The following is a 121,896-nucleotide window of genomic DNA, read 5'->3' as shown; positions in this document are numbered from 1 at the left end:
TCCAGAGCCTCTGTGTAGGCAAAACCACAGAGTCACTTCTTTCCTCCACTGGGAGTCCTTCCTTCCTTCCCTGTGGAATTTGCAAGAAGGAACTATGAACAGGTGGCAACATTCCTGCTTGCTCAAGATCACAGACTGCTCCTGCTATATGCAGGCAAAGTTTTCAATTTGCCTAAAAGCCCTGTTTTTGCACATGTTCCTCTGTGGATAAAATGTTTCCAGGCCGACATGGGCCCCAGGTATGCAGCTGTGCTCAACAAACTCTAGAACCAGGCTGATAGCCTGTCAGAGCTCTCAATGCATAGGGGACTCTGCAGAAGAGGCACTTTGGGGTGATGCTTATTAAGAATACTGGTTTCATTTGGGGAGTGCGGGAGACAGAGGATGGATGGGTTTCGCTCTACCAGCTGGGAGAGAGGAAGGACTCCACTTCCTTTTCCTATGGCCACCTGTCCTTCATCCAGTACCATCAGCACAATTCTCAACAAGAGACCCACCTTGTACAGGAGGTCTGAGGTTGCAACAGATGCAATTTGGTACCAAAAGGCAAGCCTGGAAGTTACTAATTGGACCCAGTCTCCCTGCAGAGCCCCCAGTCCCACTCCTCAACCTCAAGTTATTGAGTCCAGCCCAGCAAGAGGTACCCTGGCCTTGTCTCTCCTTGTGCCCATCTGGTTCCTATACACAGCAGGTCCCCGTCGTCTCAGCCATGATCCTAACTGTCCTAGGAAAGGGTGTTAAGGAACTGGTTCTCCCCTGCCAGTGAGTTCAGCATGGAGCTCATGTCCCCCACAGCCATGTTGGCTGGACCGCCGGGCGGGGAGGTGGGGCTGAGGCCCTCCGCGTCGTCTAGGATAGCTGTGAAGTCCAAGTGGGTGTTCTCCAAGTCCAGAGTGTCCAAGCTGTTGGACACCTGCTCTTCTGGCACGTACGAGAAGGAGTCTGATTTGAGGATGTCCAGCCTGGGGGTGAAGGGCCCACCCGGATCCTCTGCCACGCAGCTGGGGGGCTGGCAGTGACGTTGGTGGGCGTTCATCAACTTGTTCCCAGAAGCTTTGCCCAACGGCATGTGTAGCTGGCTGGAGAAACCTCTGGCCTCCTCAGGGCTGCGGAGAGGGGGCAAGCGCATCAGCCGGTGGGGGCCGCCCTCGCCAGGGGTCTCATAAGGGAGGCTGGCTTGGTAGCACAAGCTGCTTGGCCTGCTCAGCGGCTTGGGGCCCCCAGGCGGGTGGGGGACCATCCCTGGGCTGTAAGACTGGCCTCCAGGGCTTGAAAGTGCTTTGCTCTCCATTGCTGGTGGGGGCTTGGCAGGGTAGCTGGGGTACTTGGGGCTGCCGGGGTAAGGCTGGGGCTGCTGGCACTGTCCCCCGCTCTCTATGCCCATCATGGCATCACCGGCTGGCTGCTCCCCCCACATCAGCGCCTGCTGCGACTGCACATAGCTCCGAACCATCATCTCCTTGACCTGCAGCATGGGGGTCTGGGGCCTCCTGCTGGGGGGTTGCCCCATACCAAAGCATGGGGCCTGTTGGCTCTCAGGCTGGTGGTACCCCTCACCCCTGACACAGGCAGGCTGGGCTTGGCTGTACGGCAGCTGCTTCATGCCCTGGCAAGAGGCCAGAGCAGGCACAGCTGCTTGGAACTGCTGCTCAGCCTTGATGTGGGCCTGGCCAAACTGGAAAGTGCCCTGCTGGCCTTCACCCCCGTGACCTTCTACCCCCATGTGCTTGGCATCTGGGACTGCGTACTGGGCAGAGTGGCACTGCCCCATGGCAGAGGAGGCTGCAGGGTTAAGCCCCACACCATCGCCATCCCAGTGCCGCACCGTTGTGTGGAAAGCCAGGCTCATCTGGCATTGGGGCTGGGTATAGTCCAGTTGGTCAAAGCCGCCCTCCAGCTGTTCAGGACACATCTGCAAGTTGCCTATCGCCCTGGGCGCACCTCGATGGGCCACGTTGCTTGGGAGCTCCATGTCCGCAGCCTGGCATGGGTAGCTCTGCTCCTGGTAACCCAGGTAAGGCTCCATCTCCAGCAGTTCCTGCTCTCCAGCTGGGCCGGTGCTCTCCATGGTAGCGTTCTCCAAGAAGACGTTCTCACTGATGCTTGGCGGTCGTGGCGAGAAGAGGTGGCGCTGCAGGTTGGCATCCGAGCCCCCAATCGCCTGCCCGCTGGCTCTGCCCATGCCTCCTGGGCTCATGTTGCTGAGGCTTTTGAACCTGTGCACTCGGGGGGGCGGGTTGGCCTCACCCACCGTCTGGGAGGGGTCGCTGGCTCGCCGAGCACCGTGGCCAAGTGCCAGGTGGGGGTGGAGGATGCCAGAGCTGCACCTGTGGTATTCGTTGGCACTGTGTCGATGCATGAAAGGAGGCAGGGCAGAGCCCGAGTAATCTGCCATCAGGCTGGGCTGAGCAGCCCTCTCCATACTGGGTAGAGGGGTTGGAGGCGGTCCGCCTGTCGCAGCGGCGTACTTGGCTTTGAGGCGGTATTGTTGGGCCGGTGTCAGGTTGCCCAGTCCTGGAAGACCTCCGCAGTGGCTGGCCTCGCTGGAGCGTCTGGAGGTGTCAGGGGAGATGGGGTCATACACGTCAGGTGGGCCCACCCCATTAGGGCCTCCCGCAGCTGGCAGGTAGGGTGACACCATGGAGGAGCGGCGGCTGACGGTGTAGGCCGAGCTGATGGTGCTGGTGGTGCTACCACGGCGCTCACCGGGCATGGATAAGGAAGGCAGGTCTCCCGATGACAGCTCCATGATGCGCCGGTGAGAGACAGCGGAGGGTGGCCCACACAAGCCAGGCATCTCTCTCGTGGAGCCTGCGAAGAAGCAGAACAGTTGACTAAAAGGACAGAGAAAACACATTTCAAAAAGCCAGGCCCAAAGCTAAGCCCATGGTTTGCAGCCGGCTTACTAGGCCCGAGGCAAGGCCTGACAGAATGGCGAAAGGGCTCCTCCTCTGCGAGATCTGGGCACCTGTCAGTCATATTTAGAGCATCGTATGTGATGTCAGCTCCAGGGCAGGTAGAAACATGGCTCAACCAGCTCTGTGACTTAATTGGGACGGGGCAGTGCTAAATGGCTAAAGAAAGAAGAGCGGACCACAAGACCAAGGCCAACAGTATCTGCAAGAGGCTATTTCACTGCAAGAGGTAAAATAGGAGAGCAGCCTCGCCCAGCACTGATGCTGCTCTGCTGGCAGCCATCTTGAAGAGCAACAACTTGTTATTCTCACTGCCTCCTGCCTATGGGAAACCCTCTATGCAGACCCTATTCTATGGGCTTCTGCAGGGGTTTTTCTGATTGGGGTGGGCGGGCAGCAAAGTAAAACATGACAACGAGGGGCAGGAGAGTTTCTGTCCATTTTGACTTCTAGCTCAGGTTCTACAAATGCTAGAAACATACCCTTTGAAAACAATGAAAGCTGGAGATCTAGAGATCAAGGCTCATCCGGATTTGGAGGTGGAGGTTAGTGCCTGCCCCCCTGTGGACACCCCTGTCCTCCTCTTCCCCCCCAAGACCTCCTTCCCCACGCACCTGACCCAGGGATGGACGGCAGCTTGACCCCCTTGCCGGACAGGGGCTTGCGCAGCTGCTTCAGCTTGTCAATGCGCAGGTTCTCCAGCTTGTGCAGTGCCGACAGCCCGGAGTTGCCCATGGGCTCTGACGGTTCCTCCAGCGCCGACAGGTCTTCTAAACTGCCACCCGCATTGGCATTCATCTCCACGCCACTGTCATTGTTGTTTGCGCTGCCCAAGGGAGAGCGCTCGCTGCTGCAGGACGACTGGCCACCGGGGCTAGGCTGCGGTTTCTGGGGTGGGTGGGGGGTGGAGCACAGCCACATCGCAAGGTTACAGCAATCGTCACAACAACTCGGGGGGGGGGGGGGGAGGCGTTCCATGCAGGGTGGGGGGAGAGATCTTGGCTACTTAGAATCATAGAATTGGAAGGGACCCCGAGGGTCATCTAGTCCAACCCCCTGCAGTGCAGGAATCTTTTGCCCAACGTGGGGCTGGAACCCACAATCCTGAGATTAAGAGTCTCATGCTCTACCACTTGAACTCACTGGGACCTGTATAGGAGTGGGGTACTTGCTTGTTTCTTTTATTGCATTTCCATCCCCCCTTTCCTCCCAAAGGAGCCCAGGGTGGCAAACAACCAGTGATTAATCAATAGAAACAATTCTAGTACAGATGCAGACTAGGAAAGATCTCGGCTTAACAGGCTGGTTGGAAGAGGAAGGTCTTCATCAGGCACCAAAGTAGAGATGGCGCCTGCCTCGTATTCAAGGGGAGGGCATCCCATAGGGCAGGTGCCACAACATTAAAGGCCTGATTCCTGTATTGTGCAGAATGGAGCTTCTGATAAAATGGTATCTGCAGGAGGCCCTCACCTGCAGAGTGCAGTGACTATGTATATAAGGGGTGAGATTATCTTTCAAGTATCTTGGACCTTACCTGTGTAGGGCTTTATAACACCAAAAACAGCACCTTAACTACTTCAACTTGCTTCTTAAACTGAATAACATGTGATGGTAAAACAATATTTTTTAAATAAAAAAAAACAGGACTGCCAGCTTTACTCAGTAGATCCATCTACTTAGTTGATTAATCACTGGGGCAAATTCCAGTTGGTGTGGGCAATGGATGAGGGCGGTAGAAAGGAAAACGGAAATAATGCTGAGATGCTCAGGGTGCCAATTTCTGAAGATTTATAGTGCAGCTGTAGAAGATGAAGTGTCTTGATGGACTGCAAGAACAGGAAGCTTCCCGGACTAAACATTTTGGCTGAATCATAAATTCCCACCAAATTCTAATTCCTCTTTGGCTCAGTGTGGTTTAGTTTGGGAAGGTCTGTAGCTCAGCTCCCGGGCACCTGCAAGTAGGTATGGGAGAATCCCCACCTGAAGCCGTGGAGAGGCACTGCCAGTCCAGGTGTGGGCAACACTGGGCCAGGCAGACCAACGGTCTGACTGGGTATGAGGCAGCTTCCTCATCTTTTCTGACTCATCCTTTCTGTGCTTCTTAAGACGTAAGGAGGGAAGTGCCCCCCAGTGCTCCTTGAACTCAATAAATTCTAGTCTCATATCCCAGTGTGGAGGCTGACTCATTAGGGCACCTGGCGGTGGGCACTGCCCCACCAACCTCAGTCTGCCTTCTGGCAACCCCTACCTACCAGAGTTTCTGCTTGTGAACAGTGCAATGGGAGGCACTGGCTGCCACCTTCCCTCTCCTCAGTCTCACAGAACACAGCAGAGAATTGGTGGGCTCTGCCTAGCATTGGCTCTGGCGCCACCTACTGTTGGCCTCCTTGCCTTCTGCCCTAGCAGTCTCAATGACCACCAGCCACCACTGCCCAGTGTCAAGATCCGTCCTCCGTGTGTCCTCTCCAAACAACCATGATAAGCCTTGCACTGGAATTTAGTCTCTCTTCTCCCAACCTGCCTGTGTAGCACAGCTTACCAAGTTAGAGTCAGGCACCATGAGTTTCCCTTCGTCTTTCCTGCCTTCGCTGTCTCGCTCCTGTTTCATATCGCTGTGGAGGACGAGCGTCCGGCTGGTGGAGATGGTGTCTCCGCGGTGCTTCTTGGTGACATGGGCATCTGGTCCGTGCACTGTCTTGACATGCTTGCGCAGAGAACTGGGGTCTGTGTATCGCTTGGTGCAGCCTGGGATCTTACAGACGTAGGGTTTCTGCCAGGACACGAACAGATCATTATCCCTCACTGGAGGTGGTAACTTTAGGCACAGAATGCTTCTCTGACTCATTTTGCCTCATAGTAAGACAAGTGTGCTTCAAACTGGGACCCTCCAGATGTTGGACTGCAACTCCTATGAACCCTCACTATTGCCTATACTGCTTGGGGATAATGGGAGTTGTAGTACAACAGCACCTAGAGACTTGAGGTTCGGAAAAGGCTGAAGCACTGGGTCATACCAATACTGCATGGGGGGGGGGGTTTGCCATCCTTTTGACGTGAGGCTCCATGGTTCACCCTAGGCAGCTAGCCATACCTCATTGGAATGTGTCCGGTTCTGGTGCTTGGCCCGGTCTGAAGCATTGGAGAAGGCCTTATTGCAGCCCTCGTGCTCACAAACGTAGGGCTTCTCACCCGTGTGGGAGCGCAAGTGGGTCTTGAGGTTCTCCAGTCGTGAGTAGGCCTTATTGCAGCCTTCAAACTGTAGGATAGCAAAGCAGTTGGTAGTTGTATGGCAAAATGGGGAACCCCACCCCCACAAAATCACTCTTTCTCTGTGCCAACCCAAGTGTGTAGCTTCCTTTGTGCACACACCACACCCTTCTTCCAATGGGGCAGCCAGCCACACCCATTCACAGCCAGGTATACATGATGGAAGTGGTGGAAGATGGAACCTGGCTCATTGTCACAGGCACTGGGTTCTGCCCAACTTTGGGGGTGCCTGGAGCATGCGTGTGATGTCACGAGCACGACGCACATGTGTGACATAACGTGGCAGGAGGAGTCTGTGAGGCCCACCACAGCCACAGGAAGGCTTGGTAAGGCCTGGTGGGTCCCCTTCGCAGCCGTGGGTAGGCATGGCGAGACCCACCACAGGACGCAGATTATTGAGGGGGCCCAGCTGCCTCCTTGAAAATTTGAGGCACCCCTGCTGAGGGGTAGGGATGTCAGAGAATTCCATCAGAAATCGAAACTAGTGCAATCTGCAAGGTCAGGAATGGAAATCACACAAGCGAATAAAAGCAGTATTCACTATTATAGTTTTTGAGTTCACACAAGTTATGCAAATCAGCAATTTTCCATTTTTTCAGACCCAGAACCCACTTTCAACCCAAACATGCATTAGGGGACTCATTTCACAATCTTTTACAATATATTTGCATGGTGGTAGTGCTCCTGTTGTGATGCACCTTGGATCAGACCACGACTCACTAGTGGGTCCTGACTCCTGACCCACCTGTTGAAGACCAGTGATGTAACTAATTGCATTATTTTCTGCATTGTTTTTGACGTTTCCATTCCACTGAAATGCATTGAAATTAATTAAGTTTGTTCTGGACATAGTAGAGAATGAAACAACACAGATGTTAGCAGAAGCTGAATAGTAGCAATACAAAAACAGTACTCATTGTGAAGAAGACAAGGTGGGAGACAGTCATAGTGCGAACCTCATCAAACTCCGTCTCTCCTCAGATCCTCCACCCAGGACAGAAACCAGCTGCCTCCTTGAGCCCACCCTACTTACTGTGCACTTGTGGGGCTTCTCTCCTGTGTGGCGCCTCATGTGAACAACCAGCATGTACTGAGCTTTGAAGGGTCGTTGTTCCCGAGAGCACTCCCGCCAGTGGCACACAAACTCCTTCTTCTCCCCGTGGATGTGCTCATTGTTGATATGCTGCAATGACAGGGGAGAAATGCAGCAGAGGTAAAAAGTCAGTGGAAGTCAGTGGCAAACACAATTCATCACCAGCATTTATAGTTTAGCTTCTGATCCTGCCTAATCACTGCAAAGCATTACAGAGTGGAAGCAGGCATCGTTCCAGGATGCAGAGCCATAGCTTGGGGGGGGGGTTCTAGCCAGGGTTTCTGACCCAGGTGAAGCTTCCAGAGGGGTGCCATTGAGGCTCCCAGCCTCTCAGTGTGTCTGGGGTTCAGCTGGAGAGAAAGATGAAAAAGTGAAGGGCAACCGTGAGCTCCTCTTTCCCCATGAAGCTGAAGAAGGCTCATTTACAAGTTGACACAGTAAGAAGGAGAGTTGTTATTATATTTATATGTTTGTGCCGAGGAGAGCCCAAGAACATGCCTTCGCCATATAGGCATGCATCCCCCACCCCCAATAAATAAATATTATATGCAAGGGAAAATAGCATTACAATCCAGAACAGTTAATTCAACAGTTGGTCTGTGAGTATTTAGAAAAGGATGCTGTGATTTCTAAGACCCAGCATGGGTTTCTCAAAAATAAGTCATGCCAGACCAATCTGATTTCTTTTTTTGGTGATTGATTTCAGTAAGGCTTTTGACAAAGTCTCCCATGATATTCTCATGAAGAAGCTGGTAAAATGTGGGTTGATCAAGGTAAGTTAGGTGGATTTGTAGCTGGTTGACTGACCAAACCCAAAGAGTACTCATTAATGGTTCCTCATCATCCAGGAAAAAAGTGACAAGTGGGGTGCCGCAGGGTTCTGTCCTGGGCCATGTTGCTGTTCAACGTCAGGGGATGCTCATCAAATCTGCAGATGACACCAAACTGGGAGGGGTAGCTAATGCTGTGTGTGTGTGTCTTAACATGTGTCAACAGTGTGATGCAGTAGCAAAAAAGCTAATGTTAATCTAGGCTGCATCAACAGCCTAAGGTCCAAATAAAGGGAACTAATAGTCCCACTCTATTCTGCCTTGGTCAGACCACACCTGGAATACTGTGTCCAGTTCTGAGCACCACAATTTAAGAAGGAGGTTGACAAGCTGGAGCGTGTGCAGAGGAGGGCAACCAAGATGCTCAAGGGTCTGGAAACCAAGCCTTTTGAGGAATGGTTGAAGGAGCTGGGTATGTTTAGCCTGGAAAGGAAGATACTGAGAAGGTTGTCACATGGAAGATGGAGCAAGCTTCCTTTCTCCTGTTCCGGAGGGCAGGTCTCGAACCAATGATTAAGAGTAAGAGCTGTTCGACCGTGGAATGGTCTGCCTCAGGAGGTTTTCAAGAAGAGGTTGGATGACCATCTGTCATGGATGCTTTAGCTGAGATTTCTGCATTAGATGGGGTTGGACTAGATAATCCTTGGCATCCCTTCCAACAAAAATAAAATTGAGAGTCCAACAAAAATAAAATCGAAAGGAATCTTGTTGAAGCTTACTCAGGAGTAAATGTACATGTCAAAGCTCCTTGAAAGGGTTTGCACAGAACCAAGAAGAGGGGTGGGTGACAACAAGCCTCAAAGAAAAGGACAAAATTTTTTTTGAAAGGAAACCAGAGGGTCTGGGCTGATCTTATGGTCTTGTAATGCAGTCTTGTAATGATCCTGTGACCAAACAAATCCAGTTCAAAACCTGACCTCAGATAGACAATTGCTGCACATGGAAGTTCTACTTTTGACAAACAATTTGCTTTTACAGGAAGGGATGCTCACTTTCCCTTTGGTCATACAGTCATAATACTTCTTAGGATTCCTTTTAATTCAAATAATCTATTGCCTATTTTTATATCCTTTACGAATAAACGTGTTGAGGTGTGTGTGTGTGTGTGTGTGTGTGTGTTTATATGTATGTATGTGCATGTGTGTATGCAAACACACATCCGAGGGTGGGTGGGTGCCAAACTGGGTTTTTGACTCAGGTGACAGAAAGTCTAGTTTCGGCCCTGCCAGGATGTATCTGATGCAGCTAATCAGGGCAGGGGGTTGGACTGCGTAAGTCAGCCCTTCCAGTTCCCACCAAGTTCTAAGATGCCTCCCATCCCGTCCTGTCGCCCCCCCCCCCGCCATCCTGCCCACAGGCCCACATCACTCACATGCACCAGCTGCTCCTGGGTGTCAAATTCCTTGGAACACCCTTCCCAGTGGCAGTTGGTCTCATACACTGCCTCAGCCTCTACTTTCCCATCTTCCTTCTCCAGTTCATCCCGGGGATCAAGCATGCCTAGTAAGGGATCCTGGGATGGAGGTAAGAAATGGAGCATGTTCAGAAAACCTTGGAAACAATTCAGATCAATTACCTAGTCTGCCCCCCCCCACACAATCCAATGAGAGAGGGGCAAAATCTGTCCATGATGCTCCACCCAGTGCACAGGCAAAGCAAGGATTTTTGTTGCGGGGGGAGGAGGGGGAGAGCAGGCCTTTTGTTGGGGGGGGGCTTTTGTGGGGGCAGAATCTCAGCTATGCATTTTTATTGATTTTTTTAATTGGAGGGGCAGCTGCCCATCCCTGCCCCCCCCCGGCTACACCCATGGCCTCATGGACTGATGAAGTCAAGGGTTTTGCTGATGTCTGTGAATCTCTTTTGTGCCTTCTGATGGGTCACATGGCTGAGGCGCCATAAGTTGATGAAAGAGCAGGTGCAGAAGGTCCCAGATTCAGTCTGTATCATCTTTGAGCAACAGGGATGGGAAAGGAAGGACCTCTACCTGAGACCCCGGTGGACTAGAGATGGACCAATGATCTGACTTGTTTAAGGCAACTTTGTATATTTAATTCACAAAAAAATCTTTTCATAGGTTGTAACTGTATCACATGGGTGACTGACGGTGTGAAAACATGATATGGGGTGGTATAGAAGGAGGAGGAGGAGGAGGAAGAGGAAGAGGAGGAGGAGGAGGAAGAGGTATATTTGTATGGGCAGATTTCCACCATAGTGGAGCTTAGAATTTTTTCTTTTTTCTGTGATGCTTTTAAATAAATTACATGTATCTGTACATAACATGTTCTTTCAAAGGTTAAGGGTGGATTCCAACATGCTATTTAAAACAACATAAGACATAATAGGAGAGTTTGGACTTTAATAAGCTGAAATATGAACAAGCCTTTAGGCTGAGTTTGCAACCCCTCTGCCTTCATGGTGGAGAGGCAAGCAAGCCAGGAAGTCTGCTGTTAATTACACTTGCTTGTTTCATCTGAACCGAGAAACTATGGTTAACAGCTTTGGAACAAGTCAGGATATTAAGTCAACTTCAAAATGTAGTTTAATATCCTGGTTCATTCTGAAGCCTGAACACAACATGCAACTATAACTTCCCTGTTTGCTCGCTCACTCACTCACTCACTCACTCACTCACTCACTCACTCACACAAAGGGAAGAGCAAAGGAACTGTGTGTTCAGCCAAAGGGCTTGTTCATACCTTGGCTTATTAAGCCAAGATATGATCATCTCAATGTTGTCAGTAAGTTAAAATACCCTGCCACCAATTCCTCAGTTGCAACCATCAGATATGCCTGCCCAAACCAAAAAGATCTGATGCGTCTCTGGAAACCAGCTTCTGCTAGGGCTCTCTCTGGTGAGCAACTCATGTAATGGCATCTGGTCAAAATGGAGCAGATACAGTATTGGGTTGTACCCAAAGTAGGACTGAGTAACACATTCCAACAGCACAATAATTTCTGCTGCTTGCTCACCAAGATTTCCTCCTCCCCCCCCCTCCATGTCCCCTAAAGGTTGCCCCACACAATCCCACTGCACATGCAGTTTGGCTTGTGGACAGACTGGCAACGAGTGAGAGACAAAGGGGACATGAACCAAGCCTAGAGTGAGGTTGATCTATCCAGCTGTGAGACTGAAATGTTGGGAGGAAAAACAAGCAAAACACCATGGTTTTTATGTGTAACGCTGATGGTGAGAACATCTGCCTCTCTCTCCTCCACGCCCCCACCGCCCCTCCAGCTCCAAATGAGCCACTCCAGTCCTGGACACTTGACTCTGGATTTGGAGAGAGGGCAGGCTTGGTGTCTGTGTGAGCACATTGGTGTGGCCCGATGTTACCTGTGTCCCTGTCGAGGCTGGGCTGGAAATGTCACCCTCCGAGCACTCCTCCATGCACTTGGAGCTCAGGGCATCCAGAGGGCTGCCCAGGCTGGGCTCTGACTTCAGCTGTGGGAAAGAGACGGCGAGAGCTCCAGGTGATGGTGCCCTCTCCCAGTGCAGCCCCAGACCCGAAGGAGGCCCCTTCTCCCTCTGTTAACTCTACGGCCTCCCATCTTGCTTTCCCAAACGAATGCGAGAGATTAATCTAAGAGCCTACCAAGAGTGCTAAGGTACCCCTGGGTTGTTAACATTTATTTCTGAGGGGGTTTTTTGTGGGGGGTGGGGGGGCAGGCTATGGGACTTGGTAAGCAATGGGTACGGCGGTGTCATGTTGGGGGCTTTTGGTATTCACCTGCTTGAGCGTGACACATTGAGAGGGGCAGGCGGGTGAACCTGATACCCACTTACCTGGCAGTGTTTCAGCATCCCACGGGGTGGTGGCATATGGTGCATCATCCCTGGCCGGCCAGGTATGTGTTCATGAGATCCACAGGGAGCCATAGGCGGGTTGTGGCCAAATGACATCCCTTGAGCTTTCTGGTGACCCATGGGGCTCTGGAACCCAAGGGAAGGACTGCCAAGGGTGACAGAAGAAAGCACAAGCTGTTTGCATGCAGAACACCTGCATAATGCACCATTTGCACAATGAGCGTTTGCATAATGGCAGTGCTGTGCATGTGTAACATGATGCAACAGATGTGCATAACGCGTTACTGAGCCCAAATGCAGTTTTTTAAAAAACAAAAAGGGCAAGGAAAGTTTCTAGCCCTTATGCTTGAAAGGGCATGGGCAATGCCCTCCAGCTGTGAAACATGGAGCTGAAGAAACTTCTGATTGGGGGGCACTATTAGTGGAGAATGAGAACTAACATAAGCAGGAAGGTTTTTTTTAATCTCCGGCACAACCGTAGAACTATTTTCATTTTGTTCAGAGTGCATTTGTACATCATCCCCTCACCTGGCTTACCTTAATTTAACAGAACTACCCTCTGACTATCTATAATTGGGCTTTCTTGGGCAGCTAAGGAGTGCGGAATTGAGGAGATGTAGTCAAGTTTGGGTGTGAGGATTCCCCACTCCTTATTGCAGTGCTCCTCACACACAAAAGGTTCTGGCTTTGGAGGCAGACATTGGTGTGCTTCCCCAAAGAGTAAATAATAGAAAGTGGGGGCATATATGCTTCTGCTTCAGAATGGCTAGAGTGGGAAGAAGGGGGAGTGGAAGCTCATTTGTGCCAGTTTGGGGAAAACTGAGAACTTGGGGTGTTGGGAGGTCTGAGTGACAGGCAGGTGCTGGTCAAGCACATTTTTAAAAACATGTTTGACTTTTCAAAGTATGAGGTTTATAATGTGTGTTGCAAAGACATGGTGCGTATTTGCTCAGGAGCCACAACTGGCTGATGTATTTGGGTGTGTATGAGAGTTTCCCATACATTTTGCATACAAGTGAAGAAGGCTCTTTGTCAGAGGTCTAGCACTGAGTTTAAGTTAATAAGAGGAACAGGCTTTTATGGTGCCCAGGACAGTTCCTCAGATTTCCAAATATGTCCCTGGTCCTAAAAAAAAGTTGGGGCTCCGCAATACACACAAACCTGACCTATCCTGGAAGGGAAAACCTACCTGCTGGTGCCAATGGAGAGGTGCCCGTAGGAGCCACCAGCTGAAGCACAGCGGGAGTTTATGTAAGCCACCAAGGAACTGGGAGAGGTGCGGATGACAGTCTGCAGGTCAATGCTGGCATCTGAGAGAGGAGAGATGGACAGCGCTCGCTTCTTGGTCAACTTGGCTGTGCTTCGGGGCGTAGAAAAGCGAGTACCTGGGTGGGAAACAGGAAGAACACAGGGAGCTGCCTTATCCTTCGTCAGACATTGCATCTGGGTCAGTATATTGCCAACACTGGCTGGCAGCTGCTCTCCAAGTTTTCAGACAGGGTTCCCTGCCTCCAAGGCTATCTAGAGTTTGTTTATTTCTTTAAAGCATTGGGGTGCTCTAAATGAATGTTGGCAGGTCACCAAGCTGTTTGTGCATCTTCTCCCCTCCCGAGGGCAAGATGCCAGGGATTGAACCAGCACATTCTCCAATGCATTTCATCATATGAGGTTGCCTGGCCCTCTAAGACAGGGAGGGGGAAACCATGGCCCTCCAGGTGTTGCTGAACTACATCTCCCATCATCCCTGCCCACTGACCATGCTTGCTGGGGTTGGTGGGGGAGGGGGCCATAGAATCATAGAATAGAATCATAGAATCATAGAGTTGGAAGAGACCACAAGGGCCATCGAGTCCAACCCCCTGCCAAGCAGGAAACACCATCAGAGCACTTCTGACATATGGTTGTCAAGCCTCTGCTTAAAGACCTCCAAAGAAGGAGACTCCACCACACTCCTTGGCAGCAAATTCCACTGTCAAACAGCTCTTACTGTCAGAAAGTTCTTCCTAATGTTTAGGTGGAATCTTCTTTCTTGTAGTTGGGATCCATTGCTCTGTGTCCGCTTCTCTGGAGCAGCAGAAAACAACCTTTCTCCCTCCTCTATGTGACATCCTTTTATATATTTGAACATGGCTATCATATCACCCCTTAACCTCCTCTTCTCTAGGCTAAACATGCCCAGCTCCCTTAGCCATTCCGCATAAGGCATCGTTTCCAGGCCTTTGACCATTTTGGTTGCCCTCCTCTGGACACGTTCCAGTTTGTCAGTGTCCTTCTTGAACTGTGGTGCCCAGAACTGGACACAGTAGTCCAGGTGAGGTCTGACCAGAGCAGAATACAGTGGCACTATTACTTCCCTTGATCTAGATGCTATACTCCTATTGATGCAGCCCAGAATTGCATTGGCTTTTTTAGCTGCCGCGTCACACTGTTGGCTCATGTCAACCTGTTGGCCAGGTTGGCTATCCCTGCTCTAAGAGCATCAAAAGACAACTTGATGAAGGGTTCTTCTGTTTCTGTTTCTTGTGCAAGCGCATTACTTCCTGCAAAGAATCCCAGGAACCGTAGCTTATCCTTCACACAGATACAGTTCTCAGCAGCCAAGAATCCTTTGGGGGAAGTCATGTGCTTTAAATGGACAGTGTATTTGCAGCCTTGGAGTGGGAAGGTAAACCAGTTGACACAGCAAGACGGAGGAACAAAAGCAGGAGGCTCTAGTGTCAGTAGTGTGTCCCCACTGGGGGTGTGGGCCCAGGGAGGTGCCCTATATTGTTGACCACTGATGCTGACCTTGTCCAGGACAGCCTCTAGTAATTACAGGCATGTTCCAAAGTGGAGATGTATGTGCTGGGGAAGTTGTCACCACGGCGGGTCCTACAGCAAAAGAGACAAGCCACTTTGAAAACTGCACAAGAGCTTGCCTTTTCAGCAAGAGTAGCAGCTATGGCAAAACTATCAAAGAAAACTCCAGCTGCATGCAAAATTTCGGCCTGTGCTTACTTATCTGTGCTCTCAAGTCTGTAGGCTGCAGTGTGTCCCCTTCTACCTTGCCCCCCACTCATTACTTCTCATGAATTTGCCACCACCTGTCATTGAAACTCACCATCAGTATGAGAAGGATGTTCACCTCCAGGTGACATCCCATAGGTGTGATGATTCCCCATGGAGTTGGCTTGGTGGTAATATGGCAAGTCATTGATTCCTGGAAAAGAACAGAGTGAGCCATTAATAGAAGCAGGGGATGTTTTGGTCCACCCTGGGATTCCTTGGAATGTCATCAGGGGCTCCTCAATGAGGAGACCAGTACTGGCAGACAACTGAATCCTGAACAAGACCCCTGATAATATCCCCTTCCAACATCTACCTCAAGGGGTGTGATGAATGTGTTCTGAGACACAAGGGCATTGTCTCAGGTGCACAGAGAAAAACGAGGACCTGCAGAGCTTGCTGGTCCTCAGCCCAAACTGAATGTGCACATGAATTCCTAGAAAACCCTCTCTACAAATCCTCTGTAGCATTAAAGGGTTCCATGCATTAGCTCCTCAGCAGACATAGCAACATGGAAAAGGTTCCAGGAAGCTGGGTGGGTTGGAAAACCCTCTTGGAAAAGAACAGAAGGAGAGGCAAACAGATGGCTCAGGTGGAGTGTTGAGCAAGAGGACTGTGCTGCTCTTGGCCCATGCTGCCCCTGGCTGTTGCTGTGAGACTGACCTTCCACCATGCTGCTGGGTTGGCCTTGCCCATGGAGGGGGCGAAGGTAGCAGTGTTCCACGTAGTTATTAACTGGTGCGTTCATTGGGTTGAACATGGTTTGTCGGAGGCTGGATGCAGTCAGGGACACATCTGCTTTTTTGGTGGGTTACAGTGGACCAGGAAGTGGCAGTGCTAAGGCATCCAGATCTGCAAGAGACAGAGTGTAGTCATGTGAGAAGACAAGAGAAATCAGCACCCAAAATCCCACAGTCACTGGTGTGGTGGCTCTAGAATTGGTCCTGTCTTGTTGTGCAGTTCAGCCAAGGACCCTAGTTTCCATCACTGACAGAGAGGGGTCACATGTCAGTGGCAGAGCACATACTTGGCATGTAGAAAGTTCTAGGTTGAATTCCTGGCATCTCCAGGCAGGGCTGGAAAATACCTTTCTCTCCCCCCACCCACTTGAAACTCTGAAGAGCCATTATCTGTCACATCTGATCAAATTGAGTGGGACAGACGAAGAGTCTGGTTTGGTGCAAGGCAGCTTACAGGTTTAATGTACACCTTCCATGATTAACTCTAGTAATAGTATTATACGCCCTTAAACAGGCTCCTCCAGACAGCCAATTTATTATTTTGCTTGATTTTGCTTGCACAAAGTTTACATGGGGGTTAGTTTATAGCCAGTCTTTATTGAGTATTTGTTCTGATTTGTTTGCCTGTAGCTTACACAAGAATGAACATTCATCCTGCATTCATCCCAGTTTGCTTTTTTTATACATCTACCATTTGTCATTCATTCAATCAAGCCACACCTTTCAGTGTCGCTTACCCAAACTGCAAAAAGTCTTGTTTCTTTTTAAAAAGTGGATTCATTGCATCAGAGCGACAAAGCACAGTAATCCACTTTACCTGAAAAAAACTAAAATTATCAGTAAGCGCCTGAATCCCTCCTGCAAAATGCTGACAAATCTGGAGAGAGACAGAAGCAGTGACACCCCCCCCCCCCGTTGTCTGATGAAAGGAGGAAAAGAGTTTTCTAGTAAAGCAGAGTTGAGTGAGGGGAGAATCAAAGGCTCATAATTAAATAGATACAAGATTAACTCCTCCCTCTCTGGGGAAATAAATGAAAATGCCTCTTAAGAGCATTTGCTATGATTATTTCCTCTTTTACACCTCATCTTAACTGTGGCAATGTTATCAACACAGGACAATGAGTCCCACTCTCATTTTTAAGGAAAAAAAATTGTTCTTTTGACATACACATAAGCTTGCGTAAATGTTTGTGCACGTTAGATACTCAACCCTTTACTATGATTTCTATTCTTGGGAATCATTTATTGAACTCAGTGGGACCTGTTACAGAGAAAACACGCCTGAGATTGCACTTCCACTGTGTATGGCCATTGAGTTGTCCATAGATACAGAAGGATCCATATCCTATCCCTACTGCCCCTCCAAGCCCACTTTAAATAGGATCCCTATAAAGTCGTACCTTGGTTTTCAAACAGCTTTGTTCTCGAACGTTTTGGCTCCCGAATGCCGCAAATCCGGGAATGACTGTTCTGGTTTGCGAACTATTTTTGGAAGCTGAACAACTGACGGGGCTTCCGTGGTTTCCGATTGACTGCAGGAGCTTCCTGCAGCGAATCAGAAACTGCGCTTTGGTCTCCAAACGTTTTGGAAGTCAAACGGATTCCATTCGATCTCCAAGGTATGACTGTACAAAGGATCCAACTCCAAACCCCAAATATGACTTCAGAGTTGTGGGAAGACAGGATTTGCTACCATTTAAGTCACACACTGGCCCGTAATCATGTATGAGTCACCAAGACCCAATTCCAACCTTTGATCAGGAGCATGATTATAGATCAGAAAGATGGCTACATCAGAAATGCATCTGCTATGGGGGAAAAGCCAAGATTTAAACATAAAATTAAACAGATATAAAAGAAAGAGGAGGCTTTGCTCTGCCAGACTTGCAAATGTATTACGAGGCAGCTTGTTTATGCTAGTTAAAAGATTGGATTGCATTGGACAATGCAGATATCCTAGATTTAGAGGGTCGTGATTTAAAATTTAGCTGGCATGCATGTCTTTGGGAAAGTGAAAATCTGTAAGAGTTGGATGAACCACATTCTTAGGAAGAATCTGTATAGAGTTTGGGAGGAATATAAAAATCTGCTGGAAAGAAAAACACCTTTATGGTTATATCCCATCAAAGCAATTACAATTAAGAGAGTTACTATGGATAGACTTAGAGTGGTACCTTGGGTTACATAAGCTTCAGGTTACATACGCTTCAGGTTACAGACTCCGCTAACCCAGAAATAGTACCTTGGGTTAAGAACTTTGCTTCAGGATGAGAACAGAAATTGTGCTCCGGCGGCATGGCGGCAGCGGGAGGCCCCATTAGTTAAAGTGGTGCTTCAGGTTAAGAACGGACCTCCGGAGCGAATTAAGTACTTAACCCGAGGTACCACTGTACAGGGAACTGCTGGATTTTACGGGGGGCGGGGGCGGGACTCAAACTGAAACCAATGGAAAACCTAAGGAGCCAAGTTACGGATTGGTTGCAATATCACCAGTTACATGATATGTTTAAATTAGATAGGAAGAATGAATTTTTGGACCAAAGATTACAATTTGAAAAAACAAAGATAAACTTTTGTCTAAAATGTATAATCTGTTATTAGAATGGGAAACAAAAGAGGAGCTTGTTAAAGCTTCAATGACACACTGGACAATAAAGCACAAAATAGAGATCTTAACCTCTGGGAGAAACTCTGGAAAAGTGACCTGAAATTTACAGCATGCTGTTCATTGAAAGAGAAGTATTTGAAAATGATTCATAGATGGTACTTAACTCCAAGTAGGTTGGCTAAGATTTATAAGACAGAATCAGATAAGTGTTGGAAGTGTAAAGAAGTGGAGGGAACATTCTTCCACATGTGGTGGACATGTAAAAAGGTAAAAGGGTATTGGGAAATGATGTATAATGAATTGAAAAAAATGTTCAAAATTACTTCTCTCCCCCCCCCCCAAAAAAAACCCCTTAGTCCTTTTTGCTGGGGATAACCCAGACTGAACTTCCCAGGCGCCAGAAAAGGTTATTTATGCATGCAACAACTGTTAGCCCACAAATAGAAAGGGAACGAGGTCCCAACTAAAGAGGATTGGCAACTTACCGTAAGTTGACAAAATATGCACAACTTGCAGATTTAACATATAGAATAGGAGAGCAGGAAGAACATATGTTTAAAGAAGATTGAAAAACATTTATTGAATATATGGAAAATAATGATACAGCTGAAAACACTGGCAGCATTAAGATAAATTCAACAGAGTAAATAATTTTTGATGGATGTAAAAGTGGAAAATTGATTTGAATTGTTATAGTAACATATGCAGGGATTTATGATATGTAAAATGAACCATGGAAAGAAGAAGGGAAGTGACTGGATATTTTAAAGTTTGTAAAATGTTTATTTGAAATTATAAAACAGAAAATTTAATAAAAATTATTATACAGTATATATATAAAAAGAAACACCTCTGCTAAAATTCAAGAGGCTATTTAGGTGGCCCTAGAGTCCTCTAAAGGGACGCAGGTGGCGCTGTGGGTTAAAGCCTCAGCGCCTAGGACTTGCCGATCGAAAGGTCGGCGGTTCGAATCCCTGCGGCGGGGTGCGCTCCCGCTGCTCGGTCCCAGCGCCTGCCAACCTAGCAGTTCGAAAGCACCTCCGGGTGCAAGTAGATAAATAGGGACCGCTTACCAGCGGGAAGGTAAACGGCGTTTCCGTGTGCGGCTCTGGCTCGCCAGAGCAGCGATGTCACGCTGGCCACGTGACCCGGAAGTGTCTCCGGACAGCGCTGGCCCCTGGCCTCTTAAGTGAGATGGGCGCACAACCCCAGAGTCTGTCAAGACTGGCCCGTATGGGCAGGGGTACCTTTACCTTTTACCTTTAGAGTCCTCTAAAATTGTTTTGGATTGATAATGCTGTTTCACCACTATGCTGAAGGGGATGTGAACAGTGGGGTTCTTTTTGCACATGTGGTAGGAATGCAACCCAGTCCAAAGATTTTGGGAAATTGTATTTGAGCAAATATCTGACATTACAGGACAACTCATTCCCCCTAACCCTGCTTTCACCTTTCCATCTATTGCAGATCACCTGGAGATATCAGTCAAACACAAGGAACTTGCTATGCTGTGTGTGTTTCTCTCCCCCATATTTTTGCCACCACCTCTCCATGGAAAGACCACCCACAGCTTTCCATTGGGATGCTATCTCCATTTATTACTTTCACCAAAAGAACATCATTCACTTCCCCTCCACCCACCTACTCAGATTTCCTTACAGCAAAGTTCAATAGGTAAACAGACACAAAACATCAGCCTTAGGTTCTCCTTCTTATTCTGTTGCAGACCAAGTAAGTGCTGTGTGCTTGAATTTTAACTGCATTACTCCAGAGTCCTTTGTGCTTGTGCTGTTGTTTTCTGTTATGTACTAAGCTTGGATCCTAGAACAATAGGCAAGTAGGATCCTAGAATGCAATAACTGATTGGCTTGCAGGAGAAGACCAATCAGGCTCCAGGAGGAAGTTAATCAGCCTATTAGGCTGGCAGGATCATCGAATGCAGCAACTGATTGGCCAGCAGGAAAAGACCAATCAGGCTCCAGGAGGGAAGCCAATCAGACGGGACACATTGTGTAAATAATGTATATAAAAGCCTGAGGTTTGGGGGGCAATTAAATCACTGTTTTACAAGCTGCAATAAAGAGCATGAAATCACTACAGGACTCTGAGTATATTTCATTTTCTCTTTCATTGTATAAACTATAAAATACAATGTTAAAAGAAAATACTTCCAAGTGGTGGCAGATTTAAGATCTCCTTCCAACCTGGGTACAATGAAATACACGGGAAGTATGCAGGGCCATCAGCCCACAGGAAAGTGTGGCACAAGCTCAGGTCTTCCTCACCGCTGCTTGCATTCTGACGGACTCGTGTTTTACACCACAAGGATTGCTGACTTTCTTATCGCTTTAACAGCAGCCCTCTCCAGGCATAGAGAGGGACAGCTTCGCCGACTTTGTGCTTGTGTGTCTTGTTCTGTGCAGGTGGCAACCCTATTCACAGCTGTGTGGATCCACAGGAACTCCCACCCATCTTGAGTGGCAACCAGGTACTGTGGCTGGCACAGTAATGCACCCGTCACTTAAGGTGGCAATGTACCCTAACTTTACAGAGGCACCCTTTGCTTTAAGATGCCCTCTATCTGAAGAGTTGTCTGGTCCAATTTCTGTTCAAAAAGCAAGGACCATAAGGAGAGGCGAGCAGGAGGGGCCTCCACATTGCCAGTCAACATTTAGCAGCACCTGGAAAGCAGCCTGGATGGGCACACAGGTCACTTGGTCTGGTCGAATGTACGGTGCTTCTCTCAGAATTCTTGATACTGGGAATGCGCCTTCACTGCGCACTTTTCAGCATTTCTGTTTAGACAAGTCTGCCCAGGTATTTAGAAAGCTGGTGCATGTATTAATCTGTTTATAGTTTATTGCTGATTTTAAATTTCTCTCAGTGTTTTAAATTATTGCTGTTAAATTCTTTTTTTACTGATAATTGTATTGTTTTGCCTTTTTTGTAAACTGCTTGGAGGGCTTTTTTGCAATCAAGCAGTGTATTAACTTTTATGAAATAAATAAATTATAGAAATTGTTTTAAAACTTGCATCTCTTTATATAAAATAACACATGCAAATATCCTTTCTGGTGATGTATCTCCTTTGTGAGCAATTCACAAGTTGCCACCCAACACTCATGTATGCCTTTGTTTAAAAAGGGGGTCGGCAAACTAAGGCCCGCGGGCTGGATCAGGCCCACCAGGGTTGTAAATCCAGCCCGCGCCCTGCACCATGAAGCCGGAACTCACCGCGAAGCTTAGACTCCTGGCGATGGCGACGGGAGGAAGAGGCTGAGTGGTGGCGGCTCTGCCACTCAATCGCTGTGCCTGGTTTACCTCAGCGGGGTTTGATTGGCAGAGACGTCCCCGCGCCGCGCTGAAGTAAACCAGGTGCGACATCTGATTGGCAGACCCACCGCCGCTCGGCCTCTTCCTCCCGTCGCAAGGAGGCAAGGCAGCTCCCACCGCCGGCTCTGGCTCCACTCGCCTCGCCACCTCTGGAAGTCTGCTTTCCCTTCCCTGCCAGCTTCCACCTGCAGCACCATGAGACCGCCAGTCTCAGCGAGTAGCCGCACCCTGCCCTGCCGCTGGATGCACAGCCACTAAGAGCCCTAAAGACACGCTTACTCACAAGTAAGCCGCAATCATTTCAAGGCTGCTTGCTCAGTGCCTGAAGAACTGCTCAAGCCCACTGAGATGAAATGCGCTACGGAACACGCCCCTGGGAAGGTAAGTGTTATGTACTGAAGTTCTCACCCTGGGCCAGCAGGGGGATACTGTAGATAGTTTTCACTCAGGTCCACGTCAGTTATTTTAGGCGGGAAACTCTGGGTTGTTGTTGCTACAATGTTGACAGCCGGCTGCCTATAAAAGCAGGCCGGCTGAGCTGTTTGCAGTCAGTTCTATTCCAGCTTACAAAATAAAGAGCTGCTTTGGAGAGATCACTGTTTCGTCTGCTATGTCAACCCACAACTTAACAGTAAGCGCAGCAGCTGACCCCCCTTGCCTTTTCTTCCAGCTCCCCACCCTGTGCCCCTTCTCCAGCCTGCCACAGGGGGACAGTGGACCGGCCTGCAGCTAATTTTTTTTGCTAACCTCTGGTTTAGGCAGTGGTGGAGCTTCATGCTCCGGCACCAGGGGGCAGAGAGCAGGCGGGGAGCGCATCCTGGGGGTGTGGCATGCCACCCAGAAGGGAGTGGCGCGCATCCTGGGGGCTGGTCGCCCTGTGCAGATGGGGTGGGGTGGGGGTGGGCAGCCACCATGGAACCCTGCCAGCATCGCGCTGTTGGGGGTGGTGCGCTCCCCCAGCATTCCTCTTCCTCTGCCAGTGGGTTTAGGGGATTGCTTTTGTGGACTGTCATAGAGAATTTTGCATGTTATTAAGCCTCCATCTACACTGTGCCTTTTAAGACATGTCATACCACTTTAACAGTCATGGCTCCCCCTCCAAAATCCTGGGAACTGTAGTTTGTTACAGCTGCTGAGAGTTAACACGAGCTGCAATTCCCAGAGTGGTTTAACAATCAATCCATCTTAACAGGGAATTCTGGAAATTGTAGGCTCTATGAGAGGAAAGGGGTTAACAACTATCTGCTCTTGTAACAAACTACAGTTCCCAGGATACTTTGGAAGAAGACATGACTGTTTAAAGTAGATCATCACTGCTTTAAATGTTTGCAAACCATTTGCTGTTTCTTAACAGCCAACAATATATTCTGGATTCCAGCAGAGGGAGCCAACACCATAGCACTTCAAGGTGAAATATTCATAATGCCAGGTGGTATCTTCATTCCTCGCCCCCCCCCCCCCGCTCTTTGCAAGGCAAAAAGTGACTTGAAGGGCCATCTTGAGTGGAAAAATGGTGTCTCCTCTCTATTGCTGTTCTAAAGATATTGGGAAGTACCCATAGCTCTATTTCCATTTTTTGAAAGCCCAGCAGATCCTATTATAATATGCAGTTTGGCCCCAATAGTCCAAATTGCACTTAATGTTTGAGAGAAAAATATATGACTGTAATTACATTTTTATCCCAAGGATCTCAGGCTAGCATACATGGCTAACCCCTGTCCATTTTATATTCCCTACAACCCTGCGAGGAAAGTTTTTAATTGTAATTGTTATTAATTACCCGCCCTTCACTCTAAGTTCTATTTTAATAACACCCTAAGGTCCTAAAGGGCAGGTTGCAACATTGAAAACTGCTTAAAACAAATTACAATAAGAGAAATAAGGTGAGCACATACATCTGAAGTGTCAAAAGCCAGGGTAGAGGTGCGTCTACAAGCATTCTCCGAAAGCTGTACAATGAAGGTGACTATTGCACCTCTGCAGGGAAGGAGTGAACCGGTAATGCCCTCTTCCAGGGCACTGCCGCCGCCACTCTGAGCTTCTAAGATGGCCTATTTTTATTATTTTATTATTATTTATTGAATATATATACCACCCTACACCCAGAGGTCTCAGGGTGGTTCACAGAAGCTTTAAATGTTCAGTACCTGTTTTACTTACTTTAATGGGGTTCATTGCGAAGTGAGTGTGCGCAGGATAACACAGCCTTAGTGAGAAGTCTCCGCCAGTTTCTTTTACTGCAGATGCCTTCAGATTCCACCTTTTGCTGGCGAGTTCCGCCAGTGGTTTAACCAGGAATCTCTCTCTCACACACACAAAGGGAAATTTCAATGCTATTGCTAACTGCTCTTGCGCAGTTACAACCATTTCTTGGTCCAAATGCTTCCACAAAGGGTCAGCATCCTTTGGCGATACCTGAGGAAGCCATACCCAAGGCACTTCTTGGCCAATTTGGCGTCCTGCTGGCTGGCCTTGTGTCAAACAGATGCTTTCCTTCCAAGGCACACAGCAGCTTGAGAGTGGTCTGAGGATTTACATCAAGATTTTTCATGGGGGGGGGGAGTGAAGCCTTCCTCTTCACATACTGTGGGTGGGGAAGCCTCTGGCCCAGGAGCCTAATGCCTATTTGTTAGGCTCTTGGGATTATCAGAAAGACATACCTAACTGTACAATGTGCCACACTGCTTCCCTAGGTGGACTCTGTCCTTGGACTGTGACAATGTCTCTTGGATGGAGGAAGAAGAGGGGTGTGTATGTGTGTGTAAAAAAGGTAAAGGGACTCCTGACCGTTAGGTCCAGTCATGGCCGACTCTGGGGTTGCGACGCTCATCTCGCTTTACTGGCCAAGGGAGACAGCGTAGTTTCCGGGTCATGTGGCCAGCAGGACTAAGCCGCTTCTGGCGCACGGAAACACCGTTTACCTTCCCGCCGGAGCAGTGCCTATTTATCTACTTGCACTTGGACGTGCTTTCGAACTGCTAGGTTGGCAGGAGCTGGGAGCGAGCAACGGCAGCTCACCCCGTCGCAGGGATTTGAACAGCCGACCTTCTGATCGGCAAGCCCTAGGCTCTGTGGTTTAACCCACAGTGTGTGGAAAAAACCTGTATTTTGTGTGGCTGGAAAGTAGCCTATTTTACAAAGACAAGCACTTTTGCCTCTGGTTCTGTCCACTCTGGCCTCACCTACCACTGGCAGGCAACACCTGCCCCTTGCCTGCCAAAAGATTGCGCATGAGAGAATCAGGCCCTCAGACTGAAGAAGGCCCCCATCCCTCCCACTGCATTCATTTTTATCTATTTATTACATTTATATAGCACCTTTTATCTTCCAAGGATCTCAAGGTGGTGTACATGGTTCCCCTCCTCCCCATTTCATCCTCACAACAACCCTGTGAGGAAGGTGAGGCTAAGAGATGGTGACCGGGCCAAGGTGAGCGTCATGGCTGAGCGGGGATTTGAACCCTCGTCGCCGACCCAGTGAACTTCATGGCTGAGTGGGGATTCAAATCCTGCTTGCCCAGGTCCTAAATCGAACACTCTAACCCATGGGTAGGCAAACTAAGGCCCGGGGGCCAGATCCGGCCCAATCGCCTTCTAAATCCAGCCCACGGACGGTCCAGGAATCAGTGTATTTTTACATAAGTAGAATATATGTATTTATTTTAAATGCATCTCTGTGTTATGTGTGGGGCATTGGAATTCATTCATTTCTCACCCCAAAATCTAGTCTGCCCTCCCCTAAGTCTAGAGTTGACCGGCCCCCTGCTGAAAAAGTTTGCTGACTCCTGCTCTAACCATTATGCCACACTGGTTTTTGGTCCTTTGCAGTCTCATTCCTTATCTGCCTCCCCTGCAGTTGCTGCAGTATTTAATTTTTTAGAAGTAGGCACTTTAATAGCAACCACGCAATTAATGTCACATTTAGTTTGGCCTTAGCTTCTGAAACCTTTGGCAGTTGTACAGGGGTAGGCAGCTCTTCCCTCCGCCCAGACATCAGGTACAATGTTGTGACAATGAGTTGAAACAGAGATCTGCTAGTTGGTTTGGTGGGTGGGAAGGGTTTAGAAGGTCTAACATCCCCTTTCTCAAATGCCTTGCAATCTGTCTAAGCATGCAAAGTCAGCATAATTCAAAATATATTGACTCAAAGTATTGCACCTAGGCAGGATAACTCCTCCAGATGTCACCCCCAAGCTCCAAGGGGAATCTACTACAGTTTGGAAATTCAGTGCATTCCAACAGTCATTCGGAAGACACCAATGCATTCCAATGACTGTTCTGTGTCATTTGTTTAGTACACCTTCCTCCAGGAACAGGTTCCTCTTAAGACAGCTAGTCTCAAACTTATATTTTTCCCAGCCCACTTGAAAAATGCTCAGGTTCTCAGCACACCACTTAATAAGCTGTTTGTTGCTGTTCTAGAGATCAAAGCACATAGATAACTGAAATGAGCCCAGGGGCTGTTCTGAAGGCGCATGAGGTGAAGCTAAACAGGTGAGTGAGTGAGTGACCTCCGAGGAACCACTTTGGGTTCCATGATGGAAGAAACATCACTTGGTTCTATTTCCTCATGTTCTGATGTACAGATATTCACACATAAATGTGAGATGGGGCTAAAAAAACTCCAACCTATGCGTTTCTGGAAATTCATACTGGATAGGAAATTTCTCTCTTTCACATACAGACACGCACATGTTTATGTTTACATGCAAGTGCTCACACCACAAGATGGTTGTGGCTTTTTGGGTGTGGTTAGACACACCCTCACTAAACGCTCCCTGCAAGAAGTGTCACTCTAATCACTGGTTTAGCAACCCCGATGCTTCTTCAGAATTCTGATTTTATAGAATGACATTAACATTATAAATGCCTAGGTGGGGGTGAAGGTGGCAATCCAGAGTTACCACAGTGGCTGGTCCAGGCCAACCTCTCTGCAGTTTAAGGTAGGCCACGTTCTTCTGCTTCAACCGTCAGGGCAAAATGCCTTGAATGCCAGCTGCTTGGAGTCACAAGTGGGGAGAGTTGTGCTGCTGCTTATTAGTTTTGCATAGGCATCAGGATGGCCACTTTGAGTAAGGGGTGTGGAACTGAGTGGGCCATTGGTCAGATCCAGCAGCGCTCTTCTTATTTTCTCATGTCAGCTGAGGAGGCCCTACTTCACATCTGGCAGCCACATCAGCCTCGACAAGAAACAGGGCACTTTTGATTGTCACTCTGGAGTTGGGAGCACTTTGTACCTGGCCCCATCCCTTCTGGAGGCAGGTTTAAACTTTTAACGTCCCTTTGCTACACTACATTTATGTTTGGTGTTGCTGCAGATGCTACTGCCTTTTGTTGTGGTTCAGAATGTTTTGTCTAACCCCATTATGATGCAAACTGCTTACACATCCTTTTTAAAAATATAAACAGGTTCTATGGCCATAGGTTATGGCACACACGCAAAAGAACTAGGATTTCTGCTCCTCCACATCCCCTGTGGAGCAACCCAGTCTTATCGTATATTGACCATGTTCTCTCCAGATCCCTTTCCCCAGTCCTCCCCTCCCCAAATATGGACACAGCTATTTGGCAGATCCATATTATTCCCCTGTAATGTAATACAATTTTAACTCCAAACCAGAGGTGCCCAAAGGCAATGGACTTGGTTCCTGAATGTACCACCCGCTCACTCTCACCACTGGTACAACTCCACTCCTGAAATGTTCAGATTCTAGATATGTATGAACAATACAGTGTGTTATTATATATTCGTAAAGTAATGAGTGGTGTTTAAAAACAAATTGGGCCAATTTGACCAATGAACATGCATGTTTTTGCCACCTATGCTTCTTGGCCAGGCAAAATCCCATTCTGTTCATTTGTACATCTTATGTCTAGCAAATGTGCACACTGATGGGGTTTTGTGCTGTACACTGTTTGGAGTCTCCCTTAACTCACAAGGACTGGGTTGCTCCACAGGGGATGGGAAGGAGGAACAGACATCCTAGTTCTTCTGCATGTGTGCTGTCCATGTGAGTTAAGTTGGGTATTCTTCATGTGGATGCCTTGCATGTTAATTGGTCAGTGTACATAAACATACAGGTGCCTAGCCCTTTACAACAAAGAAATCCTAGGTCCCTGCCCCAAAGGGCTTACAATCTAAAGAAACTTTACAAGTGAGAAGAGGCAGAGGAAGGGGAAGGAAATGGAAGCCTTGTTATAACAAGGCCTGGAAACTATTGTGCCCAAGGTTTCCCAGAAAGACATCTGCACAATTGTGTCTCCATCCTTGAGTAATATGCACATGCACATCCACCACGATCTTTAGCAAATATGCACAACAGCCAGGTTTTTTCTCTCTCTGGGGAGCTCTCACTTGAAGGAGAGAAGTTGAAACACAAACAGTGGCCCTGGTGAGCGAGCTGCTTCAAGGCAGGGATGGATCCTCCCTCTTTTCTAAAAGAGGGAGGAAATATGTAGGTGGTTTTTAATTACACATTTTACTAGTTTAGACAGTTTAATGGTATTTCATGTAAACCACCTCAGAGATCCTCCTGGACCAAGAGGGGGGTAGAAATTACACAATAAATGATACTATACTCGAGTTAAACTATCTTTTTCTCTAAAGAGGTGATAAGAAGGTGAGGCAGGACCAGTGGCGTAGCGTGGGTTGTCAGCACCCGGGGCAAGGCAAGTAATTTGCGCCCCCTAACCCGTGGATTTGCGCCCCCTAACCCTAACCCCCAGATGTTGCGCCTGGTGCGGCCGGCCCCCCTGCACCCCCACGCTACGCCACTGGGCAGGACTATTATGACCAACATCCAGTATCCTGCCCCCCCCCCATCATAGTTCAGTGCTATAAGGGGCCCAATCTGCACTTATGCATATAAAGGAATATCACACCACTTTAAACAGTGACAGCTTCCCCCAAAGAATATTGGGAACTGTAGTTTGCTTAGGGTGCTGAGAGTTGTTATTAAATCCCTATTCCCCTCATGGAGCTACAATTCCTGGAGGAGTTTAATAATCAATTCCTCTTCCCAGGGAACTCTGGGAAATGTAGCTCTGTGAGGGGAATTGGGGTCTCAGCTCTCAGCAGCATTAACTACAGTTCGAAGGATTCTTTGAGGGAGGCCGGATGGGGTCAGAGTTGGGGATTGCTGGCCCTCCAGATGTTAAACTCCCATCACCCCTGACCATTGGCCATGCTGGCTAAAGCTGATGGGAGTTAGAGAAATATGTGGAAGGCCACAGGTTTCACACACCTTGTAAACTCCCTTGTGTACAAGGCTCTTCCTTCTCACACACTTAAGCAACAGTTATGTGCCAACCTGTGCAAATGTACCACTGAAATTACTCCATCCAGGTGCACAAAATAAGTGGGAATACAGCAGTCTGTTGACTCATATAAACATGTCCACATGTGGACACATGACATGCCACAGTGCAGGTACATGGACACAGACTTAAAACACACAACTGGTGAGGTCAGCCATGTATACTTGAAACCTGCCTCACAAGGAAGCACATATTTCACCTCCCTCCAGATCACTGGAGGAATTGGGTTTTTTTTGGGGGGGGGGTCCAATTAATGGAGGGGGATATGTCATGCCTGAGTGCCTTCTGCTCATGGTATTCTAGAAAATCACTGGGTTTATTTTTTTAAAAAAGAAATTAATTTTTCCACAATGAATCATTAGTCACTCCCAGATAGTTACCAGTGTTATAAGAGGCTCTTAAATCGCAATTTCCATAATATCTATAGCTATATTTTTTATTTTAAAAAACCAGTAAAATCCTTGCTACGCTAGGCATTTAATTTCTAAAATGAGAGATGCTGCGTCTCACGCCTGTACAGAAGATGCAAAAATCTCCAACAGTGGCTGAGTGTGGTAGTGTTGCTGTGGTCACACACTTTCTGCACATGCTCAAAGGAACACCTTCTTTTTAAAACAAGACAAGACAACAACATTACCATCTTCTAGGACTGAGTGCCAGCAAACAGGTTTCCGGGTTAAACTTTGGCAAACTCTGCCTCATATAAACCAGATTTTAATAGGAACGGGATGCTAGACTAGCTGGGCCATTGGCCTGATCCAAGATGGCTCTTATTCTGATATGTTCTTAAAGTGCTGGAGCAAGAAAGAGAGAGAGAGAGAGACCTGCTGTGTGGCAATTCCATTAACAGTGTTAAGCTGCAAGTCTCACCATGATCACACTTTTCTCCTAGTGGTGCAGCAGTTAAAACAAAAACAACTGTTTAGGGAAGTTTTTAATGTTTGATGCTGTATTGTTTTTAATATTTGGTTGGAAGCTGCCCAGAGTGGCTGGGGAAACCCAGACAGATGGACGGGGTATAAATAAATAATAATAATAATTATGGTACCTCGGATTAAGAACTTAATTCATTTGGGAGGTCCATTCTTAACCTGAAACTGTTCTTAACCTAAGATTTCTGTTCTCCTCCTGAAGCAAAGTTCTTAACCCAAGGTACTACAGCGGAACCTCTGGTTGCGAACGGGATCCGTTTTGGAGGCCCATTCGCAACATGAAAACCCTGCAACCTGAAGTGTCATATCTGCGCAAGTGCGCAGCGCGATTTGGCGCTTGTGCACATGCACGAAGTGCGATTTAGTGTTTCTGCACATGCGCGAGCGGCGAAACCTGGAAGTAACCCTTTCTGGTACTTCCAGGTTGCCGCGGGACGCAATCTGAAAAAACCTAACATGAAGCAAAACTAGAAAAAAATAACATGAAGCAAACGTAACATGAGGTATGACTGTATTTCTGGGTGAGCGGAGTCTGTAACCTGAAGCATCTGTAACCCGAGGTACCACTGTATTATTAACAGGGTCCAGTATGGTTTCAAGTTGGATGGGAGACAGCATGCTGAGATTCCTGCATTGCAGGCATATGAGCCAACTCCTAGGGGCAAAGGCGGCTTTGGCCCACATCATGGGCATAGCCAAGGGGGGGCAGGGAGGGGCAGCTGCCCCCCCCCAGATCAAGTAAAACAATAGAAATACTCAACTAACTGACCAATCACGTTGGTTTGGCTGCCCCCCCAAAAAAGGCCTGCCTCCTTAACAAAAATCCTGGCTATTACAGGTAGTGAAGCCCCCCCCCCCCCAGTTGATGGGTAAAGGTAAAGGGACCCCTGACCATTAGGTCCAGTCGTGACCTACTCTGGGGTTGCACACTCATCTCGCTTTATTGGCCGAGGGAGCCGGCGTACAGCTTCCGGGTCATGTGGCCAGCATGACTAAGCCGCTTCTGGCGAACCAGAGCAGCGCATGGAAACGCCGTTTACCTTCCCACCGGAGCAGTACCTATTTATCTACTTGCACTTTGACGTGTTTCCGAACTGCTAGGTTGGCAGGAGCTGGGACCCAGCAACGGGAGCTCACCCCCCCCCCCCGTTATGGGGATTTGAACCACCGACCTTCTGATCGGCAAGCCCAAGAGGCTCAGTGGTTTAACCCACAGCTCCACCCATGTCCCCTAGTTGATGGGTATTGCCATTCAAATAGTGTGCATGCACCGTGCCGTGTGATCGATTATGTGGGGTGGGGCTTACCTGGGCCCCCAATATTTTATCCAAGTTGTCACCCCTGATGCGGGGGGTTGGACTAGATGACCCTTGGGGTCCCTTCCACCTCTATGCTTCTTCTGCAGAGAGGAAAGTGGGGCGAGTGAGAGATTTTGAGTGCCAAAAATGGCAGAAAGGGGCCGGACTGACTGAGCGGTGCCTCTTTCTCATCTCCACCTTCAGCTTCCCGGAGGAAGAACCGCGGACTTGCCCGTCGAAGGGCCGCTCTGAACCCAGGAGCTGCGGGCTGCGCTTCGCACTCAGAGAAAGCTCTGCCGGCCTTTGCGCTTCTGCTCCCCGTCCACTGGATCCGCGCTCCGGCCTTCCCCGCCAGCCAGCAGGCCCTTCCCCGCGAGGTGGGTGTTCTCGGCGCATTTGTTATGACTTGGGAGCCGATAATGGCAGATCTTATAGACAGCTCTGCTCCTCCCGCCGCGCGGCGGCTTCGCTGCAGAGAGAGAGGAGGAGAAGCGCGCCCGCCCTCCCGCTCCGCGCCAATTTCCAAAAAGCTCACTCGGCATGTGGGAGGGAGAGGAGGCGGGAAGGGGGACGGGGGTGCCCGGGGAGCGCGGCGAACGCGGATCGTTCCCCCCGCGAGAAGCCGCCGCGCTGGACACCCCGCCAGCCTGTGGCGCAAACGCGCCAGAAGGCGAGAAGAGGTTTTGCAAAAGGCAGGACCACCGCGGAGACGACCTCTACTTCACTCCCAGGTCCCTAGCTGCGGGTCCCTAGCTCCCACCCTCTCTCAAGTGTTATGTGGGTGCAGCCACTGCCGGTGTCGGGCTATTTTGCGCCTGGGGCAAGTACCCCCAGTCCCAACAAAAATGGGACTTCGGTTTTCAAAATAGATGTCTTGTCTTGCAGAAAAAATGAAGAGCGCGAAACTTGGAACTGCTAGATTTGTTTCAATTTGCAAGTTTAAGTAATACTGCAATCTTGGATAATCTTTCTCAAATGCAAGAGAAAACTAATCTGTATACAGTGGTACCACGGGTTAAGAACTTAATTCGTTCTGGAGGTCCGTTCTTAACCTGAAACTGTTCTTATCCTGAGGTACCACTTTAGCTAATGGGGCCTCCTGCTGCCGCCACCATGCAATTTCTGTTCTCATCCAGAGGTAAAGTTCTTAACCCAAGGTACTATTTCTGGGTTAGCGGAGTCTGTAACCTGAAGCATCTGTAACCTGAACCGTCTGTAACCCAAGGTACCATTGTACTGTAAAACTGCCCCTCAAAGGTCAGTACTGCGCCCCTCTGAGATCTGTGCCTTCAGAGGCTGCCTAGTTGGCCTAATGACAGAACTGGCCCTGGACTTATTAGAACTTCAGAACTGTATTTTTTGAACCAGCCCTGGGACATGTACAAAACAGAGTGCCTTTGCCTTTCAACATGTGCAGAGTGGTTTGATGAACCACCAGGCAATCTACGCCACAGCCAGATGACTGGAAAGGTGGAAAGGCTTTCGGGTCAAAAGAAGGCTGGGTATTGGTGACTAAAAATCCTTTTAGTTATACCAAACAACTACACCAAGAAATATCAACCACATGTATAAAGTGCTTTTGAGAGCTCTAAAGTGTTTCACACATATTCCAACAACCCCGTAAGGCAGGTCAGTGTTATCCCCATATTGCAAATGGGAGCCTGACAGACAGCGACTTGCCTTAGGCCACCTGGTGAATTCATGGAGTGGTGAGATTCTAACTAGGAACTTCCTGAACTGGAGCTCAGGTTTATATCCACTCATAGAGTAGACCCCTGAATTAACAGACACAAACAGTCTTTCAATGGGTAGTTTACAGTTTTAGTCCTGCTCAGAGTAGACCCATTTGTGTTAATGGACATGACTAATAAGTTCATTAATTTCAATAGGTTGTATTCAATGAATAGTAGAATAGACATATTGAAATTAATAAGCCTAAATTAGCTATGCTCAGTAACAGCAGTGGACTGACCATGAATGCAACCCAATGGGCCTACTCTGAGTAGAATAAAGGCTGGCTACAAATGTCAGTCTCTTCGCCACTTCACTATAACTTTGAGGAAGGACCATAATGATTGCCCCATCTGCACTTTACATTTAATGCAGTATCATACCACTTTAAACAGTCATGTCTCCCCCACCTCCCCCCAAAAAAGAATCCTGGAATCTGTAGTTCATTGAGGGTGCCAAGAGCTGTTAGGACGTCCTATTCCTGTTGTGTTTTTATACTGTAATCTGCCCTGTGATCCTCAGATGAAGGGCGGTACATAAATTTAATAAAATATTCCTCTCATTGCTACAGTTCCTGGAGTGATTTAAACAGCTGAACCATCCTCCCATGGGACTCTGGACTCTGGAAAGGGGGGGGGGTGTCTCCTGATGACTGTCAGCTGCCTTAACAAACTACATTTCCCAGGAGTCTCTGGGCGAAGCCATGACTATTTAAAGTGGTATGGTACTGCTTTAAATGTATGACACGGATGGGGTCAAGTAGCACAGCAGTTACACTGCATGCAGAAGGTCTCAGATTCAGTGCCTGGCATCTTCAGTTAAAACACAGATCAGACACCAGGTGATGGGAAAGGCCTTTTTCTGCCTGGAGTCCCAGAGAGCCACTGCCAGTCAAAGCAGACAGTCCTGGACTACGTAGATGCAATAATAGTCTGATCACCTGGTTTAAACTAGCTTCCAGTATTCTATTTTAACCACACCAGCTCTACCCACCCAAGGTAAAAGATACACAGCCCAGGATCCCTTGATATGTCACAGAGGGTTGCTGGAGGATGACTCTAGAATTTGTCTCTGCTTTGCAAATCAGAGCTCTAAGCCACAGCTTCTGTAGTCAGACCAATGGGGAAAGCAAAGGAGGATAGTTCATAATATTCTAAAATTTCAAATACATTTTTGGACCACATTCTTGGTGACAAAAAGTATTTAATGCTTGTAGTCGTAGCCTGTTGCATACAACACATAAAAAAGGCAAAATGTCTGCAACACAGAGATAAATGTGAGCAGCTACGCTTCCCAATTCTTAGATTGTGAAAATCCTTAATATTAACTTTTGAAGGCTCCCATTTACATAGCTTGCTCAGATTAATGAATTACTCTTAAAGTCAACTAACATTTTATTCAAAACCCCCTCATGCTAATTTTCTTTGCGTCCAATCGGTGTGTGATTGCCAGGACAGGGGGCGCTTATACACCCTTTGCCAATGTGTGGGGGCTGAGAACAGAACCCAGCGCAAAATGGTCAAATGTAATGCAAAATTTTAAGACATGCACTCTGAGAGTAAATCTGAGAGTAACTATGCCACTATATCAGGGATGGGGAACCTCGAGTCTGGGGGCCAAATGCCAGGACTCTCTAGGCTCTTAGGCCACACCCATTCCCCTGGCCACAACTCTCCCTGGACCTGGACCAGCAGAACTGTCATAATGCCTCTTTCTTGCCAGAACTGAGAGGTGTTCATGTGGGGCAAGTGCAGACACCTCTGACTTGTGAGGTTGCAATATAGCCTACTGTGCAAAGGTAAGAATCACACCTGTTGCTCCACCCACTTTTGGCTCTGGCTTCACCCACCACTTGCATGTGGCCCCGAGAAAGTTGCCCATGGATGAATGTGGTCCTTGGGCTGTAAAAAGTTCCCCAACTCTGGACTATATGATTTATTGACTATTCAGGTCATCAGGCCACAAGGTAGGATAACTATTATGTATTCTCAGAATACAGCCATGGGGGGTTGCAGGAAGGACAGGACAGATAAGGTGGAAGGGCCCGTGCTTAATTTCTAAAAAGACTGTGGCTAGGGCTCATGCCTGCCCTCTAGCCTGAAGAACAAGCCTTGGTCCTAAATTTGGAGTGCGTGACAACTGGCAAAGAAGGGAGGAGTTGGTGTTAAATGGCTGTGGAGAAAAAGAAAGGATTGAGCTATAAAACCAATAAACCCAGCCAAAGATTTCCCCTTGCCTTCTACTCCATGGATAGGCAAACTAAGGCCCAGGGGCCGGATGCGGCTCAATCACCTTCTCAATCCAGCCCGCGGATGGTCCAGGAATCAGCGTGTTTTTACATGAGTAGAATGTGTCCTTTTACCGTATTTTTCGCTCTATAACACGCACCTGACCATAACACGCAAGCAGTTTTTAGAGGAGTAAAACAAGAAAAAAATATTCTAAACGAAACAGTGGATGTATGAGTTTTGTGGTTCATGCTGTGGCCACAGACATGTGATCTGACAGTGAGTTTGGAGTAGCCCAATACAAAAATCCTGAGGATCCATGTGGATCCATGCTTTGTAACCACGTTTTAAGTGGGGAGGGAAGGAAAAGCACTCAAGGGACAAGGAACACGCGTGGGGTGGGTGGAGAAGGATGCTGCTAATAATGAAGAAGAGGGGTATAAGAGGAGAAGGCTCCTCTCCTCTTCCACTTTGCTCCTTTAAAGCAAGCAGGCTCTGCTTTTCTCCCTCCTCCCCGCTCATCCCCGGCTTAGCGAGCTGAAAAACTTTGCTGCTATGTAGCGAGCTGAGTGGGGAGGAGAGGGGGACAGAGAGCCTGCTTGCTTTAAAGGAACCAACCGGACAGGAGCCGCTTACACTCATGTACGTGGCTCCTCTCCTCTCCTGCTTTGCTCCTTTAAAGAAGCAGGCTCTCTGTCCCTCTCTCCTCCCCACTCAGTGGCTCTTCTCCCGCTTTGCTGTTTCAAAGCGAGCCACGGAGGAGAGAAGGAAGGGGAACCATGGATCCTCTGCTCACGACTGCAGCAGATCCCCCCCGCCACCCGTAGGCATTCCCTCCATAACACGCACAGACATTTCCCCTTACTTTCTAGGAGGAAAAAAGTGAGTGTTATGGTGCAAAAAATATGGTATTTAAAATGCATCTCTGGGTTATTTGTGGGGCATAGGAATTCGTTCTCTCCCCCCCCTCCAAAATATAGTCTGGCCCCCCACAAGGTCTGAGGGACAGTGGTCTGAAGTTTGCTGACCCCTGTTCTACTCCATGTCAGACCCTAGCCCTAGAAACCACTCTAACCGCTTAGCTAAGATGGCAAAAGAAGCCCTTGCATTATTTTGAAGATCAATTTGTTATTTAGAGAACGTGGCTAAAAATATGTAAGACACACAGACACCCACCCACCCCACCTGTTGAGATCTGATAAAGAGGTAACAGGGTTTCCCTGCCTCTGGTTCTGATTTCATCCACAGCAAGACTGTATTGTGGATAACCTCTCCACTTCTGGGGCCATCAAAGGCAGACAGGCTGGCTCAAAATAGCCCTAGGCCAAGTGTAGAGCTGAGGCTGAGGTGGGGGAGTGAGAAGGAAGGTGTCGTTTGTAGCCCAACTAACTGCAGGCCTTGATTGTCCTCTCACCCTCACAGGACCATAAATGTCACCGAAGGGCTCTCTCTTGCTCCCTAGATCCAACGCTGACCAGGAACACAATTTTTTCTCTGCCGACTCTTTACACACACACACACCCATCCCTTTTCCTGCCCATCGGGCTGCGAAGGAAGGGACAAAGTGTTTTTGCCAGCGGTCTGAACTGATTGCTTACAGTGGTCTTTCCTTTCATGACTCCATCTCTTTTGACTTCTCTCCTCTCCCCTGCCCCACCTACATGAACTTGTGTTGAGGGCTGTACACAGCTTCTTGGTGCAGGTTGCCCACCCCTGGTTCCACACAATGTGTACATACAATAGAACATAAAACTTCACAAGTCTGACGAAGTGCAGTGTCATCCACAAAGGCATATGGCACAATAAACTTGTTCATCTTTATAACGTATTGCAAGACTCTGTGTTGCTTTGTCAATAAATGTGTGCAAGCTATTCCTTGATCCTGTGCTCTGGGCAGAACATGGAGATGGGGAAGCTGGTCTCAATCAAAGGGCAAGTGAAAACATGGTCTGTGTTCCCAGGGGTCCACCCCAAGATGTCACAGAACGCAGAGGCATGCCTGGGGAGTTTGGTAGTGCATGCAGCACCAAGAGCTAAAATGCTCGTACCACAGTTAACTTCCCAGCAGCAGCAGTTGGAGACTTTTTTCCTACATGGCAACAAGCTCAGGTTCAGGGCTCATCCACACTTCTTGCCCTGCTGCCTTCCCCAGGGAAAGCCACTCTTTAGCTCTTAACTGGAGCAAAGGGTGAGATGGGTTTTCTCCAGATTGACATTTGCTCTGATTTAGAGCTAAAGAGCAGGTTTCCCTGAGAAAGGAGTGGGGCAAGGGAAAAACCGCTCTGACCCATGCCTAGAAAGTGTGGGTCAAGCAAAAGTGTAGACAGGTCCTCAGATGACATACATATCCAAGGCTTTGTAGCTGGGTTTTGTTTTTTTTAAGAACCTTGGTTCTGTATTCAAGGGATGGGCAAAGAGTGGAGATGCTAGCAGTACACCTTGTGAACCTTTGCATGTGCATTATTAAGATGAAACCTGTGGAGGATCCCAAACATTCTTAAATTAATTTGAATGGGTGGCTGCTATGCAGACTGGGTTGCCATTTTAATACAGCGTCATACCAGTGCCAGCCAGGAAGTTGTGAATACCTTACCACTGGTGGCAACTGCCAGAATATAAAGTATGCCATCCTTAGCGCCTTCAACATCAGTAGGGAGACACAGGGTGTCTCCAAGCTGTCAGGTGCTTTGTACCACATGCTGGAACTTTAGGTTTGCACAATTAAAGTGGAGTAAAAAACTTTGTCAGCCTAGCACAACAGGAAAAAAAGAGAATTAAAGTCCCACCCCCACTCCCAGTTTGGAAATTGATGGGAAAATGCATTGAAAAGTGTGGGATGAACAAATGGCTAATAAACACCCCAGAAGCAAACCAGAATGAATGCGAGAGAAACGATCACTTGGCCCTGTATACCTGAAGAAGTGTCTCCACCCCCATCATTCAGCTTGGACCTATTGGTGGTTCCCTTACTGAGAGAAGTGAGGTTACAGGGAACCAGGCAGAGGGCCTTCTCGGTAGCGGTGCCCTCCCTGTGGAATGTCCTCCCAACTATCCAACTTTTAGATGACATCTGAAGGCAGCCCAGTTCAGGGATGTTTTATTGTTTGATGTTGTATTGTGTTTTAATTTGTTGGAAGCCACCCAGAGTGGCTGGCGTAACCCAGTCAGATGGGTAGCATATAAAATAATAATAATAATAATAATAATAATAATAATAATACCGCCCAACAAACAAATCAGAATGGATATCTAGATATCTTCCAACCTCTGCATCCAGAATTGGTTTTAATATCCAAGACTTTACAGATCAGTTTCATGATCTCAGAACTGTGCCATAACTTGGCCAATGTTGAGAATACAATTTTTATTAATGTTGCTGTTCCATCCTCAGGCCAATAGGTTGGTGGAAGGGTTTCGTTGCACCTTGAAACATGCTAAGATAATCTGTGAGCACTGCACCTCGGTGGTGGCCTACTTGTCCAACCATCCCTGGTCCATCAGGGATCCCTGTATGAGGTACTACACAAGGCTTGTTCACATGCCACACTGAACATAGGTACATGTACAAGTGTTTTTCTTCTGAAACAGTGTACACTTGTTGATTTGTACAGCTCAGCGACTGTGCACACTCACTGAATGTCACATGTGTACAAGTGTATAGCTATTTTTTGTAGACAGGTAGGGATGAGCAAACTGCCCCTGTGAGATATTTCATTTGGTGCTAGAAGTTAGGGATAAACTGGTCCAGTTGCCTTTTCTGCTGCTCTTGTTGCTAGCAACCAGAACAGAGCTGAAGTTCTTAATAAACAATAATTTGACATGCGGATGAGGCCCTGTGAGTTCAGTGCTGGGCAGTGAGGTCCTCTTCAAGCAGTTAACAACATTTGATCCCCGGGTGAGAAACAATAACAGAAACATGTCATACCAAGTCAAACCATTGATCCATGTAGCTCAGGATTGTCCACACTGACTGGTAGTGGCTCTCCAGGGTTTCAGACAAGCAATCTTTCCCGGACCTCCCCAGAAACTGGGGATTGAGCCTGGGACTTCTGCATGCAAAGTAGATGCTCCACCACATAGCCACGGCCTGTCTCCTTACAGAAATCACAGCAGACTTTAAGTAACCAGGTGCCTGCCCTGCATTCTGATCCCCTTTCATGGCTGAGGCAGAGTACAGCAGTGCAATGCAGCTGTAGACCCAGGTTCAAACTTCCCACTTCTGCAATTGACTTTACTCGGAGCAGGCAGAAAACTGATGATGATCTCATTTCCTTGAATCCTCGTTTCATAGACTTGCTGGGTGGCCTTGGGCAAGTCATGATGGTTGCCAATTTTTTCCCCTGGCAGGATTCCCAAGCCTTTAGCAGCTGCATGACAACACGAAGTTATGCTTGTTGTACAGCAGCTAAAGGCACAGGAGCTCTACCAGAAAAACAATCATAAGAGGAAAACCCTTGGCAACCCTACATATCACAATTTACCTCATCCTCATCTGCCTACCTGTAAAAGACATGGCCTGGGATAGTGGGATAGCTGTGCTGTGAATATAATGACAGTGATGACCAACATTGCATTTTAAAAGCACATGTAAACATCCCAAGAGGTCCACACCATGTTGGTGTGGCATTATTTATGATCACCACCAATCTACTCCTCCACAGCATTGTCTGGCATGCCCACAGGTCTTGGGAGAGAGGACAGATCTTTTCTTATTTGGGGCACAAAGGTAAGAAACAGTGCGTGCCACCTCTGCAGCTCTGAAGAGATTCCTACTGCTTCTTACTTCCTCAGACTCCAGTGGGATCTTTGGGACAGTGGTTCTCTTGTTCACCAGCAGGCAAGGGGCATTTGGCCCTGTGCAACTGGCAGCTGGATTTGTGGGTGCCTGTCTGTTATTAATTTCTAATGTTCACTCTCCGTCACACCCAAGCTAACAAAAAGATAAAAAGAATGACTGGTGGGATAGCTCAGTCAGTAGAGCAGAGCTTTCCACACTGTGAGTCGCCACACGTCAGTGTATCAGCTGCAGTGTGTAGGCATGTCGTGTGAACGCTTCCTGCGTTCCTCCTGGGGCTGGGAAGGGGTTAGCTTAAGGCTACCAGATTTTTTTCAAAGAATCCAGGGACACTTTTTTTTTAAAAAAAAAGAGAAAAAAAGTTATTTAAAAAAATTATTATTATTTTTTTAAATAACAAGTAATCTCTTCTGTGGTCTCCTCTGTCGCGCAGCCTTCCTCTGTGCCCCAGCCTGCTTTCTTGGAGTGCTAGCCGCTGTGGAGTAGGCTTGGGTCAGGCCTGGGCTCGGCCACATGTCCTTGCCCTCCCGATGCTCTCCTACCTCTCCTCCTCAGCAGAGACAAAGGTGGCAGCGGCGGCACGGCAAGGTCGGGGCTCCCCTCTTTCCTCTTTTTTCTCCTTCCTCTTCCTCTTCCTTCCTTCTTCTCCTCTCCTCCCTCTCCCTGTGTCAGCTCTGGGGTTTTCCTGGCCGCAGAGCGCTGCTGGGCAGTCGGCTGGGTGGCCGGGCACTCTGGCACTTGGCTCGATTTGGGTCGTGGGGGGGGGCGTCCATGGTTCCCCCAGTTGATGCGCCGGGCGTCCCCGGTTCCCCCTTGGCAGTGGCTGTGGCGGCGGCAGTCTCAGCAGCCCAGAGCCAGCCTGGTAGTGCAATTGGCTCTGGCTGGCTTCAAGAGCTGCTCACTGCCATGACGCTTGCCATTTTGCCTCGCCAGAATTCCCCATATGATGTGTCTTGAGCCATTGAGCCATTCACTCAACATTCATTCCCTATTAATAAATCTACAACACTTAAAATATAAATCCGGGGACATTCTGGGGATAGATTTTGTCCAGGGACAGATTTGTAAATTTGGGGACTGTCCCTGGGAAATGGGGACGCCTGGTAACCATAGGTTAGTTTAACCTCTAGTTTACTAGTAAAATGGAATTACTGTGTCACAAAACGACACAGTAAAAATGTGTCACCAAAATGAAAAGTTTGGAAAGCTCTGCGGTAGAGCATGCGATTCTGAACGAACGATCTCAGGGTCTTTAGTTTGAGCCCCACATTGGGCAATGGGGTCCTGCACTGCAGGGAGTTGGGGCTCTTGTAGTTCTTTCCAGCTCTACCAGACCCTCCCAGTGTCCCTATTTTCCAGGGACAGTCCTTGATTTACAGAAGCTGTCCCTGTTTCTGATTTGATCCCCAAATGTCCTGCTTTTTCTAGGTAAAGGTAAAGGGACCCCTGACCATTAGGTCCAGTTGAGGACGACTCTGGGATTGCGGCGCTCATTTCGCTTTACTGGCTGATGGAGCCGGTGTGCAGCTTCTGGGTCATGTGGCCAGCATGGCTAAGCCACTTCTGGCGAACCAGAGCAGCACATGGAAACGCCGTTTACCTTCCCGCCGGAGCGGTACCTATTTATCTAATTGCACTTTGACGTGCTTTTGAACTGCTAGGTTGGCAGGAGCTGGGACCCAGCAACGGGAGCTCCCCCCCCCCCCGTTATGGGGATTTGAACCACCGACCTTCTGATCGGCAAGCCCAAGAGGCTCAGTGGTTTAACTCACAGCTCCACCCATGTCCCCTAGTTGATGGGTATTGCCATTCAAATAGTGTGCATGCACGTGCCGTGTGATCGATTATGTGGCGTGGGGCTTACCTGGGCCCCCAATATTTTATTCAAGTTGTCACCCCTGATGCGGGGGGTTGGACTAGATGAACCACAGAGCCTAGGGATTGCCGATCAGAAGGTTGGCGGTTCGAATCCCTGCGACGGGGTGAGCTCCCGTTGCTCGGTCCCTGCTCCTGCCCACCTAGCAGTTCGAAAGCACGTCAAAGTGCAAGTAGATAAATAGGTACCGCTCCGGCGGGAAGGTGGACGGCGTTTCTGTGCGCTGCTCTGGTTCATCAGAAGCGGCTTAATCATGCTGGCCACATGACCCGGAAGCTGTACGCCGGCTCCCTCGGCCAATAAAGCGAGATGAGCGCCGCAACCCCAGAGTAGGTCACGACTGGACCTAATGGTCAGGGGTCCCTTTACCTTTACCTTTATAATCATTACATTACATTACATTCACATTTCAATTTCCCCCTCCCTTGCTGACTTCCCTCAGCTTCCATTCCTGGTTTATTACATCCCATAGTACATTCTGCTGTTTATAAATACTTCTATATTGTCATACTATTGGGTTTCTTGTTTTTTATGAATATAATTGCAAATGTTTATTTAAATCCTGCCAATGACTCTATATTTTTTGTTGTTTCTGCAAATACGATGTAAAAGGTTCTCATTCTTTTTCCAAGTCACTACAGTGGTACCTCGGGTTACATACGCTTCAGGTTACATACGCTTCAGGTTACAGACTCCACTAACCCAGAAATAGTACCTCGGGTTAAGAACTTTGCTTCAGGATGAGAACAGAAATCGTGCTCCGGCGGCATGGCGGTAGCGGGAGACCCCATTAGCTAAAGCGGTGCTTCAGGTTAGGAACAGTTTCAGGTTAAGTACGGACCTCTGGAACGAATTAAATACTTAACCCGAGGTACCACTGTATTGTCTTTTTCACGCAATTTATCTATTAACTTTGCCAACTCTGCATAGTGTGCATAGTTTTCACACAAACCTTTTCAATACCCAAAGAGGTCAGGGAAGCCCTGCCAGATACCAGGGCAACTTCTACTCTCCTTTGTTTGTTTGTTTGTTTGTTTAAAAAATAAAATTGGACTTCAACCAGACAGCGTTTCAGATTTTACATTGACTTATTCACATTTTACAATAACTTATTGACTGATAATACTGAAAGTTTCCAAGTGGTGTGCTTCATGAATGCCAGAGACTGTCAAAGATGGTGTATGAACAGCATTCTAAAAGCAAAGTGAAGTATTGGGGGGGGGTAGATAGATAGATGATAGATAGGCGGACAGGCTTGGGGAATTGTTTCAAGGGGTTGTTGTTGTGAGGCGGCTGTTGCTGTTATTAATATTAATCTTTATTTTATACTGTTTTATGATTTATGTGGAAATGGTTTGATTTGGTTGCGTACTCTTTGATGCATTTCATTTACTGCTTAGGACTACGGTACTTTTGTTATGTTTGTAGTTATGCATTTATTATTCACATTGTAAGCTGCCTTGAACTATGGAGAGGCAGCATACAAATAAAATTATCTCTGTGTGTGTAAGGTAAAACCCACAGAATCCTGACAGTTCTTCCAAAGGAGAGCTCTCCTCTGCAGAACCGGACAAATGGCCACCTGACTGAGTCTGATTTGAAGCAGGCCCGTCTGCGGCGGAGGAGGCAAATCTGCCGGGGCTCTGGCGGCAATTAGAGCCGTGTTGTGTCAGGGAAGGGGTGGGCGGTGGGGGAACTTGGGGGGAGAGAAAGGTGAGGTGGGGAAATGAGAACAAGCTGACTAAGAAGGATGAAATGGGGGGGGGGTCTGCCTGTGTGTGGCATTTTGGGAGTGTCTCCCTCCCCCCTCCTCCCAGTCCTTCCTTGTAAAGGGAATGAGAGACAGAGAATAAAGCTCTCTCCACCTCCCACCCACCCAACTAAAAAGGGAGAGGAGAATGAGACAGAGCCCCTCACCCCGCTGGGAGAAAAGGGTTTCATTGCTGGTACTGAGGGCAGCGGCCTTCCGCTTGAGTTCCCCCTTTCAGGGCTCATCTCTGCCCATTGTTGGGATGTCACCAAGGAAGAATATGCCGGTGGGGGTTGGAAGGACAAGGGGAGAGGCGAGGTGGAGGGCAAGGCAGGCAACAAGAGGTGGCTTAGGGTGGGTGCTGCAAGGGATGGGGGGGAGGAGGGTGGCTGGGAGCACAGCTGCAGGCCATTTTTAGGAGTTGGGGCAGTGGGGGAATGGCCCCTTGCCCCAGAGAGTGTTGCATGGCCAGAGCTTCTCTCTGTTTGGCATAATCTCTCTCTCTCTCTTGGTTTATGTGTGCATCCATATAAAGCTGCCTTTGTCAACCTGGTGCCCTCCAGATGTTTGGGAATGCAACTCCCATCAGTCCCATGTGCTGTTTGGGGGCTGATAGGATCATGGAATCATAGAACTGTTGAGTTGGAAAGGAGCGAAAGGGTTGCCATATGCCCTCCTTTTCATGTAAAATTAGAGTTGTCATAGCAATCCATAGTTAAAAATAGAAATCGGCAAATGTGTCCTCTTTTTTGCTCTTCAAAATATGGCAACCCTAATTTTTCTAGTCCAACCCTGAAGGCCCTAGGCTGATGAAGGCAATATAAGATACTGCCCACAGTTACCTCCATCCATGCATGTTTAATGGTTGGGGCTTCTCACACACTGGCTGAATATATTGTTTTTTAAAAGGTCATAAATTGAAGAAACCACTCCCTTTCCCAGAATCTTACGCTTAATGATAGCACGATATACATAAAGACTCCTGATGGATTAGCCCAAGGGTCTCTATAGTGCAGCATGCCATCTCCAACAGGGGGCCAGCAAAATGTCTCTTGGAAGACTAGAATGGTGGACATGAAGAAGAAGCCTTCTCCATATCCCCCCCCCCTTAGCCAGGTACACTTCCTCTCAACATGGAAGGTCCATTTAGCTGCCATTGTTAATAGCGGCCAACAAACTTACCCAATCTGAGCTGGCTGCCATCACCACACCTTGTAGTAGTAAATTTCATAAGTTAATTATGCATCATATGAATATATACTTCCTTTTGTTTATCCTGAACCAACTGCAGATCACTTTCACTGGGTGACCCAAAGTCCCATCGGCCCTGACCATTGGCCAGGCTGGCTGGGGCTGATGCAGTCCAACTTGGACTGTGCACACACCTGGGAACTGCAGTTTTTCCTTCACAGATCTACAATTCCCAGGACCCTTAACAAACCACAATTTTTTTTGAGCCAGTGTGACCCCATCTAGAGCAGGCCACACACCACTCAGCCAATCAGAGGAGCCACCCACTAACAGCATCTAGTCTTGTCTGGATTAAGCATCTGTTTATTGGCCTTCATCTAGTTCATTATCACAACCAAGAATGGATTCAGGGCATCCACTGCCTTACCTGCAGAATATGAGAAAGGAGAAGAGTTGTGGGCCCTCAGTGTATGGATGGCAATGTACTCTAAACCACTCAGTGGCTTCATGCAGATGTTAAACACTATGGGGAACAGAACCAACTCCTGTGGGACCCCAAGCCTAAGTACCCATCGAGCCAAGCAATGCTCCCCAAGAACTGCCTTATGGAGCTGGCTATCTAAGTAGGAGCAGAACTACTGCAATGCAGCACCCCAATACCCCCGACGGTTGTCTCAGGAGGATGCCAAAGCTGATGGCATCAAAAGCTGCTGACAAACTGAGGAGGCTCAACAGAATCACATTCCCCTGTCCCTTATCCAACACAGGCATGGCAATCAAGGCTGTTTCCACACCCAAACCAGGCCTGAATCTCAACTGAAACATCATCTAGAAAATCTGACTTCTAGATCTGGTTGGCAACCATGCATAATGCTAAGCCAGGGATCATGGTTTGTTTTCCCTGCATGCCTACAGAAAAGAGCAAACAGCCCAGATGGACATATTCACTATGACCTCTGAAGTGGGCCACTAAATTTATGTTTTGTGGTTTTCCACCAGAATAGTGATTCAAGAACTGTTTCCTAGAATAGCCATAGCCCCCAGAACAGGCTGCTATCCGCAAGCCTTGGGAGCCCGGCGTGAACTCCTGCCGGTCTCCCCAGGCTTGTGGATATCTGCCCAAAGCCTGGGGCGTGCTCCACAGCGCTCCCCAGGCTTCGGGATGCAGACTGCTATCCGCAAGCCTAGGGAGCCCGGCGGGAACTCCCGCGGGCTCCCAAGGCTTGCGGATAGCTTCCTGAGGCCTGGAGAGCGAGAGGGGTCGGTGCGCACCGACCCCTCTCGCTCTCCAGGCTTCAGAGAAAGCCTGCATTCGCCCCATAGGATGCACACACATTTTCCCTTCATTTTTGGAGGGGAAAAAGTGCGTCCTATAGGGCGAAAAATACGGTAAATCCCACCTGTTGTCCAGTCCATAGATAATGATACCCTTTTGGAGTTCCTTCAGAGTTTGCTTGCAATTGTACCATTCGGATGAACTGGTGTCATCATGGAAATCTTTAAAGCTGTTTTAGCTGAATGCTGCTTTCTGTGAGCTGGATTCCCTCTCTCTCTCTCCTCCTCTCCTTCTCCCTCCCCCCCCCCTGCAGTGTCAGAACTGACATGTGCAAAGCAGAGTGGAACACCCACCCACTGTTAACTTTTACATTTGAATCATTTGTTTCATAAAATTTATATACTGCTTGATCAGGGAAAACCTCAAAGTGGTTTACGAAAAGATTTTTAAAAATCAGGGGGGAAATTCAATACATTAAAACATACAAGAAGTTAAAATACTAAAGAGAGATTCACACCAAAATTTCTAAGCATCTGGATTAGGCTTGTCTAAGCAAGAATGTTTTTAGCCGGCGCTGAAAAGAATACAGTGAAAGTGCCTGCTTGATATCAATGGGCAGGGAGTTCCAAAGTGTATTTGCTGCTACACTAAATGATGGAGCTTTTACAAATGCCTTTTGCCCGTGCTCTAGACACCAAATGTCTCCAAATCACTTCATGAAGGTTCCTTCCAGCCTATGAAATTTCACACCACAATAAATTTGTGAAGCTTGAAGGTCCTACAAGGACCCTTTGTTATTTAAACCACAGAATTAGCATTAGGATGTAACAACAGGTTGCCTTTATTTTACTGTGCTGACAATATAGCTGTGCGCTTTTGAAACTTCACCCCCATCTACCCATCTTCTTTCTTCATGTGCCCAACTTGTTGTTTCATATCAGATCATAAAGAAAGAGAAAGATCAGATCTCTTTAGGGTAGGGATCCTCTGACCTCTGCATGGCTTATGGCTTATGATAATATCTGTGGCCCCACCCACCATTCTGGAATGCGGTCCTCCAAAGAATATGAAACTCAAGCTGAACAAAGGTTTCCCACTTCTGCCTTGATATGCCTAGCTGAATCAATGGGTTCCTCTTTGCAGTCCAGCAGCTGAAGCTCTGTGCATGCTTTGTGGCATTTAAAAATATAATTAAATCCAAGTAAATGGCTATATGGAAAAATGTATTCAGCCCCCTTCCCCATTCCTTCTCTGTCAAACAGCAAGTCAGCAGAAATATTTCAGCTGCTCAAAAAGGACTCCGTGCTGACCCAACTCCTGTACACCCAGAAGAGGTCATGCAGTGAGCATCACGCTTTCTCACGGCAAGTGTTAAGTAAAGGTTGGGGGAGGCCCAAAGGTAAGGCAGAGTTTGAAGGCTCAGCAGAATGGTTTCCAGAGGGGAGCTGTGTTCACCTGCTGCAGCAAAAACTGAACTGGTTAAGGGAACCCAAGCATCCTTAGTTGTCAGCCAACACACCTACTCTCCATCTACAAAACAATTTCTATCTCCCTGGTGATTAAGTCCATAATGATATTGCAAACTGAAAAAGCCTCTTCCCTCTTGCAATTGCCCTTGGGCAGGGCTGGGTTACGCTGTGCGCTGAGACGCTCTCCGTTCCCCAGGTTGGGCTCTAGGATGTCCTGAAGGCTTCAGGCACAGCCCAAGAGCCCAGCTCAGCACTCATGCCTTTGCATCCATTGTGAGCAAGAGAACTTCCCTCAGACAGCAAATTCAGGGAGGCACTGAAGATCTGGGCTCTGTAATGGGTGCAAAAGTCTAGAGCTGGCACACTTCTCCCCTGGAATCAAGAGATCAGCTTGCAAATCATGAGATGCTGGTTCTGACCAGCTAAGAGCCAGAGGGGTCCCTATGGGCAGAAAGCTGGATGTGGGGAAAGGTGAACCCTAAAATGGCGCCCTCCCTCACCCCGCCTGGGAAAGACACACAGCAGGAACAAGAGGGGAAGAAAGATGGACAGTAGGTTATTATTATAATAATTTGTATACCCACGGGTCTCAGGGGCTCCTGAGAATCTTGCCGCCTGAGGTGGTCACCTCACCTTGCCTCATGAGTGAGCCGGCCTTGCTTATTTATACTCGCCCCGTTTGACCATTTTTTAATTAGCTGCAGAAATATCCATGTGACACAGAACCAGCACATGGTGAAGACTTCTCTACCAGTACAGGTAAAATTAACAGCAAATCCAGGGAGATTGTGTTATTACGAACTGCTGCTACTGTGTATGGTCACTGTCAGGGCTTTTCCCCCAGCTGGAACTCATTGGAACTCAGTTTGGGCACCTCTCAGGTGGGCACCATTGCCATTCTAATAAAATGAATGAGGTGTTCATGGTGAGTTCCGGCACCTCTTTTTCTAGAAAAATAGCCCTGGCTCACTGTGCTTATTTTGTACACAGAACTTTGCACAAAAATCTCACAGACCACATTCTGCATTTCATGGCCTTTTGGGCTCACTGCTTTCAATTCTAATGAATGCATATGAGTGTTTCTGCCAACTATACGCATCAGGTGATGAACTCTAGTGCATGGGTCTCTCGGAACTGGTGGAGGGGTGGGGGTCTGGGTTTGGGGTTTTTTTGTAGGTTTATTCGGCAACATTCTGCAATAATAAGCTTTAGTGGTGGATTTAAACTGAACCATCCACACCTCATTCTGCTCTGTTAGTTGTTTTGTGATGGTTCTCCAGTGTTAATGCACTGTTGCCATCTGGAGAGGCGCTACTGCACTATAGTGCAACAAAAGTGCAACCCACCCACTCCCTCCAAAACACACATTTGTGATATGAAAAGCTACAGGATTTCAGCCAGTTGTTATGGAACATGCCCTGACTGGAAACAAAACAGCATGTATACTCAGAAACCTCTGCAGGCACAAATGCTATTGAAAGCATGATTGAAAATAGCCACCCCAATATCATCATGAGTGCAAAGAATCACAAATGCACAATAAAAAGGATGTCTGGAGGGACTCCATAAACATTTATGATTCAATAAATATGTTAGTTTTTAAGGTGTCACTACTGTTTAATTCTTTGTTGATGTTTTGCTAATCTGGCTTTTCCTCTAAACTAAGTCATACAGGTCACCGAATACAGGTGTTTTATTTCTTAACACAGAATATAAACAGTCCTGGAGGATGGGAAACCAGGCTATGCCTGTGCAAATGCTGGATAACCAGACATTACCACAATCAGATTCAAATAAGAGGAAGAGAAGGGGGAGAAGGGCAATAAGCAGAATGAAGGGAATTAGGTAACTGAAATCAAAACAGCATTTTGAGATGTTATGGGACGCTGGGGTAAAATTAGCAGCTGATTTACAAGTCATTGATTTTAGCACTAAATTAAGCAATCGTTTTGGAAGTGGAGCACGAAGCAAGCCATGCTAGGTGCTGTCTGCACAAGCTGCTATTTTACAAGCTTAGCAGAAATTGACTGGCGGAGACAAATCATAATTTAGGACCAATTGGAGAGGTAGGCAATCGGCTGCAGCAAAGGATCTGTGCTCCATTGCCAACCCACACTAGTCCTGAACACAAGGATGGTAAATTCCAGTGGACACTTAGCTTGAGATCTGTGTCACACCAATGCATGTCCTTCCCAGTCCTCTTGTTTGACACACAAACACTCCTCTCCTTCTCACCACTCCACTCGCCTGCTCCCTTCCCTATTCAACAAATGCCAGCTAATTCCTGAACAAACTCAACTATTTACCCTCACACACCCGTCTGCCACAAACCCCCTCTGTACAGGCAGCATGGCCCACAAGTGGTTTGAAGTGCCGTGTTGACAAGTCTTGCCGCCTGCCTGATCCAGGGGGAGGGAGGGAGGGCAGGGGGAGAAGACACAAAATCGCAAATGAGTGCCCAGAGAGGGTTGATTCCACCAGGCATAAGGACATGGAAATGGGAACTTGACACCATCTGCTTCTACTGTAGCAATTAAGATAAATTGCCATCACCCTATACTGTATATTACCAGGAAACCCATTATCCAAATGTGGATTCTCATGCAGCCAAAATGGCAACATCCTTGCAGAAGTTGGAGGCTATCTATCAGCCATGGGCTTGGGTTGGGGGAACTTCATGGTTTGCAAATATACACATACACCACGTGACAAATGATACAGGAGCCTACTTTACAGCAGCGTCTCTCCGCTGCTTACTTAAATGTGGCTGAAAGGCTCAATAGAGAGTCTAATTTTCTGCACCCATGTATCACCCATGGTGAAGTGTGGGAAAAGCACAACTCCATCTCCAAATCAGTATATTTAAAATTTTGCCCAGAGGCAAAACAAGAACATGAGCATTGAAGTAATGAAGGAAAGAAACGTGGATAGGAAAAGTCATGTTTTAAAATAAATTACTTGACACGGGCAACGATTTTTAGATTAACCTATAACTCCGTGCAAGAGGGGATGTTAGGTATGAAAACAAATTTCTTGAGAGATGGGCACTTTTTATTTCCTTTTGAAATGAAACATTTGGAGAAAGAACATACTCTTTGTTTTAGTTTAAATGTGAAGCTTCTTTCTCTTGCTACAGGATACTGTGAGAATATCTTTATTGCGGGGTGTGGGGGTGGTTAGGTGCTCCTAACACAGCAGTTTGACTTCACCCCCAGAGGCGCACTCCATGGTCTCTCGAGACAGACAGATGCCAGCAACAACCTTTACTGCCTGTTAAGTTAATTCTCTCTCATACTGTATATATACTAAATAAATAAATAACTTTGTGATTGCTCCTTTGTACACACCTGTTTGAGCACAGTTACTAGCTCCAGTCTTGTCTCCAAACTGTTCAGCTGTTTTACCCTCCAAGTCTGACTTCCCATTGCGTGAGAAACAGTCTGATTGCCTCAAGAAAAGAAAGGTAAGAATTTGGGGTAATTTTGGGGGGGTGGCGGGGGGGGGAGGGATTGTCACTGTTATTGATATTAATTTTTGCATCTTCATTTTAGATCCTATGACTGACATGGAAATTGTTCAAAATGTACTTTTTGATATTTTAATATTTATGACTACTTTTGCTATGTTTGTAATTATCTACTGTATTTCTTTTTACATGCTGTAGAAAGGCAGAACACAAATAAAATGATTGACTGAATTTGCATCACTTTATATTAGTCTATCAGTGCAAGGCCCCTTCATGGATCACTGCCTTGCCGTGGCGAAGGGGCTTGAAGAACTCAGAGAAGCTATGAACTATGCCGAGCAGGGCACCCAAGATGAACAGGTCATAGTGGAGAGTTTTGACCAAACGTGATCCACCTGGAGGAGGAACCGGCAAGCCACTCCAGTATCCCTGCCAAGAAAACTCCATGGACAAAGACAACAGGCATATAAAAGTTATGACGCTGGAAGATGAGCCCCTCAGGTTGGAAGGCGTCCAACATGCTACTGGGGAAGGCGTCCAACATGCTACTGGGCAAGTACAAGTAGATCCAGAGCTGATGAAGCGGCTGGGCCAAAGCCGAAAGGACGCTCAGTTGCGGATATGCCTGGAAGCGAAAGGAAAGTCCAATGCTGTAAAGAAAAATATTGCATAGGAACCTGGAATGTAAGAACCATGAACATGGGTAAGTTGGAGGTGGTCAAAAATGAGATGGCAAGAATAAATATTGACATCCTGGGCATCAGTGAACTAAAATGGACGGGAATGGGTGAATTCAGTTCGGATGACCATCATATCTACTACTGTGGGCAAGAAACCCGTAAAAGAAATGGAGTGGCCCTCATAGTCAACAAAAGAGTGGCAAAAGCTGTACTGGGATGCAATCTCAAAAATGATAGAATGATCTCGATACGAATCCAAGGCAGACCTTTTAACATCACAGTAATCCAAGTTTATGCACCAACTACTGGTGCTGAAGAAACTGAAATTGACCAATTCTATGAAGACTTACAACACCTTATAGAAGTGACACCAAAGAAGGATGTTCTTCTCATTATAGGGGATTGGAATGCTAAAGTAGGGAGTCAAGAGATAAAAGGAACAACTGGCAAGTTTGGCCTTGGAGATCAAAACGAAGCAGGGCAAAGGCTAATAGAGTTCTGTCAAGAGAACAAGCTGGTCATCACAAACACGCTTTTCCAACAACACAAGAGACGACTCTACACATGGACATCACCAGATGGGCAGCATCGAAATCAGATTGATTATATTCTCTGCAGCCAAAGATGGAGAAGCTCTATACAGTCAGCAAAAACAAGACCTGGAGCTGACTGTGGCTCAGATCATCAGCTTCTTATAGCAAAATTCAAGCTTAAACTGAAGAAAGTAGGAAAAACCACTGGGCCGGTAAGATACAATCTAAGTCAAATCCCTTATGAATACACAGTGGAAGTGAGGAACAGGTTTAAGGATTTAGATTTGGTGGACAGAGTGCCTGAAGAACTATGGATGGAGGCTCGTAACATTATACAGGAGGCAGCAACGAAAACCATCCCAATGAAAAGGAAATGCAAGAAAGCAAAGTGGCTGTCCAATGAGGCCTTACAAATAGCGGGGGAGAGAAGGCAAGCAAAATGCAAGGGAGATCGTGAAACATACAGGAAATTGAATGCAGATTTCCAAAGAATAGCAAGGAGAGACAAGAAGACCTTCTTAAACAAGCAATGCAAAGAAATAGAGGAAAGCAATAGAATGGGAAGAACCAGAGATCTGTTCAAGAAAGTTGGAGATATGAAAGGAACATTTCGTACAAATATTTCCATAATAAAGGACAAAAGTGGAAAGGACCTAACAGAAGCAGAAGACATCAAGAAGAGGTGGCAAGAATACACAGAGGAATTATACCAGAAAGAAACGGATGTCTCATATACCCCAGGTAGTGTGGTTGCTGACCTTGAGCCAGACATCCTGGAGAGTGAAGTCAAATGGGCCTTAGAAAGCACTGCAAATAACAAGGCCAGTGGAAGTGATGGTATTCCAGCTGAACTATTTAAAATTTTAAAAGATGATGCTGTTAAGGTGCTACACTCAATATGCCAGCAAGTTTGGAAAACTCAGCAGTGGCCAGAAGATTGGAGAAGATCAGTCTACATCCCAATCCCAAAGAAGGGCAGTGCCAAAGAATGCTCCAACTATCGCACAATTGCACTAATTTCTCACGCTAGCAAGGTTATGCTTAAAATTCTACAAGGAAGGCTCAAGCAGTATGTGGACCGAGAACTCCCAGAAGTGCAAGCTGGATTTAGAAGAGGCAGAGGAACCAGAGACCAAATTGCAAACTTGCGCTGGATTATGGAGAAAGCTAGAGAGTTCCAGAAAGACATTTACTTCTGCTTCATTGACTATGCAAAAGCCTTTGACTGTGTCGACCATGGCAAACTATGGCAAGTTCTTAAAGAAATGGGAGTGCCTGATCACCTCATCTGTCTCCTGAGAAATCTCTATGTGGGACAAGAAGCTACAGTTAGAACTGGATATGGAACAACTGACTGGTTCAAAATTGGGAAAGGAGTACGACAAGGCTGCATTTTGTCTCCCTGCTTATTTAACTTATATGCAGAATTCATCATGCGAAAGGCTGGGCTGGATGAATCCCTAGCCGGAATTAAGATTGCCGGAAGAAATATCAACAACCTCAGATATGCAGATGACACAACCTTGATGGCAGAAAGTGAGGAGGAATTAGAGAACCTTTTATTGAGGGTGAAAGAGGAGAGTGCAAAATATGGTCTGAAGCTCAACATCAAAAAAACGAAGATCATGGCTACTGGTCCCATCACCTCCTGGCAAATAGAAGGGGAAGAAATGGAGGCAGTGAGAGATTTTACTTTCTTGGGCTCCATGATCACTGCAGATGGTGACAGCAGCCACGAAATTAAAAGACGCCTGCTTCTTGGGAGAAGGGCAATGACAGGCCTAGACAGCATCTTGAGAAGTAGAGACATCACCTTGCCAACAAAGGTCCGTATAGTTAAAGCTATGGTTTTCCCAGTAGTGATGTATGGAAGTGAGAGCTGGACCATAAAGAAGGCTGATCGCCGAAGAATTGATGCTTTTGAATTATGGTGCTGGAGGAGACTCTTGAGAGTCCCATGGACTGCAAGAAGATCAAACCTCTCCATTCTGAAGGAAATCAGCCCTGAGTGCTCACTGGAAGGACAGATTGTGAAGCTGAGGCTCCAGTACTTTGGCCACCTCATGAGAAGAGAAGACTCCCTGGAGAAGACCCTGATGTTGGGAAAGATGGAGGGCACAAGGAGAAGGGGGCGACAGAGGACGAGATGGTTGGATAGTGTTTTCAAGGTTACCAGCATGAGTCTGACCAAGCTGCGGGGGGCAGTGGAGGACAGGAGTGCCTGGCGTTCTCTGGTCCATGGGGTCACGAAGAGTCGGACACGACTAAACGACTAAACAACAACAACAACATCAGTGCAAGGATGTTCATGTTATCACCAACACAACCTTGTCAACTGTCACTGTAACTATTTTGGTTTTTTTACAAAACTATCACTGATTTGAGGATTATCCACACCTCCACTTCCCCCTGGGGAAACCTGATATTTAGCACTGAATCGGAAAAAAATGGCAATTGGGTTTTCCACAAATGCCATTTGTTCTGATTTATCACCATAGAGTGGGTTTTCAAAGGGAAAGAAGCGAGGCTAAGGCAAAATCACCCAGAGCCACAGCTAGAAAGAGCAGGACAAACCACTTGGACCTATGCTTTCTAGGCATGGGACAAGTGGAAGTGTGGACCAGGGGTCAGCAACCTTTTTCAGCCGTACGTCGGTCCATCGTCCCTCCTACCATGTGGTGGGCCGGACTATATTTTTTTTTTGGGGGGGGGATGAACAAATTCCTATGCCCCACAAATAACCCAGAGATGCATTTTAAATAAAAGCACACATTCTACTCATGTAAAAACACGCTGATTCCTGGACCGTCCGCGAGCTGGATTAAGCAGGCGATTGAGCCGCATCCGGCCCACGGGCCTTAGGTTGCCTACCCCTGGTGTGAACGAACTCTTATTTTTGCGTGCACACGTACACTTTTGACCTCACTCCTCTGCATTTCCCATCTCCAACCACATGCGTATTTATGCCTGCAAGTTTGGGGGTATACTTCATGCATTCAGTGAAGTGGACTCTGGCCAATGAGAGCTTATGCCACAATATGACAGTCTTTAAGGTGCCACAAGAGTCTGTTATTGCCTTGATTATCCAGGGATAATTCAGATCACAACAATGAAAGCTAAGCTGCGTGGGGTGATGCTCACTACACTTCTTCTTTTCCTGGCACTACCTTCACAATTAACTGATTTTTTTAAAATAATATTTTTTATTAGTTTTCAATTACTACAATCCAATAATAGTCTCATTATAACAATATCAAATTATAATGCAATTAATGATACAAATCATTGAATTGCCAAATTATACAATTTAGGTGGCCCTCCGCATGCCAGAATTAATCGTTTATTTATTTTGTTTCTGCGTTCCAAGATCTTATAAATTTCAATTACAGCTCCAGTCAAAATACCAATCCCTTATATCGCAACTGCACTTTTAATGACTTCCATTCGTATTGACACATTAAATTATTTCTACACCTACAGATGAACCATTCAAACTCCTTCCTGTGTGTGGCAATTATTCTGTCCGTAGTGTTTCTTCCTGTCCTCAAAATATATTACAGTGTCTATCATTTGTCAGTTGTTGCTGTTCTCCATCACGCCTTGGGCGGCGCTAGTGTCCCATTGTTGTTTCAGAAGTTCTCCATTGCTCCATCCCTGGTTCGCTGTTGTGCAACTCCAATTAACTGAAATTAATTTGCTGTAATAGTGCTGTTCGACTTCAGGCTCTGGCCTTGATTAGCAGTTTTTAATTTTGACTCAGAGTTGATTCTACATGCCAAACCAAATCTACATGCTAAGTCATGGGTTAAGTGGATTACTGGGATGTCAACATGTTCCCCAAAATGGTTCGGATACATATTAAAGGACTGAGATGGACAGGTGCAGAATTGTTATGTTCCTTGAGGGAGAGATATTCAGGGGTGGGGTTTTTTTGCATATTAAACTGTTGTACAAGAACACGTCATACAGATTTTAACTTTGAGCATGTAAACTTCAGGGATTTTATATACTATGTATATTGAGCGCCTGGGAAGATGGACATGCACCCAAATGGGAGTGTATACATTTATGGCAAGATGCATCGCACAGTTGGCACAAAGGATGCTTTGGGTACATTCCGAGAATGCTACATAAAGTTTGAATGACTACAAACTATCCCGCTGATGAGGTTCTGCATGCAAAATGCTCACTGAAAGTCTCACACCAGGCAAATCCTCAGTGTGTTGCATGCTCTCACATAAACGATGCAAACTGTGAGCACATCAGGCATGTCTATGTCACTGGTTACTCTATGTTCTGGTTGGAGAAAGGAGTTCTTTCACTTTGCAGAGACTTCACTGAAACCTCTGGCTTCTGTAATGTTCTCATTTTATGCTTCTGTCCAAGTGTGACAAGTTTTTCAATATTGAAGCACTACAGAAAACCACTCAGTCAGATGAAATTGGGGTGGGGGATGGAGAGATGTCAGAAAGTCACACAGCGTAAAATGCAAACTTTGGAATCTGGGATTGCAGAATTGAGTGGACTTGGGGACCCATGACAGTCTCCATGCAGGAAAGAACATGCACACTGCATCTTCAAAAGTAGGGGTACAAAATATCTTTCCTCACCCCCAAACATACTGAAGTCATATTATGCAGAAAAATCATTATATTTAAACTATTATTCTGCACGCCCCAAAAAGTGAAGATTCTGCCCTTTCCATTAGGAGAAAATGTTTTCTTTCTCCTCACCCCATCACATACTTCTGCCCTTACCATCTCATCATCTGCTCTTGCGTAACTCAACCCTCCTGATCTATGGATGAACTCTGAACCAATTACTATCTACTCTCTCTATATCCTTTTAATTCCACACTTAGTGTCACAGTCAAGGAGATCTATGAAATGGCCTTGATTTGCACAATTTATACAAGTCACAGAATTCAGCTTTTCATGGTGCATTATGTGTGTGTGTGTGTGCGCGCACACACACGCACACACACAAACTTACTGTCTTAATATGCTCCCTGAGCTCTAGTGCATTTTTGGTTACCCTAAACCTAGCTAATTTGCATTACGTATATTGAACTAGAACTGAATGGGATTTTGCCGATGATGATGATGATATATATATATATATATAGAGAGAGAGAGAGAGGAAAAACATTGTCAAAATTACTACACATTGTCAATTACTATATATCAATTACTATATAATTACTGTCAAAAACTCACCACCGCTGCAAAATCTTTGAGTGTCAAACCTCTGATTCTAAAAATAAAAAATTCACCACACATTTGCCAATTTAGAAGATATATCCACCACTGCAGAGGAGAATGTGGTGGTGGGAACATATATCACCAGGAATGTTCACTGTGTATTCCATATTGCAGGAAACTGGCACCAGAATGGCAGGACACAGAGGCTGACTTCACTGCCACTGCACTTTGGTGCACCTAGTGTCTTACATTTTTGCTGAATGGCCGTTTTATTTGTAAAAAGACCACACAGCAAGGTTGCCACAGCTGCATCAGCAAGAGTAGAAAAACGAGCAGGAGACCCCTCGCAAGGCACTTCGGGATAGTCCCTGCCCTGCCTTGAGACCTGGATGGCAGGAGCTCTCAGGGTCATGGGAGAGTGTGGACAGAAAGCAGGACCAGCTTACATGTCCCCATAAGCTATCAGTAGGGCGGGTGTTGCAAGGAACGCACTCGACCTGGGAAAGAAACTAGTAGCATTTCTCAGAGTGACCAGCAGCTGGACAACAGCAAGCACTAAGCATCAGGTCTGGGTGACAGGGGCACCAAACAAAGAACCTTCTTCCCCCAACGTCCCCCTCATGAGACACTAGCTAAAAAGTCTCAAACAGAGTCTGCAACCCAGACCTGCACATACTCAAGAGTCTATGATCGAAATGCACAGGAACACTGAACTGCATGGGGTGCAGAAGAAGAAGAAGAACCAGAGCTCTGTGTTATATGCTGTTCTATACGCTGTTCATGCGGAACACTGAACCTGGGTGGGATCTGGCGCAAGCTGAATGCACGTAGCAGAAGATCAGTTCAATTTCAAAAAAAGCTAACATTTGGGGCTTTAAGAATATCAAATTCCCCACCTGCCCATGAAGTGACAACAGTAATTAGAACAGCAATAAATCCTAATCAGGTATAAGGAGCACCCCCCCCGCCCCGAGCTTCTTTGTCGGGAGAGTTCACCCCTCCATCCTTTTTTCCATTCCACCCACAGAACTGGCCAGAGGAAAGGGCAGGGTCACGGGAGAGTTGTTCTGGAGTACATCAGAATTTCATTAGTTTTGTAGGGCTGGGTTTTGTTTTGTTTTTTGTTTTTTATCCCAGAACAAACCGAGGAGGTGAGGCTGCTAGCACAGCACCCAACATACATAATTCACGAACACATCAAAATATGTGAATCCCATATTTGCACATGCATGAACTAGCACATAACCATGCTATGCCTTTCAGCAGCACCATACAGATACAACATTTTCTCACTATTTATCCCAATTGGTGTAGTGGATCTGTACACTCCAAATCTGCCTGTTTAACTGGTAGAAAGCCAGTTTCTGTATCTACTTTGACATTCTTAAAAATCCTTTGAGTTGTTTAACAAAAATGGAAAAGAGAAAATGACTCTCTCTCGATGTAAAAATGCATTTCCTAAGAGACATTGGAAGTACAGATTATAGATGCAATTTTTTCCAAAAGTCTTGAATTGGGAGTGTCAGCTGCTAAAGCCAATGGAAGTGTGTTGCTCCACTTTAGTTTTTTACTCAGCAGTAATAACAACAGAAAAGTTAAAATTCTGTATCCATCCAATGCAAATTCTGCACCAAGAAAAGCTAAATTCTGCAAGATGTCTAAATTGTGTAATCCAAGCAAATGTTGCATACATTTCTTATGCAATTTGTGCAACTTTCATAATTTATTCTAGCTTTGTTAATCACAGAGGAGAGTGTGCTGCTATGCAAGGCATTGAAAGGCCATCTTTATACACTGAAAATATCACTCAGCCCCCACTTTGGTCTATGAGATTTCAGAAAAGGTTGCCCACAGAATTTCAAATTCAAATATACCATTGGCTAGATACTTGCTTTTTAAAATGAAAGTGGAATTCCTCACACAATTCTACTATTTCATGGAAAATTGCAATATAATCAGCACTCTGCTCATACCACTATACCCCACTATAAAGCTGAGCCACCTTAACCCTTGCTGTAAAAAGAAGGCACCTCACTTCATTTTAAAAACATTGGATGACATGGATCTTGCTCTCTTCAGTTACACAGATGCCACAGCAGAACATCCAATGGTCACCCACACCATGTGACATGCTGCAACACTGTGGGAAAATGTTAACAGGGAGAAATGCTATAGGGCACAAAAACCCCTCTACCTCTTAACTTGGAGGTCAAAGAAAGATGTGGATGTTCTTTTCACTGGCATTGTCAAGGTCTGGGGCAGATATAGGGAATATCACCCAAGGCTGAATGTGGCCTCTGAGGCCTCTCTACCTGGCCCCCAAGACTCTCCCCAGCCTCCATCCCCTCCTCAGCCCCATCTCCACCGGCCCTGCTTTGCATTCTCTTAAGAGTGTTTTTGCCTGGCTGGAATGTGTCCCTGAATGCTGACAGCACCTCTTGCTTGCCTGGATGATGAGGGCAGACCCTCCCAGTGTCCCTATTTTCCAGGGACATCCTGGATTTACAGAACCTGTCCCAGTTTCTGATTTGATCCCAGAATGTCCCACTTTTACTTAGGACTTCCCTATTTTCATCAGAGAAAAGTTGGCAGGTATGGAGTTATCCAACAACTGAGCCATCTGAAGGCAGCTGTATAGGGAAGTTTTTTTTAATGTTCCATGTTTCACCACATTTTTATATATGTTGGAAGCCGCCCGGAGTGGGCAGCTTCCAACATATATTATTATTATTATTATTATTATTATTATTATTATTATTATTACAGTGGTGCCCCGCAAGACGAATGCCTCGCAAGACGGAAAACCCGCTAGATGAAAGGGTTTTCAGTTTTGGAGGCGCTTCGCAAAACGAATTTCCCTATGGGCTTGCTTTGCAAGACGAAATGTCTTGCGAGTTTTTCCGACTCCCCCCCCCCCTTTTTCTAAGCCGCTAAGCCGCTTATCTGCTTATCCACTAAGCTGATAAGCCGCTAAAAGCCGCTAAACCGCTAATAGCGCTAATCCGCTAAGCCGTCAATGGGCTTGCTTCGCAAGACGAAAAAACCGCTAGACGAAGAGAATCGCGGAACGGATTCTTTTCGTCTTGCGAGGCACCACTGTATTATTATTATTATTATTATTGAATAGGACATCTCTATTTTCATCAGAGAAATGTTGGCAAGTATAAGAGGGGTATGTCGAACGTGTATAGAACCTAGCCTGCTGTACACACATAAAATTTACATATGTTGCTCCTCCCCTCCAGGAATTTGGCCTTTGGACTAAAAAAGGGTTCCCCACTAATCCCAGCCTGACCCCATATTTTTGGGTTACGAATAGATGTTTCCTAGTGAAGTGTGTGGTTTTTTTAGCTGGCCACGACACCTCTCTTTTTTTAGAATTCAATTTCTGCCATACCCCAGGAGCACCCAGAGCACCCACTCTTCCCCAGCTGATCTGTTGGCCTGAGCCTGCAAATCCTTGCTTGCTCACATTTGGGAGTAACACCAACTGAATCCAGTGGGGCTTCCTTCTGGATGAATAGGCACAAAATTCTCTCTGTGCGTCTCACTAAATTCATTCGAACACATTTCCAAGTAAACACACAGAAGATCACGATGTTAGTTTTATGCACAATTACCTGGGAAACTATTTCTGTTGGAAGTCAGTGGGAATTACTTTCCCAGAAATCGAGCACTGAGCTGGCCTGTTAGTGCCCAGTGGGGCTAACTCTCACATTAGGGTGCATCAGTTATGTTCTTGCAAGCACTGGCGGAGGAACGGGGCTGCGGAGGGAGCGGACCGCCCCCGGCACCACTATTCTGGTAGGGTGCCATCGCGGCAGGCCCCCCCGGACATGCGCCGCGCCCCCCACCCCCACAGGCAGCATGCCACGCCCCCACAACGTGAGCCACACCCTCGCGGGTGGCATACCACGCCCCCGGTGGGCACCAGCCATGGCCCCGCCTGCTCTCCGCCCCCGGTAGCGGAGCATGCAGCTTCGCCACTGCTTGCAAGAAGCATTATTTTGGGTTTGTTGGCATGGGGTTTTACTACCCACCCAGAGGCACAAGTGTAGGATTAGCACTGTCTATTTAACGCTCTAGAGTTAGCACCAACTGTCAAAATATTCAGGGCTTTGATGGCCCTAAAGCTCAGCCAATTTAATCAGTGTGGTGAAGGCCAAATTTCAGATCTCCACTTGCTGGGTGATTTTGGGCCAGGTCCAGCCTCAGCATTAACCTACCTTCACAGGGTTGTTGTGAAGATAAAATGAATGTATGCCACCTTGAATTCTTTGGAGGAAAGGTTGGTATAAATGTAATAATAAATAATTAAGTGACATGCTTCTACCTCCAACACAGGGGTCAGCAACCTTTTTCAGCCGTGGGCCCATCCCTCAGGCCATGTGGTGGGCCGGACTATATTTTGAAAAAAAATATATAAATGAACGGATTCCTTTGCCTCACAAATAACCCAGAGATGCATTTTAAATAAAAGCACACATTCTACTCATGTCAAAACACCAGGCAGGCCCCACAAATAATCCCAAAATGCATTTTAAATAAAACGACACATTCTACTCATGTAAAAACACGCTGATTCCCGAACCGTCCGTGGGCCGGATTGAGAAGGCGATTGGGCCGCATCTGGCCCCCGGGCCTTAGGTTGCCTACCCCTGCTCTAACACATTGGGTTTCATCCTTTCCTTACACACACTGCTTTTCTCTCCAAGGTATCTGCACACTCTCCACACTGACCTCTCTGTGCCTTTTCTTGTGATCCTTATCCTGTTCATTATCCCAGCCTATCCTGCAAGGCAGGGTAGGGTTATACATGCATAATATAATCCCCACTTATATGGATGGGAAACTGAGACTCAAAATGCTTGCATAAGAAAAGGGTTGCTAAATAAATAAAGAAAAACCAGGAGGAGGCTTGAGTAATCCTTCCTGCCCCAGCCTCTCACACAGCACATTAAAGGGTACTCAAATAGGGCCTTGCTAAATCACACCAAAGGCTTCCATCCCCGCAGTGCGTCTCTCTCTCCAAGGGCAGCCATCCAGATGCCCCAGAAGGGGTGGGGGGTGGGGAGAAGACATTATGGCCATGGCCATGCCCAGCATCTGGGAATCAGATGTTCTACATGCTTCTGAAAATGAATGTTCTATTATTAGCTGTTATTGCTCATACCTAGGGATCCATGAGGATTTGGTTCAGCCTGCATTTTTAAGCAAAACAACCAGATTCACACTTCACAGAATGGTACACAGATCGGGAAGCAGTTTATCCTTTCGTTTTTTTCACTTCTCTGCATTTTGTGATACTATTCTTGGATCAACACGCGTATAAAAGGACATTTTAGGTTAAAGCACATACAGAAAGGATGTGCTTTGTGAGAAAAAACACATTGAGAATAATGCAAATATTCTTAAAAATAAATAAGATTGATGTGGAAACAGGAAATAACACACATAAACACATGAAAAACTGACAGAAATGAGAAAAAGACTGACTCTTCATCCCAAATGATACCCACTGATAAATCTACGCCTTTCCCTATATTATTATTATTATTATTATTATTATTATTATTATTCCGCCCATCTGACTTAGTTCCCCCAGCCACTCTGGGTGTCTTCCAACAAATTAAAGCACAATACAAGACCAAACATTAAAAACTTCCCTGAACGGAAATTTATCCAAATTTATCCAACCCCATCTAAGCCAATGATCTGCCATATACATTTTCACACAGCTGCTACATAACTTAAGGAATTCAGTGCTAATCAGTTTTATTGGATGACCTTGAGGTTTGAGAGATAGGAGAGTTAATTTCTCCATAGTGTTCATAATTTCATTTTTTAAAGACTTTTTTTTTTTAAATCCTCTCAACTTTTAAAGACTTCTAGGGAAAATGATAAATCTCACTGATAAGCTGCCCTTCTCTGAACCTTCTTCAGCTCCAATATATTATATTTTAGGTAAGATGTCACAACTAAATGACAGTATTCATAGTAAGGCTTAAGCATAGATTTATATATAGATTTCTGTAATGGCATTATGATTTTTGTGTTTTCATTATCAATCCTGTTTTCTTCTGAGTAATTTCTAACACCAACTTTGTCCTTGTGTGTGCCATATAATACTAAGATGAAACTTTCAGTGAGCTGTTTATAGCTGTTTATTCACACACACACACACACACACACACACACTTTCTTGCATGGTCACAGACAATTTAGATGCTTTTAGTAGCCCATTCAAGCATTCAATACCTATGGTGGGCTAATCAGATTGCATGGGCTTAACATGTGTGATCAGACCAATTTGAATTAGGCCTTTGCATGAACATCTGTATGCACATAACCCCCTTCTGACAGACACCGACACAACTTGGTTATCACTTCACACATTTGGTACTCTTATGTACCACTTGCCTGTATGGGGCTAGTGTATATCAGCATACTATAGACAACTATTTGTAGCAAGTGTCATGCCTTTTGACCTTTCTGGTGAGGCAAAAGGAACCCTGTACACACTCAAATATATCTGTAGTCTTAGCTCAAATTAAGCCATTTTAGGACAAGATGAAGTAAAGGCCCATCTGCTCACATGACCCTGCCCAGCTACTGAGATCAGCCTTAGAGGCCCTGTTCCATGTTTTTCTGCCATCAAAAGTATTCCATCAGATACCTGGAGACAGAGCCTTTTCACTTGTGGCACCCTGTTTTTGGAACTCCTCAAAGAGGTTTACTTGATGCCAACTTTAGTCTCCTTTGGCATCAGAAGAAAGTTTTTAATTTCCCGTTTTCCAGTTCCTGATGCTAAGTTCTTTCTTTGTTTTATGTTGGATTCTGAATTGCCTGCTGTGATCTAGTAATTGGAAGGATTTTATTCTAATTTATGTATATTTTGTAACTGTAATCCATTCTGAGCTACATGTGATGCTAAATTGGCCACAACACACCTTTATATAGCTGGTCCAGCAAACAAATGTATGTGTCATGGTGTGGGCCAGGGGCAAAACTAGACTTTCTTTCACCTGGGTCAAAGACCAAGTTTGGCACCCACCACGCACATTTTCACACACACAAAGACACTGGCAGGGAGCCTCAATGACCCCCTTCTGGAGGCTTCACCCAGGGCAAAAAACTGGCTAACCCCCCTCTGTAACCACGGCACTGGGGTGGGCACACATTGACACATTTGCCATGGTTGTGCAGCCATCTGTTAGAGATGTTTTAGGTGTCAGATACCTGCCTTAGAGCGGGGAATTGCACTAGATCAGTAGCAGCCAATGAAGTGCCCTGCAAGTTTTTTTGAACTACAGTTCCAAAAGGGTGCTAGGAATTGTAGCTTTATGAGGGGCAAACTGCAGTTCCTGGGATTCTTGGGGGGGGGGGAGTGGTGTGCTTTAAATGTATGGTGTACTTTAAAGGTTGGACTCCAGCTGGCCAATGGTCAGATATTATGGGAGCTGTAGTCTACAACATCTTGAAGGGCACCATGAAACAGATAATCTAGTGAAGATTTTCAACCTTTTTGTGTCCATGGCTCCCTTGACCAACTATATTCTTGCTGTGGCTCCCCTGTGGGGAAACACACTCTGAGCCTCAGGAGCCTCTTGCAAGCAGAGTTGGCAGCCCTTCACCCCTTTTTGAACACCCCCTTGTAGAGTGTTTCATCAGCCTCCTCTCCTTCCTCTTCTCCCTGGGAGTGCTCCAGGCAGCCCCACCACCACCCCTGGTCTCTGAACCACCCCTCTGCCCCCAAAAGAGGTCTTCTTCACCCCCACCACCAGGGGCTGGGAAGAGGATATCCTCAGCCTTAGCGGCCCAGCAGAGACTGGCCAAAGGTGAATGTGAAGCCAGCCCCTTACTCACCTTGGGAAGTACCAGGTGCCACTGGGCCTGCACGGCAGAAAAGCTCCCCTTTGGCACTGGACACTCATCTCCCAGGCAGGCATTGCACACAGCAAGCACAAGGCAGGCCAGCATGGTGCCTGCCTGCCTGGCCTCCCACTTGTCTGTCTATTGCCAACAGCAAGGGCTGGAGGACTCAGCTCCCGGCAACCAGCACCCCTGGCCAGCCCCAGAGTCACCATTCGCCTGAGGAGCTTGTAGCCAGAGCGGCTGCAACAAACAGCTGTGCAAGACTTTGGGAGGCAGAGATGCAAGAGGGCAGCAGAGGAGGGCTTGTGGCACTCCCGGCCATCATTCAAGCACACTGTTTGAAAACCACTCTTCTAGTGGGCTAATTCCACAGGAGTGGTTCAGCAGCTCAGCAGGTAGAAAAAGCCTCTTGTTTCTTTCACCATCTGTAAAAGAGTTGTGTGGATCGGCCCTGAGTTGGCAACCGTCTGCAAGGCCTCCTTCAGCTTGTCCTGTATAAACCTTGCCCAGCTAGCACAGAGGTTTTCAAGATGTGAGAAGGAAACAGGGATATTCATAACTGGCTGCTTTCTTCAATACAGTTTGGCTTCCTTTAAACTGGCACTGCGGCAAGGGCTTGGCAGGGGGGAGAGCAGTCAAACATTGTTTTGTTGCTGCTGCAATAACCCCATACAATTTCCACGGGGAGGGAGCACTCCGACAGTGTCTCAGCACTTACGCTGCTTCCTTGGAGCAGCTGCAGAGATCCAGCATACCTGCTGCACTAATGGCACAGCGCTGTGCTTTTTGATATGCTCCTCAGCCAACACCTCTCCCCTGCACGCACACACGCAGACACACCTTTTCTCATCGCTTGAAGCCACGCAAGAACTGCCTGAGAGTTTGAGCCTATCTCGCCTCTTATTAGGGGCTCAGGAGATTCACCTCTGGAGCATGTTATGGCAATTCCCTGGGGAGCAGGGGAACGCACAGTGTGCCTGTGTGTGTGTACATGCGTGCAGGCGTAAGCGCTGAATGCAGCCAATGGGGAGGGAACGCCTGTTCCTGTGAGGAGTCACCCTCCTCCCCTCCCTCTACACAGCCGCCTCTGGCCCACCCAAGTAGCAGCCGATGGGCATAAATTTGAGAACTGAGTACTAGGCTGGATTGAAGGAAACCTTTCCCTCTCAGCCTCCACGCCTGCCAAGAAACTCAAACCGAAACACATTCCCTCTTGGCTCGCCTGCCAAGAAACCACGGCGCAAGGCCAGCAGTACTGAGGCTCCTCCACATAAACACAACTTGAGGGGGGTGGCAGGGCCAGCCCCCCTCTCCCCTCCATTACCAATATAAGGGGAAGAAACTTTAATGCTTTGCTCTGGATTGCTTACGCACACCAAATACACACATCTGGCTCCCTAGAGGGAACCATTCTCATTCTCATTCCCACCCCAGCCCCCAGTCCTCAGGGTTCTGCCTCCTTCAGGGTTCTGTTAAGAAACACATATATATTTTATGTATAAATATCCTGTCCGGCTAAAAGGTGGAAGAATCAGAGGCAATTGTAGGATGGCCCCCAAGCCCAGAGACCCCATGAAAACAAAAACAAAGCCCCTGCAAAAATTATTTTGAGCTGTGGAGGTTGGAGTTTCCCTGAGGCCTCCTATAAGGGAGACTCAAAAGCAACGTAACTAAATTTGGAATACAGCATGCATAAATGAGAAAATATATGGAGCTCAGGAAGCAAGAAGACTCAGACCCCCAAAATTTCTACTGTAGAAATGGAAACTTATGGCAGAGACAGAGAGCGATTCAGCCTAGAAGCCCACCCCTCTCAGATCAAGTCCACTAGGTAAAATGACACATTTCACAGCTGAATTGAATGTGATGGAGGGTGGGACTTGCTCAACCCGATATTCACGCTGAGAGGGAGGACACAGGATAGTTATGAGCCTCTCTACTAATTTAATGTTATATTGACTGCTATTGCTTTATTTTGTATTTCTCACAGCCCACTCTGGAATCACTCATCCACTGAAGAGCAGGATGACGATGACAGAAATAAATAATTGATACATTAATCTTGTTGCTGAGGAGATTCAAGGTGCCGGAGTCCTCGTCCCCAACAGCACCACATTCAAACTGAGCAAGGAAGGGTGGGGGTGGAATGGCTGCTTGGAGAGTAGGACGGAGGGTCTTATGCAGTGCTTAAGAGCTCAAGTTCAACCCTCAGATCTGGTGGAGGGGGCTGAATGAGGTGATCCAAGGTCTGCCATTCATGGCCTTTCCATTCCCATTTATGAGCTTACATAGTCCCAAGTCACCTGAGCAGGGATGCCCAGAGGGCCAGGCTGGCACACTGGGTTATAACCCTGAACTCCCAAGTCTCAAGCCATTGTCTTCAAAATAACAGGCCCCTGAAAGCAGAGGGACGAGCAGAGAAAGGAGAACTGCAGCCCAGGGAAAGTGGTGAGGGAGGGAGTCAGTAGGCTACCAACCTATTCCTTAGGCCTGCATTAAGAAAGCTGCCATCTCTTCAATAACTTTCAGGACTTCTGTTCACACAGAGTAGAAAGCTTACTATAAACCAAATGTGTGTATGTGTGCACACACATTTTAACTGTGAGCCAGAATCCTCTTCAGTCAGTCCTGGGGTGGCCAGATGCAAACTAGGATGGGGGTTCCTGCACCTTCAGTAGATGTGTAGAGAAAGGACGTTAAGCAGGTGTTGCTTGCAGGACAGATTGCACCTGTGAAATTCCCTCTTCTGCAAAACAGGTGCAGGAACCCAGTTCTCTTTTGCATCTGGCCACTTAATTAGCCTTGCCATCAGTTTTAAAAATGTTTGGTTTGAAGAAAAGGCTCTTCCCTCAACTGTCATATGCCAGCAGCTATTCCCATCAGGTTCTAGGAGAGGGGGAGGAATGGGAATGCAGGGCCTCTCCACTGCAAGACCAGTTTATTTCCATTCCAGCTGCTTGTTACAGTAACTCTGCAACTAAGAAACTGCACAGGAGTTTGCTTTCCCCCCTCCTCCCTCCCAATCCCTTTTTCCTTTTGGTTGTGTCTCTTAAACTATAAGCCTGTGGACTATAAACCTGTCTTTTCCCTTGATATTTTAAAGCCACTCTAGGAACCCTTTTCAGCTGAAGAACAATATTTTTTTAAAAATGTTTTAAATAAACAACCATTCTACACCCCACCCCACCCCCAAAACACAATCTTAACCTTATAGGGTGTTGTTTTACGTGTGGTTTGTTTCTCAAGCAACTTGTGAAAAACTGAAATTGTTGTGTAAAAAAATAAGTGCCTAGTTTTCCAACAGTTCCACACTTGTGCATGTCATCTAAACAATTTGACTAGCAAGTTCTGATAATGATGATGTGGTTGCAAAAGCCTTTCTGATCTTATTACTCATGTTCCCTGAACATGGCAATTCTGTGTCCTTGAGAGCAAAAGGTCCACTTGTAAGCTTCATGGCAAGCTTACCTCCAGAGATGCATTTTAAATAAAAGGACACATTCTATTCAAGTAAAAACACGCCGATTCCTGGACTGTCGCAGGCCAGATTGAGAAGGCAATTGGGCCTTAGTTTGCCCCCCAGGCCTTAGTTTGCCTACCCATGCTTAAAACCCTTGCAAGGGACCCATACATCTGAAGTGCCACCCACAGATGACCTTTATATGCGTGAAGACGCCTGCATATTAACATCATCTTCTGAGGCCTTTCACAGGTACCTCCACCATCATAGGTTAGGTAGAGTTGTAATCACAATTATTCAGTTCCCACTGCAAACCAGATTTATTCTCAAAATTTACAGACTTCCAGCTGTTTGCAATGAGCAAATCAAACAAAAGCAATTGAAATAGCTCAACACAACAGATGCTTCAAGTGGTTTCCCCAAATTCAGCTGAAAATGCAACTTATACTGGCTTCTCCAGTAGAGATGTACATCTTGGAGTTCTGGCATGGAAACTTTCTGTGTTTACAACGTGTCTTTCTGTGCTCACTGAAATCTCAGTACCTGCCGCCATCAAATCTTGATTAATTGCATCAGGTGTGCTTCAGACAACACCTGGTGTATTTGTGCTGTTGTGAGGGATTCTATTGAGGGGGTTGAATAATGGTGAGAATAGTGAGACTGGAGAAGCCAGTGTCAGTTGCAATTTCAGCTGAATTTGGGGGAACCACTTGAAACAAGCGTTGTGTTGAAGTATTTAAATTGCTTTTGTTTCATTTGCTCATTGCAAACAGCTGGAAGTCTGTAAATTTTGATAATAAATCTGGTTTGCAATGGGGCTTGAATAATTTTGATTCTGACTGTATATGGTGACCAGAGAGCGGGCGACTTCACAGTTGTGGCACCTCTCTGCCCCCCGCCCTTATGGAATTCTCTCTCCTGGAAGGCTTGCTTAATCTGATGTCTTTTTGGTGCCAGGCAACAATCTTCTTATTTACCAAGGCTTTTAAATTAAAAAGCCTCGGCAAAGCTAATTAATTAATTTAATTAAACCATTTTGAACTCTGTTTAAATGTTTTATTTCTCTTTCTTAATAATTGGTGTCACATTATGTTTTTAAATTTCCTTTTGAACTGCGTATTGGTGTTATCATGTTAATGACTGTTCTATATGAGGGTAAGCTGTCGTGGGGAGTGGGAGTGCTGAAGGGTGGGGTCACGTTGTTGGCATCCACCTGTCTTATATCACCTGTGAGATAATGGAGGAGTGCGCATTTGGGGGTGAAATCAAACCATTGGAGAGTCGCAGCACCTGCTGTGGCTGTAGCATACCTTACACTAATCGGCTTGAGCTTATAACTTATAACTGCTGCCTCCCGCATTGTTTTTGCTGCATTTGCCGCACCAAAGTGACCTCCCCAGGGTGCAAGCCTAGGCAGTGTGTATGAAGGTCCTGGGTTGCCCAGACGACAAGACCCCCCACTCTCCACCTCCAAAGGAAAGCAGAGCAACGCAGTTGGCTCCAGCTTGGCTGCAGGAGTTGCCGGAAGGAGGCATACAAAGCGCCATCCAACCATCTTAGGGACTCCACTCGATTTGTGTAGGGTTTGCTCCTTCGCCTTTTCCTTTCCTGAAGATGTCCTGCAAGGCAGCAGGTAAGAGCAGGGAACAAATGCATCTTCTACTTGTTTTAATGAATGTCTTTTTATTGTTGGTTTTATGCTGTTCATCACCATGGCCTTTCCCCCCTTAATGTTGGTGGTACCGAAATAAATAAATCTCTTCAAAAATATGTATAATTACTAATGCTACCTGGGCCCTTAATGTTTGCCCAGAAATAAATTTGAAAGAGAGGCAGAGTAGCTTCAACTTTAGCTTCCTCGCTGCTGCTTAATCCTTCATATTCGTTTTTGGGTGTAGAGGATATGCAATATTCCCCTCATCCAACATAATTAGGGGCAAATAGTGGATGGGGTGGAGTCACTCATTTGCCTACATCATTCCATTTGAATTTATATAACTATTAGCCTCTGAAATGTAAAAAAGAAACTACACAGGTAATACAAATCAGAGAGAAAAGAGAGAGCAGTAAGAAAAACCCAGGGCCAGGGATAGCAATATCAAGAGTGGGAAGGTCCATTCTGTTTCCGGAACATGATTAGCACCATCCTTAACCTAGGCCAATTTAGCCTTTGTAGGGTTAACTGCTTGTGCCTGCACACACACACACACACACACACACACACACACACACACAGAAGGAATGTGATGTAATGGCTGGATTAGCAAGTGGCGCTGAGATCCCAGGCTTGATAAAAAGGCAGCTCAGAACTGCGTGTGGCAAAATCCACCATCCCACCACCACTAGTCTCCAGCTTGTATCTGTGTGTGAGCAGACAAGCACGAGACTTCTTCCAGTAATGAGAACAGGGTTGATCCAGGCTGCATGTGTATGAGGACAGATACAAACAGATATTTGTGTACAAGAAGTTGGGATGATTGGGTGGATGTTTATATGGGCAAACAGATTTACTGATTACTAGGTTAGAGAAACCTATTTATTTATGATTTGTATTCATTCATTCATTCATTCATTCATTCATTCATTCATTGCATTTATATCCCACCTTCAAGGAGTCATTCGGGGTTCTCTTAGAATAATAGAACTGTGGAGCTGGAAGGGACCATGAGGATCATCTAGTCCTACCCCTGCAGGGCAGGAATCTTTCGCCCAACGTGGGGCTTGAACCCATGACCCTGCGATTAAAGAGTCTCATGCTCTACCAACTGACCCGTCCCACTTCTTCCTCCCTATTTTATCCTCACAACAATTCTGAGAGGTAGGTTAGGTTGAGAGACCATGACTGGCCCAAGGGCAATCAGCGAGTTTCATAGCTGAGCACAGATTTGAACCCTGGCCTCCCAGCAGTGGTGGAGCTTCAAGCTCCGGTGGGGGTGGCAGAGAGCAGGCAGGGGCGTGGCGCATGTCCTGGGGGTATGGTGTGCCACCTGCAGGGGCATGGCACCCAGCGCAAGGGGGGAGCCGCGATGGCACCCCACTGGGATTCTCCCACCCTGTTCTGACCCTGCCTCCTTTTGGCACTGTTTTTGGCATTTGTGTCAGCAGGAGCGCATATGCTGGTTGTGTGCAAGTGAGGAAATTCCTGTGTTCTCTGATATTTTATGTTACTCTGAAAAGCGGTATACTTCAGGCGACATTGGCTCCATGGCAGAGGGAACAGGCAATGATGAACCAGTACAGAATGTGCAGTTCAGAGGTCTAGATTCTTACAATAAGATGACAGTATCCTGTGGATAAGGGGGAAAAGAGGCAGTCCCTGCTGCAGCCTCAGCATCAAAGTGGACCATTAAAAACCACCTTCCGGTGGGAGTTTTAGTCCAACAATATCTGGAGGACCACAGGTCCCTTGTTCCTCTCACATGCCAAGTTTAAATTCACTTTGAGCTCCTCTCTGATAATATCTGGTGGACAAGAGGTTCCTGTGTTGCAAAGGAGCATTCTGACAAAGTAGGTGTGATATTCACATTACAAACCAATTTTTGGGAGAAGCACTTTTAAGCCTCATGTTTGAAAGCTGAATTCACATCCTTAATGTCGACAATAAAATATAATGTGCATATTATTGCTTATAAATTTTTCTTAGTCATTTAAAACTAAAAAAAGTATAAATTCATGGCAGCAAAGCCATTTGGTATAAGTTAACTAACTGGATACATTTGATTTCAGAGACACTTAAATTCAGGCCCTTTAAGGCTGTGGATGAACAAAACTAGCTAAGGTCTGGATGGACCCAATACAAACTTTAGAAGGTGTTCTGGGATGGGTAACATGTTGCCTTTGCAGCAGCTAAATTTTGCAGGGTTGGAGCCTGAGAAAGAACTCATACAACCTATTCTTCTTGAGCACAAATTTGCGCTGAGTTTCGCCTGCTATTTACTTTGGTGTGGCAATAAGGCCTTTAGCATGAACTGAAAAGACCACCTTCATTAGAACCTGGAAAATGACTGGGAACTTGAAAGGGCCAAGGCCTGGAGACTTGTGGTCGCCATCGGTGTCTGTCAAAGCTTCCCACCAAAAATGATGGAGAAAAGCTAACCTGTGGAGAGTTAACAGCAAAAGAATGCAGGTGACCTGGTCCTGGACTGCAGGATAGCTATAGGATTCAATAACAGTGGACCATGTCACACTAGCTTTCTTCCGCTGGCATATACCCTATCTGTTCATCGATTCCTGACAATCTAGAAGACATTCCTCCAAAACCACTGCAATCTGGACTCCTTCAGACAACCTACTTATTGAGCAGTCATCCTGATTTCCTTGCACAAAGTTTAGGCAGATGTTAGATTGTATTTGGTCTTTGGTGAGCATTCATTCTGATTTGTGGGGAGGTTGTACAATAATGAGCATTCTTTCTGAACTCATCTGGATTTGCTTGCAGGGGGTTTAAACATCTTCCCATTAAGAATTTGTTTTATCCCCTGTCACTTTCCTTAGTCTGTTTGTTTGTTTGTTTGTTTGTTTGTTCTTTCTTTCTTTCTTTCTTTCTTTCTTTCTTTCTTTCTTTCTTTCTTTCTTTGAATTGGTTATGCTGGGGTGTCAGAGCACTTTAACCCACTTCAGTTGTGCAAACCTAATGTCCCAGAATGTACTTGAATCCCTTCTGCAAAATACTGGCAGTCTGGACGTGCCCTCTCATGTTTTCCTTTGCTGTCATCCCATAGTATGTTTTGTTTTGTTTTTTAATTGCCGGCTCCTGTTAAATTGGCAGCACGATCCTTTCAGGTACAAATTCATTTGGACATTTCAAGCAGTTATATATCAATCATTCTTGGCTCCTGAGTGTGCTCCTTGGAATTAGAACTTTTTTTGGGGGGGGGTCTATTTATCTATCATAGGTAAGAGCTCGCCTGCTCTTTCACAGCCATCAAATGGGAACCTACTGGTTAGCACCAGGGTGAGATGGGAGCCTAGCAGAGCCATAAACTGCTGTCAGCCCGTCATGGAGGCATGGCCCTTTCTGATCTCCAGATAGGGATGGGGGATGACAGGCAGCTCTAGAAAGCTTCTTGAACCATGAGGACCTCAGTCTCCATTCTTCAAAGCTGCTTATTCCCAAGACCAGCATGAATTCGCCAAGCGCAGCACATAGCTCTGCCCAACACCCTATGGAGCCTGGTGTCCTAGCCAACTACTGCCAGTAGAACAGCGGCCCTAGGCCATGGGGCAAGCCCGCTTCCCAAGCCTGCCAGCATGGCACTCCCAGGGCATGGCCTTCGTGCAGGCGAAACGCCCAACCCCTGCTGGTAGACCAGCTGGCCTCACCCCATTATGCAAATCTCACCATTTTTATTGTGTTACACTGCTTTTAGCTGTTTTTAGCAGTTTTAATGTGTTTTAAATACATTTATATCTTACTTTTAATTGCAGTTTTATTACTACAGGAATGTTTGCCACCCTGGGCTTCTTTGTGGGGAGGGTGTGGGACATAAATTTGATAGATAAATATATACCATAAGTACAGTACCCTGTTGGAAGGGTGAGGATAAATCCCAGTAGTCCCAGCTTAATTAACACTGCAGTTACCTAAACTGGGATGAGGTCTGTGTGATCTCAGTCAGGATTAACTCATATACCTGCATGTATTGTGTGTGTGGTGGGAGCCTGAATCTGCAGTTCTTTCAAATTCTGGGACAGACCAGTCTTGGCCGTAATAACAACTAGCAAGGGGAAGAGCAATGCAAACCCAACACAATTACACTCTGCCGGTGGTCAAGCCAACAGTGGACCCGAAGCCTAGGATTTTAGGAACCAGCTGATCATAAGGAGCCAATCCTATAGCACTGTCTGCTATAAAGCTCCAAGATACAGGAATCTTATCTAGTTGAGATTCTTGCATCACAGGGGTTGAACTAGATGACTCTGAGTCCCTTCCAACTCTACAATTCTAAGATCTGATGTAAAGTCATTACTGACAGGGCCAAACTAGATGTGAGTTTGATGTGTTATTGCATTTAACTTGCAAGTTTTAAAAAACACAAATAGCCACCTTGGCTTAGCCAAGGGACCACAGCAACTGGGGAAGGGAGGGGGATTAACCCTTTCACCCTCAGTGCAATCCTGACTTACCAACCAGACAGTTGTTCTCTCTGCTTGAGGTGCCTCTCAAGCTGGGGTGCATGTACTTGGACACAAGACCTGACATGGCTGTTAGTGCCAAGCTTTGGTTTCCAGATCAGACCAGCATTTGTGAGCAGCTGAATCTGATGAAATATACAAGACGCCTCAAGAACAAATGTAAGAGCCTGCATGATCCAGTTCCATAAGGAAAGCTTTTCCAGTGGAGATGGCTGCAAAACATTGCCACAGTGGAAAAAATGGTCATGTGAACACACAGCTTTGCACAACAATTACAACTCCCTATTCTTGCCTTCTGGTATCCTGTGAAAGTGGCCTACGTTTGAGGAAGGAGGCCCTAAGTTCCCGTTTTGCAGTATCCCCTTCACATTACTCTGGGCCTAGCAAGGGACAAGGCCTCATAATGTCATTTCCAAATACTGTAACTCTCAACATCACTGATTCTCACAATTAGGAAAATAAAATTTCTCTCTCTCTCTCTCTCTCTCTCTCTCTTGTGTGCGCGTGTGTAGTTCTCAGCTCTCCGCTCTCCTAAACAGACCAAATTCCACACTCCATGTGTGAGCCAGGCTGGGTCTCCCTCTGACCTGAATGAAGGTTTTGTGTCCTCCCACCATGACAGGAAAGAATCCCCTTTGCTCACCTCCACTGTGTGCCCAACCCCTTCTGTCTGGCCCACCACCCTCATTCAGTCCCTGCTCCCCTGATGTTGCTAATCCCCCATCCCAGACAGCTGCCTCAAAGCCCATTGTTTCAGGTTCATGGGCTTTGAAAAGGCCAGGATTCCTTGAGCTGGTCTGGACGGCAGCACTGGATTCAAGGTGGTCCTGCGGCCATACCACCGGGGGCTGCGGAACATGGGAAAAGGGCATCTAGGCTCCCCAGTCCCAACTCCCACACCCAATCTGCTGCACCCTCTTAAATACCAACTGCTAATTAGTACCGGTTTTAAAAGCAAGATGAAAGCACCGGTGAGGGGCACAGAACACTCCCATTACCTTCCTGCATCCTCCACATATTGGGGAGGTTTCTCACTTCCCATATAGGAGCCTAACTGCTTTGAACATGATTCAGGCAAACCACTCAAAAGACAGAGCTGCCATCATCACAATTCACCTTGTTCACAGTATCTGTTCTCAAAATGGATGGATGCAGATTCCTGGCAGGAACCCAGTCGGTGCTTAATGCTGCAGCTTATTAGGTCAGCTGTGTTATGTAGTGAAGTTTCACCCTGGGCCAGCAGGGGGATACTGTATATAGTTTTCACTCAGGTCTGTAGATAGTTTTCACTCAGGTCCACGTCAGTTATTTTAGGCGGGAACTCTGGGCTGTTGTTGCTACAATGTTGACAGCCGGCTGCCTATAAAAGCAGGCCGGCTGAGCTGTTTGCAGTCAGTTCTATTCCAGCTTACAAAATAAAGAGCTACTTGGAGAAATCGCTGTGTCGTCTGCTATGTCAACCCACAACTTAACAAGCTGATTCTGTAGTATTATGGGTAGAATATCAGACAAGGACCAAGGAGACTAGGGGTCAAATTCCCACTCAGACATGAAACTCGCTTGTTGACCTTGGGCCAGTCACTGTTTTTCAGCCTCAGTTGCTGTGATGATAAAATAGGGAGGACATTAGTAGGTGCATGCCGCCTCAAACTCATTGGAAGAAAGACAGGATATAGCGGACAAATTTAAAAGTCAATGAGATATTTGGCTGGCATAATGCTCTCAATTTCATTTGGGGACTGGGGCTGCAATCCTAAACATACTTACTAGTTAGCAAGTTTCCCACTGGTGGCTTTTGCCGACTGGGACTCATGGGGCAGAGTGCAGGAAGGACAACGGTATGTGGAGCCACAGCCAATGTCAGGAGGAGCCAACCAATTCCAGTTTTGTCCCCATTCTCCTCCCTACTGAATTCTACAAAGACAAACCCTGAGACTGAGGAAGAGGAAGCTGATAACCAGTGCCACCCCCTGGAATGTTTGTCATTAAGAAGGCAGGCAGATCGGGGCTGGCTAAGAGCAGAGGAAAGTTGGTGGGGCAGTGCCCCATTCGCCCTACTGGATCAGCCTCCATTGAATAAACATGTACACTACGATTGCACAATGGATCTCAAAATGTTAGCAGCTACTGAACTGCAAAATGCTTGCTCGCAGAAATTACCGCTCTCGCACAAATTGCCACGTATCCATGACGCCTTTCAACAGAACCAATTGCAAATCCTCATGCTGAAGTTGGACTGTGGAATGAAGCATCAGTTCCCTTGCTTAATGTACTGTGCCCTCAGCAAGAGCTGAAATATGTGTATACATTGATTTGGGAAAGTGTGAGTGCAAAACAGCCTGCAGGGATTCCCCCCCCCCACCCCAAGTTCAATAGAAGTTGGAAAGGAGATTGTGACCAAAATGAATGAAGTTAGGACAGGACCAAGGGCAGTGATTTAGATCCCTGCCAGTGGGCATGCTGAAGAACAATGCCACATCTGGAATAAGTGGTGCTTTAGATGGCCAGGACTGAAAGGGACAAATGTGGAAAACGTACCACCTGCCTGCTCTATTCTGGGCTCTTTTCTGGCCACATTGCTATTATGGGAATCTGAAGCCTTATTTCTAACCAGCAAGCCAAGCATTTCCTGGAACCAGGAAAGCCAGCCATTGCCTTGATAGGTGGTCCTGGGGCCACAGTTCGGGAGGAGATTGCCCTGGACTGTTGGTATGTTTGCTTTGGCACTTGCCACAAAACCGTACACATTTCCCCTATAAAGTGACTGTAGGAATTTGTATGCTGTATGGAATGTGTGTGTGTGCGCATGTAAAAATATGTGTGGGATTAATAAATCAGTCTGCTTCAAATTCACCTGCTGGTTCTCCCCCCCCCCTCCCCCGCTACCACTAAACAGGCGTTGTTGCAACAGGAGCATATTAACACACATTTACAAGGTCTCACCAATGATGTTTCATTTTAAGTCCTGCAAGATTTAAGTAGTTTAATTGATAGTTTAATCAACCCAAGAGAGTTATTGCCTCTGTGCCTCACTTGTGATCTTATTGGAGGCATCTAGATCAGTGTTTCCCAACTGGGGGCCTCCAAGATATTCCAAGGAGGCCCCAGGTTAAAATCGTGTAAATGGGGGGGGGGGCACAGCACGAGGGTAGGGGGCCACAGAGGGAAGTGAGAAGTGAATTGCATTTTCTTGGAGCAGTCCTGGTTTGTTTCCAGCAGGAGAGGGTGATTGCTGAGGCTCCCATTTTGACCCGTACAACCCGCGATCCAGAACCCCCAGGCCCGGCAAGTGTGGTGGTGGGGTGGCAATGGGTAGGGCTGGGCGAGCCAGACCTGCTTGTTGCTGCCACCAGTGCTGGACCTGTCGGCAGCCTGGGTCTGACTCTGCAAGGCACGGGGTTAAATACACCCCAGCGCCTAGCCGAGCAGGGTCGTCTGGTGCTGCTGACTTGCATCTAGTAAATAACTGTCTACTCAGAAGAAAGCTTCACTGAGATCAGTGGGGCTTACTCTCAGGTAAGGGTGTGTGAGGCTATAGCAGTGGTTTTCAACCAGGGTGCTTCTGTAGCGGTTTGCTGCAGCAGCCCTGGCTGCAAGCTCCCCAGGCGAATGATGCCTCTGGGGCTGGCCAGGGGGTGCTGGTTGCCAGGAGCAGAGGCGGCCTCGGAGTAAGCAGGCAAGTGGGCGAGGGAGCCCAGCCAGCCAGTCCACCAGCCCTTGCTGTTGGGAATGGACAGGCAAGTGGGAAGCCAGGCAGGCAGCACTCTGGCATTTCTTGTGCTTCCTGTGTGCACTGCCTGCCTGGGAGATGAGTGTTCGGTGCTGAAGGGGAGCCTTGTTTCCATGCAGGCCCGGCAGTGCCCAAGGTAAGGTGCTGGCCTCACATTTGGTCAGTCTCCATTGGGCCACTAAGGCTGGGGGCATCCTCTTCACAGGCCTCTGTGGGGCAGTGTGAGGGGGCACCTCTCTCTGGGGGCAGCTCACAGACCAGGGGGGACTGCAGCTGCTGCCTGGAGGACTCCCAAAGGACTGCCAAGGAGAGGGGAGAGGAGAGGAGGCTGAGGGAACACTCCACAAGGGAGAGTGTTCAGAAAGGGGTGAGGGGCTGCCAGTAAGGGGCAAGGGGGGACATAACTGGGCTCCTGAGCCCCACAGGGGAGCCACAAAAAGACTGTAATTGATCAAGGGAGCCGTGGACTCAAAAAGGGTCAAAACCTCTGGGCTATAATGTTTTATCTTTTTGCACCAGGCAGTGCCAGAGTAAGATGCATGGGCACCCGGAGTGGCGGCCATGAAGTGCACGGGGGTGGGGGGGCGATCTTCTGCTTGCGGCTGCAGCGAAGGCAGCTAGATCTTCCGCTCACACTCACGGCTGCAGGGTGATCCTCCCTTTTTGTCACCCCTCCTCAGAAATGGCACCCGGGGCAGTCTGCCCCCGTCCCCCCTTCCTACGCCCCTGGCATCAGGTCAGCGAGGACCACTTGCTTTATAAAATTCTCCCTGTGCACCTTTTGGACTGTATATGTAGATTTCCTCCTCTGCATCAAATAACTGGGTCAAATAAGTGTTGTTTACTTTTTATAATACATGTACTCTCCATCCTTAGAGGTTTCTAAGCAGAGCTTGGATGGCTGTCTGTCATGGATGCTTTAGCTAAGATTTCTACATTGCAGGGGGTTGGACTAGATGACCCCTGGGGTCCCTTGCAGTTCCATGATTCTATGTCTTTCTGCTTCAACGATATGTAATTATGGTCCTATCATTTTATGTAATTGTATTTTGTATAAATTATAAAAAATATAAATAAAACACATTCTATTTACAAACAAAACATTTAAAAAGGTACCTTTCTACTGGTAGGATGGGGGAGGGCAAGAGCATAGCCAGGATTTTTGTTGGGGGGCAGACTTTTATTCCAGGGGCAAAACCTCAGTTTTGTATTTATTTTTACTTATTGAGTGGCAGCTGCCCCCCTGGCGTCCCCTTGGCTATGCTTATGGAGGGGGGGCACAGGAAGGAAACAAGGTTGGAAACGGGCCATGGTCGAAAAAAGGTTGGGAAACACTGATCTAGATGACCAAAGAGTAAAACAAGATACTGGATTAAATAGACCATTGGCTTGATCCAACAGAAATCTTCTTATGTTCTTATATCAATATTTAGTTCATTGGTCAATGTACAACATTTTTAATCTGTGAGGCTGAGAGCCATGAAATACATATTTATTTATTTCTTACAATTTATTAAAAATATTTTTCAGTCTATCGTGGTTGCGGTGCAGTGTTTTAATAGGGAAAATGAAAAAAGAAAACATTGAAAGGTGGTCCCTTCCAAAAAGAAAGGTTGTTTTTTTTCTTTTGAAGTTCAAGTTGTTTCACATTACTTCCACTAGAAGTTCAGTAATATGTAAATAAAATTAATTAGTTCAGTGGAAACTTACTAATATATTAAAATTGTCTTAGTTTGTTGATAGCTCTAAACATTATATCCTACAGTTTTACCTGTTTGCAAGAAACTGGGTCTATTTCCCCTATTTGGGTACCAGTTGCTGAAGTATATTGATTTTGAGCCTAAAACTAAATTGCTGCCTCCAGACACAACTCTTTGGCATGAATCAAACCACACCCAGCGGTCTGACTGTGGTATAAACCACAATTCAAGTCCATCTCGACCAAAAGAAGAGAACTCACCCTAAAACTTATATACAGATGATACCTAACACCATGGAAGCTAGCACAGATACACCCAGGAACTTCATCTAAATGCTGGAGAGGCTGCACTGCAATAGGCCCATACCTCCACATGTGGTAGGAATGCCCCAAAATCCAATCCTTCTGAATTTCAGTGCTGCAGAAAATTTCCAAAATAACAAAACAGGTAATAGAAGCAACTGCAGAACTTGCCCTATTAAATATCTTCCAGACAACAACACACATGCACACTAAATCACTTACTTTCAGCTTTCAGCTAGAAAAATCATAACTAGACACTGGAAGGACTTCACCTTTCTAGAAAAGTTAACTAACAAATTCAAACTAGCACTGGGATAGGCTATGGAGGATGCCTTCACCCCAGTGTGGTTCCTCTTTAATACATACGCAGCACAACAGGACATTGACCTATCTCCCCCAACAGCATACAAATCAATATGGCTAACCTGACCCAACAACCTAGCCTGCCTCCCTCACACAAATAAGCCACTCTGCAATCAACTAAATACAACCAACCAAGCTTGGGAACCTCTAACCTCTCGCAATATCAATAAAAATAAATAAATACACAAAGGACCTACCTACTTGATGCTGACACAAACCCCCTACATTAAGAATAGGCAATAGAATGAAAGAACAATATCCCTATCTCTCGCTGTTCCCCTTTCCCCCAACTGCATGATATGTATGGTAAAAGTGTCTCTCACCCAACATAAATGAACTATGAAAAACACTATGAATTGAAAATGGAGACAATAGATGTACCATTCCCTGTTTATCTGTTTGCTTTGTAACATAATAATAATACAGTGGTGCCTCGCAAGACGAAAATAAATCGTTCCGCGAGTCTCTTCGTCTTGCGGTTTTTTCGTCTTGCGAAGCACCCCTATTAGCGGCTTAGCGGCTTAGCGCTATTAGCTGCTATTAGCGGCTTAGCGGCTTAGAAAAAGGGGGGAGCGAAAAAACTCGCACGACTCGCAAGACGTTTTCGTCTTGCGAAGCAAGCCCATAGGGAAATTCGTCTTGCGAAGCGCCTTGAAAAACGGAAAAAACTTTCGTCTAGCGGGTTTTTCGTCTTGCGAGGCATTCGTCTTGCGGGGCACCACTGTTATAATAATAATAATAATAATAATAATAATAATAATAATAATAATAATAATAATGTTACTAGCCTGCCACAAACATGAAAAGTTTTACTGCTCTATCAAGGTGGATAATAGGCAGCTTGATATGCTAGGTTCAGAGGAGGGATAGAGCACTTCATCCTCAAAATAGCCAACCCATTCAGTGCATGCGATTCCTTCTTGCCCATGGTTAGCAGACAAATACTTACATACGAGGTTGTTTTATCTAGCACAAATTAGAAGGGAGCCTGTCCCCCACCATTTATGACAGTCCCTTTACCCACTGTTTATAGAAGGCTACAAAGTGGTCCATGATTTGGATAACATTTGTTGAGATTAAGGATGAGGCTCCTGGTTTTGATTAATGTCCCCCTATACATTTCCTCTCATTATTCAGTTACTACCTTTAGTACAGTTGGAAGAACTTCTGGGGGAAATTACCTGTGGATGTCACAAGTGCAGGGCCAACACTTCCACTAGGAAAACTGAGGCAATTAATTGCCACAGGCAGCAGGAGGGCAGCAAATCAGTACCCTCTGGGCCCACTGGCCCACTCACCTGCTAGCCCACCTGGCCAATGTGAGCGAGGAAGTCCTTCTTCAGAACCAGGTATTTTGTGGGAACAGGAGCAGCAGCAGAAGCAGCACTGTGGCAAGGCAACATTATACGGTTGCCATACGTCTGGGAAATCCTGGACATGTTCTCTTTTGGGGGGGCCTACATACCCATCCAGTGGGATTTTTACAATGTTAAGCAAATGTCTGGGTTGGGGGGTGTTAAAAAAGTATGTGTGAGCGGGCAGCTCAAGTTCTGGTGTGGGCTCTGGCATGGGTGTGGGCAGCACGGGCTGTTTCAGGCTCTGGTGCAGGTGGCTCAGGCTTGGAGGTGGCGGGTGGCCAGGGGCGGAGAGCAAACTTTTTTTGTCCAGATTTTTACCTCTGGAAATATGGCAACCCGATGGTGCCATAGCATGTTAAAGAAAGAAGCAGCAACTCAGTTGCACAGGCATGGAGCAGTAGCTGTTTATTCAAAATGTTGATGTGCAGTTATTAGGCCTGTAAATTTTCACCTCTCCACACAGGTGGCCCTACTGTTTGGTAGACTGTAGTGGCAGCTACAGTCGTACCTTGGAAGTCAAACAGAATCCGTTCCAGAAGTCCGTTCAACTTCCAAAACATTCAAAAACCAAATCACAGCTTCTGATTGGCTGCTGGAAGCTCCTGCAGCCAATCAGTAGCTGCTGAAGCCCCAACGGACGTTCAGGTTCCAAAAGAACGTTCGCAGACCGGAACAATCACTTCTGGGTTTGCGGTGTTCGGGAGCCAAAACGTCAGAGTTCCAGGGCGTTTGACAACCAAGGTTCGACTGTATTGAGGTTCTTTCACAGCTTAGTGAATCATCACTTGTTTGTCCCTGAGTTTTGTGTTGTTTTAACACAAAAGGGAGGAGTGATGCAATATGTTTTTTCCTCCCGAGGCGCTAATATGTCCTGATCCTCCATCTTGGCTCCTCCACCAGCCATGAAACTTTAATTTTTAAAGAATTATTAAAAAATAATAATAGAAAGCTATAGAATAAACCTATTATAGGTTAGGTACACCATACCAGTTAATTGTAGTTTGGCATCTGTTATATTGTATAATTTAAACCAATTATGTTAATAACATGCCACTAAAATTTGCAGATTAGCTTCAGCCCTCTGGCTCATGGTGCATTTTGAATGTGGAGCTGAGCAGTGAACAAGCTGCCTATCCCTGCCCACTTCACTGGGCTACCTGCCTCTTGCACCTGCGCCTTACCCCTGAACCCCGCTCCTCCTCCAAGGAGCTCAGACTGCCTTCTCCTTGCCAGGACCATGCTTAATTAGCTACAGCAGCAGAACTGAATCATGTGCCTTTAGACTATTCTCTGGGCAACCAAAGCCATTATTCAAGAGCCAGAAGAGGTGCAGCCGGCTCCAAATGATTTTGCTTACTGAATAAGTAGTAACACACATTACTTTTGCAATAATGAAAATTCAGCTATAAGAATGCCCTATTTACCTCACACATAATGATTAGGTGTTGACAGATGAACCCTGCTTAAACATTTTCAATAGAAAGAGTTGACAAAGGATGGATTGCACATAAGTTTGCACCTGTCATGCTGAACTGTTGAGTTGAGTGTTCAGTGATAGGGGTTTCTTGGGGGGTGGGGCAATTTTCTTTAAAACAAAGTTTTTACTCAGTTGGGTGGACTGCTGGGTGTGGCTTGCACAAGATATTTTTAGGGCTTCCTGATACAAATTTCAGTAATAATTAATTGACTAACAATTGGACTTGTTAGTTTCTTGTTACACAGAAAAGTCTCCAATCAGCTTAGAACATGTTTACTAAAAACATGCATGCACAAATCAGCTAGTCCAAAGGTAATACAGGGTTGGCGGAAGGTATTTTATCACCCTGGGCTCCCCTCAGCCATCCCAACTCAGCAGCTTTTATGCCAGACACAACACTGGCTAAAGGAGCAACAACAAGTTTCCTGGGAATACTCTGAGTCTGCCAATAGCCCTCCTTCATCTCCTTCCTACTCATGAACCACAAAAATCTCCATTAATTAAATACAGAAATTTCAATAGTTCAGCAAAACATTGAAGTCTCGTTCCACAACATTCAAAATGCAAGATGACCAAATTTGAAGGGTAAGTGCTTAGACTGCAAATTAAGAAAATTGTCATGATCCCATGTCCTGCTTCATCCACCCAGCAATTGCTCAATTTTCGGGCAACATGGTGATAATTCAATGGTGTTGCGATCTTCATAACTACCTCGACATAATTAAGAAGTGTTCATTAAAGAATGAGCATTTTGTCTCCAATTGCCTTCTAAGGTTTTTATAATGATCTTCCAAGGACTTCATATACATTCTTTTGTAATTCTTACAACAGCCCCCTAAAGCAGGGCAGTATTGCTATCATCTCCATAGTATAGGTTTGTTGGGCTCAGTCCAAGTGTGGTGAGCTTCCTAAAAGGCCACTTAGTGAGTTTCCGATAAAGGGAAGACTCACATCGGGGACTTTCTAGCCAAGTGTCTTCAGCACTGCTACTGTATTTCCTAGCTCTGTAGCATGATTTGCCACCATGAATTAGGAGAAATGGGCTGCTCATCTCACCCTGTGGAAAATGCAGCATGAGAATGGGTGGGGAGCTGATGAACTGTGCGCACACACTAAAGCAATATTTTCCCCTTGGCACTTTTCATGTACAATACCATACATTTTTAGTAATCCTGCATTAAAACCAGTAATACCCATTTTTGCTTGTTTCTTTTAACACAATGGACTGGAATGCCCACCTATGAATCATCTAATATAAACATACAATGAAGTGATTCAGAGGCAGGCTAGCAATGGATTAATTTGTCAATTTTGGTTACTCTTTCCCCATTTTTGTAATCTTAGGGCTCGTCCACACTTTTGCTTCTCCGATACCTAGAGAACATGGGTCCGAGTGGCTTTCCACTTGTCCTGTCCTTTCTAGGCAGTCATTGATGTCCCAGGTATGTAAAATGGACCTTTTCTCAGAAAACCTGTTTTTTAGTGCTAAATTGGAGCAAAGGTCAATCTGGAGAAAACCCAATTGACCTTTGCTCGGATTCAGTGGTAAACAGCAGGATAGCAGCGGGAAAGGCAGAGGTGTAGACAAGCCTTCAAATTCAGTTTGCCCCATTTCCACATCAGTTTGCAAATTATTTTTAAAGGTCTGCAAGAATATACACATTTTCATGCACATGCAATCACATAAGATTCACATTTTGTACACAATTTTACCCGATCTATGCATGTTTGCAGACATGTTTCCTAATATAAGGCATTTTATGTTTCTTATTTCCACTTGTCTGCACTTTCCCCTAATATACACATTTTGGGGGCACATTGTTTAAAAACTGCATTTCTGGAGAAATGCAAATTTTGAAAGATAGCTGTGTTCACGTATTAGTTTAAGAAGTGTGAATTTGGTGGGTCTTTCTTTTTTTAAAAGCGAATTTCTCCCCTAACCCTCCCCAAAACATGGTGTTCTCTCGTATAGTTTGATAGTGACAAAGACCATTCCACACCAACATGCACTGGAAAAAAGAGTGGAAAATGTTTGGAGAATCTTATGCACAAATAATCCGCGTATCTCCTAGGGTGGCTGCTTCCACATCACCAAAATAAGGGGACAAAAGCACGTGGCAATTTGCATAAAAATGTGCACATGCTAATTTATATGTATACATGCAAATTTAGAAATACTGTAATTGCTATAATTTAAATAGCAGTACATTACATCTCATCATAGCAGAGAAAACCGAGACCCAGAGACCTCTGTGCCTTCCTGCATCTGCTGCCCAGGTGCTGCTCACTGTTGATGGGCAACTCAAAGGCCTCTGCTCTCTCCCTACTTGATCTTTAAACCAGACTTGGCCCTGGACTGGACTGCCTTTCAAATAGTGGCCTCCTTCAAAACATTTTTCCATGCCTGGTGGATTTGCGAAAACTCTAAGGTATACTGGGGTACAATTCTCGAAGAACTTTAAAAAATGCTAAAACCAGAGGCACTTCTGTTAGGTCTACTGGGGAAAGATATACCCCAGAAAAAGAAAGGAATTTTCCTATACGCTACACCAACTGCCAGGATCGTATTTGCCAGCAAATGGAAGAACGAGACAATACCTACAAAATACGACTGGCTACATAAGTTAAGTGAATTTATGGAAATACAAAGCTAACAGCATACATAAGAATGCAGTCAAATCAAAAACTTAGACAGGAATGGCAGTGCTTCAAAGAATATATGGATAAACACTATTCAAAAAAGAATATGCTGATATGTTTAGATTAAAAGAGTAAAGTAGAAATCATTAATAAGTCATGTTATAAAGAGATTAAAATACAAAAGCCCAAAGACTGCAATGTTTTGTACCAAACTGAAAATATATGGAAGTCAAGGTGTGGTGGAGGGAAGCAGTGGAGAGTGGTGATGGGTTGTCACGGGGGGGGGGGGGGATAAATGGTGTTTGCATAAATAGTAGTCTATTTCTGTTTGTTTACATATTTTTCTTTTTTCTGTCTCATCAAAATTCAATAGAGAAAATTTATACACAAATAGTTGTTGTTGTTGTTTAGTCGTTTAGTCATTTAGTCGTGTCCGACTCTTCGTGACCCCATGGACCAGAGCACGCCAGGCACTCCTGTCTTCTACTGCCTCCCGCAGTTTGGTCAAACTCATGCTGGTAGCTTCGAGAACACTGTCCAACCATCTCGTCCTCCATCGTCCCCTTCTCCTTGTGCCCTCAATCTTTCCCAACATCAGGGTCTTTTCCAGGGAGTCTTCTCTTCTCATGAGGTGGCCAAAGTATTGGAGCCTCAGCTTCACGATCTGTCCTTCCAGTGAGCACTCAGGGCTGATTTCCTTAAGAATGAATAGGTTTGATCTTCTTGCGGTCCATGGGACTCTCCAGAGTCTCCTCCAACACCAGAATTCAAAAGCATCCCATACATCACTATTGGGAAAACCATGGCTTTAACTATACGGACCTTTGTTGGCAAGGTGATGTCTCTGCTTTTTAAGATGCCGTCTAGGTTTGTCATCGATACACAAATAGTGGCCTCCTTCAACTAGGGCATCCCTGTGATAGCCAGTCCTGATATAGGATTGTCCTCTCAGCAGGATATGTGGCATGACTATCCTAGTAAGTATTTGACCAATTAGGACACACTTCAACATCAGCCCCCACTCTGACTCCTTTTTTATCACTAGAATGGGTAACAGCACATTTCCCCTATTTCCCTGGTGAGGAGTCATGCTAGCAGGAACATCGCTCCCCTCCAATCTTCTTAAATTCCTAGGGGGAAAGACAGTGAGGGGGGGAAGTGTGGGAAAGCTCTTCATTCCTAGTGACCTTCAAAGGCCACTGGTTTGTTTTGTTTTTGGAAATTATTTTCTAAGTTAAAGGGAATGCTAGAATGCTGGTGAGGAGGATAATTTCCTGTTCTGCTCTCTCGGATGATAGAGGAGAAAGTGGTGGCACGATTCAGGTAATGCCCGTGCACAGACATTTTGTCTTCAAAGCATGGCTCTCTCTGAGGACCTTACTAAACGGGTTGTCAGTCATGGGTTTACACAGGTGTACTTAATTGGGCCACTTTTTCACCTTTTACTTTCCTCGGGCCATTTAAAATATTGCATTTTGAACCTATTTGCCTCTGCATTTCACTGTAGTTTCTTAGCCCTTTGAGATTATGAGATGCTTGCTGAAGATGTGTTCGTCCCTGATTTCATGGGGTTGCCTGTTGCTTTAAGTAACTTATTGTGCTGTTATTAACTGGGTTCATTAGAACTGTGATTTTAATTGTTTCTTAATCTGTTTGTTGCCCACAGAACAATGGGCATCAGATAAATGTAGCAGTAGTAATAATAATCATAATAATAGTCATCATTGCCCACATGCCTGCAGGTTGTTTGCGACAGGCCCAGCCCTGCCAGCAGCACGACACAGGTATCTATGTCTTGTGCAAAAAGACAGCGGGTGACTCTCTAGCAGTGACAGTGGCTCTGGGACCCAGTATTTTTAATGGACTTGGAGTACAAGGCTGTGTTGGTTCTGGCAGGACATGCCATGGAATGGAATTCATCTATGGAATGATATGGTGCAGGACCTGGAAAGCAATTGTAACCAATTGACATCGCTTGTAGGGTTAAAAGAAGTTTTGTAAGGAGTAATATATAAATTATTGTGAAAAGAATTAAGAATAGGTATTAAGACGTGAATTTATAGCAATAACTATAGTAACAAAATGCCTAATTAGAAAAGATTTTAGAAAACCACCAGTTGAGGTTGAAGGAAGTCTTAGGCTGTGATAGCCAAAGATTTTGAAATGATGTTTAAAAGAATGATATGCTGGGAAATATGTGTAAAAACCAATAAAAAATATATTTTTTTTAAAAAAAAGATATGGTGCAGGACCACCACATACTCACTTAATTCCTGGTTTCCTCTATGCCCAGCACTGCTTGCCTTGCAGATACATGCAAACTGGGTGCATGGTACAGGTAATGCAGGTATTGATATCCCAGGTATGTGTAACGGAGCTTCCTGCAAACAAAACTACAGGGCAAGGAATGTCCAAGATTTGTGTGGAAGCAAGTAGTACTCCACCAGCACCACACCTTGATGAGGGATTATTCTCTGAGATAGCTCAGTCAGTGGAGCATGAGACTCTTAAGCTCAGGGTTGTGGGTTTGAGCCCCACATTGGGCAAAAGATTCCTGCATTGCAGGGGTTGGACTAGATGACCCTCCTGGTCCCTTCCAACTCTACAGTTTCTATTATTCTAATTCCTCCTTTTGGCCTCTTTTTAATATACCCCTGGAAATCAGGAGACCCTGGCAGTAGGTTGATGTCAGCTGTAGCTGCAGTTCTTGCCAGTTACCAGTCATTTTTCCAACAGCTCCCATCAAATGCAACAAATGGGCAAACAACCATCTGATTTGGAATCACCCATCAAACGCAACAAATAGAAAGGGAGGGTGAATTATAAAGACAACCCAATGCATGAAAAAGAATGAAGAATAAAATCCACTGGCCTAACGTAGGGCTCCATGCTATTTTTATTTATTTAATTTATATAAGTGATTTTTACCCCATTCTTCAGCACAAGTGCTATTTGGGCTATTTGGACAGATCTCAAGGTTATCCCTCACTCCTTTTATCCTCACAATAACCCTATAAGTTAGGTTGCGTCTAGGGAGATAACAACTAGCCCAGGGTCGTTGTAAGCTACATGGCTGGGAGAGGATCTGAACCTGGGTCTCCCCAGGTCTGGTCTGACACTCCACCACCCTGGCTCTTTCCCACATGCTAGGTCCAACTTTCCAGTTTGCAGACACGAAAATAACAAGACATTTCCAGAGCAGAATCTGCTGAGACAGACTCGGCCTTGGGGAACCTGTCAGTAAGGCATCACTGTCCTGTTGCCCAGAAAAATACGCCCGAGGGAGGGACCTCCAGGACAGTAGCTGTGTTAATCTCTAGCAGCAGTGCTCTTTTCCTGGGGTGATGTAGGGGGACGCATTCCCCTAAACATTTTGTGAATCTAAGTTTGGTCTCATTGAGGGGCCGTGTTTCATGATGAGTAGGAAAATGAGAGTGCCCCAAACATATTTTTAGGGGGGGAAAGCACTGTGTAGCAGCATAAAGATTTGAGTACTATGGGCTACTTGTATGTGATTTTCCTACGCCAAATTCATTTACATGTATGCATGTGGAATAGACAGTCAGGTGGGCAGAGCTCCTGCTGCTTAATTTTGTGGACAGTCTAAGGGAATCAGCCATGGCATGATAAGTCTAAGGCAGCGGTCAGCAACCTTTTTCAGCCATGGGCCGGTCCAACAGACCATGTGGGGGGCTGGACTATATTTTGGGGGAAAAATAATGAACGAATTCCTATGCCCCACAAATAACCCAGAGATGCATTTTAAATAAAAGGACACATTCTACTCATGTAAAAACACGCTGATTCCCGGACCGTCTGTGGGCCGGATTGAGAAGGCAATTGGGCCGCATCCGGCCCCCGGGCCTTAGGTTGCCTACCCCTGGTTTAAGTGAATAAGCCATGGCTTAATGACATGCATGAAATAACTGAGAAGATGGTAGGTAAATATGCAAGTAATGGAAATAACTTATGCATACTAGTAAACATTATTTGGCAACCTTCATTAGTCATTTGTGGCATGTTGACACCACAGAAGACAAAAAGAGTGGACTGTTTTCTAGTTCATAGAAATATTCTGGCCTAGTGTTTTGAAGGCAGTGTTTCATAGAATCCTAGAGTTGGAAGAGACCATAAGGGCCATCGAGTCCAACCCCCTGCCAAGCAGGAAACAGTTTGCTACAGGTGACCAGGCCAATAGCAGTTTACAAGCCTGGTGTGTACAGTGGAGAAGAAAAACCAGTATCCCTGGCTATTGTAAATCACACTGAAAAGAACTGAGATAATTCAGCCAGTCTCCATCCTCCTCAATGCCCATCTTGGCTAGTCTGCTGCAAAGACCTGCCTCTTCTATGTGGAAGAGTGGAAAAGGTGGCACTCAGGGAAAACAAAGAGATGCTGTTAAAGGCTCTTTTCAAATGAGAAATTAACAATGCTAAGTATTTAAAGTTATTGAATATTCATTACTAGTGTGTTGTCAAAGCTTACTGTGGCTTTAGTTATTGGTTATTGGTTTTGTTCTTACGGTACTGTACGATGTTTTTATATCAATGTTTTTAAACATGTTGTCAGTCACTCAGATAATAAGCCACTGAAAAGTCTATTATTATTGTTACTGTTATTATTAACAAGTCTTATTAATCGTTCAGAATGCTGATCATCATAGCTCAGCAATTCTTCACGCAGTTCAAGCAGGTCCTCACCTGCAGATGGGCTTGCCAGGAGGAGACGGAGCCCAGCTGCTCCAGAGGAGGCTCATGCCGCCTAGTTAGGGATGAGGCCCAGAAGGGAGGAAACTGGTGGGCTCTGAGGGGCAGGAGGCAGAGTCCGTGCCATCTAGCAAGCAAGGGGTGGATCCCTCATGATACAATTTTTAGCTTTTAGACTGTGTGAATTTTTCATAACTATAGTATTATTATTATTATTATTATTATTATTATTATTATTATTATTATTACTGCTGCTGCTGCTACTATTACTGTTTTATTAGTTTTTTTAAATATTGCTAAATGTTTCTGGCATTTTTTCAGAAAGGTGGGGGTAAAATTATTTAAACAAGCAAACATGGGCTTGCTACTAGCAAGAGCTAGTAGCAAAGATTTCAAGGCAACCAATCTCATTCACAGTTATAGCATCTATAGAAAATACATATTTGGGATGTTGCAAAGAAGCAGGGGAGCCAACTCCAAGTTCAAGTCATTTTATTACAGTCAATTATCAGTATCAAGACAAAAACACCACGTACAAACTCTAAAAGCTCAAAACAGGATAAAATGTTATAAAATTGCATATACATAAAAAAGCAGTTCTGGGTGGTCATTTATCTGTCAGAAAGGAAACCCTTCTAGTATTTGTGTCCTTCTGATCTAAAAGTGTCCATTGGTTGATACATTATGTATTATACTATTTCTGGGTGCTAATTGTTATATGTCATATTTTGATTGCTGCTGCACAAAATTTGGCCACCTTGTATGTTATACCAGGATTTTTATCAAGGAGCAACTGAGTGGCAAGAAACTGATCACAGCATCCAGTATATTTCTGGATCATTGGCAGAAGAAGGTCAAAGCGTAAATCTCTATAAAAGAAGCATGGGTTTGGCCAGAGTCACAGGGACAGCATCTCTCCAAATATGAGAGAACAGCAGAGGGGAGAGCACAGCATTGAGCCAGGATGAAGGCCCTACAATGTTCAGCCAGTTCCAGACTGCTTAGATATGGGCGTCATGCATGACATTGTAACATCACGCACCACCATGATGTCAACCTTCCTGTCTCCCTCCCAAGTTGGTGCACTGCAAAGAAGTCCATTGAAAGGGAACAAGGGGCAAAAGGGAGTTTTAAACATTAGAATGGGCAAGCTCAGTCAGCCGAGCACAAGACTCTTAATCTCAGGGTTGTGGGTTAGAGCCCCACGTTGGGCAAAAGTTTCATATCTTGAAGGAGATTGGATTAAATGACCCTCGAAGTCCCTCCTAACTCTACGATTCTATGATTGTAAGAGAGCTGAAGGTAAGCCCTGCATAGGACAGCCTGCCTGGCCTGCCTTCTGAGGTTTCGCCCTTTTCCGGAGGACTCACAGTCTCGGAGGAGGAGGAGGCTACAACTCCAAAACTTCAGGTCAGTCCGAGAGATCTTTCAATCTTAATTGAGGGAGCAGGGTGAGGCCGCTGTGCCTTGCCTAAGGCCACCCAGTGAGTTCAGAACTGAGTTGTGATGTGATCAGGAGGCTTCTGAGCGAAAGAATTGTGATCTTCACCACTAAGCAGTGCCATTTCCTAGTTACTCAAGTTGCAGGTGCAAGAGCTGGGACATACTAGTAGCATATCCAGAGTTTCTCAAACCTTGTAGATAGCAAATCTTCATAACACATCCCTTCTGCCCGACTTTTGGAGCTGGTGGATATTACAACTGGATCCCCTATGAGAAGGAACCCTTGGCTTCCCAAACAGGCACCTGGGCTGCATCAATCGTGAGAGGTCAGGTGAATCTTGGCTCAACGCATACAGGAAAACTGGACTAGGAGACACGATAAAGCAGAATCTTTCCCACCTAACCCCCTTAGGTAGGTACTGCCTGCCACATACTTTAAAAGCTATGGCACTAGACCATAAGTGAACATTATACACTCTGGCTACAGGTAACATTAGTGCACTTGCTGCTCCTGCATTCCACAGCATCCGCAGTACAGTAAGCCTCTGAATTCTAGCTGCTGTGGAGCATGAGCAGGAGAGTGTCTTGTCTGTGGGATTCCCAGAGGCATTTGGTTGGCCACTGTGGGAAGAGGATGCTGGACCTCTGGTCCAATCCAGGAGGGTGCTTTGTATGCTCCCAGCAGCGGCAATATGCAGTGAAGGAGTGGAAGACCCTCAGTGTTGTTTTTCCTTGAACTCAAAACCTTGGGTTCCACATTTGTGAGGCAAAGAGAGGCCTGGAATCCTGGCAGAAGTGGAAATAGTTGAACATGTGGCAGGTGTAGGGCTTTCCTGTTTTCATTGGAGAAATGTTGGAGGGTATGCATATCAGAGGGAAAGCAGTGCTCAGAAGAATGATTAGACATCCCTCTTGCGCCCTCTGCTTATCCCCTGCAAATTACCCCCTCTCAGAGAAGACTCAGAGCTGCAGTTGCCAACTCTCTGGGTCCAAACCTGTTTCAGGGTCGTAGACTGTTAGGTCTAGTTTTCACAAACAGCAGATGAAGCAGTAAATTTCTTGTATTCAGCTTGAACCATTCTAGGCTACAGGATGGGGTTCATATGCAATTCCGATTCTCCCTGCCCCGCCCCAAGTATAGAAACTATGTGTTAGGGAGAAGGGTTCTATCAGTTTTATCTGTGTTTGGGTTTTTAAAAATCATTATTCTGCGACAAAGTAAACGCAGTCAACTTCAGCCTGCAGGGCACAGTCCTGACACAGGTTGCTACTTCATCGGCTGTTTGTGAGAACAAGGCTTCATGGTCTCCAGATGTAGAAGTTCATCTAAGGATGAGGAACCAGAGAATGAGGGAGACGGCGTGCTTTACTCAGGGCTCTATTGTTATGTTTCTTTGTTGTCCTATCATCACCATTTATTATTCATAAAAGCACTTAATATATCCCAGGCGTCACACAGGAATAAGATGAACAGAGCCTTACCTACAGACTCATAATCTAAAGCTGGGGTGGTAGATCACCAGGTGATTTGGCAAGGATTTCTGGCTCCCAATTGATTAGCCAACAACAAAATAAATCACGCACAGCCTCCACACACACACACACACACACACACACACACAAAACACTGATGAATAACGAAAGCTGGCATATGGTAAAAATCACAGGAGCTTATTTTTGTGTGGACTCAGTTTGTAAACTCAGTTTAGTTTTGGCACTCAGAACAAATACATGGGCTCAGAATCCTTTACTTTTAAGTGCATGTCTTTTGTACCTGGCTCCAGTTGGTGGATCTAGGAGTCCTAGTAAAAAAACAAAGTAGACCCTGCAAGCCTATTGTCTGCTCACTACAGCGCTAAAGGACATGAGACAGAAAGAGAAGTGACTTGGGGCTTATCTACACTTCCTCTGGTCCCACTGTTTTTCCCTGGGGAAAACTGCTCTTTAGTGCTCAGTCAGAGCAAATGGCAATTTGGGTTTCCTCCGGATTGATGTTTGTTCTGTTTGAGGGCTTATCTACGCTTACCTTTTGCCCTGCTATTTGCAGGCACAGCTCCGCACTTTGCTCTGTGTCTGAGCATCTGCTTGCTTTGGGTTTTTGCCCTGGAGCTTTGCCCACAGAAACCCACTCCTTAGCGCACAATAGGAGCAAATGGCAGTTCAGGTTGCCCACAGGTTGCCATTTGCTCCAATTGAGCTTTAAAGAGCAGAGTTTTGTGGGGAAAGCTCCAGGGCAAAAGACAAAAAAACCCAGCTCTCAAACACAGAGCTTTAAAGCATGGAACTTGCCTGGGAAAAGGGAAGGAAAGGTAAGTGTAGATAAGCGCTTGGAGCCAAAGAGCAGATTTTCCCTGGGAAAGGAGCGGATCAAGGGAAATACCGCTTGGACCTGTGTTTCTAGGCATGGGACAAGCAGGTGTGGATGAGCCCTTGAAGGGAAATGAAGAATAAAAAGGTTGTTTAAGGTATTAGCCTTCAAGTGGTGGGGTCAGGGCATTATACATGCAGTTTGTATTCCAACCTTGAGTGAATCACACACCAGTGGCATTGGTGTCCTTTCGGATCAAAAGGCGCAACTTCCAGACATGCTTTAGCACTGGTGCCTTTCCCTTGAGAAAATTAAGCACTTGGGATTCTTCCAATCTTGCCTGGACATGTGAGCATTTGATTTTGTGAAATTTTGCATGTGTGTATAAATGAGGGGTGTGAACCAATTGAAAGGGAGAGTTCCAGGGCCACTGGGCACAGCTGCATACTGCTCACTTGTCTTGACTGCAGCACCCTCTACCTCCCCATCCTGTCAGATCTAGGAGGGAAGCACTGATCCACAGTCTAACCTTTACAGGACAGGCCTTCTCTGCAGTGGATACGCATTATGGAACGTTGTGGCTTTCTTACTAACTGAGGGCTTGCCTCGCTCCATTGCTGCTGGCCTTTGGGCTTCTTAAGAAGGCATTTTCTTGGGGCTGCCATACTGTATATCTATCTATCTATCTATCTATCTATCTATCTATCTATCTATCATCTATCTGTCTACAATACTGAAACTTTTCTAGCCACTGTAAAAATATATACATGTAATGGCACAGTCCTCACTTGCAAGCTTACACTTACTACAGAAATTGGGAAAGCAGACAGGGAGAAACCATGAAATCAGGCAGACACTAATACCTCATTGGTTAAACATGACAAAAATATTTTTTTATTAAATCTAACAATGACTCTAAATTGCTTTATCTATTATGCTTTCTGGAAAAAATAGCAGTCTGCTGGCTGTCACTAATCTTTTACTGTACTCAGAAAAATGTGGCTAAAAGTTACCTAAAATAAATGCATTACAGGTATGTAGTCGGGCTACAAATCAGGAAAGCAGATTTTTTGGGTCCAACATGTTAATATAACATACTTTGAGAGGTATGCTGTTGTGGGAATTGCTGTTAAATTTTTAAAGTTTCACATCCACACACAGCAATAAAGTTCACTGGATGACCTTGAGTAGTCCTTCTGTCACAGTCTAGCCTACCTTATAGGGTTGTTGTGGAAATGAAATGAGGTAGGGGAAAGAACAAGCTATTCCATGTGAAGCTCCCCGGAGCACTGGTTTTCAAACTTTTTTCTCTGGGCCACACTTTGAGAATAAAGATTTGCTTGCACCACACCAAATTTTTAGGTGATAAGAAATGCATTGGAAAACAGAAACAACTATTAGCAGCACTTGATTTCATAGAATCATAGAATCTTAGAGCTGGAAGGGACCCAGGGGTCATCTAGTCCAACTCCCTTCAGTGCCAGAATCTCAGCTAAAGCCAGACCAACTGCTGAATTATCTGCTCTAGGACCTTCCCTGGTATCAATGTCAAACACACCAATCGGTAGTTACCTGGGTCTTCTCCCCCCCCCTTTGAAGATGGAGACAACATTTGCCCACCTCCAGTCTGCAGGGACCTCACCTGTTCTCCAAGAATTCTCAAAGGTCATAGACAAAGGCTCTGAAATTACAAATATTCCCTCCCCACTTGCCATCCTCTCCTGCCACACGAGTGTGATGTGTCACACCCTTTGAGAACCACTGCCTTGGAGGAACAGTGAGATAAAAGATCCCCATAGCAAGGCAATATGTGGGTTACTGGATAACAGCAAGTACTGCATCTTCAGTAAAGCAGCAACAAGCCTTGTTTACTGATATCACAGGTAACAAACCCATTTCCAGAGATCAGTGATGGCATGGTCTGCTAGGTGCATTGCTGAGCAAGGTACAGCTTCACTAGAGATTCAACACTAAGCCCTTTGCCTCGTAACATCATGTGGAAATGGTCACATATGCCAGCCACAAAGTATGCTTCTGATGTACAAAATGCCTTTGTGTACCCAAGATGAAGGGTCTTTCACAACAGCACATTTATATTATGGATGATGAATAAGGAATAAATAATAATTCACAGTCACTTGCAGATTTAGATCTGGCACCGAATGCTTTCGATGAGGGGTGGGGAAATTGTGGTCCTCCAGAAATTGTGGCCCAGAACCCTCATCAATCCTGACTACTGGCCGTGGGAGCTGAGGGCAGTTGATGGGAGGCAGAGTCTGAGGCCTCATCCACACTTACCTTTTGCCCCACGCTTTCTAGGCACAGGTCTGTGCTTTGCTGGTCAGGATCCGAGCACTTTTTTTGGAGGGGAGGCCACAGTTTCCCCCAGGAAAACCCATTCTTTGGCACTAAATTCTGTTTGGCAATTAGGGTTTTCTGCAGGTTGCCATTTGCTCCAATTCAGTGGTTTTCACATGAAAAGCAGTGAGGCCAAAAGAAAAAAAAAAGTGCTCAGACCTGTGCCTAGACCTGTGCCTAGAAATGTGGCAAAAAAGCAAGTCTGGGTGAGCCCTGACAACATTTGAAGGCTCCTGAATTCCTCATCCCTGCTCTAGTGAAAAGATCAATAAAGGAAGGGAAACTTCCTAACAGCAGCTTGTCTGTCTCTGCTGGTACTCCTTTGCTCTGTGCTCTGTGGATAGTTTAATCTGGAAAAGGTTCCCTGGAGGAAAGTTTGAAAACCACAGCATTATTTGATTGTGAACTTGATTGTGAGTTTCAAAGGGAACCCAAAGTTTTGTCAAAGTGCGGTTTGAAAAGCACTAGTTTACTGCAGGCACGTCCAACAGGTAGATCGTGATCTACTGGTAGATCACTGGACACCTGCAGTAGATCACTGGCTCCCCTAAAAAAAAAAAAACCTTAAAAAAACCTGAACCCCCAAAAAGGGGGTAGATCACTGCCAGTTTTTAGTTTTTAACTCTGTGAGTAGATCGCAGTCCCTTGGGAGTTGGCCACCCCTGGTTTACTGCATGCCCTCAGACACAACTCTAAATTTTAAATTATCTTTGAGCCTCTCACACTGTTTTTATATCAACAGCTGGGTGTTTAAAATGTGGGAGATAAACCCCAGGAAAGGCATTTGTAATACATATATGCATTCTGGCCAGTATGGGTTTCACACTCAGGTTATAAACACAATTAAATCAAGAGCAACTTTAAGTCTCCTCTGTGAAAATGCTCATAATGGGTACCAGAAGATTTCTCTCAATTTTTAGGCTTACAAGAGCCATCACACTAATCCATGCCTTTTATTCGGGATTAATTAATCCATTGTGTTTTCTTAACACCACAGACAAGAATAACCATTCCACTCTTTAAGTGTTATTGGGAAGACTAAAAGAAAGCCATTCTCTTAACTCCTAATAAAGGGGAAAAAAATGTTTGTTACTTAAAGTTTGTATTATCACAGAGCATTCTGATGATGAGTGGCTATCCTCCTCAATGTTTCAATCACCGTTTCGAACATTCAGGGTGATTAATGACTGGCAGAAGAGTAGACATTTTCCCTCCTCTCCTGAATAAAGTTTCAAAAAGATGGAGTGGTAATTCAAGCTCAGTTACGTGTTGCCAGAACACAGCAGCTTATATGTTGTTATGCAAGTTTAACTTGCATTTTTACTTGCCTTGGGCTCATAGAGGCGGAAATAAATTATCAGCAAAATTGCAAAAAAAATAAAATAAAATAGAAGTAATTAGCACTAAAAAGTTGAACTTTCATGAGGATCTTAAAACAACAACAACAACAACAACAACCTCTTTTCCCCTCCAGATTGCTGCAGAAAGGTGGAGAACAGAATTCCTGGAAAAATGAAAAACTGAGAAAACCAAAACTGACAGAACCATCCATCCCTATTGGAGAACATGCAGCTTCATGCATATATAAAAGAGTGGGGTGGAAAAGCAAAAAAGAGCAGTGTGTGTATGTTTCAGGCTTCCATTGCACACAAATAGTGTAAGATAGCCAGCTGACCTGCCCTGGCTTCATCTCTACTTTCCAGCTGCGCTCATAACACACAAACACGCACACATCTCCGCCCACCTTCTCCAAGGCCTTCCCCAAGCCAACTGGCAAACACCAACAGACCCAAGCACACAAATAAACAAACATGCCCTGGGCATAGAGTGGGCTCTGTAAGCTGCCCCATGCAAAGGCCAGGGGAAGAAGAAGAGGAGAGGCCCTGAATGGAAATATCAGGGCCCACATTAGCCCAGAAAACACATGAGCTTGGCATCCATTGCTATGGCTGCCAAGCCTTGGCTTGGAAATCAGACAGACAACGGTGCTCTCTCCTCTACAGAGATCAAAGCAGAGGAGCTTCCCATACAGGGAAGAGTGAGGGTGGCTGGGCTGTTTTGAAACAACTGGCTGAGGCAGCATTTTTCTTATTACGAAGTCCTTTCTACTACTTCCACCCTTCTCCTTGCGCCGGGGCCTCAGATGTCAATACGTTAAAGCAAGGGTAGTTAATCTCTGGCCTTCCAGATGTTGTTGAACAGCAGCTCCTATCCCGCCCCCAACCACTGGCCATGCTGGCTGGGGTGGGTGGGAGTTGTAGTCCAACATTGGAAGCAGCAAAGGTTACTTCCCTCCACCTTAAGAAATACAGGAGCAGTTAATGGACAAGCAGCCTATACTGTGGTAAAATCACAGCTTTCCTGTCCTTATTAAAATATATTTCCTTTCTACAACTAGATGCAGAACAAAAAACTTGCAGCAATCCTGGTCAAGCCCCATAAATTAAAAGTGTCCAATATCCTAATGCAGAGGGTGGCTATCCTGGTGCCCCACCACCAAGATGTTCTGCACTCTAGTTCCTATCAACCCCAGCCAGCAATGGCACATGGTCAGAGATGATGGAAGTTGTAGTCTAGCAACATCTGGAAGGTGATGGTTCACCACCTGTGTCCTCAGGCCTCAAATGATAACCCATTCCCTAATGCAAAGATCAAATGCAGACTAGCCAGCTCTTCCCAATTCCTTTTCTTGTTTTGTAACTCTTCCTTCCTTGCCTTTTCCAAGATTGCAGATTCTCCCCCAGTAAGATGAGAATCCTGCCCTAATCCTTTTTCATTTGTGTATGTTTGCTTACAAGTATGAATGTTTAAAAATGTCTTTTTGAGGTTGAAATAAGACCAAACACTCACTTCGTACTCTAGTCCATGGGCAGTCAATGTGGTGGCTTCCAGGTATTGTTAGGAGTACCATTCCCAGCATCCTTTACCACTGGCCTTGGTGGCTGGGACTGGCAAGTCCAACAATATCTGGAAACCGCCACATTGGCTAACCCTACTCAACAGGCCCCTGTTGCTGCTGGAAGGAGTGGAGGGACTCTAAGGCCTTCATCAGCTTCTCCATGGCTGCCATGCGCGCAGGGAGGGCGACTCTGCCTGTGACCATTTGCTGGCCAGCCAGCCAGCCTCCCTCACCTGCTTTCAGGGAGATCAGCCCTGCAAGAGCCGCTTGAACCGTGTGGCCGGGCGTTCAGAGCAAAGAGAGCCAGAGGGGGCTAGAGGAGGATGGCACACTCAGTCCGCCACTGACACACCGGCCACTTCTTAAGAGCCTTTTTAACTCGCCAGATGGCAGACTTTCCTCTCATCACCTCAGTGAATTCAAGTGTTTATTCAAATGTAATGTGCTATCCAATGTAATGCGCCCCCTAATTTTCACGACATAATTTGGCCAAAAAAGTTGTGCATTACATTTGAGTAAATAAGGTAACCTAATGGGCTTCCTCACCTTGTGGATCGTAAAAGCACACTGTAGACTTGTGTGGACCTGCTCCCTCCCTACTTACACATTCTTTATTTCTGTCCAAAGACCCACAAAAGCATTTTCTAAAGCAAAATAAAACAGAAATGCAGGGAAAGGGTTCCAAGGCGGTCGCTATGTTTCATCCAGAGCATGTAGGTTTCTGTTTCTTAATACTTCCAAGAGGAACTTACCTATGGCCAGGGTAGTATCATTTGACATATCTCTAATGAGGTACTTAAGGTGGAAGGTTTCGGATTTTTCAGTTAAGTTTAACAATAGGGGTTTACTGTAATTAATTGATCCCTTGCTTGTTTGAACTACTCACAGTGCAGTAGGATCTGCTTCATAAAGTCGACACCCTGAGAGCATAAGCAGAGCCTATTCTGATAGTCTGCCATTTAGTACTTCTGATGGAAATACATTTGGTCTAGCTTTGGTGAATAATTGGCGATAGTTAGGTACAGACAGATTCATGAAATAAAATGGTCATAGTGGATTCCAAATGCAAACGGTCCACAGGTTACATAGGATCTAGAGCGAAGACCACTGTGTGGAATATCATAACCTCTGCCTCAGGGATTTAAGGGCAATATCATAGCCCAGATGATGTAAAAAGGATGGTGAAAGACCAACTGAGGATACTTTTCGGGCCATAGTTTTCAACCATGAGCTGATAGACTCTTCATAGGTTAAATGTAAAAGTAACTCCTTCTCCAGGCCAAATACCGAGATCATTAGCCAGTATTTCAAGGCAGCCCACCGCACTTTGGTGGAGAGTGGGCATTCACCTGTTTCCAACAATAGAATTGAGTTAGAGACACAATCTGGGACCTGAAGTAGGGACCGAAGGAACTTAGCTTAGAACCCATCTAACTTAGAAAATTAGACCATTGTACCAGTGCTGGTTTGATGTGATGTGATCATCTGCATTGATGTGATCAATGCTGGCTTGATGTGAGGTCTGGCAGCCATGTTATTCTGGACCTGGAATGCAGGCGAACTTTCCCAGCCAAGCCAAACTATTCTGACTTTGCCTTCACAGAGCTGCCCATGAGGTTACATGTTTACTCTCAGGACGTATCTACAATATCTCCCTTTTTTCAGTCATAAACACAGTTTGATTCTCAGGTCACACTATAATATTTACATACCAGTTAGTCACCCAAAAGGAACTCCTCTCTTAAGGTGGTCCATAGTAAAGTATAGGTAGCAATCTAACATTGAAAACGAAAACAAATGAAAGCTAAAAAGCCACAAAACACGTCACTGTAAGTGGAAGTTACACATATTGTAAAAGCTAGCAAATAAGGGATCACAACCCAACAGAGATGGCCAACGGCACTCTGAGGCAGAAAACCCATTCCCTACTTTCATGGTGGGAAATATATATAAAAATATAAAACTGGCCCTCTTCTGCCCTTTAATGATATTGCTCATTCAGCTTAATGCCTGCAATGAAAACTTCAAGTTGCATACTGCTCTGAAAAATCCATCTGAAAACCGAGAGAAAGCTGGGCTACTCCAAGTCTACAATTTTGCAGAAAGTTACCTTTCTAGCAGAAGTGCCTGGCGTGCTCTGGTCCAGGGGGTCATGAAGAGTCGGACACGACTAAACGACTAAACAACAACAACAACAACCTTTCTAGCATATACTGTGTGCTCTAGGGAAAATGTGGAAAAGTGGACAATTTTTCAATTAAGACCCTTTCTGAATAGTCAGGAAAAGAAAGGCACCCTCACCTGCATTGACATCTCTGAGCAATACGCCTCAAAGTCGCTTTCTAGTCCTTGAGCATACAAAGATCCAGCTTGGATGTAACACTAAATTAAAACATGGCTTGGCATGAATGAGCCAAAGTGTGGTTCCCAGAGCAAAGATCAACGCTGCTGCTTTCCTCCCCAGGTCCTTCTCCTGCTGCCACTGCCACTGCTGCACTGTCCATGCCTAAGGCATGGTTTAGTTATGTCTGAACCCAGACTTGCAGTTTGTTTCACTACAGGCAAACGAGGAGGTTTGTTCTTGGTTTACCACTACCAAGTACATTCAGAGAAGTGTGAGATCTGGTAGGTAGCTAAATTCCAATTTGTCTACTAATCTGAGATTAGATAATTTACCAGAAAGAACCCCTGTACCTGTACCTATTTTGCCTTTGGGGGGCTGATTTTAAGAGAAATTTGTTAACATGCATCTTCATATAGAGTAATATACAGTGTTACCTTGGTTCTCAAACTTAATCCGTTCTGGGAGTCCGTTTGACTGTGGCTTCTGATTGGCTGCAGGAGCTACCTGCACTCAAGCGGAAGCCACGTCAGACGTTCGGCTTCTGAAAAACATTTGCAAACTGGAACACTCACTTCTGGGTTTGCGGTGTTCAGGAGCCTATTTGTTCGACAACTAAGCCATTCGGGAACCAAGGTACCACTATACTAGTTCAGAATCTGAAAAACGTGTAATAGGAATTGATGATAAACTCATCTCTAAAATATACAAACTGTTATTGGAGTGGGGGACCAAAGATGAGATAGCAAAGGTGACAATGACTAGATGAGCAATAGATACTGGTTATAATATATAAATGTCTGCCTGGGAGAAATTATGTGGGGAAACTATGAATTTCTCAAACAAAATAAAAAAATTCCATCCAGTAGCACATGAAAGCTCATAACAATAACAAACTTACTTGGTCTCTAAGGTGCTACTGGAAGGAATTTTTTTATTTTCTTTCGACTACGGCAGACAAACACAGCTATCTACCTGTAACCATGAATTTCTCAGCCTGTTATCAAGAAAAATTTACAAAATATGGTGTACAGGTGGTACTTGACACCCAACAAACTGGTAAAAAATTATTAAAAAGGGTCCACATTATGCTGGAAGTGTCAAAAGGTAGAAGGCACTCTGATGCATATGTGGTGGTCATGCAAATATGCTAGGGAGTCCTGGGAAATGATTCATATAGAATTTTAAAAGATCATTTTCCAAAAGACCTGAGGCCTTCCTACTAGGGATAATAAGTGATGATATTCCAAAGAAGGCACTCAACCTCTTATATGCAACAGCTGCGGCTACTATAGGTGAAAAAATGTCAAAAAAAGAAAAAAAAAGAAATACCAACAAAAGAAATATGGCAAAATAAATTGATAGATATATAGAATTATAAGAAACAAAGGCGAAACACGGATAAGAAAGGAGTGAAAGTCTTTTGGAGTATAGCTCGAGAGATATAATACTCAATTTAACCTGCAAGTAGGAGTAGCCGTATGAGCTGCAGTTAGTATTAAATAAAGGAAACACATGAGATAAAATAGGGTGGTACAACAGGATATGCAGCAGAATAAGGGTTGCATAGAATGCCATGGAGAGATGGACTGGGAAGTGATATGTGATGGGCAATGTATGATGTATATAAGAAATTTGTGGGAAATGCATAATTTTTTTGTACACACACACACACTTCCAACCATCATCTCTCAGTAACTTCCTACCCAAATAGTAAATAGTGCTAAATATTTTTGAGTTGCAGCCCTTCAAATTGAACAAAGGTCCATTTAAATGAGATGTAAGAATGTTTAATAGATATTTGGGGGGTGGGGGGGTTATTTTTAAAGGTAGCAGTTATGGTCAATTTATTCACACACATACACTTGCATCAAAAGCCAGTGCAAGTCAGGCCATTGTATAATCAACAACTAGAGTATATGGCAGACATTCTGCAATGTTTAATCGGATGGGGGGGATTGTTTAGTTGAAAAAAAATAGTTGGTGGGTGACAAGACGGCAATCCTTGGTGCAAGAACAGTGGTACAGTGGTACCTCAGGTTACATACGCTTCAGGTTACATACGCTTCAGGTTACAGACACCGCTAACCCAGAAATAGTGCTTCAGGTTAAGAACTTTGCTTCAGGATGAGAACAGAAATCGTGCTCCGGTGGCGCGGTGGCAGCAGGAGGCCCCATTAGCTACAGTGGTGCTTCAGGTTAAGAACAGTTTCAGGTTAAGTACGAACCTCCGGAACGAATTAAGTACTTAACCTGAGGTACCACTGTACTTTAAGTGCTCCCAATTATCCCTGTTTTCATCTGGAAAACATTGGGTGGTATGTGAAAAGCCAAGGGATGATAACAGGAGTGGCAAAACCTGTGATCCTAATGCATGGGTGTAGCCAGGATTTTTTTTTGGGGGGGAGGGGCAGAACCTCATATTTGTATTGATTTGTAATGATTTTGATGGATTTAGGGAGGCATAAAGATATAGGCATAGCCAAGGGCCGTCCTGCACCAGCCCTAGCCAGTATAGCTAAGGGTCAGGGGAGCTGAAGTCCAACAACCTCTGGAAGGGCACAGGTTCCTAATCCCCGGCCTAGAAAATTAAAATTCAGAGATGGGTGTGCATGTGTGCTTTTAATCCATCTTCCGCAGGCGGCACACCCCTCCAGCAAAGATGGAAGAAGCCTGCACTTTTCATAAAAGTCCCTGAATCACTTATTCAGCAAGCTAAGCCTTTGGGGCTGAATTCTTTCCTTTCTGACAACTCACTTGGGAAACTGGCTTCAAGGAGAGAGGGCACCTGGAAGTCAACTCAGAGGCTGGGTAGCAGAGCTCCCTAGGTGGAGTGATCCTGCAGCGTTTCTGTCCCATGGAATAATCAGTTTAGGCCCTGAATCTGGGAAGCTGCCCGGGGCCTGTGAATTTTTCAGCCTCACCCCAAAGGACGCTGCCTGCCTGGTGTAGCAGCCGGCCGAGAGCGATGGTTCCCAGATAACACCCAAAGTTGCCTGTCACCCTCCCACTTGCTTCCCCAGCCCTCAGCCCTGGGAATGCTGGCTGGGTGTGCCAACCCCCCAAGATGGGAGCTCAGAATGTGGGTTCGTGACCCAAGAGCCAGTGTGGTGTAGTGATTAGAGCATGGGTAGGCACACTAAGGCCGGACGCGGCCCAATCGCCTTCTCAATCCGGCCCACGGATGGTCCAGGAATCAGCGAGTTTTTACATGAGTAGAATGTGTCCTTTTATTTAAAATGCATCTCTGGGTTATTTGTGGGGCTTAGGAATTCATTCATTATTTTTTTTCAAAATATAGTCCACCCCCCCACAAGGTCTTAGGGACAGTGGACCGGCCCCCTGCTGAAAAAGTTTGCTGACCCCTGGATTAGAGTGCTGGACTACGACCTGGGAGACCAGGGTTCAAATCCCCACTTGACCATGAAGCTCGCTGACTGACTTCAGGCCAGGCATCGGCTCTCAGCCTAACCTACCTCACAGGGTTGTTGTGGGGATTCAATGAGGAGTTTCTTGGAGAAAAAAGTGGGAATATGAATGCAACAAACAAACAAGGTAAAGGTAAAGGTAAAGGTATCCCTGCCCGTACGGGCCAGTCTTGACAGACTCTGGGGTTGTGCGCCCATCTCACTTAAGAGGCCAGGGGCCAGCGCTGTCCGGAGACACTTCCGGGTCACGTGGCCAGCGTGACATCGCTGCTCTGGCCAGAGCCAGAGCCAGAGCTGCACACGGAAACGCCGTTTACCTTCCCGCTGGTAAGCGGTCCCTATTTATCTACTTGCACCCGGAGGTGCTTTCGAACTGCTAGGTTGGCAGGCGCTGGGACCGAGCAGCGGGAGCGCACCCCGCCGCAGGGATTCGAACCGCCGACCTTTCGATCGGCAGGCCCTAGGCGCTGAGGCTTTAACCCACAGCGCCACCTGCGTCCCTAACAAACAAACAAACAAACAAACAAACAAATACTTTCCACTCAGTCTCAGGCTGAAGAGGTGGGCAAGCGCATCTCTTCACAGACAGTGTGGCTAAAATGCATTAGCGAAGAACGCATGAAAGGGCAACAGGGTAGGAAGCTACACGTAGAGGCTAAAAGGTCTATATAGTGCCAGGAAGACTTTGAAGACAGAACCATTAAGTGGTGCAGGAGAACAGAGATAGAGGGAAACTGTAGGAACATATGGCTGGATTGTCAGAGGAAAAACCTAAAGTCCTTCACTGGATAGCTGAACATTATTCATGTCTGTAGCAACATCAATGCATACAACACTTTATGTAGTTTAACTATAACAAACACCAGCCGCTACATTTCAACAGTGGAGAAGACAGCGAAGGAAGAGGAAACATTTACAAGGGACAAACTGACCCCTGTCAGATGGGAACTAAAGGCTGGCACACCATCAATCTAAAAATCTGATGCTAACTCCTACACAGACTAAACAGACTCCAAACTGATGCAGGCTTCCATGTACAGTACAGTGTTTAAAAAATTTTCCAGCTTGGATAGATGGATTTAAAATAATAGTAAAAATAACAAGAACAACAACTTTTATGTTAAATTTTACAGTGAGAAGTCCTATAGTCTACCTATTGGGAACATTCCTGTTGCACAGTATTTCAGTAATAAGTTGTGGTCTCCTCAGTGGTTAGATATATCCTGTGATGGTCTGCAGTAACCAAGCCTAACAGAAGAAACAGGAGACAGCTGCTGAATATGCAGATGCCTACAATGTACAAAAGATTAGCGTTGTCCAGTTTTCAAAAGGTCAACCCATAGTTCTTTATGGTAACCTCTGCTAACAAATGTTAGCAACCTTTACAATACTAACAACTGCAAGGGCAGAAGACGTCTATTTACGTGTTACAGAGCAACTTTCCAATCCAGACTTTTGAGAAGTCACGGGTTCATCCATACACTTTTCATGTCAGTTTCCCATGCTGCATAGATGGGAAAGCTGTTGCTGGACTCCAGGTCTCAACTCCGCCAACCAGTGTGGCCAATGGTCATAAATCATGCAAGTTGTAGTCCAACAACATCCGGAAGGCCACCAATTCCCCATCGCTGCCCTACTGTGAAAGATTGGGGAGGGGGGAGCTTCCAGAAAGGTCCCATCATGCAGCACACTGGCAGCAGAACTTTGCTTTTCCAGAACCTGCCTGAGATGGTGATACAACAAACAGAATCTGAAATATGCTAAAGTCTTGTTGCTTCTTTCCCAAACAAGTGGAACTATGAGCAAAATGTTTTACCACGCCTTGATTACAATTTGGTAGAGCCACCAGGGTTCACATAAAGCTGCTGTGAGCTGACGCTTGGCCATGCCTGCGCCGTCTGAAGCACAGATTTGGAGCGTGAAGCATCAACAGCTAACTCGTCCTACTCCTCAGTCCTTGGCCAGATGTTCGCCCACAGCCTTCACCAAACAATTTGCAAGCAGCAAACTCACTCTGATCTCAGCTTTCTCTCCTTGTGTGTCCAAACCTTGCAGCCAGCATCTCTGTTACAAAACCCTGAGTGGATTTTTCCAGGAGGCAAGAAACTTCCACAAGACCTCTTCTCCACTCCTGCCCCCCACTTTTTCCCTTCAGTGCTCAGAAGAGCCCCATCCCTTTCACACTCCCCCCTCCATCCATCACCCAAGGCAGATTGTTGTTAATCTGAGCTGCAAAGTCAAGAGGCATCCCCAGCAACCGAATCTCCTTCAGCAGTTCAACAAGTCCACACAGGTCATTCCAGCTGCCGATTTCAGCAGACAAGGGAAATGGATTCTTAATTATTTTTCCAAGCTTGTCACGGAGCGCTTTGTTTCTCTTCTTTTCTCTGTTGTGTCACAGAATGTTAGAGATGAGTCACGCTCGGGGGTTCCTTTTTTCCTTTTTTGCTGAAGGGGGTGGGCAGAGGGAGGATCTGGATTCCTCCAAACTGCTATTCTGAAGAGAATAATGGACTGGCTCCACAAAACTGGGGTAACCAAGGTTTCCCCATTCATTAAGGGCCTTTCCACAAGGTGACATTTAAGGGCACATCTGCACTCCACATTTAAACCAGTTTAGGCATCATGGCTTCCTTCAGAGTGGCCTGGAGGTTGTGAGGATTGTTTGGTGACTAACCCAAACCCTTTCACCAAAAGACAATTCTCTTCGGTCAGGAGGTGTGAAGGGAAAACATGGTTGAAACCAGGTTAAATCTTACAAATGCCATTCAGTCCAGAATAGGCTACAAGTTTAACATGGGATAGAAAGTGTACAAGAAGTAAATTTTAACATGTAGATATATTCCTGGCAAATGTGGGTTTATGTTACCATAAAGCAGTGGTTTTCAACCAGTGTGCCGTGACCCCTTGGGGTGTCTTGAATGATAGTCAGGGGTGCTGCAGGCAACCCTGGCCTCTGTCCCTCATTCCTTCCCTCCCTCATCTGATGCCCTCTTGTGCCTCTGCCTCCCTGGCTGCAAGCTCCCCAGGCGGATGGTGCCTCTGGGGCGGGCCAGGGGGTGCTGGGTGCCAGGAGCTGAGGTGGCCTTGGAGTAAGCTGGCAAGTGGGCGAGGGAGCCCCTCCAACCTGCTGGGAGTAGACAGAGAAGTGGGAGTCCAGGCAGGTGGGGGGCAGCTCAGAGACAAGGGCTGGGCTGCTGCCCAGAGAACTCCCAAGGAGAGGGGTGGAGGGAGGAGGCTGAGGGAACACTCTACAAGGGAGGGTGTTCGAAAAGGGCTGAGGGGCTGCCGGCTTTGCAGACAAGGGGGGACATAACTGGGCTCCTGAGCCCCACAGGGGAGCCACAGAAAGAATATAGCTGGTCGAGGGAGTCGTGGGCTCAAAAAGTTTAAAATCTCTGCCATAAAACCATATGCTATGTTACCAGATCCAGAATGTTTGACGGATTTTAAGTGTCACTTGTGGAAATGGCTAAAAGATCTAATATTTGGGACCTTTTGTCAATCTATTAAATGTTATGTACTCCTGTATCATTTCTCAAAGCTGTGGCCTAAAAGCATTACAAAAGGATGCCAATGATACCAAATGCCACACAACAAGAGGGTTGTCTTGATTTACTCCAGCTGGTGGGGAAATCCACCCTGATGTTAATAATTTAATTTAAACAACTGCAGCAAGCCCCCTCAAAGCCTTTGAAGTTTGCCTGCCTGCTTGAGAAAAAGTTTTAACAGAAGTGCCACCATCCCTCTTATACACACATGGAGCCCCCAGATACTCCCAAGTGCCTGATCCTGCAACCTCCCCTTAACCACTGAGGTGTGAAAAGTAAATACAATTACAATGAAGAAACCCAGAGAAAGGGCTCCATTTGGGCGATGGGCATAATCTCTTCCTAACAATTTGTCATATTTGCAAAGTTGATTCTGCCTCAAATTTTAATTGGATCTGAACCAGTTCCAGGAATTTGGATGAAGATAATGGATAACTGCTGTTGGCTTGTTGGGCCAAAATATGTCAGAAAAGGTGAGATATTGGGGGGGGGGGGAGAGACGGAGAGCCAACTTACAATTATTGTTTTCATTTGGTTGGTAAGGAATGAGAAGAATCCACAATTCCTTTAACCAACTGCGCAAAAGTTGCAAGTTAGGAAGTTGCTGCATAGCTCTCCTCAAATGGGAACACTTTTGAAGATGAGATTTCACACAAGCTCCTTCCCTGCAGATAACCCTTCTAAAGTTCTTTTGAGGGTGATTAACAATTCCTGCCAGTGTGCACTCTTTATCGATTCAAAAAAAATAAAATCTCTACTGCTTCTCTTCCCCACCCCCCATCATTTCTTTTTTTCTTTGTCACAAACGCTGCGACCATTTGGAAGGCAAAGTCTGCACGCAATGTCAAAAATTTCGTAAGGGGGAATGAGGATTTTTTACTTTACAAAAAAAAAAAAAAAAAAAAAAAACAGTTTCAAGTTGGAGACAGGGGAGAGAAAAAAAGAGCATACCTTTCAAAGACCGGGGCGGTATTGTTAGAGAGTCATTAGAAATCCGGAGATCCTTGTCTTCTTTATTACGAAGGATTCCACTTCCAAAATCTGGACCTGGTTCCGAAATCTCAACTTTCCTGTAGTCTTTTCTTCCCAAAAGAGCAACATCCAGCGGGGTAGAGGAGGGAGAACGCCTTTCAAAAAGCACAAAAAACCCAGCAGTAGAGATCGCTGTAGCCTTTCACCAAATTCCCCAAATTTTCCACATCTTGATTTCACTTCTTTCGCCTTTCTTTGGTTTGTTTTACAATTTCTTTTTTTAAAAAAAAAATATGCCCCCAATAACAAGAGCAGGCTTTAAAGCTGCTCCAAAGTGCGACGTGGGGAGCTGCTCTCCCTGCGCGCGCGCGCACAGAACGCAGCAGCACGCGTTATAAATATTCGCCTCTCCGGACTGCAGCCCGGGACCACCTTGAAGCAGGAAGTTTTGATTTTCTTTACAAACTTTCCCGATGCTTTCTTGAGCTTTTGCACATGGAGCCAATCAGCCGCTGCGTCGGCGCTGCTGTCTCGGGGAAGGAGGGCTTTGCTCGGGACCAGGCAGACTTGTCAGGAGGGGATGGGGAGGGAAGAAGAAAGAGCCCCCCCCCGCGCGCGCGCCACCGCGCCTCCCACTCCACTCCACGCCTCTCCTACAAGGCAAAGCTTTTGGGTGGTTTCCCCCTCCTCCCGCCCCTCCTTCTTTAAGTTTGAGAGTTGTTGGCTTTTTTCCTCTTCTTCTTTTTTTTCCAAATGGGATCTTTAGCAACAGGAGGAGGGTAAGTTGAGCCCTGTGTGAGGTTTCAGATGGAGCCCCTCGCGAGCGCAGTTCTCACAGCATGCTGCCTACGGGGCCAAAGCGGCGTGGAAAACCCGGCATGGAGTTTCAGATTATTATTATTAATTATTATTATTATTATTGGGGGGGGGTTGCGCGCACACCGCCCGCGCATCTGGGCACACGGCGGGGCACGCGAGAGGGCGCAAAGAGGCTGGTCCTATTCCTCAAGGCCCATCCCTAACCTAAGGTGGCAATGCAGACGCAACTGAAAGACACGGGTTAGTAGCCCTAGCCCAGCCGCACTCTGGGTGGCCTCCGGAGCTCGCCGTCCGGGAGAAACGGCCTGGGGAGGCGGTGGGGGCTGGGGGGCAGAGGGGGAGAGTGACCCCAAGTGTGCTGAGGGCCACGGGCGTAGCCAAAGGCCCCCTCCCTAAACCAAGTAAACCAATAAAAAAGAATTAACCAACCGAGGTTAAGAAAACCTGGCTCTGCCCAGGCTGAAGCTGCCCAGCCAGGAGCAGACCAAGGCAGTTTGCTGCCTGAGGCAAATAGCAAGATGGCGCTTCCTCGCCCCCCCCCCCATTCCATGGTTCAGAAGCTGACTGGATCTTGCTTCAGTACCAGGGACAGGTCACCCGAGGGGGGGGGGGTAAGCCGATTTGGGGGTGCAGGGCTGGTCATGTGGCACACAGAGCTCTCTCCCCCCCCCAAGAGGAGGGAGCAGCCAAGCCAATGGGGCTGCCACTACTGCTTTCCTCTGACCCCCATCTGCCACACTTTGGCCCTGCACCTATGTCTCCTTGTCCAGTTCAGGAGGGGCTGTGGGGGTGCGAAATCAGTGTCTGGGGCCAATAATGGCCTGGATGAGGGCTAACCAACTGAAGCATACCCCCCCCCAAAGATAGAATGCCCAGGTGGGTGGTGGACTGTTATACATAGGCAGTGATTGACCCATTTTGGACAGGGTTGCACACCCCCCCCTCCCCGCCAAGGATCAGGTTCATAGTCTGGGGGTGCTGTTCAATCCATCCCCATCTTTGGGGGGCCAGAGACAGCCTCCTCTGAACAGGAGTAGTTTGGCCAATCATTTATGCTTCTGGCAACATCCTAGTTAGATTGCTGCAATGTGTTATATGTTGGGCTGCCCTTGGAGACAGCTTGAAAACTACAGATTCCGAAATACTGCAACTTGGTTACTTACTGTAACCAGGTGCATTAAAAAAAAAACCCTTGCTGGTTTTAAAACATCTACAGTGGGTTGAGGTGCATTTACAGATGCAGTTCAAGGCACCAGTGTTAACCTTTAAAGCCCTAAGCAGTTTGCGACAAGACTACCCTAAAGGGCACATCCTGCCACATGAGCCTGCCTGATTATTAAGATCTTCCTTGGAGACCCAGCACCACCATCGAACTGGAGCCGCTTTCCAAGGGCCTTTTCAGTTGTGGCACCTCCAGCTCTAAAACTTGTCCCCCAAAGAAGCTTATATGGTGCCAAGCCTTTGCAGTGCCAGACCTTTTTAAAAATTTGCCCAGGTCTTTTTAAATGTGTTTTCAAGCACTGCTTTTCCGCTGGCTTATGTAATCTTTATTCTGTTCTGCTTTTATTTTGATGCCTTTTACATGTCTTTTTGTGTTTTCATTGTTAGCTGCTCTGAGAGGCTTTTGCCTGATAGTAATGAATGGATCTCAAGTAAGCATGCAGAGGACTCCAGTGGTTTAGCAATGTGTAATGTTTGAATGTGTAAGGGGAGATTTTGCTTCTAATTAAAAGAAAGTATCACTTGAGGCTACAGGCCTGCCTCTGTTGAGATCTGAGATTTTAAAAGGAAACTAACACTGAATTAAAACTGTATTGTGTTCAGAATCATAGAACCATACAATCGTAGAGTTTGAAGGGACCAGGAGAGTCATCTAGTCCAACCCCCTGCAACGCAGAAATCTTTTGCCCAGTGTAAAATAAACCCACCTCTGATGCATCACATGGATCCAAATTATGGAAACTGTGAAACTGTTGGAAGAAGATAAGGTGTTGACTTGCGCTCTGGGTTGATAAGCAGCCAATTATGCTCTTCTGGGAAGCTCAAAAACGAGGCATGAGGGAGACAGGCTTGTCTTCTGTTTCTCCCCGGCATTTGGCAACCAGAGGCTCATGGCCTCTGCATGTGGATGATTTATGGCTCTTATGAGAGCTGTTGTGGTTGAACTAGAGTGTTGGACTAGGACCTTGGAATCCCTGCTTAGCCATTAAACTCAGCCCAACCTACCTCACAGGGTGGTTGTGAGAATAAAATGGGGAGGAAGAGAACCATGTTCTCCACCTTGTGCTTCTTGGAGAAGGAAAGGGGATATACAGGCAATAAATAAATAAAATGACCAAATTTGTCTCGTCCAGGGGTAGCCAATGTGCTGCCTTGGAGGTGTTATTGGACTACAGCTCCCATCATTCCTCACTGTTGGCTGTGCTGGCTGGGGCTTATGGGACTTGTAGTCCAACAAGATCTGGAGGGACACTGGTTGACTATCCCTGATGTAGTCCGTCTTCCACAAAGCCATCTAAGCTGGTGAACACTGTGATAAGCTCTGGCGAAGAATGCCATGCATACGGAGGATTTGGAAAGATGTAGAAGAACACCTTGCCTTCTGGGGCAGGAGCATCCTTCTTTTGAATCCAGTATTTTTACAGTTGAAAAATTTGAACAACAGCCCCTTGTAAAACTGGGGGGGAAATGGAATGTGTTAAAGCTCACATGACAATTGTGTGCAGAGAAAAAAGCAAATCTGAATGATCCATTTACAATGTAAACACTCTGCAAGTGCCCTTAACAATTATTTGCAATAAGCAATTTGAGAACTGTGTTTCATACTTGTTTAGTATGCATTATACTTTGTTAGCCCTGCATATCTATGTATATTTTGTATATTTATAATCCTCCAAAGAGAAATTAGTCCAAAACACATCAGACATGTAATAAGTCTTAGAATGCGTCTCCACCTGGGAGTTGTAGTTTAACAGCATCTGGAGAACCACAGGTTCCCAATCCCTGTTGTGGGAGGACCAGATGCAAAGCAGACCCAGATACCTGTTCCCATAAATTACCGTATTTTTTGCTCTATAAGACTCACTTTTTCCCTCCTAAAAAGTAAGGGGAAATGTGTGTGCGTCTTATGGAGCGAATGCAGGCTGCGCAGCTATCTCAGAAGCCAGAACAGCAAGAGGGATTGCTGCTTTCACTGCGCAGCGATCCCTCTTGCTGTTCTGGCTTCTGAGATTCAGAATATTTTTTTCTTGTTTTCCCCCTCCAAAAACTAGGTGCGTCTTGTGGTCTGGTGCGTCTTATAGGGCGAAAAATACGGTATAATTATCAATAATTTAATAGCTGCATAGTAGAGGGAGCTTTTGTAGATGCTGCTTGTCATGCACAGATGGGGAAAAGACCCCACCCTTTTACAAAGCAGTTACTGCTTCTTAAGCACACTTACTTTCAATTCATGTGATCTTTTTGCACACGCTGTACATTTATAGTACATTTAAAACACTTGGCTTCCTGCAAACAATTATGGGAACTGTAGTTTACTCCTCACAAAGCTTCAGTTCCCAGCACCCTTAAAAGTTCCATGATTCTTTGTGTGTGTGTGGGGGGGGGGGGTGGGTTCTCTAAATGTGCCTTATAGCTATGGTGAGTGCACAGCCTGAGTAGCCAAGCCTTGTGGTGTATTAGTGCAGCAGGAACCTTGTCCTAATATCTAGTCAAGTTCATTTAGAACTGACTACCACCTTAGGGTATAAGGACCAGTTATCCATCTGGCCAATTGCTCAGGCCTTGTACTTTGAAAAAACTGTTTCTGGAGCCTTGCCTGGCACCAGGTTCCTGTGCAATTTGGGAGCCACACCCAGCACTGAGCTCAGTTGCCTGCCGTCAGATCTGCCTGTGTCTGTGGGTGGCTTTGAATGCTTGCAGAGTCCCTTCCACACACAGCACTTGAGTGGCATGTCCAGCAACCTCTTAAAAACCGAGGAGGCGGGGCTCTGAGTGAGCTGGCTAAGTATCGCCCCTGAGCAGTCCATCTGTGGGATACTCCGGGCTTTCCCCAGTGATTGTAGTGTGTGTTTTTGCAGGTGACTGGTGGCGTGCTGATTCAGCTTTCCAGCCCAGACTGCAAATGTGCCACTGTCTGTGCTCTTTGCTGCTGTCCAAATAAATGTGCCAGCAGGATTGTTGTGTCTCTGTCTGTGGGGCAACAAACAGAACACAAACCTGGTGATGGCAGCTCAAAGCTTCCATGCTACTTCTATAAAGTGGGTAAGGAAAAATAGTTATCGCTGGACTTTATCTTCTTTTTATGAACTGTTTTAACAGCAGCTTGGTCTGCAGCCCTTAGCAGGGGACAATGCTTAACTCCATTCTGTGAAAAATGTTACCTGTTGATTTTTGCCGGCCAGACTGGTCCTATGAGTGCCGAAGCATTGATTGGCCCGGTATAACCTTAAACACAGGCCCACTTCCAGCTCCTATTAAAGGCCTTCTCTGTTTTTGAGAACTGGAGGCTTGAATAGTGTCTGCCCTTTATGAGTCCCTCTGGCTTAAGTTTACTCATGTTTCTGATTGTTGTTTGCAGGCAGAAATGGCAGTAGGACATGTGTATGTTACTATGAAGGTGGCAAATGCTCTTTCGACTCTTCCCTGGGATCTGGCATCACTTCTTACACATGTGCTCTGGTGACTGCAGACCTCTCATTTATTCCCATATGTTCCAGAATTGGAAAAATCCTGCAGTGGCTCTCACTTGGCCCCGTGGTCTCCAAATGTCCTCAGTTCGTATAGTGCTTGTCCCTCCTCTTGCTGCCAGTTTGATGCCACCCTCCGTTGGCCCATCCTGCCCATGCAGAAACAACAGTGTGAATTCAGCTCAGGGAACCCTGAGCTTTGTACAGTGTTACCTTGGAGCCAGGATATAAATATAATAATAATAATAATAATAATAATAATAATAATAATAATAATGGAAACTGTGAGAATGATCAGGTATGTATCAGTGTAAGTCCTGTTGAATGCAGTGGGACTTACTTCTGAGTAAAAATTCTTATACGGTAACTGCAGTACAGTGGAACCTCGGGTTACAGACACTTCAGGTTACAGACTCCACTAACCCAGAAATATTACCTCGGGTTAAGAACTTTGCTTCAGGATGAGAACAGAAATCATGCTCCGGCGGCACGGCGGCAGCAGGAGGCCCCATTAGCTAAAGTGGTACCTCAGGTTAAGAACAGTTGCAGGTTAAGAATGGACCTCCAGAACAAATTAAGTTCTTAACCCGAGGTACCACTGTAGTTCTCAAAAGATCATGTCTCAAAGGATGGCACCCTGCTCTCTGACTCTCAGAATGCCTTCAAGCAAGGATGGGAAGCATGTCTCCACCCATTTTCAAACTACAGCTCCCATAATCCCTGACCATTGGCCATGCTTGCTGGGATGGGAATCCTGCAGCATCTGGAAGGCCACTGATTCCCTGTCACTGCCCTAGAGATTCCCGTACGCACAAGCAGTCTCTCTCTCTCTGTCTGTCTCTCAGGTGGAGTGGGCTGCTTAGACAACCAGGTGCTCTAGATCTAAGTAAACTGTCCCCTCCTGTCCACATGCTTAGATCCCAATTGTTAAAGGCACTGGAGCAAGATAGATTTTTGATTTTTTTTGGTCTGGCAACAAGTAACCCTAAAAACATAGGTACTTTCTTTAAGGTCCTTTCTGCTTTGGTTCTGGATTTGGTACAACCAACATTAGATTTAGTATAATTGGTTTACGCTCTGCTTTGTGCCTTTAGCAGCTGCTAAGCACCCAGAAGTAAATGCATGTGTGGGCGCATGTATTTTAACAATATATACACCTGATAGCTTAGTTGGTAGAGCACGAAAGTCTTAGTCTCATGATCATGGGGTTCCAGCCCCCTGTTGGGCAAAAGATTCCTGCATTGCAGGGGGTTAATAATAATAATAATAATAGACAAGGTTAAGATCAATAAGGCCTTTAAGAATCATATTGTCAGAAAAGCAGTGTTTAATGTCTGGACAAAATATAAAGACTTATTGGAAAATAAAACTCCAAGGTGGCTTTCACCGCTGGAAGCTAAGGCCCGAAAAAGACCCAATATGGAGGCCAAATGGCCAAAATATTGGGAAATACTAGAAAAAGATGGAGACAATTGGAAATTGCAGAGTTTGGAGAAAATGAAGGATAAAGTGCGAGACTGGTTACACTACGCTCAGATTAAAGAAGTCTTTAAAAATGACAAAAAGTTAGGGTTCCAGGTGGAGAAATCGAAGTTGGAAACAGAACTGTTAGAGCCTAAGTCTAAGGTACTTTCAAGAATGTATAACTTCCTGTTAAAAAGGAATACACAAGATGAAATGGTTAAATCGGCTATGATAAAGTGGGCACAGGACATTGGGCACAACATTATGTTTGAGGACTGGGAAAGGTTGTGGACCATTGGGTTGAACTTCACTGCATGTAATGCTTTGAAGGAAAATGTAATGAAAATGATATATAGATGGTACATGACCCCAGTTAAACTTGCCAAAATATACCATTTGTCTGATAATAAATGTTGGAAATGTAAAGAAAATGAAGGAACATTCTTTCACCTCTGGTGGACTTGCCCTAGAGTGAAGGCTTTCTGGGAAATGATATATAATGAGCTGAAAAAGGTATTTAAGTATACCTTCACTAAGAAACCAGAGGCCTTCCTTTTGGGTATTGTCGGCCAGAAGGTGTTAAGGAAGGACCGAACATTTTTTATGTATGCAACAACAGCAGCAAGGATACTTATCGCTAAGCACTGGAAAACTCAAGATCTACCCACACTGGAAGAGTGGCAGATGCAGCTGATAGACTATATGGAACTAGCCGAGATGACCAGCAGAATCCGAGACCTGGGAGAAGAGAAGGTTGAAGAAGACTGGAAGAAATTTAAGATTTATTTTAAAAAGCATTGTAATTTGGTTGAATGTTAAGAAGGATGCTAGATCATAAATAATTGAGCACCACTAAACTAGATGGAATTAGGATGACAAGTGAGATTGAGGAAAAAACATAAACCTTTGGGAGAATTATTAGATTATATTTTAAATGAATGGGATACAAGAATGTAAACAAGATGATAAATTGCGGGTAAGAATTGACAATGATGCAAGTGGGAGCGGGAGACGTGAGGGAGTCCAATGAAGCTAAGAAAATATGTTATGATATATGTTTCATTGTTTTTTATTTCTGCATTTATGTATAAAAATTTTAATAAATATATAATAATAATAATAATAATAATAATAATAATAATAATAATAATAATTTATTTATACCCCACCCTCCCCAGCCAAGACCAGGCTCAGGGCAGCTAACACCAAATATAAGAACAATTGATTGAAATACAGCTTAAAAAACAAGATTAAAATACAACATTAAAACATTAAAATGCAGCCTCATTTCAGTGGAAACTCAATCAAAAACTTTTTGGGGGATGAAAACGTCAAGTCTTCACCAAGGCTAACTCTCCAGACTGGTCCTACATGGGCCAGAAAAAAGCCAGGGAAGTCCCCAAATAGGAGTTCCAACACAGAAGGAGAAAGGAAAAAAGAAAGAGGGGGAGGGAAACAAATTGATTCCAAGCCAAAGGCCAGGCAGAACAACTCTGTCTTAAAGGCCCTGCGGAAAGAAATCAGATCCTGCAGGGCCCTGGTCTCATGAGGCAGAGTGTTCCACCAGGCTGGGGCCAGTGTTGAAAAGGCCCTGGCTCTGGTTGAGGCTAATCTGACTTCCTTAGGGCCTGGGACCTCTAGGGTGTTGCTATTTATGGACCTTAAGGTCCCTTCCAACGCTACAATTCTATACTTCAGTATAAATATTTTCAAGGTAGTTTGCAAATTAACCCAGTGAAGCTTTTACAACATTTTCTCCATGCCAGGAAAAGCTTCCCTTGCTCACTTTATATGTGAATTACCAGTTCACATATTACCATGTTAATGTCAAGTTCACATGGTTTGCCATAATTGTTTGTGGAGTGGGTGGCATGGGCAAGTGTTCTGTGCCTTTAACTGGAGACCTGCACGTGGGATGCCAGCTTGGGTAGCCATGTTTTTCTGTCTCCTTAGGAGCAAGCCTGAAACACAGAAATTAGGCAGATAAAATGATTCCTGGCATGAAGACAGAATGAACAGGGAATGTTTTCCCTGCTTAATTTCTGCATGCCATTGTGCTCTTAAAGGGCCAGGGAAAGACACAGGTAAAAAGATGGTGACAGCAATGCCAGGTTGTAGTGTAGAAGAAGAAGAAGAAGAAGAGTTCGGATTTGATATCCCTCCTTTCACTCCCTTTAAGGAGTCTCAAAGCGGCTAACAATCTCCTTTCCCTTCCTCCCCCTCAACAAACACTCTGTGAGGTGAGTGGGGCTGAGAGACTTCAGAGAAGTGTGACTGGCCCAAGGTCACCCAGCAGCTGCAGGTGGAGGAGCGGGGAAGCGAACCCGGTTCACCAGATTACGAGTCCACCGCTCTTAACCACTAGTGTAGGTTGGACAGTGGATTACAACTCCCATCATCCTTGACCATTGACCACGCTGTCTGGGACTGCTGGGAGTTGAGGACCAACATTTGGAGGGCCATAAGCTGTTGTCACTGTCACTGCTGAGTCATCAGATATAAACAGAGTAGGTTCCTGCACCTTTCATAGAACCAGAGAATTTTAGAATTGAAAGGAATCCCCTCTGCAATACAGGAATCTCAATGTAGCTGTACAGAAGAAGGAATTTTTGCAAGCACAGCTGTCCTCATCTTAACAGGGCTAAAGCATGACAAGCTGGTACTAACAGTAGTTCTTCCTTCCTGACAGTTGCCCCCCCCCCCCCCGTTCATCGCTGTATTTCTGATGTTTTGATTGACACATCTTTGCCACATCTGAAAGGTTGTAAGCGACAGCACCTGCTGCCCTCTGCTGGTTACAAATGGCCCTGCAACCCTTGCAAAGAATCCTCAGTCTCTTTCAAGATTCATTTACTGTACCTGTACTTTCATTCAGTGCAACACGAATCTATTACATAAATGTCACTAGAATATAAGGCACATGTGAGAGTGAATCTCTGCTGGGAAGGGGAAAGTGCGTGAGCTACTCAATATAGGATCAGATCCTACAAGCTCACTTTTGTCCAGTCCCTGTCTCTCAGCCTAACCTTTTATTTCATAATTTCGTAAGAAGTATACACTGCTAGACTGTAAAGAAAATTGCAGTGTTGTTTTGGTGATAAAAGGGGTGGGTTTGTTAGTTGTCCCAAAAGGCACCTATTAATTATATATTATATGTTATTTACTATTATATTTGTATCCCACCCTTCCAAAGTTTCCCAGGACAGCAAACATCAAAAGATTAAAACAGTATAATTTAAAAACAATTTAAAAAAATTAAGAAACACTTAGAGCATTCAGAATGTCTAAACATATTTAAAAGTAATAATATACCCTCACAGTTACTGATTTGCACGGTTGCCATGGCAGGTATCTCTCAGCCCTCAAATGCCTGGGTAAACAGGAACGTTTTGAAATTTCTGCTGAATGAGGGAGACACCCAGGAGTGTATTTTGCAAACATAGAACCACCACCAAGAAGGCCCTTGTCACAGGCCAACAGCAACCTGGCAGCAACCAGAGGTGGAGCCAAGAGCATGGCCTCCCCTGCCAACTGTAGAGCCTGAGATGGTTACTATTGTGAGGGCAGAATGAAAACTAGTTAAATATCATCACTATCAGTTTGTCATGGACAAGTGATCAGGGAAAAAAACATACAGTACACAAAATAAACAAATCTCTCATTAGAAGAGGGTCATGTTCCCTCTTTTAATGAGGCATTTGTACATGTTAATTGAAAAAGTCGTAATTGGACTTGTCACATTGAAATAATTAGTGTCCAGTGCCATGATTATACAATTTTGAGGCTGGAACATCCTTTCCTAGAGCAATCAGAACTGTCGATGGTCATTCAGGCCTTTCTGACCTCTTGGCTTGAAGGCTGTAGCACATTTGCAAAGCGCTTGGAAACTCATCTGGTGCAAAACACTTCTATATTTTAGGTGCTAATTAAAATGGAGCATATTATTTGAGTTTTGCATGATCTACACTGGTAGCTTGTAATTCTGTTATGTGAACAAGTGTTTTCTCCCCCTTTGCACTAGGATCTTTGTTTCTCTGGAGTTCAACTCATCTGGCTTTAATTTTAAATTATATTGGGAAGCTTTGGAGTAACATCTTCCTAATCTTGTTTTAAAGATTCTTTTATTGTTTGGTGAATTTAGGTGAAGCCTTTCTTTCTTTCTTTCTTTCTTTCTTTCTTTCTTTCTTTCTTTCTTTCTTTCTTCATTCTTTCATTTGTTGAATAGATTTTATTGAAGTTTGGGGGGAAATACAAAGATTAATATCAGATATATTTTTATCGAGGCTAAAAAACTACTACAGACCAGAAAAGGGGGGGGGGGGGGGGTTGAAGAGAAAAGAAAGGGGGAAAAGGAGAACTTCTGATTCTTTATCTGTCAGCTATATGTAGAAAATTATTTGTAGAAAACACCCAACAAATCAATTTTCTAGAAACAAATATTATCATTGTTTCATCTTTATCCCAGGAAAAGGCTTCACTTGCTAAATTCCTGCATGTTGGA

General features: G+C 45.9%; 1 protein-coding gene across 3 annotated transcripts; it reads right to left on the bottom strand.

Moving 5' to 3' along the window:
- Positions 1-723: 723 nt before the first annotated feature.
- On the bottom strand, positions 724-111,029 carry GLI1 (GLI family zinc finger 1). Of its 3 annotated transcripts, XM_079967072.1 has the most exons (13): positions 110,404-111,029; positions 15,619-15,807; positions 15,011-15,109; positions 14,698-14,781; positions 13,100-13,295; positions 11,890-12,055; positions 11,440-11,547; positions 9,478-9,618; positions 7,216-7,365; positions 6,007-6,171; positions 5,455-5,685; positions 3,530-3,803; positions 724-2,811 (listed from the first exon to the last, which is right to left on the bottom strand). In XM_079967072.1, exons 2-13 carry the CDS (start codon positions 15,713-15,715, stop codon positions 725-727), a joined length of 3,798 nt encoding a protein of 1,265 aa, XP_079823198.1. In that variant the 5' UTR covers positions 15,716-15,807; positions 110,404-111,029; the 3' UTR covers position 724. The 3 variants fall into 3 exon arrangements, with proteins under 3 accessions (XP_079823198.1, XP_079823200.1, XP_079823199.1); XM_079967074.1 differs by lacking the exon at positions 11,440-11,547; XM_079967073.1 differs by lacking the exon at positions 14,698-14,781.
- Between the last annotated feature and the right edge of the window lie 10,867 nt (positions 111,030-121,896).

This window comes from Podarcis cretensis (assembly GCF_951804945.1).
Source record: "Podarcis cretensis genome assembly, chromosome: 2".
In the NCBI taxonomy this organism is placed as follows: domain Eukaryota; kingdom Metazoa; phylum Chordata; class Lepidosauria; order Squamata; family Lacertidae; genus Podarcis; species Podarcis cretensis.
The sequence above is the reverse complement of the archived record's forward strand: the minus strand, read 5'-3'. Positions and strand labels throughout refer to the sequence as shown.

What these genes read in the sequence shown, in the direction of transcription:
- GLI1 (XM_079967072.1), bottom strand. Translation starts at nt 15,715, where the DNA reads ATGTTCAACCCAATGAACGCACCAGTTAATAACTACGTGGAACACTGC. An exon ending in ACCCAGCAGCATGGTGGAAG is followed by an intron (nt 15,110 to 15,618) that starts GTCAGTCTCACA and finishes GTTCTTTTCCAG; the next exon opens with GAATCAATGACTTGCCATAT. An exon ending in TAGAGGCTGTCCTGGACAAG is followed by an intron (nt 13,296 to 14,697) that starts GTCAGCATCAGT and finishes TTTCCCACCCAG; the next exon opens with GTACTCGCTTTTCTACGCCC.